The 119227-nt window shown below is 39.5% G+C and overlaps 3 protein-coding genes and 1 long non-coding RNA gene across 10 annotated transcripts; 1 reads left to right on the top strand and 3 right to left on the bottom strand.

The window, feature by feature from the left end:
• The first annotated feature begins 1334 nt into the window (after window positions 1–1334).
• Window positions 1335–31488, top strand: LOC139761885 (uncharacterized). The gene is made up of 4 exons (XR_011715632.1): window positions 1335–1569; window positions 4606–4753; window positions 5139–5231; window positions 29456–31488. It is a non-coding gene; the product is annotated as an uncharacterized lncRNA (long non-coding RNA).
• An 898-nt stretch (window positions 31489–32386) lies between these two features.
• On the bottom strand, window positions 32387–60103 carry mats (MOB kinase activator-like 1). Of its 3 annotated transcripts, none has more exons than XM_071686467.1 (5): window positions 59912–60103; window positions 42674–42840; window positions 38060–38287; window positions 36676–36839; window positions 32387–34358 (listed from the first exon to the last, which is right to left on the bottom strand). In XM_071686467.1, exons 1-5 carry the CDS (start codon window positions 59923–59925, stop codon window positions 34281–34283), a joined length of 651 nt encoding a protein of 216 aa, XP_071542568.1. In that variant the 5' UTR covers window positions 59926–60103; the 3' UTR covers window positions 32387–34280. The 3 variants fall into 3 exon arrangements, with proteins under 3 accessions (XP_071542568.1, XP_071542569.1, XP_071542567.1); XM_071686468.1 differs by having other exon boundaries at window positions 32566–34358; window positions 59721–60103; XM_071686466.1 differs by lacking the exon at window positions 59912–60103 and adding an exon at window positions 47424–47574 and having other exon boundaries at window positions 32566–34358.
• A 1557-nt stretch (window positions 60104–61660) lies between these two features.
• Window positions 61661–86386, bottom strand: glo (heterogeneous nuclear ribonucleoprotein glorund). Of its 5 annotated transcripts, none has more exons than XM_071686460.1 (11): window positions 86194–86386; window positions 81883–81987; window positions 80241–80399; window positions 77773–77916; window positions 76763–76901; window positions 74829–74998; window positions 74558–74694; window positions 72944–73048; window positions 70445–70564; window positions 70042–70261; window positions 61661–62596 (listed from the first exon to the last, which is right to left on the bottom strand). In XM_071686460.1, the coding sequence occupies exons 1-11, from the start codon at window positions 86204–86206 to the stop codon at window positions 62166–62168; spliced, it is 1743 nt and encodes a 580-aa protein (XP_071542561.1). In that variant the 5' UTR covers window positions 86207–86386; the 3' UTR covers window positions 61661–62165. The 5 variants fall into 5 exon arrangements, with proteins under 5 accessions (XP_071542561.1, XP_071542565.1, XP_071542566.1 ...); XM_071686464.1 differs by having other exon boundaries at window positions 70038–70261; window positions 86194–86385; XM_071686465.1 differs by having other exon boundaries at window positions 70038–70261; window positions 74558–74679; window positions 86194–86378.
• A 4246-nt stretch (window positions 86387–90632) lies between these two features.
• On the bottom strand, window positions 90633–118915 carry LOC139761879 (uncharacterized). Its single transcript, XM_071686455.1, has 7 exons — window positions 118703–118915; window positions 100836–100998; window positions 98300–98363; window positions 97381–97533; window positions 95640–95764; window positions 92797–92905; window positions 90633–91829 (listed from the first exon to the last, which is right to left on the bottom strand). The coding sequence occupies exons 1-7, from the start codon at window positions 118759–118761 to the stop codon at window positions 91726–91728; spliced, it is 777 nt and encodes a 258-aa protein (XP_071542556.1). The 5' UTR covers window positions 118762–118915; the 3' UTR covers window positions 90633–91725.
• Window positions 118916–119227: the final 312 nt, after the last annotated feature.

Genomic DNA, 119227 nt, shown 5'->3' with positions numbered 1-119227 from the left:
AACTTGATAAATAATCGGCATTGGGTGACTTAATGGAGGTAGAATGACAAGCACGATCAACTCACTTCAATTGAAAATGTTTACATAATCTCCAACGAATTTTCTTTCACGTAGTATGATATCGTTTTGATAGACTATCACGTTTTCGAGGGTATTACGGTATCAATATTAAAGTTGGTATGGTCTGAAGAAGTCAATTTTGTTAATATCCCCTCTAAAAATTACCGGGTTATAAGACATATGCACCTTCTAATGCTACCAAACCATTTGTGTAAATGATTTTCTTTAAACCAGTGGATATTGTTCCGTACGTTTAGCCCACCACCAGTCGGTTAAAAGTCATAATTAACATTGCTGTGATTGGGATACACATTCTCCCGTAACCTTTCCTTACTGAGCTCAAGCAAATGTTTATGGAAGAAATTTCCGATTGCGTTTACGGAACTATGATATTCATTTCGTCCGTGATACACCCATCTCTCTTTATGGAACACATATAACAAGTGTTAAATGATATTCATATACTTATTGTTCCACACCAAAAAAAAAAATACCTTGCATTTTATGTATGGTTCAACAAGGCATCCTCATTGCCTGCCATATAACTGGGTGTGAAGCGATTTTTAAAACTTCTTTTTGGTGGTCTATGACATCGGTATACGGTCTATGTTGATGCCACTACGCATATATTTTGTGCTCTTTGACATATCCTCTATATAGTAGTTATAGCATATGATCCATCAAAGATTAGCTGCTCAATATACTACATCTGTCGGGTATGCTCTGGCCTGCTCAAGTTCCACATGGTAGACTACTAGGTTCGTCAGACAGTTCAAGAGTAATGAACATGTAAGTAGTTAGCAACGCTGATTTATTATTTACACTGCTCACCCGTCGTTTATCAAGCATTAATCAGTCCCTCTTAAATTCAGACCGTAATGGTGTGAGGTTATGATACATCTAATTCACAGGTTGTGGACTTACGAGTCCCATTTCTCTTCTCGGGACGCCAGAGATACATACAACTTTTTTTGCATCGACAAACTCACCAGCACTTTCGCTCCCAGGCTAACTCTATTCTGTATGATTATGGGTATATGAAGTCTTCGGTAAACAGAAATTCACGAAACCTGAAATTGATTTAATCCTATGGGTACAGAATCTGCAATACTCTTCTAAGAGCAATGGCAATAAATGGTAAGTGAAGTACAGACGACATAGTCTGCAGGAAGAGTGCCATCTATGATCAGAAAATCTTACTACTGATGAAAATGTCATGTATACTGGATCACGAGTTACTCTTCTGTCTTGATATTATGGTGAGTGTGATTAGACCAGAGCAAGGGTCTTCAGTGTTATGGTTATAGAAAGCTGTGATTTACGGTGGAATATTACTGATTTACTGCAGTACATTTCGCAGTGTGTATGTATCTTACTCTTGACCCGTCGACGTACTTCCAAGTGTATTCAGGAATCATTTGAGTGAACAGTTAATTTGAATTTCGGGTTACACCGATGTGGAGCACCACCGGATTTCGACTACGTTTATGAAATGGAAAGTGTAAAGCGGTAGGTACTTTATTATCGTGTGTGCAACATCTTTTCAGTTTTTGGACTGACCATAGTATCATGTATGAGGTGCAAGCCTATTTCCGATATTGACAATGGACAGCTGCTGCATTCAGAGTTGTCTGCTGATAATGTGTTGTTTTTTAAATGGACGATACTGCTAATGTCACCTTGACTTAGCTTGTGTACGCCTGTATGAAATTGTGTCATTTAGACTTCTTAATTGGGTATAATGCCATTTTCAGTAGTTTTTTGTGGCCAGTTAGTGTAGATTTAAGTCCTCACTGGCTGCATAGAAAATAACATAGAGCCATTGATGGAATCAGTATTGAAATGCGTCAAATAATGGGTTAAGCGAGTGTATCCAGGAGTGAAATATTTATCAACAGGTATTTTCTAAGTCTGGAATAACAGGTTATCTAGTGAAACTGACAGGATTTTGAGGTCTTGATTATGGGTTTCGATGCTGTATAGTAACTTTTCATTTATCTAACTTCATTGTCCTTGTTCTTGAAAGCCCCCTGACTAAGTTTTGAGATGAGATTAGGAAAACGAAAATTATTTAATTCAACATTGTAACGTAGCCTTGGCAATGACTGAATTTTACCAATTCTTTTCCTATAGAATGTTGGAATATTTAGCTCTAAAAGCATATGCAAAGATTAAGAATAGATTAAAAGTGTCGCAGGTTATAATGAAACAGTAAATATTGTAAATATATGTCCTTTCACTACCAGGCTGTTTGTGGGACTATTTTGTCACACCTTCCTGTGTCTGAGGACACCATCATGTTAACTCGATAACTCAAAATAATATTTTGTAGAGGTGAAATTATTAGATTTTGTAGGGCAAGTATTTGCACACAGTTGCATACTCGCTAGGACAAAATATTTTTGTGATTGCCATAACTTAGGAGTGCTAAATGGTGGGGAGTTCAAATTCATATATGGTCTCAGGCAATGAATAATAACGGCATTCATTTTTTTTTTTATATGGGGTGGGGTAATAGTCTAGTGTTGCTCTTCATCAATAATAGTTTTAATTATTGAGTTATTATGTGTACGATAGTAGTTTTTAATGTTTTGAAAGTACAGTGAGTGTTGGAACATGATTTGGAGCATTATAACTTATGATTATATTTAGTGTAGCGATAGTAGTGAGAGATGTGTATATTAGGGAAGGTTTGGGGTTACTTAAAGTAGAAAATCAGAACCTCCATAATTTCACTTAGTTTTAGCAGTCGAGATTTATCATTACATTTAATATCCTAGTCGAAACATATAAGAAATTATTCATGATTGAGCAACGCGCAAAAATGCCGTCAAATTGTCAAAGACCAAGCAGCTATGCGATCTCAACGCAAACCAATTTAATACTACAGTTCTGCTACTACATGTCGACCATTAAGTGAGCGTAGGTGAGGCTTTCAAAGATTCCATTTTTCTTTTTTTCGTGTTTGATCAGCTTTAATTAAGCAGCACCGAATTTTTCTTGGCATTCATAACCCTTAATAAGACGTACAGTTCTTGCACCGATCTCTTACTGAATTCTGTAAATACATTAACCCAGAAAAAAAAAATCAGTATCCAGGACTGGTATTGATGTCGGACTAAACTCTAATTTTTCATTTTACACCCATGGCGAAATATGGGTAACGTAAGCGCCCCTTGATATGGAATGAAAGTCGGTATTGTAATTAGAAGGTATTAAGAAGATAATTATATAAGATCAGTATTAGCTATATATATATATATATATATATATATATATATATATGTATATGTATATATAACGTATGCCCTTATTTACTTAATTCTTACTAAAGCATACATGTGAAGTTTCTTACCAAAGAGGGTCAAGTCTATTTTAACTCTGTATGGAAAGTAACCTTTAGAAGATGAGTATTTACGTTTTAGGAACTGTATATAGTTTATTGTGAATACAGAAATAACTTTGGAGCATGACTTAGAGCATTATATTCTGAACGATACTAAGACCAGTAGTAAACAGGAAAATGTGGGGTTAATTGAAGTAGGTAATACACTCGCAGAAAAAATCTACAAACCGTCGAAAACTTCACCCAGTCTCCCTAGCAGTCAAGATAAACTTTGATTCTGAAATCTAGTGGAAATACGCCAATCATTTTTCAACAGTATGACTTACTTCTGTTATCAGTTAACCTCAGAATTTCGCGTATATACATAACTCATATCTTATTTAATGTTACTGCTGCAAATCATGCTTCTTAGGTACTTTTGTCATGACAGCGAACTACAAAAAGTTCCTAGAGGATAAATAACCATTTCCCAAAGCTAGTTTCAGTGCGGAGCGAAAGAGCCTCAACTAAGAAGCAATCATGCTAAAACTTTCTCTTAAAATCCTTCCAACCACTGCTTCTGCTTTCTTCGTGTCTGAGGCATTTAGTTTCATTTAAAATTTTCAGACGCAAAGCTTTGTGTTTTGCGATATTTTTCATGATATCGGTATTCATAAATTGTAGTATTTCACTGAGCAGTAGCTGCTTGGTTTATCACTCTTGGCATATCGGCCTAATTATTTTGATATGTATTGCTTAGAATTTTAGGTGGTAAATTTGGGCATTTACTGGTGGTATGCTCATCAAGCAGAAGGTACATAGTTTTGCGTGGTGTCTACTGTACCTTCTTCGTATGAGCAATGTGGTACATAGTTTTGGGAAAATGGAATCTTTTTCACAGCAAAAAGTGGTGAAAAATTACCTTTTTTTTGGTATCTCTGGGTTATTGTTTTATTTTGTAGCCTTGCATATATTTTTGAAGCAAGATTGGTAGAAATATGTCTAAGGAGTTGTTATTTTCAATATCGATGAGGTTGAATTGTATTCTTAATGCCTTTTTTCCTCATATGCCACAGAACAGTAGTGTTCTTGTAGATTTCCAAATGTCAGAATTTTTCCTTGGTATGCGTATGTTTAGTTTTGTCACCACCATTACACATATACTGTCCGAGATTTCTAATATATTGGTAGTTTTTTAAATAATCTGTTAATTCCGGCAGATTGAATACCCGAGGCTTAAGTTCTGTCAAGATAACTAAGATGGTCTACACGATATTTGTCAGCTACGGCGTCCCTGTTACTTGCCCATGCAACTCAAGTCCCCAATAAGTTTGAGGACTGGTCATTTGAGGCTGACCAAAGGTACAGGTAAGTCATCTTACTAATTCCTTTGAGGTCAAGATGTCAGATCACCCAAGAGTGTCTAAAAGGGGTGCATGGAAATGCAGGGAGCGATTTCTCCCTCCTCCTCCCTAACTATCTATTCTTGAGCTACACAGTGTATAGTAAACTTAATAGTAACGATGATACATAGCATTTTTACAATTCTTACTCTTTTAGACCCTCGAAGGAAAATTTAGATGCGTGCCTTTAACTATTTTCAGTTATTTGTACTTGTGACCAGTGAACCAAACGTAATTTTATCTGCAAAGTCATGTTACTGTGTTTCTTCAAATAGAATAATATTGCCTATAGCTAGCAGCAGTTGTATAGTCTCATTAGAATTACTTACGTACTTTATTTTCTTGTCCAGGATTCACGTTTATACGAAGCTCCTACAGGACGTCGGCCGGGCGTATTGTTGGGATTTTTCGTTTATGTGCTGAGAGTGCAGGACAATTGAATGGTAAGTGCTTAGCATCTTCTTTATGACGGTAGCATATTGTGGATGAAGGGTCTTGGGGTATATGGAAGTGATGTTTGTAGTGATGGTTAATATCTAGAACATGGACGGGAGAGAGTGGGTTCATGTTTGGGGGAAACTTTGGTCTTCGATGAAGGGAATGTGTGCTGGATTGGAGGTTAAGACTGAATCATTTCACTGTTTATGTGTTTTATCTATTTTTATTGGAGGTGTGTGGATAAGTGAATATAGGTTACTGAAGTGTGAGGCAGGGGTTTTTCTGATTGGGGTTGGTGGTTAGTTGTTAAAGTGACTCAGGAGAGGGGTTTTGTGCTGTTGCATAAAATTTAGTGTCAAGCATGTTGAGCTAGGACTGCAATGGGAGGGTCATTTTTTCAGTGTGAAGGTGTGGTTGTTCACAGACATCTGAACGGATTATTTTGTGCTTGCAGCTTTATTGTATTCGCATTTGAGATTGTATGACCAAGCAGGTGAAGCAGTTTCAAGTGGAGCAGGTGATGAATTGTTTGTAGAGAATATTGAGGAATTCTTGTCCAAATCGGGTGACAGTGTTCTAAGGGCATTTAGTTTCTGTTGTTTTTCAGTTGATTTTATTGATATGGAGAGTGAATATCATGTGGAAATAGCATAGGCAAGTGATGCAGAATTTATTCTATTGCATGGGCCATAATGGAGGATGTGACCAATCTGTGTTAATATTACCCCTAATCTTTTTTCAGCATTAAGAGAGCAAACACAATTAAGGAGGGTCCTTTTATGAGTACTTTAATTTCTTAGTTTGTGTTAATTTGTTGGTATTTGAATTATGTTGCATTAACAACTGATATCCAATTCAAATGAACCATATGGGGGATTTCTCCTTTTATTCACTGACTGATCTAGATCTAGATCACCGTTGAATCTGTCCACTGTCATTATGATTCCATGCCATTCCACTTCATATTACTGTAGATGTAACTTTTAACACCATGTAATTTTGGTCATCATGAAAATCTTGGGAAAAAAAATAGGTTTTTTACTTGCAGATTTGATTGATCTTTGTATTGCTCTGAACAGGCAAGTCTAGGATGTTATGGTTAATGAAAATGACATGAATGTGGCTTGTAAATGCTTCAGCAAATCATTCAAAGCAGGAGTTGGAACATGTGTGCCAGTTGGTAAATGGACTGTATTTTTCCAAAACAAAGCCAAGATGTTGAAAAGATTTCTCATAAATCTAAGGTTCGATTAATGTTAAGTTATGGCACTAAGTCTTGGTTGGTAAAATTTTTATAGGAAGAGCCTGTTCTAACTCATGCTTTGGTGACTAATATTTATTTACTTTCAAGTAAGTTTTAACACTAATCTTGTCTTCTATTTTTTCATATCATTATATTATGTCAGTTTCTTATATATCTATTTTTTGATGGGGGAGGAGCCATCTTAGCAACTGGATATATTGATTTTTTTTATAAATGTTTGAATCACTTATATCTTGGACTTAAGTTTGTGTATAAAAGTTTTCATCATTAAAGTTTTTGTACCAATTTATAGGACGCTCATTCAGGTGTTGACCTTTTTTTTTATTTTTTATTTATTTTTTTTTTTTTTTTTTTTTTTTTTTTTTTGCTGCTGTCTCCCGCGTTACCGAGGTAGCGCAAAGAAACAGACGAAAGAATGGCCCGACCCACCCACATACACATGTATATACATACACATCCACACACGCAAATATACATACCTATACATCTCAACGTATACATATATATACACACACACAGACATATACATATATACACATGTACATAATTCATACTGTCTGCCTTTATTCATTCCCATCGCCACCTCGCCACACATGAAATAACAACCCTCTCCCCCTTCATGTGTGCGAGGTAGCGCTTGGAAAAGACAACAAAGGCCCTATTCATTCACACTCAAGTCTCTAGCTGTCATGTAATAATGCACCGAAACCACAGCTCCTTTTCCACATCCAGGCCCCACAGGACTTTCCATGGTTTACCCCAGACGCTTCACATGCCCTGGTTCAATCCATTGACAGCACGTCGACCCCGGTATACCACATCGTTCCAATTCACTCTATTCCTTGCACGCCTTTCACCCTCCTGCATGTTCACGCCCCGATCACTCAAAATCTTTTTCACTCCATCTTTCCACATCCAATTTGGTCTCCCACTTCTCGTTCCCTCCACCTCTTGGTCAATCTTTCCTCACTCATTCTCTCCATGTGACCAAACAATTTCAAAACACCCTCTTCTGCTCTCTCAACCACACTCTTTTTATTACCACACAACTCTCTTACCTTATTATTACTTATTCGATCAAACCACCTCACACCACATATTGTCCTCAAACATCTCATTTCCAGCACATCGACCCTCCTTGCGCACAACTCTATCCATAGCCCACGCCTCGCAACCATACAACATTGTTGGAACCACTATTCCTTCAAACATACCCATTTTTGCTTTCCGAGATAATGTTCTCGACTTCCACACATTCTTCAAGGCTCCCAGAATTTTCGCCCCCTCCCCCACCCTATGATTCACTTCCACTTCCATGGTTCCATCCGCTGCCAAATCCACTCCCAGATATCTAAAACACTTCACTTCACTTTTATAAGTATTTTCTTTATAATGAGTGTTCTTCTCTGTGATAAATCAGAGTGATTTACTTGTTTTCACACCACTCCACAATCAGTGTTTATCAGGTGGAGCTATTTTTTTTAATTTCTTTATTTTGGGTGTCCTTCCTCTATGGTAAGTGTAATATATTAAATAAGCTTGAGGATTTACTTGGTCTCACACTTGCTCCCCACAACAAATGTTTATCCTCAACCAACATCCTCTTTATATTACACTGTAAAAGGGCCTAGATTAAAAAGGGGTTTGCTCATATTAGGTGACAGCTCAGATAGAGTAATGGAGAAGGGTTACTGGAATCAGAAAAGTTGGGCAGTAGTGTGCAGGTTGCTAAGGATAAGATGTTTAACCTCAAGGAAGAACTGGTGGAAATGAGGGTGTTATTCAATATCCTTAACTTTGAAGAAGTTAAAGATAGGTTAGACAGTAGTATAGAGAAGCCAAACCATTGGATGAAAGAAGTGAGGGAGACTTAATCTGATTTTTTTTCCCAGGAAACCTATTAGGGATAGTAAAGAATTGCCCAGATACCAGCTAGGCCACCAATCCCAACCTGTAATAAGACGTAATACTTTCCCATATTCAGATCTCTGTCTCTCTACACCTATTAAATCATGTGAACATCCTGCAGGTAAAACAGTTCTGTTGCCAACTTTACCCACATTCCCCAGATTTATGATTCAGTTCAAGACCAAATTAACATTAAAGGATTTAAACAAGTTGTCTACAAAAGACCTAAGTTCCTTAGAAAGCCGATCACTTAAGCTACTTTTGATAAAGTATGGTAGACAACTACGGTGTACAGAAGGCAACAAAGCTGAGCAGGAGAGGCATGCAAGGAACAGAGTGAATTGGAATGACGTGGTATCCTGGGGTTGACGTTGTTAGTGGACTGGCATGTGTAATGTCTGGGGTAAACCAATGAAACCTCTGTGGGGCCTGGATGTGGATAGGAAGCTGTAGTTTCAGGGCATTACACATGACAGCTAGAGAATGAGTGTGAGCAGATGTGGCCCTTCTTTGTCTGTATCCTGGCGCTACCTCGCTGATATGGGGCAGTGATCAGGTGTTGGGATATGATGTATGTTATCTTTTTCTTTTGCTTCATGAATTTATGCTGTTTCCTGTGGGTTGGATGGTGTTGGGAATGTATGTATGTATATATGTGTATGTGCATATATGTATATATACATGTATGTTAGTGGATGTGCCTTCTTCATTTGTTTCCCGGCACTACCTCAGTAGCCCGGGAAACACCGATCATGTATGAAAATAAATGTGTGTGTGTGAATCAGATTAATGAGATTTCCTTTCTAAAAACGATCAAGTTTGAAAAAAAATGTGTGTATGTGTGTGTAATTGAATCATTAATGAGATTTCCTTTCCAAAAACATTTATGTATATCTCTTCATCTGATTCTTTTTAGTTAAATGGAAAGAATCAACTTATGTCTGTAGATTCTTTCCTTTTGCTTTTTCATATTTACGATCAATTTTCCAATGAAAAAATGGAGAGCTTTTCATCTTTATTAGTGAGCTTGTAGTACATTTCAAGTACATCACCATTATAAATTACGAAACTTCTTTTAGGATACAGGATTGGATATGAGAAATTGAAGCACTGTAAAACTTTAATTGAAACTTTAATTGAAATAAAAGGTGACATGAAAACAAGTAAGTGTAGGATAAAAATATGTATTACAAGAGGATTACACAATTGAAAATACCAACAATGTATGCATTACAGGCATTATTCAGTTTAAATGATTCTACCAGTATAATATAATAACTGCAACCTGAAACCAATCTAATATTATGCTTTTATAGGAACTCGTAGCTAAACAGCCATTTTTAACACATAAGGAAATAAAGCTATAATATATTGAAGGTTTAAGTGAATCACCAAATTTAGATCGCTCTGCATAATATGATAATCAGAAATTACAGCCTGTTGATAACACTAGCAACATTTAGTATTAATGAATTTCAATGAATTTCCTATTACCAAAGGCATTCTACCATTCAAGGCTCCCACACTTGTTCATGAATGCTTTCACATATGCAATCCATTATAACATCACTACGGCATATTTCAATCACAAAGGTTCATAGATATAACCATTTACTACAGATTTTCACAATGAGCCAGCCATTCACATTCACATTACACATCCTATCATAGTGAGGAAATCCTTCAACAAGCATTGAGGCACTCCTAAAATTAAATCTACAAGACTGCAAACTTGCTTCTGAACAACTCTCTGTACCATCATCTGCTTGTTAAAATTTTTTAGGGATATTTCCACAAACTCATCAACAGCTCAAACACTTTAGTACATTAACTACTAAACTGACCCTCCCATTACATAGCCATCATTTCCCTGTTGCTGTAAGAAATGCAGTCTTGGAGCTGAGGGAGCTCCCAGAAAAGGGGATTTGGTGCAGTGAACCAGGGTATGTGAAACGTCTGGGGTAAAACATGGAAAGGTTTGTGGGGCCTGGATTTGGAAAGGGAGCTGTGGTTTTGGTGCATTAAACATGACAGCTAGAGACAGTGTGAACGAATGTGGCCTTTTTTTTTTTTCTTTTTTCCTGGCACTACCTTGCTGGAGGGGGGTGGGATACTATTTCATGTGAGGTGGGATGGCGATGGGAGTGAGAATTCAGCAAGTATGAATATTACATGTGTATATATATATGTGTCTCTGTATGTATACATTGAAATGTATATGTATGTATATGTGCGTTTATGTATCTATATGTGTATGTAGGTGGTTTGGGCCATTTCTTCGTCTGTTTTCCTTGCGCCACCTTGGTGATGGCCCAACCCACCCACATACACATGTATATACATACACGTCCACACACGCACATATACATACCTATACATCTCAACATATATATATATATATATATATATATATATATATATATATATATATATATATATATTAGGTACAGTAGGGTTGAGGGTCAAGTCAATTGGGAGGTGAATTTGAATGGAGTAAAACTGGAGGAAGTGAAGTGTTTTAGATATCTGGGAGTGGATCTGTCAGCGGATGGAACCATGGAAGCGGAAGTGGATCATAGGGTGGGGGAGGGGGCGAAAATTTTGGGAGCCTTGAAAAATGTGTGGAAGTCGAGAACATTATCTCGGAAAGCAAAAATGGGTATGTTTGAAGGAATAGTGGTTCCAACAATGTTGTATGGTTGCGAGGCGTGGGCTATGGATAGAGTTGTGCGCAGGAGGATGGAGGTGCTGGAAATGAGATGTTTGAGGACAATGTGTGGTGTGAGGTGGTTTGATCGAGTAAGTAACGTAAGGGTAAGAGAGATGTGTGGAAATAAAAAGAGCGTGGTTGAGAGAGCAGAAGAGGGTGTTTTGAAATGGTTTGGGCACATGGAGAGAATGAGTGAGGAAAGATTGACCAAGAGGATATATGTGTCGGAGGTGGAGGGAACGAGGAGAAGAGGGAGACCAAATTGGAGGTGGAAAGATGGAGTGAAAAGGATTTTGTGTGATCGGGGCCTGAACATGCAGGAGGGTGAAAGGAGGGCAAGGAATAGAGTGAATTGGAGCGATGTGGTATACAGGGGTTGACGTGCTGTCAGTGGATTGAATCAAGGCATGTGAAGCGTCCGGGGTGGGCCATGGAAAGCTGTGTAGGTATGTATATTTGCGTGTGTGGACGTGTGTATGTACATGTGTATGGGGTGGGTTGGGCCATTTCTTTCGTCTGTTTCCTTGCGCTACCTCGCAACCGCGGGAGACAGCGACGAGGTATAAAAAAAAAAAAAAAAAATATATATATATATATATATATATATATATATATATATATATATATATATATTATATATATATATATATATATATATATATATATATATACACACACACCGACACATACATATATACACATGTACATAATTCATACTGTCTGCCTTTATTCATTCCCGTTGCCACCCCGCCACACATGAAATAACAACCCCCTCCACCCACATGTGCGTGAGGTAGCGCTAGGAAAAGACAACAAAGGCCACATTCATTCACACTCAGTCTCTAGCTGTCATGTATAATGCACCGATACCACAGCTCCCTTTCCACATCCAGGCCCCACAAAACTTTCCATGGTTTACCCCAGATACTTCACATGCCCTGGTTCAATCCATTGACAGCACGTCCACCCCGGTATACCACATCATTCCAATGAACTCTATTCCTTGCACACCTTTCACGCTCCTGCATGTTCAGGCCCCGATCACTCAGAAACTTTTTCACTCCATCTTTCCACCTCCCACTTCTCCATGTTCCCTCCAACTCTGACACATATATCCTCTTTGTCAATCTTTCCTCACTCATTCTCTCCATGTGACCAAACCATTTCAAAACACCCTCTTCCACTCTCTCAACCACACTCTTTTTATTACCACACATTTCTCTTACCCTTTCATTACTTACTCGATCAAACACCTCACACCACATATTGTCCTCAAATATCTCATTTCCAGCACATCCACCCTCCTCTGCACAACTCTATATATAGCCCATGCCTCACAACCACATAACATTGTTGGAACCACTATTCCTTCAAACATACCCATTTTTGCTTTCCAAGATAATGTTCTCGACTTCCATACATTTTTCAACGCTCCCAGTTATATATATATATATATATATATATATATATATATATATATATATATATATATATATATATATATATATATGTGTGTGTGTGTGTGTGTGTATATATATATATATATATATATATATATATATATATATATATATATATATATATATATATATTGCAGTGGAATTTATTAAAAAAGGGGGTGACTGTATTGTTGACTGGTTGGTAAGGTTATCTAATGTATGTATGACTCATGGTGAGGTGCCTGAGGATTGGCGGAATGCGTGCATAGTGCCATTGTACAAAGGCAAAGGGGATAAGAGTGAGTGCTCAAATTACAGAGGTATAAGTTTGTTGAGTATTCCTGGTAAATTATTTGGGAGGGTATTGATTGAGAGGGTGAAGGCATGTACAGAGCATCAGATTGGGGAAGAGCAGTGTGGTTTCAGAAGTGGTAGAGGATGTGTGGATCAGGTGTTTGCTTTGAAGAATGTATGTGAGAAATACTTAGAAAAGCAAATAGATTTGTATGTAGCATTTATGGATCTGGAGAAGGCATATGATAGAGTTGATAGAGATGCTCTGTGGAAGGTATTGAGAATATATGGTGTGGGAGGCAAGTTGTTAGAAGCAGTGAAAAGTTTTTATCGAGGATGTAAGGCTTGTGTACGTGTAGGAAGAGAGGAAAGTGATTGGTTCTCAGTGAATGTAGGTTTGCGGCAGGGGTGTGTGATGTCTCCATGGTTGTTTAATTTGTTTATGGATGGGGTTGTTAGGGAGGTGAATGCAAGAGTTTTGGAAAGAGGGGCAAGTATGAAGTCTGTTGTGGATGAGAGAGCTTGGGAAGTGAGTCAGTTGTTGTTCGCTGATGATACAGCGCTGGTGGCTGATTCATGTGAGAAACTGCAGAAGCTGGTGACAGAGTTTGGTAAAGTGTGTGAAAGAAGAAAGTTAAGAGTAAATGTGAATAAGAGCAAGGTTATTAGGTACAGTAGGGTTGAGGGTCAAGTCAATTGGGAGGTTAGTTTGAATGGAGAAAAACTGGAGGAAGTAAAGTGTTTTAGATATCTGGGAGTGGATCTGGCAGTGGATGGAACCATGGAAGCGGAAGTGAATCATAGGGTGGGGGAGGGGGCGAAAATCCTGGGAGCCTTGAAGAATGTGTGGAAGTCGAGAACATTATCTCGGAAAGCAAAAATGGGTATGTTTGAAGGAGTAGTGGTTCCAACAATGTTGTATGGTTGCGAGGCGTGGGCTATGGATAGAGTTGTGCGCAGGAGGGTGGATGTGCTGGAAATGAGATGTTTGAGGACAATGTGTGGTGTGAGGTGGTTTGATCAAGTAAGTAATGTAAGGGTAAGAGAGATGTGTGGAAATAAAAAGAGCGTGGTTGAGAGAGCAGAAGAGGGTGTTTTGAAGTGGTTTGGGCACATGGAGAGAATGAGTGAGGAAAGATTGACCAAGAGGATATATGTGTCGGAGGTGGAGGGAACGAGAAGTGGGAGACCAAATTGGAGGTGGAAAGATGGAGTGAAAAAGATTTTATGTGATCGGGGCCTGAACATGCAGGAGGGTGAAAGGAGGGCAAGGAATAGAGTGAATTGGATCGATGTGGTATACCAGGGTTGACGTGCTGTCAGTGGGTTGAATCAGGGCATGTGAAGCGTCAGGGGTAAACCATGGAAAGCTGTGTAGGTATGTATATTTGCGTGTGTGGACGTATGTATATACATGTGTATGGGGGCGGGTTGGGCTGTTTCCAAGGTAGCAAGGAACCACCAAGGACACGAAAAAATTGCCTCATTCATTCATGCCCAGTTTCTAGCTGTCATGTGTAATGCACCAGAACCAAAACCACAGCCCCCTATCCTTAATCAAGCCCCATAGATCTTTCCATCTGTTTCCTTCAGCTACTCAATATGCCCTAACTCAGTATAATGACCAAATTGCCCCACATATAGCACATTGTTCCATTTCTCAGTCCCATGTACATTTATGTAGTCTCTTGCTCTAAACCTTTTTCACTCCTTCTTCCATCTCCAATTCAGTCTCCCCCATATTCTATGTCCCTTCCACATTTGACACATAAATCCTTTTTGCCAACCTTTCCTTACTCATTCTTTCCAGGAAGTCGGACCCATCCAACAGTAGGGGCCATAGGTCACAAAGTGTTGTAATTACCTGTAAGCACTTTATGGAGACGGAGTTTCATAGTCATTGGGACCCATCTCTTGAACTTTCTCTTCTATCAAACATCTTAATCTTTTTTACGTTGTCAGCATTGACCATGTACTCAGTCATTCTGTTCTATTCATCCATCACTCATACTACAAAAGTACTTCGCTACTTTTATTTTTTACCTAGTTTCTCCCATAATTTCATATTATGTCCTCTGGTTGCTCTATCCCTATATCTCTGGAAGAACTGTTAACTCTCCAGGTCATCAATATGTATTAAAAACTTGCACGTTGTGATCAGGTCACCCCTGACTCTTCTTTCTTCCAAGGTCGGCAAACTTAAAGCCTTTATAGCCTTTCCCTGTAACTTAGCTTTCTTAATGTCACAAAATTGTTGCCCTCTGTTATCTATGTTTGCATCTTTTGGTGCAGTGACCAAACTTGAGAAGTTTATTTTAGATTTTGGCCTTATGGAGGATGTAAACATCTTCCTAAACATTTCCTTATCCATATTTGTAAAACTTGTTCTGAATTCTGTAAAAAGACAGCTTGTCTCCTTTAATATTCCACTAATGTGGGACTCTGGTAACAGGTTGGGTATAGTGTTGCCTCCCAAGCTATTCTCACACACAATATCCCCAAGATTAAGTCCTGCTAGACAATAATCATATTGAGGCCTTTACATTTCCTTGGGTTGAATTTCATCAGCCACATATCAGACCAACTTTGGAGTCTTTTTAGGTTCCCTTCTTAACTGAGGCAATCCTCCTTGATTTTCACTTTCTTCATGACTTTTGCATCATCTTGAAACATATTCAGGTAGGAGTCCATACCTTCAGGCAAGTAATTCACAGTGATCAAAAAGAGTAACAGTCTAAAAACTGAACCCTAGGGCACTCCACTGGTGACCTTTCCCAAATGGAGAAGACTCCTCTGACGTGTCTCTTGTTCATTTCTACTTTAATTCCAGCTTTTTAATCAGCCTCCCATGTGGTACTGTGTCAAGATTTAAATAATCTATCCAGTCTTCCCTTTTGTCTAATACAGAGATGACTCTGTCATAGAAATCTGGGAGGTTCGTTACATATGACCTTTCCATAATTCTGGGTTACCTCTCACTTACGTAATTTCTCCTTCGTAGCAAGTCATCCATTTACTGTCCAATTAACTTTTCATGTACCTTACTGACTATACTCATCTTCCTGGTCTTCTTTCTTAAAGATGACGTGTGCCCTTTTCGACACCCCCAGGCATTTTGCCTTTCTGTAGCAACATGAACAGTATTTCATGAGATTTTTTATTGTATCTACATATTTCCAACCCATGATGAAATGTCATTGGAATCACTAACTTTGTATGGATCAAAATCTTTAAGCATTCTGTTAAAAGTCTTTTGTAGATATCTCAATATTTTGTAAAGCTTCCTCCCCATTCCAGTATCTTCCATTGCTAAAATACTTTTGAACTTGTTACTCAATTCTTCACATATTCTTACATCATGTGCATCTATATTTCCCTCTGAATTCCTTTATCTGATTAGCTACTCTTTGATTACATATTTATGTATTTATGGAAAAGTTTTGGATTTTTACCTGCATCTACCACAATAATGTTTGCGAAATGGCTCTGTTTTTCCGTTTTTATTTTGCTTTACACATTCCTTGCATCAGCTGGCTTGCTGGAAATGTTTCTTGCATTCGCCACTAGACATCACAAAACTCCTTTGATATTTGACATTTCAAAAACATTCTTCCCCCTCTTTCTTCTGTATTTGAGGCTGGAGTTATGTATGTTGCCTTTCCATTGTAAATTACACAGAACTTTTCACCTCAGTGCTATGGTTTCTGACTACTGAACTCCATTTCCCATACCACTATACCATACAAATTAAGTTTTGCGTAGTTTTCATGATAACATACTAAGTCTTGTCTCACTCTGCACTTTTAACTTCCTCATTTACACTTTGAACTTCCTCGTTTACCACACAATCAAACATAAGCTGTACAGGATCACTTTTTCAAGTATTTTATGAAATTTTTCAGTACTAATATTAATCCACATAAAGGTAAGATAAAGTAATGAGGTAGAGTCAGTCCCTCTCATCCTAAAATGGTCACCAACATGCTCTTATAGGAAATTTGCCTGTACACACTCAAGGAACTTGTGTCTTCAAGATTCCCTGTCACCATAAGAATTCAAATCCCACCGGTCTGTTTCCATATAACAAAACCCTCATTATTAATATAATAACATCTCTAAGAAGCGTATGTTTTACTGCTTCGTGCACCATCCTGATTGTTCCTTCATTGTTGTCATTGTATATTTGTTGTAGATCGTTACAATTCTTTGGAGGATTTATATAATTGCCACCATTATGCACTTCTTTCCTACAGTTACCCTTCCCATCATGTATTGTGTGAGCGGGTAATCTATTAGTTTCCTGAAACTTCAGGATATATCTTAATTAGAGAGCCCAACTCACTTGCCCTTTGTCTTCTTCCCTCCTTACTGCCAAATACCCTTATAAGATCCTTAAATTCCAGCTCTTCACCTTGTACTACTAATCCATCAGCATTTGTATAAAATAGTTTCTTTCTACCACTACAATTGCTTAGTATTCCTGACCTCTTTACATCACTGGCTGAGGCAGTCTGTCCTTTTGCCTCATTTGACGTCTTCTGTTTTTGGCCTTCTAGCTGTACTGTTCCTTATTTTTTCCCCCTCTTTTTCCTTTGCCTATCATGCTTGATGAATCCTCTACTGAATTTCACATTGTTTTGAAATTTTTATCCTGTCTCAGGTATATGACTCCAAATCATATGTGACCATAATTTGTCATCCCTTTATGTCTTGATTAAAACCAACAATTTTTCTTTCCTTTAACACAGGTAATTTTATTGTCTCTGTTAACCCTTGAATGAGCTTTTCTTCCTCCCACTTTCCTTTTTATTTTTTTATGTTCTTCAGACCAAAAATATTTACCAAAGATTTATGTCTCTCAAGCTCCTGGTTGACTAATCTTTCTAATTTAGGTGCCACTCACCTTGTCCATTAGTATTGGTTAATCAATATCTCCCTCTGCCTTTCTCTATAATCCCTTTTTTGTTAATAAGCACTAAATCTGTATACTCTGCACTTTTCTGAAATACCCATCAATCAGACCATAAGTTTTGCTAATTGTTGTCTCAAACTATATAATATTCTATCTCTAGCTTACCTCAGTGCCTTGTGCACCTCATTTGCAGTGGCTTCATGTTGTGATATTGTGTGTGCATCTCTGTTCAGAAAAGGCCAAGTAATAGAGTATTAAGTGGGCATGAAGGGTTTTGGGATAAGCTGAAACAGAGTTTGCTTTATGGTAGTGATGGATGATGTCCAGAACATAAGCAGAAGAGTGGGACTCTTGTTTGTCTGGCTGTGTGGTTTCTGATGTGGGTATGTCTGAGTTAGAAGGTCGGTTGTTTTAGTGGGCATATGTTTTGTTCGTGTTATATTTTCAAGGGGTGGAGGATCTGTCAGTGGAGGTTACTGAAGTGTGAGGCAATGGTAAGCTTTTTCTTTATACCTGGGGGTTGGTAGTTAGTTATACAGTGATTTGGGTGGGAGGGGCCTAGAGTGCTATTGCATAGACCTGAGAGAGAAGCACATTAAGAGGATACTGTAATGGGAGGAGCTTTGTTTCATTCTGATGAAATTGAGTGTTAGTGGTTGTTAGGCAGCTAGTGATTGTTCAGAGTGCACAAAACTGTGTAGTTTGTAGCTTTCTAAGATTTGGTTATGAGAGGGTGGAAGACGAGGCAGGGAAGGCATGGTTTCATGTGGAACATATGAATTGTTCATCTAGTATATATGTATGCATAGTGCCATTGTACAAATGCAAAGGGGATAAGGGTGAGTGTTCAAATTACAAAGGTATAAGTTTGTTGCGTATTCCTGGGAAATCATATGGGAGGGTATTGATTGAGAGGGTGAAGGCATGTACAGAACATCAGATTGGGGAAGAGCAGTGTGGCTTCAGAAGTGGTAGAGGATGTGTGGATCAGGTGTTTGCTTTGAAGAATGTATGTGAGAAATACTTAGAAAAACAAATGGATTTGTATGTAGCATATCTGGAGAAGGTATATGATAGAGTTGATAGAGATGCTCTGTGGAAGGTATTAAGAGTTGATAGAGATGCTCTGTGGAAGGTATTGAGAATATATGGTGTGGGAGGCAAGTTGTTAGAAGCAGTGAAAAGTTTTTATCGAGGATGTAAGGCATGTGTACGTGTAGGAAGAGAGGAAAGTGATTGGTTCTCAGTGAATGTAGGTTTGCGGCAGGGGTGTGTGATGTCTCCATGGTTGTTTAATTTGTTTATGGATGGGGTTGTTAGGGAGGTGAATGCAAGAGTTTTGGAAAGAGGGGCAAGTATGCAGTCTGTTGTGGATGAGAGAGCTTGGGAAGTGAGTCAGTTGTTGTTCGCTGATGATTTAGCGCTGGTGGCTGATTCATGTGAGAAACTGCAGAAGCTGGTGACTGAGTTTGGTAAAGCGTGTGAAAGAAGAAAGTTGAGAGTAAATGTGAATAAGAGCAAGGTTATTAGATACAGTAGGGTTGAGGGTCAGGTCAACTGGGAGGTAAGATTGAATGGAGAAAAACTGGAGGAAGTGAAGTGTTTTAGATATCTGGGAATGGATTTGGCAGTGGATGGAACCATGGAGGCGGAAGTGAATCATAGGGTGGGGGAGGGGGCGAAAATTCTGGGAGCCTTGAAGAATGTGTGTAAGTTGAGAACATTATCTCGGAAAGCAAAAATGGGTATGTTTGAAGGAATAGTGGTTCCATCAATGTTGAATGGTTGCGAGGCGTGGGCTATGGATAGAGTTGTGCGCAGGAGGGTGGATGTGCTGGAAATGAGATGTTTGAGGACAATACGTGGTGTGAGGTGGTTTGATCAAGTAAGTAATAATAGGGTAAGAGAGATGTGTGGTAATAAAAAGAGTGTGGTTGAGAGCACAGAAAAGGGCATTTTGAAATGGTTTGGTCACTTGGAGAGAATGAGTGAGGAAAGATTGACCAAGGGGATATATGTGTCAGAGGTGGAGGGAACGAGAAGTGGGAGACCAAATTGGATGTGGAAAGATGGAGTGAAAAAGATTTTGAGTGATCGGGGCCTGAACATGCAGGAGGGTGAAAGGCGTGCAAGGAATAGAGTGAATTGGAACAATGTGGTATACCGGGGTCAACGTGCTGTCAATGGATTGAACCAGGGCTTTTGAAGCGTCTGGGGTAAACCATGGAAAGTTCTGTGGGGCCTGGATGTGGAAAGGGAGCTGTGGTCTCAGTGCATTATTACATGACAGCATGTGTGAAGAGTGTGAGCGAATGGGGCCTTTGATGTTTTTTCCTAGCGCTACCTCGCACACATGAGGGGGGAGGGAGTTGTTATTTCATGTGTGGCGAGGTGGCGATGGGAATGAATAAAGGCAGACAGTATGAATTATGTACATGTGTATATATGTATATGTCTGTGTGTGTATATATATGTATACATTAAGATGTATAGGTATGTATATTTGCGTGTGTGGACGTGTATGTATATACATGTGTATGTGGGTGGGTTGGGCCATTCTTTCGTCTGTTTCCTTGCGCTACCTTGCTAACGCGGGAGACAGCAACAAAGCAAAATAAATAAATATATATGTATATATATATATATATATATATATATATATATATATATATATATATATATATATATATTTTTTTTTTTTTTTTTTTTTTTTTTTTTTTTTTGCCGCTGTCTCCCGCGTTTGCGAGGTAGCGCAAGGAAACAGACGAAAGAAATGGCCCAACCCACCCCCATACACATGTATATACATACATCCACACACGCAAATATACATACCTACACAGCTTTCCATGGTTTACCCCAGACGCTTCACATGCCTTGATTCAATCCACTGACAGCACGTCAACCCCGGTATACAACATCGCTCCAATTCACTCTATTCCTTGCCCTCCTTTCACCCTCCTGCATGTTCAGGCCCCGATCACACAAAATCTTTTTCACTCCATCTTTCCACCTCCAATTTGGTCTCCCTCTTCTCCTCGTTCCCTCCACCTCCGACACATATATTCTCTTGGTCAATCTTTCCTCACTCATTCTCTCCATGTGCCCGAACCATTTCAAAACACCCTCTTCTGCTCTCTCAACCACGCTCTTTTTATTTCCACACATCTCTCTTACCCTTACGTTACTTACTCGATCAAACCACCTCACACCACATATTGTCCTCAAACATCTCATTTCCAGCACATCCATCCTCCTCCGCACAACTCTATCCATAGCCCACGCCTCGCAACCGTACAGCATTGTTGGAACCACTATTCCTTCAAACATACCCATTTTTGCTTTCCGAGATAATGTTCTCAACTTCCACACATTCTTCAAGGCTCCCAGAATTTTCGCCCCCTCCCCCACCCTATGATCCACTTCCGCTTCCATGGTTCCATCCGCTGCCAGATCCACTCCTAGATATCTAAAACACTTCACTTCCTCCAGTTTTTCTCCATTCAAACTCACCTCCCAATTGACTTGACCCTCAACCCTACTGTACCTATATATATATATATATATATATATATATATATATATATATATATATATATATATATATATCTTCCGCAAAGCTTTTACTACGTCTTCTCTGTTTACCAAATCATTTTCCCTAACCCTCGCACTTTGCACACCACCTCGACCAAAACACCCTATATCTGCCACTCTATCATCAAACACATTCAACAAACCTTCAAAATACTCACTCCATCTCCTTCTCACATCACCACTACTTGTTATCACCTCCCCATTTGCGCCCTTCACTGAAGTTCCCATTTGCTCCCTTGTCTTACGCACTTTATTTACCTCCTTCCAGAACATCTTTTTATTCTCCCTAAAATTTAATGATACTCTCTCACTCCAACTCTCATTTGCCCTTTTTTTCACCTCCTGCACCTTTCTCTTGACCTCCTGTCTCTTTCTTTTATACGTCTCCCACTCAATTTCCTTTTTTCCCAGCAAAAATCGTCCAAATGCCTCTCTCTTCTCTTTCACTAATACTCTTACTTCTTCATCCCACCACTCACTACAGCAGGTTTGGATGGTATTGCAGTGGAATTTATTAAAAAAGGGGGTGACTGTATTGTTGACTGGTTGGTAAGGTTATTTAATGTATGTATGACTCATGGTGAGGTGCCTGAGGATTGGCGGAATGCGTGCATAGTGCCATTGTACAAAGGCAAAGGGGATAAGAGTGAGTGCTCAAACTACAGAGGTATAAGTTTGTTGAGTATTCCTGGCAAATTATATGGGAGGGTATTGATTGAGAGGGTGAAGGCATGTACAGAGCATCAGATTGGGGAAGAGCAGTGTGGTTTCAGAAGTGGTAGAGGATGTGTGGATCAGGTGTTTGCTTTGAAGAATGTATGTGAGAAATACTTAGAAAAGCAAATGGATTTGTATGTAGCATTTATGGATCTGGAGAAGGCATATGATAGAGTTGATAGAGATGCTCTGTGGAAGGTATTAAGAATATATGGTGTGGGAGGCAAGTTGTTAGAAGCAGTGAAAAGTTTTTATCGAGGATGTAAGGCATGTGTACGTGTAGGAAGAGAGGAAAGTGATTGGTTCTCAGTGAATGTAGGTTTGCGGCAGGGGTGTGTGATGTCTCCATGGTTGTTTAATTTGTTTATGGATGGGGTTGTTAGGGAGGTGAATGCAAGAGTTTTGGAAAGAGGGGCAAGTATGAAGTCTGTTGGGGATGAGAGAGCTTGGGAAGTGAGTCAGTTGTTGTTCGCTGATGATACAGCGCTGGTGGCTGATTCATGTGAGAAACTGCAGAAGCTGGTGACTGAGTTTGGTAAAGTGTGTGAAAGAAGAAAGTTAAGAGTAAATGTGAATAAGAGCAAGGTTATTAGGTAGAGTAGGGTTGAGGGTCAAGTCAATTGGGAGGTGAGTTTGAATGGAGAAAAACTGGAGGAAGTAAAGTGTTTTAGATATCTGGGAGTGGATCTGGCAGCGGATGGAACCATGGAAGCGGAAGTGGATCATAGGGTGGGGGAGGGGGCGAAAATTCTGGGAGCCTTGAAGAATGTGTGGAAGTCGAGAACATTATCTCGGAAAGCAAAAATGGGTATGTTTGAAGGAATAGTGGTTCCAACAATGTTGTATGGTTGCGAGGCGTGGACTATGGATAGAGTTGTGCGCAGGAGGATGGATGTGCTGGAAATGAGATGTTTGAGGACAATGTGTGGTGTGAGGTGGTTTGATCGAGTAAGTAACGTCAGGGTAAGAGAGATGTGTGGAAATAAAAAGAGCGTGGTTGAGAGAGCAGAAGAGGGTGTTTTGAAATGGTTTGGTCACATGGAGAGAATGAGTGAGGAAAGATTGACCAAGAGGATATATGTGTCGGAGGTGGAGGGAACGAGGAGAAGAGGGAGACCAAATTGGAGGTGGAAAGATGGAGTGAAAAAGATTTTGTGTGATCGGGGCCTGAACATGCAGGAGGGTGAAAGGAGGGCAAGGAATAGAGTGAATTGGAGCGATGTGGTATACCGGGGTTGACGTGCTGTCAGTGGATTGAATCAAGGCATGTGAAGCGTCTGGGGTAAACCATGGAAAGCTGTGTAGGTATGTATATTTGCGTGTGTGGACGTATGTATATACATGTGTATGGGGGTGGGTTGGGCCATTTCTTTCGTCTGTTTCCTTGCGCTACCTCGCAAACGCGGGAGACAGCGACAAAGCAAAAAAATATATATATATATATATATATATATATATATATATATATATATATATATATATATAATACTTAATCACTGTTTCCCTCATCAGTGAGATAGCACCAGGAAACAGATGAAGAATGGCCCATCCATTCATATACACAAATGTACATAAAGGCTCATACATGCACATATACATACACATACACAGACATATACATATATACACATGTTTATTTTCATTCTTGCTTGCTTTTATCTATTCCTGTCACTACCACACCACACAGGAAATAGCATCGCTACCCCCCACTTCAGCAAGGTAGCACCAGGAAAAGCATACAAAAAAAGGCCACATTCGTTCACACTCAGTCCTAACTGTTATGTGGGGCCTGGATGTTCTGGTTTTGGTGCATTACACATGACAGCTAGAGACAGTGTAACCCAATGTGGCCTTTTTTTTGTGTTTTCCTCGTTGACAAGGGGTGGCAATGCTGTTTCCTGGATGGCGGGGTGGCACCGGGATTGGATGAAGGCAAGCAAGTATGAATACATGTAATGTATATGGCTGTGTATGCATATGTATATGTTGATATGGTTGTGTATGTATATATATGGATGAATGGATCTTTCTTCATCTCTTTCCTGGCGCTACCTTACTAACGTGGGAAATGGCAATCAAGTATAATAAATAAATGTATATATTTTTATTTAGTATTATACTTGATTGCCATTTCCCATGTCAGTAAGGTAGCACCAGGAAACAGACGAAGAATGGCCCATCCACTCATATATACATATATATACATAAACGCCCATACACGCACTTATACATTCATATACATATCAACATATATATATATATACATACATACATACACAGATGTATACATATATACACATGTACATATTCATACTTGCTTGCCTTCACCCATTCCTGTTGCTACCCTGTCCCACAGGAAACAGAATCACTACTCCATGATTAAGTGAGGTAGTGCCAGGAAAACAGACAAAAAAGGCCACATGTATTCACACTCAGTCTCTAGCTGTACTGTGTCATGCTCCGAAAACCACAGCTCCCTATTCACATTCAGGTACCACAGGCCTTTCCATGGTTTACCCAAGACATACACCCCAAGCATCTCCTTGCTTCAGCTTGTAATGCTTAGAAAGTCTTCCTACAGCATTCAACCTAAATAACTAATTGTGAAAAAAATTTTGGTGTCACCCTATTGCTTAATGTTCCTTTAGAAAAAATAATGTAGTCTTCAGCAATAATGTCTTATCAGAAATTCTGTGACTTCAGTCCAATGACAGCACATCGACCCCAGTTTACCACATTGTTTCAATCACTCTGTTCCTTAAACGCCTCTCACTCTCCTGTATGTTTAGGCCCTGATCATTCAAAATCTTTTTCACTCTATCCTTCCACCACCAATTTGATCCACTTCTCATTCCCTCCACCTCTGATTCATATATCCTTTTTGTCAATCTTTCCTCACTCATCCTCTCCATATGACCAAACCATTTCAACACACCCTCTTCTGCTCTCTCACCCATGCTCTTTTTATTTCCACACATCTCCCTTACCTTTTCATTACCCGATCAAACCACCTCACACCACATATTGTCCTCAAACATTTATTTACAACACATCCACCCTCCTCCTTACAACCCTATCCATAGCCCATGCCTCGCAACCATATTATGTTGTTGGAACTACTATTCCTTCATACATACCCATTTTTGCTCTCTGAGATAACGTTCTCTCCTTCCACACATTCTTCATCGCTCCCAAAAATGTTGCCCCCTACCCCACTCTATGACTCACTTCCACTTCCATGGTTCCATTCGCTGCTAAGTCCACTCCCAGATATCTAAAACACTTCACTTCTTCCAATTTTTCTTCATTCAAACTTACATCCCAGTTAACTTGTCCCTCAACCCTACAGAACCTAATAACCTTGTTCTTATTCAATTTTCTCTCAACTTTCTCCTTTCACACACTTTTCCAAACACAGTCACCAACTTATGCAGTTTCTCCCATGAATCAGCCACCAGAGCTGTATCATTGGCGAACAACTGACTCACTTCCCAAGCCCTCATCCCCAACACGCTGCATACTTGCCCCTCTCTCTCCAAAACTCTTGCATTTACCTTACCTAACCACCCCATCCATAAACAAATTAAACAACCATGGAGACATGACACACCTCTGCCATAAACCAACCTTCACTGGGAACCAATCACTCTCTCCCTTCTTACTTGTATACATGCCGTAAATCCTTGGTAAAAACTTTTCACTGCATCTAGCAGCTTACCTCCTACACCATATACTCTTAAGACCTCCCACAAAGCATCTCTATCAGCACTATCATGTGCCTTTTCCAGATTCATAAATGCTATACATAAAGCCATCTATTTTCTAAGTACTTCTCACACTCTCTTCACAGCAAACACTTGACCCACACATCCTCTACCTCTTCTGAAACCACACTGCTCTTCAACAATCTAGTACTCTGTACATGCCTTTCACTCTCTCAATCAATACCCTCCTATAAAATTTCCCAGGAATACTCAGGTCTTATGCCTCTGTAGTTTGAACACTCACCTTTATCCCCTTTACCTTTGTACAATGGTACTATGCATGCACCTTCCTTTTGACCTCCTGCCACTTTCTTTTATACATCCAGTCATTTGCACTCCTTCATTATACCATCCAAATGCCTCTCTTTTCTCTTTCACTAACAACTTTACTTCATCCTGCCACTCACTACCCTTTCTAATCTTCCCACCTCCCACCTTTCTCATGCCACTTGCATCTTTTGCACATGCCATCATTGCTTCCCTAAATACATCCTATTCCTCTGTATTCCCTGCATGTAGTAGAAGGCGACTAAAAGGGGTGGAACTTTCCTTCTTGTTTCAATTTCTCAAAGAGGGAAGAGGAGGAGCCTGACAGGTAGTGATTGCCCTCCCTGAAGGCTAAGGCTGGGGTGTTTACATGTGTGTAGATGTAAACAAGATGAAAAGCTTTGTAGGAGAGACAGGTAGTAATTTTAAGGAATGAGAACTAGATGTTCTTGCTCTGAGTGAAACAAATCTCAATGGTAAAGGGGAAGAATGGTTTGGATGTCTAAGGAGTAAAGTCAGGGATTGGTGAAAGGACAAGAACTAAAAAATAGTAAATGGTAAATTTAAGGAAGTAAATTTTAGAGTGATGTGGATAAAACTCAAAGTGGATGGCAAGAGATGGGTAATTATTGGTGCTTATGCACCTTGACATGAGAAGAAAGATCAAGAGAGGCAAGTGGGATTAGCCGAGTGAGAGCGTCAGCAGTTTTGATGTCAGAGTCTGGGTATTAGTGATTGGTAATTTAAATGCAAAAATAAGTAAGGTGGTAGTTGAGGGTATAATTAGGACGTGGGGTTTTCTTAGTTAAGAATGAAAATGGTAAAGAGCTTTGGAGTAGTGTAATGAAAAATGACTGGTGATTGGGAACACGTGGTTTAAAAAGAGGGATATACACAAATATACATATGTGAGTAGGATAGATGGTTAGCGGGCATTATTGGATTACATATTAATTGATAGGCATATAAAAGAGACTTTTGGATGTAAATGTGCTGAGAAGGTTAGTCAGTGGGATGTCTGATCACTATCTTGTGGAAGTGCGGGTGAAGATATGTAGAGGTTTTCGAAAAAAGAGGAAACAGTGTCAGTTAGAGAGGTGAAAGCAAGTGAGCTTGGAAAGGACACCTGTGTAAAGAAATACTAGGAGAGATTGAGTGTATAATGGCAAAGGTAAGAGTAAGTAAAAAGAAGGGGAGTGGGTGAGAAATAGGAGGTATTTAAGGAAGCAGTGTTGGCATGTGTAAGAGATGCATGAGGCATGCAAAAGGTCGGAGGTGGGCAGAGGGTCATGAGGTCTGATAAAGAAGTAAAGTTGCTAGTGAAAGAAAGAAGAGAGTGTTTGGGCAGTACTTACATGGAAAAAGTGCAAATGATTGGGAGATATACAAAAGAAAGTGGCTGGAGGTCAAGAGGAAGGTGCTTCGGTTGAAGGTAAATAATGTGCAAAAAATGAGAACAAATGGAAATGTAGGTGAAGGGGGCAAAAAGGAAAGTGATAACAGGTAGTGATGAAGTGAATATTCTGAAGGACTGTTATATGCATTTAATGATAGAGTGGCAGATATAGGATATTTTCATTGGGATGGTATGCAAAGTTTGAGATTCATGGAAAATGGTTTGGTGAAGAGAGGAGAGGTGGTAAAAGCTTTGCACAAAATGAAATCCAGCAAGGTGGCTGGAGCTGATGGTATTGCTGTTGAATTGGTGATATAAGTTCCTCAGTTGACAAGTCACAGTAAGATAGATCAACAAAGTTTGAGCACATGTGACGATGCTTGAGTGATGTGGTATCTTACTCAAAAATTACTGTGTGCATCTCCACACCATCACTGTCCTGGGTCCCACCAGGCTTGACCATAAGTGGCCCTCGGCTGCCTCCTACATATGCCAGTCAAATAAGTCCACTTTTTGCTCCTAAGACATCTATTTCCTTACCTTCCTTGGGATAGCACTACTATCGCCACTAGCTTTATGCTAAGAGGCCATATCTATGGGCACAAAGTGAAAAGTTGGTCATAGTTATCAAAAGTTTATGATACAATAAGAACACTTATGAAATTCCTCAGTCAGCAGGAGTCACAGTGAGATAGAACAAGACAGCCAGAGCATGGGCAGTGATGTTTGGATGATGTGGTTATCTCACCCACACATAATTGTGTGCATCTTCATGCCATCACTATGATGAATCCCAACAGACTTGGCTAGGAGTAGCTCCTAGTCACAGCCAAAGCACAGGCAACAATGCTTGGATGAAGCAGTTTTCTCATTTGTGCATCTTCATGCCACCACTATGCTGGATCCTGCCAGGCTTGGCTATATAAAACCCCATGTGTGTGGCATGAGTATCACCATGTTTATAGCAATCAAGTAAGTTCACTTTTTGCTCTGAGGACATCATGTTCCTTTTCCCTCCTTGGGGTAGCACAACTTGCATCACTAGCTTCATGCTTAGAGGCTAGGTCCAGGGTACAGTATAACAGATCAGTTAGTTATAAAACGTTTGTAATGCAATGAGATCACTTAGGGAATTCTTCAGTAGGTGAGAATTACAATAAGATAGAATAACAGCCAGAGTGCAGGCAGTTATGCTTGGATGATGTGGTTATCCCATACGCACATAGCCATGGACATCATGCCATCACTGTGCTGTATCTCACCAGGCCAGACTAGAAGTATTTACCATTCACCACAATATGTGGCCTACAGGCAAAAAAACATACCAAGGATACTCAGAACTTTATGCTGCAGTTGGTAAAGTGGTATTAATTATCTTAAGGGTGGGTACTCGAAACCTTGGGTGAAATCATGTTAGGAAAAGGCAAAGGACCTCTCTTCATTATCAAGCAAATGGATGAGTTCCTAAAGTGGAAGACAGCATGGTTTTAGGGAAAAGGATTATGTGAAGCAAACGTCTTAGGTTTCTGTGAGAGTGAGCTGTGTGTTAGGCTAATGGGAGGGTGGGTGGACTGTTTGAATATGGACTGCCAGAAAGAATTTGACTGTGCACTAAAAGGGATGATTAAAAAGCTGGAGTACTAGGTAGGAATAAAGATTATATAAGTAGAAGGGAACAATGGATGCACATCAGAAAATTTTTCTTAAAATGGGTCAAGGTTGCCCTGCATATCAGAAAATCTTTCTCAAAATGTGTCAAGGTTACCGACAGAGTACCACAAGTTCTGTTCTAGGGTCATTACCACTCCTAACCTACATATATGATGTATCAAAAGGTATGGACTCCTAAGTGGAAATGTTTTTCTGGGAAAAAGGTCTTAATATGATTATCCTCTTTCAGGAATGTGAGCATGTAAAAGACTTGGGAGCTGACACTGTCCCTAAATATGATTATCCTCTTTCAGGAATGTGAGCGTGTAAAAGACTTGAGAGTTGACACTGTCCCTTACCTGTCTCCAGGGACACATCTCAGAAGAATAATTCAGCAGTTCAACAGCCCTATCAGCAAATTTTGGAACAGCATTCAGGTTGATGGATGATGAATTACTTGGCAAGCAGCTGCCCTCAAATATGATGCCAAAACAAGAAAATCCTTAGCTGTGGTTACCACATCTAAATAAGTACGAACAGCCAAAAGAAAAGGTTCGGAGGAGAGCAACAATGATATACAAGAAAAGGGAGTTGTTCAGAGGAGAGCAGCAATGACAGATACCAGAAAAGAGAATTAAGTTACAGAGAGGAGAGACGTGCAAGCCTCGAGTAATATGAAATGTTGCATGGTAGCATGAGTGGATGGTATTGCAAGTGAATTTCTGGAGAAAGGAGGTGACTGTGTTACTGTTTGGTTAGTTAGTATTTTCATTGTACATAGGGATCACAGTGAGGTGCCTTATGATTGGCAACATGCATACTTAACACCATTGTATAAAAGCAAAGGGTTGAAAGGTGTGTGTTCAAATTAATTACAGAGGTATAAGTTTGTTGAGTGCACTTGGTAAGTTTTATGGAAGAGTGCCAATTGAGAAGACAGGGGAGAAACAATTTAGTTTCAGGAATGGTAAAGGATGTGTGGATCAGTTGTTTCTTTTGAAGAATGTGTAAAAAGTACTTAGAGAAATTTTTAGAGGGATTGGTTTGTGGCATTTATGAATCAAGAAAATTTAGTATAGTGTTGATTGAGATTTTATCTGTGGAAGGTGGTACAGATATACAGTGTGGGAAAAACGCTATTTGAAGCATGTGTTTAAGTAGATGGGGAGGAGGGGGTGTGTGATGTCACCATAGAATGTTTGATCTGTTCATGGATGAAGTAGTGAGGGAGGTCAGTGCAAGGGTCTTGGGAAGAGAGACAGGTATGCAGTTTGTTCAGGAGAAGTCAGTTGTTGGTTGCTTACTGACAACATGGTACTGGTGACTGACTTGATCAGACTGAGAAACTGTTGAGGGTGGTGTTTCTAAGTTTGGGATAGTTTGTATAAGGAGAAAGTAAGTGTGAATAAGAGCAACGTTAATAGGTTTAGAAGTGTAAAGAGACTGGTTAGTTGGGATATGAGCTTGAATGAAGCCAACTTGGAGAAAGTAAAACGAGATAAGGTGGATGGTTGGGTTCATGGTTCTGGGAAAATTGAGAAATGTGTGGACTGAGGTCTTCATCCAGAAGGGCAAGAATGGGTATGTTTAAAGATACAGTATTCCCCATGGTGTTGTACAGATGCAAGGCATGGGTTATAAATAATGCATGAAAGGTCAATGGGCAGGAAATGAAATGTTTGAGGATAGAATTTGATGTTGATTCCGAAGGTAATAAAAGGGCAAGAGCAAGGTGTGGAAATAATGAGTATGGTTAAGAGGGCTGAAAAGGGTGTGAATACATGGAGAGAATGTTTGAGGAATGGTTGACAAAAAAGGATATGTCAGAAGTGGATGGGACGCGAAGGATGAGGAGACAAGACGAGTGAAGAAAGGATGGGATGAAAAAGATTTGTACTACTTAGGGCATGAACATGCCAGAAGGTAAAAAGATATGTACGAGACTGAGTGATGTGGTATACTGCAGTATCACATGTTGGACTAAACTAATGCATATGAAGAAGCTGTGGGAAACCATGGAAAGGTTTATGGGGCTTGGACGTGCACAGGGGGCTGAGGTTTCGGTTCATTACACATGATAGTTAGAGAATGGATGTGAGTGAATGAGGACTTTTCCTCCTCTGTTCCTGGCATTAACCTGATGTGAAAAAAATACATTATGTAATCCGAAATATTTAACACAGGGTCTAATCATATTTATATTCATTTAGTATAATTAATGGCCTGTTTCCCTGCATTTGCAAGGTAATGCCAGGAAACAAGACCCATCCACTACTGGCGCATAGTTATATAGAATGCTTAAGCATTGGGGTCAGAAGCAAGCAGCACTGGTGTTCACTAGTTACAGAGAGACTATTGCCCCGGCCACCCCCTTGAGGGAGTTCCAGTTGGGAACAGGCATCAGAGATATAGATAGAATATGCATGATGAAGGCGAGCGAGTATGAGTATGTACATGTGTATATATGTATGTATATGTACATATACGTGCATGTATGTATATATATACATGTGTATTTATGTATGTGTATGTACATATACATGCATGTTTGTATATATATGTACATACATGCACGTATATGTACATACACATACATATATACACATGTACATATCCATACTCGCTCGCCTTCATCATGCATATTCTATCTATCTATATCTCTGATGCCTGTTCCCAACTGGAACTCCCTCAAGGGGGTGGCCGGGGCAATAGTCTCTCTGTAACTAGTGAACACCGGTGCTGCTTGCTTCTGACCCCAATGGCTAAGCATTTTATATAACCATGTGCCAGTAGTATAAACTCATTAATTCTTGCAAATGAAAATATGCAGTTTCAATTCTGCTTATAGCATTACCACCCATGATACATCAGTCATGAGTCTCCTCCTCAAAGTGCACAGAAGCCCTTAGTCTTGAATATACTGAAACGTAATTTTCTAAAAATGCTGATGTCAGATCTATAATGTATCACCATTACTTAATGAAGGGCTGAAATTCCCAGTTACATCTAACCTTGAAAACATAAGTTGAATAAATAGCACAGGCTTAATGTAAACTCCCATATTCAAAACAGCATTTATACATATTTGACCTATAACTTTTTGACCCAAAATTAATCAACAGTTACTACAGCAATAGCAGTGGGTATTTATCAAAACTGATGCCTCATTCAGCTTATGTTTGGATGCAACAGCTGTACTGTAATTAGTCACACTTTGCCATTGACAGTGTAATGAAGCAGACCAATATTTCAAGAATTTGTATATTGATAACATTAAACGAGTATACCAAGGAGAGCCTAAACAGACACAGAAATTAGTGCTAAAATGTGCACTAAAATGTCACTTGTGCATCTGGGCAAAAGGTGTGTATTTTATTTCCCTACATTTACATGGGTTGAGTAAGGTCATTAATAACAGTACATGTATATAAATCAATTTTAAGAAAAAATACAAAAAATTTCTTGTGTGTGAAAGCAATTATGTTAATAGATGGCCATAATGTGAACAATGAGATGAGAAAAAATACAAATAAGGAGACAGTGTAAACATAAATATGCAACAATGCTAATAAAGGATATTGAAAAGTCTCCCTCCCAAATCTAATGATCATGTGCCTAATTTCAGTGTCACCACTCAATAATCTAAAAAAGGAAACTTGTCCCTCTGTGGAAGACTGCTGAGTACTACCAACTAACAGCGGACTCAATGTTGATAAAACATAGGCACCTGCTTAAAATCGTCAATGATATTAATATAGTTCTGTCAAAACATGCTTATACATATGATTGTACTACAGTTCACTCAAGATATGCAATCCATCACAAATGAATACTTCTGTCTCCTAAGATCTATTGCTCTGGAACTGAAGTTCTTATACAATCTACACAAATATTAAATCATAAATTTAAGACACATTTCACATGTTCTTATACTACTACAATAAAGGAATTATCTCTGATATGGTGGAATCATACAATAATAAAAAGTATTAAAAGCTCATCTGATTTGAGAGATAACCACTTTCATGAATTAAAAAAATATTCCAGAGTTTAAATCCAACCACATACAGCTTCCAACAAATATACAGAAAAGAACAAATCACAGAATGTTGAACAACTAAGAATTAATCAGCTTAGGGTAAATTAATATGGAAAAACTAAATGTGATAAAGAACTGATGAGGAATGAATAATGTAATCTGGTTAAGAGTCCAATGACACATGGAGGCAGAACTATTTTTAAGGTTAAAACATGACCTTAATTACAGGTTGTGGCAAAGATTATAATATATATAGGCAAATAAAAAGCTGCTAAGCTTTTTTATTAACCTACCCTCCATAAACATGTTCATAACTTTGTTCCATGTAGTCTGTCTCAGAAACCACAGTGATCATTTCAGAATGTTCAGGACATTCACTGCTCCCCAAATACAAACAGCTAAGGTCAATGTATCTTCCCCTTGCATTCAAGCAACCACTGACAACCATCTATCTTATACACAGTACCTGCTCTGTAATCAAGGGAAGATTCGTCTACAAGCATTCATAACTTCATTATCTTTTTTTCAAAAGGAATAACAACTAAGAGCATTTTATTGCAAACAATAACATTCTGGCCTTAGTAAGTACAACAACCAGATTTGAAAAGCACATAAAAGTAAGGCATCTCCACAAGTGTTTATGCCCAGAGTTTATAAGACAAGTCTGTCCTCATAAGATATTGAACATAAATTTTTTCATATATACAATAAATTAGTAAAATTTCAACCCTCACATGCAATGATTAGTTCTTCATTTCCTGAAAAGGGGGTAAAGTCCCCAAAATTGATTTTACTGCTCCCTGAAACCATATTTTGGAAAATCTGCAATGTGTTTCTTCATTAGTTTGAACTGGCCCTTTCTTGTCTGAAGAATGATGATGGGTTATGCTCGTTCATTATGCCAAATCAATATTTTGCTTTGATAAAACAAAATTATGCATGGCAAAATCCACAAGCCTCTTCCCTGAGAACATAATCAAAACGTGAGAACTTTCCCTGGTCTGTGAATACCCAAACTAGGATGTAACACAGATACCTTCCTCTCTGTCCCTAAACATACACACACTTTTGTGAAAGGTGGACGCCGTCCACATTTGGAATCATCGATCCTTGGCTGCCAGTTTATCGATCAGCTCTTGCAGAGGTGCGAGTTCTTTCCGCTCTATCAACTGAAACTCCTGAAAATAACATATGAATCATTTTTCTACAAAAATAACATGCATAAATGATTTTTCTGAAACACATACAAAAATATATTTCATTTTAATTGGGTGATAACTGTGTCAAGTTATACCTGGAGTAAAGGAAGATATATATCAAAGGGAACATAAAATTACTCGACACGAGACTGTAAATATGGAAATCAGTGAAGTGCCTCAATATGTAATGGATGGAAAACTTAAAGCCATTAAGTATAAGAAGGATGGAAACATTGGAGATTGTAAAGAATTTAAAAATTCCCTGAAACATTCCAAATCATATTCAGTCAACTAAAAACTGGTCCACATTGTGTCCTGATCATGTCTAGCTTGATGCACTAGCACATCATGTCGGGGGTTGAATTTCAACCGTCAAAAATTCAATTTGTTATTTTGTGGTTTACTTGATATCATAGTCAAATGAGTCTTCAAAGGATTGTTAAGACTAACTTAAACCTTAAAACCAAGAAAACTAAAGCTGACTTCGTGGTGCAGAAAATTATAAGCAATATCAGATAACCAAAGACAAGATTTTTGGCCAAAAAATCCTTCATTTACCATATATCTGGTATAACAGTTTACTGCAATTTTTCAGAGGCCCAAGAACACTACAGTGACTGAGAGGGAGATGCTTACTAATCTAACGATAAAATTTAGACAAATTTACAATTGTAAACAAATTATATCTGGTGAATTGTTTATATGAAGCTTATTATGGGCCCATATCCAGGGTATATCATGGGGGTGACCACTGTCATTTACAACTCGATGCCAATGCACTTTTAGATGATATACACATCTGTCACCAATAACATGCTGAAAATACAACAATATACTCAACGGCATGGGTAAGGGTGTTGGGAACAAACTATTACATTGTCATACAACCTCATGACCCTATATATGGGGCTCCTACAGCTTCATGATTGCTCTATATCCAGGAGCAGGGAAACGATAAACTCCTTTGGAGTGACAGTTCCTTGATGAGAATTTATTCCTTTTCATCCAGTAACAATGATGCAACCTTGACCTCACGTGCAAAGTTACCACAAGCAGGAGTACCCTGGTCAAGCCTAGGCATGTATATATATGAATATACAGAGAGAACCCTTTTGATGGAGCCTTGTTAAACAGATTTTTGCTTAATAAGCATGAAAAAGATACCCTTTAAATAAACATATATAAGAGTCATTTCAAAGAGACTGAAAAAATCCATTAAACAGAAAAGGAACCAATATATATATCTGCTGACATCTTGGTTTACATTCACCAATAGTGTACAGCCCACCATAATTTGTGTCACATCAGTCCAGCTGCATTCTTTTTATCACAATTCTATGTAAACTGAAAGAATATTTTAAACCCATCCTGTCTAGAAAATGACTATCAAGTGCAAGTACATACAGATAAAGAACCCAAGTCTCCAAGGAAAGTCATTAATATAGACTTTAAATATGCAAGTGATACACCACTCTGAGGCAGGCAAGCATCAGGCACATGTGGGTCAGTGACTTGAATTAGCTTCCTATCTACCTATCTATATCTCTGATGCCAGTTCCCACCTGGAACTCTCTCAAGATGGTGGTCTAGGCAATACAGTCTCCATAACTAGTGAACTCCACTGCTTCTGAGCCTTTAGTGCCTTACCCTTATCAGGCCACTGGCAGAAGGAAACTCCTACCTAATGTTCCTACCAACTACTATCTAATGTGTATACCTAATATTTCTGCCTAATGCTACAACTTACTGCTTCCACCTAATGCTCCTACCTACTAAATCTACCAAATGTTCCTCCCTACTACTTCTATGTATTGCTCCAACCATTTTGCCAAAAAGCAGGGCTGGCGCATAGCATTCACCACAGAAAAACCTAGAGTTCTGAAGAATGGGATGTGTGTGTTAAGTGTTGTCAAGTCTTATGTGTGACAAGGAGATTTTGTATATTTATGGACAGAATATCAGCAGTCCACATGAGGATGAGACAGAAAGAAAAGACAGCTATTGGGTCAATGGAGTGTAACTTGACTACCAGTTAAATGCTGGCTCACTTCGCAGCCATTATTAAGTCTCCCAATACCCAGGCAGGTAGTACCAGTAATATACCTCCCTAGTCGATGACTATCTACCAGCTACTACCTACATCTTGGTTATAAACCAGTTACTCCTTTTTCCTTTCCTAAAAGACAAATCAATGTAAGAAAAGGGACAGAATTATTGAATACATCTTAATGATAAACCAATTTCTCCATCTTCCACTCCTAAAAGAAAATTCAATAAAAGACAAGGGACACCTTACCTGGACAAAAAATATGAAGTGCTTAAAGGAGGTATTGAGGTGTGCCTCCTCCCCTAACTGTACCACTTCAGAAAAGTGTTGATGATAGATGTGCGCATATACACGAAAGAGTCGCTTCAGTATTGTCTTGGCATTACTTTGAAAGTTTCTTGGAAAAGGTACACCTGTAAAGAAGGCAAGATGGAATAAAACACTGACATCTGGGAGAACTGATTACTGACAAAATGGCAACTGACACACTATTACTTCCAAATACAAAAGGCTGCAATAGACGTCAGTAACTGCTTCTGAGCCCAGAAGGCTGCACTAAGCATCAGTCTGCTTCTGTGTCCAGGACACTGCACTGAATATTAGTCATTCCTAAAACAACCAAATATAAACAAAACTGTCAGTCATTATTATGCAAGTCTCAGGATGACTTACCTTGCAAAAATCCAGTAGGACATCACCAGAGAAGACTTATTAATAAAGTGTGAGCAAAATGCAATAAAAGTAGTACGGGGACTGGGAGTTTCTACACAGTATGGCTGCTCCCATCTCATTATTTTGTGTTTCCTACTCCACTAAGGGCTGCCAAACCACTCTTCCACAAAGTTATGACTAATCTTATTCAAGCAAATGGTAAAAACTACTTTTATCTTTCCAAAAGAACAACTTATACTTACCATGAATTTATCTACTTTTTAATGTCTACCTGCCTTTCCGTTTGATGGAAATGGATGACATTTTACCATTCAATACTATGCAAACTTTACTGGTACATATCTTGTGCTATATCATGACACTTCTAGAAGGCATCCTGAAAAAACTATCTACTGAAAAAACAATCTCCCATGAGAATTTTTTTTTATACTTAGTTGCTCTTTCTCGTGTGAGCAAGGTAGTGCCACAAAAAGACAAAGGAAAGGGCTCATTCTCTTATATCTACTCTTTAGCTGTCATGTGTAATTCACATAACCACAGCCAGGCACCACACAGGTTTCTGTGCTGCTTCATGTGCCCTGGTTCAGTCCACTGACAGCACATTGCTCCAATTCTCCACATTGCTCTAATATAATATTTATATTAGACAAACAGAAAAGTAAAAGAAAACCCAGTAAGGGCCTTTGCTTTTGACACCAGAATAAGCAAAATGATAGGATAAAAGTGGATCTAAAGGACATGCAAATGGGCAGAAATTAAGAACTTTAATGAAAACAAAAATCTGACCAAAGAAATTAGTTCTGTCTATTCCTGGTCCTACCTTGCTGAAATAGGCAATGATGAGCAAGCCTTAAGTAAATATTGCTACACATACTGTGATTACGTTACCTATGTGCATGTATATCTTTCCTGCATCAAAACAAAACATTCATATGTATTCTTAACATCCTGAAAAACTCACCAATCTTGGAGGGGAAAAGTGCCTCATCATCCAGCTGATCCTGTACCCATGTCATCAAATAGTCAATATATTTAGGAGCTGAACACTTTATGGGCTTTTTGACAGTCTGACCATCAGCCCAATGATATTCATATTTAGGACCTGCAGACATTACTGGACAGGATTCTTCTGTGCACATTTCTGTTATTGTTCCATATAGCATGTTTATCTGATTGAAGAAATCTACAGCTGAAATAAGAATGGAAAATTTTTATTAATACAAAAAAGACGAGATCTCTCTTTCTAAAAAATATCCTGTATTTGAACTATGATGGCCCAATGGCCATCTCATCTTAACTGTTAATACATACATAAGAAGAAAACTATAGAGAGTCAGCTGCAATTGCATCAAGTGATCTTCATTATGGAGTCCACTGGAAGCTTATCTGACTTAGGGGAGATCTGTACTTAAGAAGTTGAAGAGGTGTCTTTTATATTCACCTTAGTCATTTCTTTCACAGGAGCACAGTATGCATAATCAGCGAATAAAAAAAGATTGGTTTGCGTGCTATCATCATTCTTTCCATCAAGTAGGGTGAGGTACTCAGACACATGTATATACATACACGTCCACACACAGCACATATACATACCTATACATCTCAACGTATACATATATATACACACACAGACATATACATATATACACATGTACATAATTCATACTGTCTGCCCTTATTCATTCTCGTCGCCACCCCACCACACATGAAATGACAACCCCCTCCGCCCGCATGTGCACGAGTTAGCACTAGGAAAAGACAACAAAGGCCACATTCGTTCACACTCAGTCTCTAGCTGTCATGTATAATGCACTGAAACCACAGCTCCCTTTCCACATCCAGGCCCCACAAAACTTTCCATAGATTACCCTAGACGCTTCACATGCCCTGGTTCAATCCACTGACAGCACGTCCACCCTGGTATACCACATCATTCCAATTCACTCTATTCCTTGCACGCCTTTCACCTTCCTGCATGTTCAAGCCCCGATCACTCAAAATCTTTTTCACTCTATCTTTCCACCTCCAATTTGGTCTCCCACTTCTCCTTGTTCCCTCCGCCTCTGACACATATATGCTCTTTGTCAATCTTTCCTCACTCATTCTCTCCATGTGACCAAACCATTTCAAAACACCCTCTTCTGCTCTCTCGACCACACTCTTTTTATTACCACACATCTCTCTTACCCTTTCATTACTTACTTGATCAAACCACCTCACATCACATATTGTCCTTAAACATCTCATTTCCAACACATCCACCCTCCTCCGCACAACCCTATCACCCATGTCTCACAACCATGTAACATTGTTAAAACTATATATACTTTTTAAATGATTATACTTGATCGCCATTTCCCGCATTAGCAAGGTAGAGCCAGGAAACATGAAAAAAGACCCAGGTCATCCACTCATTTATAAAAACATATATATACATACATGCATATAGAAGTACATATACATACATATACCCATCAACATATATAAATACATATACATATACATTTATACACATGTACATATTCATACTTGCTTGCCTTCATCCACTCCTGGTGCTACCCCACCCCACAGGAGACAGCATCACCATCCCTTGTCAGCAAGGAAGCGCCAGGAAACAGAGGAAAAAAGGCCACATCTGCTCACACTCATTCTCTAGCTGTCATGTGTAATGCACTGATACCATGGCTCCCTATCCACATCCAGGCCCATGGTTTACCCTGGACATTTCATATGTCCTGATTCAGTCCAATGACAGCATGTCGACCCCAGTATGCTGCTTCATTCAAATTCACTCTATATACCCTAGCATAAGTAAGATCCACATTTCATTGACCAACCACTATGAGAGGATGAACAGCTGGATACAGCATGGACCAACTGCACAACCAGGATTCAAACCTAAGTGCTTGACCCTGGGCAGCCTGTGAATGTGTCACAGGCAGGAATGCTAAAGAAAAAAAAAAAAAATTATCTTTTTCGTGGAAACAAGCACTGGTAGACCCCATTCTAAAGAAGAAAGAACAATCAAATCCCTCTAATTATGAACAAATACATGAGAAAAAATATAGTAACAAAACCAACACCACAAACTGATAATTCATCATAAACAGCTATACACTAGCTGAAGAGAGCACCTCATCAAACTTGCTGTAATGATTATGCAGGTTTACATAGTGTCAAAGGGCAATCATTTCCAAACAAATACAACTTTAAAATTATTATATTATTATTTTTTCTATTATACTTTGTCGCTGTCTCCCACGTTTGCGAGGTAGCGCAAGGAAACAGACGAAAGAAATGGCCCAACCCCCCCCCCTACACATGTATATACATACGTCCACACACGCAAATATAAATACCTACACAGCTTTCCATGGTTTACCCCAGACGCTTCACATGCCTTGATTCAATCCACTGACAGCACGTCAACCCCGGTATACCACATCGCTCCAATTCACTCTATTCCTTGCCCTCCTTTCACCCTCCTGCATGTTCAGGCCCCGATCACACAAAATCTTTTTCACTCCATCTTTCCACCTCCAATTTGGTCTCCCTCTTCTCCTCGTTCCCTCCACCTCCGACACATATATCCTCTTGGTCAATCTTTCCTCACTCATTCTCTCCATGTGCCCAAACCACTTCAAAACACCCTCTTCTGCTCTCTCAACCACGCTCTTTTTATTTCCACACATCTCTCTTACCCTTACGTTACTCACTCGATCAAACCACCTCACACCACACATTGTCCTCAAACATCTCATTTCCAGCACATCCATCCTCCTGCGCACAACTCTATCCATAGCCCACGCCTCGCAACCATACAACATTGTTGGAACCACTATTCCTTCAAACATACTCATTTTTGCTTTCCGAGATAATGTTCTCGACTTCCACACATTCTTCAAGGCCCCCAGAATTTTCGCCCCCTCCCCCACCCTATGATCCACTTCCGCTTCCATGGTTCCATCCGCTGCCAGATCCACTCCCAGATATCTAAAACACTTCACTTCCTCCAGTTTTTCTCCATTCAAACTCACCTCCCAATTGACTTGACCCTCAACCCTACTGTACATAAAAAAATCAGACTAAAAATTACAGTGTCCGCAAATGTTTAAAGGCTCCTGAAGTGTTCTAGAACCATGTTTTGAGTCCATATAGTTTTAATCTGAATGATTTGAGGCACTGATGAGGTGGTGCAAGAAGCAAGATTGACTTTCTCATCTGGTTTCAGCAATTCTACATTGGGTAAAGGTTTGGGGAGTTCCTAAGTCACTCCAGCAATTCAATACTTTTCTCAGACAACTAAGTCATCACCTTTCCAGCCTTATGGCAAGGGGCACTACCCTGCATAAAGTGATCACACACATGAACCTCATAAAAAGGAAGCAGATGGTTCTCTAGCACATTAATGTACAGCTTTCCATTCATTGTAGTGTTTTTAGGTAAGAAGTACATCCCTTCCCTACCCAAAGCACCACTAAAGCAACCCAGATTATCACACTATCTTGATGTTTCACATTCTTTACTGTGAAATGAGAGTCATACCTCTTGTCGATCTCCAGCCTCCCCTCTCTCATGCCTCAACTGCTCATACTTGTAGGAAATGTCATCAGAAAACATCACATTACTCCTCTGTTGCTCACTATAGCCCTTGTACTTTACAAATGCAAGTCTTTTTTGCAATTCATTTCTTTCATAAGCAAGGGATGGCAGCTGGCTTGCAGGAGGGATTCTTTGAGAGATGTTTTATAGAAGTTTTGGTTGGCTTTTCTTGAGTTCAGCAGCTGAAATGCAGATTCTTTGAGAGATGTTTCCATTAAGTTTTGGTTGACTTTTCTTGAGTTCAGCAGCTGATATGCTGGGCTGCTTCAATACTTCTCATCTACTGTTACTTCATACTTCTCATCTAAGGAGATTATATGAAGATCTAGCTGTCTTCTTTGAGCAACCAAGAACATGTTTTCAGGAAGGGACGACATTGTCAAGGAGGCCAGGAGCACTGATAAGTAGCCACCTGATCACCCAGTATGCCTAAAAATCTCATGTGTACCCTCATTTTCTTGCTTCCAAGTGAGAATCTGGGTGTTCTCCTCCTAAGAAAGGTAACAGCCAACCATCTTGAAGCACAGATGGAAAATATAAAGTGACTAGAAGCAAAATTCCCAAAATGAAGTGGCAGCCAGGAAGAGTAAAAAATAATATCCTACTAAAGATAGCCTGAGGCACACTAAAGCAGATTGTTAGGACTCACAGAGTTGGAAACACTAGTCTTAGCAACCAGATGTATGACAATTTCACTCTGAGAGCTTCATATGTTTGCATAAAAAAAAAACCTTAGCCACATATCACCTACAAAAACATATGAGAGGCAGGCAAGGTTATTTGAGACACTGCATATTGAACGTTTATATGCAGCAGATCTCTAGCTGTACGTACCTCATCCACCTTCGCAAACCATGAGGGCTTACACCTGTCTCCCCCAACAAACACACACACACACACACACACACACATGCATGAAAGCATTAATGATAGCATTAATGATATCCCTCCAAAGCTCATTTCCAAAACTTACTGTTAACTGCCACCCATTCATTGAGATCCTCTCCTTCTGGTAGCATCACTGCTGCACGTAGGTTCCCAGAGCCAAGAGTGGCAGCTGCATGTTTCATTAAGTCATACTGGTGAGTACCTTCAGGAATGTGCTTCTTTGGCTTGAATGTTTTGCTTGCTCGGCTTCCACTGTAAAGCAGAAGTATCCATACATCAGCAAAAAATATTATTGGAAATATCATTTCAAATCTGAATAAACCTGTACTTCAAAATTAGTGACTACAAACATATCTAAAACATTCAAACATGTGGTCGGAGATAGTGTCTGGGTTCTGGTTAAGCTGTAAGTAGTACACTTTTTCATTCTTTCAAATTGTATCTAAAGGGGTGTAGTCATTGCCGGTGACAACCTCTACACGGAAGACACTGATCACTATTTCCCAGGTCTCTGCACTCACCCAAAAAAGACAAACACACAATCTCACAGACCTTCTCTAGCTTTGGTCCTATTTAGTGAACATGGCAGGCTGTCCTGAGCACTGCAAACCGCCTTCCACACATTCTTCAACGCTCCCAGAACCTTCGCCCCCTCCCCCATCCTGTGACTCACTTCCACTTCCATGGTTCCATCCACTGCCAAATCCACTCCCAGATATCTAAAACACTTCTTTTCCTACAGTTTTTCTCTATTCAAACTTACCTCCCAATTGACTTGTCCCTCAACCCTACTGAACCTAATAACCTTGCTCTTATTCATATTTACTCTCAGCTTTCTTCTTTCACGCACTTTACCAAACTCAGTCACCAACTTCCGCAGTTTCTCACACGAATCGGCCACCAGCACTGTATCATCAGCGAACGACGACTCACTTCCTGAGCCCTCTCATCCACAACAGACGGCATACTTGCCCCTCTCTCCAAAACACTTGCATTCACCTCCCTAACAACCCCATCCATAAACAAATTAAACAACCATGGAGACATCACACATCCCTCCTGCAGACCGACATTCACTGAGAACCAATCACTTTCCTTTCTTCCTACTCATACACATGCCTTACATCCTTGATAAAAACTTTTCACTGCTTCTAGCAACTTACCTCCCTCACCATATATTCTTAATACCTTCCACACAGCACTCTATCAATTCTATCATATGCCTTCTCCAGATCCATAAATACTACATACAAATCCATCTGTTTTTCTAAGTATTTCTCACATACATTCTTCAAAGCAAATACCTGATCCACACATTCTCTACCACTTCTGAAACCACACTGCTCTTCCCCAGTCTGATGCTGTGTACATGCCCTGACCCTCTCAATCAATACCCTTCCATATAATTTCCCAGGAATACTCAACAAACTTATACCTCTGTAATTTGAACACTCACCTTTATCCCCTTTGCCTTTGTACAATGGCACTATGCATGAATTCCGCCGATCCTCAGGCACTTCACCATAAACCATACATACATCAAATATCCTCCCCAATCAGTCAAAAACACAGTTATCCCCTTTTTTCATAAATTCCACAGCAATAACATCCCTGGGGATAAGGGAGAAAGAATACAGCCCACATATTCCCTTTGTGATGTAGAAGGTGACTAAAAGAGGGTGGGAGAAGGGGGCTGGAAATCATCCCCTCCTGTTTTGCTTTTACAAAAGAAGCAGAGAGGGGGTCCAAGTGAGGATTTTTTCCTCTAAGGCTCTGTCCTCTGTTCTGACTGAAAAACAACATTCCTATCATCATATATTTACAAATCAGTTCCACATATCAAAAAAAGAAAGCACTTCACTGGATATTATACTGTATGTGAAGGAAAATGTAAACAATCAAATGCATTAACACACCAGACTATTCTAAAATTATCAGCCTTTCAACCAGGAAAGCAAGAGGCACAAATAGTCAACACCTGGCAAGGTGACAAGTGTATTTGTGTATATATTTGTGTCAATACATTGCACACATAGCTGTTCATTACACCCAACAAACCCATGTTCCCTCAACCAAAGAACATAATCGACAAGTACAATTAAAGCAAAATTAATAATTACTCTTTAATCATATGAATGGGAGTAACATAATAATGAATAAAGGACTCTGAGGTGAACAACATAATGATGAATAAAGGACCTTGAGGTGTATATGAATATCAACTTCAACTAACAGAAGTAGTAAATTCTAGAAAATTTGCAAGCATGAAGCATTTCCACATTCAAAAAACTATCCATGCAGAAATCAATAAAACAAAATGGTTTTGGGAAAGGAAGTCAACAACAGCTGACCAATGTGAATCTTTTTTATAAAATATTCCAGTTTTGGAAGGATGTTAACAACAGACCACATATGATTTTTTTATAAAATATTCCAAAGTTTATCTACTTTATCTATTATATAATTCTTGATACGATATTACATAATCATAAGTATGGCAGTGAAAGGATCCATGGAATTAAAGGAAAGTCAAGGAGGGGGAGGAGAAAAGGTTCTGGGAGCTTTGAGGTGTGTTTGGAAAGAAAGGTCATTACGTAGGAGAGTGAAAATGGATATGTCTGAAGGTATAGAAGTCCTAAATGTGTTTTATGGATGTGAGGCATGGAGGAAGGTAGATGTGTTGGAAATGAAATGTCTGAGGACAATATGTGGTGCAAATAGGGTTGATCAAATTAATAAAGGTAGGGTAAGAGAGAGGTATTGTAATAAGAGCATGGTTGTGACAGCAGAACAAGATGTACTGAAGTAGTCTGGACACACAGAAAATGAGGAAGCAGAGGTTGACGAAAAAACTACACAAAATCCATTTAAAAATAACTGCCCACCCACCCTTTACTCCTACTGATGGAAGCAAAACATTTAAAACCTTAAAGAACTCTCCTGTCACAGTCCCTGATAACATATCGAATTTTCACATAAAGCACTATGGCCCACTGCAATCCCAGCACTTACGGATATCTTCAACTATACCTGAATACACAACAAAATAGTTAACACCTGGAAACCTCCGAACATACTACCAACACTAAAATCTTCCAAATGACCAAAATCCCCTTCCTCCTATCAACCTATAGCAATTCTATCTTAAGTATCCAAACTCTGTGAAAGAATTATCTAAAACAATAAAAAAAAATCCCATTCTCACCCACACAGCAAAGGCTTCAGACCTAAACACTCTACTACCACACTACACACTCAAGACCACATGACATCCTAGTCAGATCCAACCAACACACACTACTAGTGACAACAGATATCAACAAACCATTTTACACTGTCTTCTGACACATAATCGCACAAAAAATTCTAAAAACTACCCTCCACAACAATGAAAAAAAGTGGATGGCCAATTTCATAGCCACCCACCATGCTAGGGTCAATGATATATGCTTCACCTCTAAAACACTTAAACTCTACAATGAATTCCCCATGATGCAATTCTTTTCAATCTCTTCCAGCAAGACCTCAAATTACCTCAAAGAAACCTCGACATGAAAATCTTTTCATATCAAGACCGCACAAAAATATCACAGCTCCTCGACATCACAGTGGCTTCATCAAAAGTGCAACACCACTTTATACAACTCATGAACAATGGCCCATCCACAAAAGAATATCTGCATCTCTAAAGAAGTCTGAAAGCACTCTTTAAACCTCACTCAAGGCATGAATCCAGCACACAACCCCCAGTAATCTTGAGTGGAAATAAACAACAACCATTCTAGGCACATATAACACACATGACATTCACTACTTACACCAATAATACCAACACAAAATCAACACACATATTAAATGCCCTCAGAACACTTAATTGGCACCAAATATGGACTAGGAAAAATAATCCCTCAACATCCTATACAAACACTTCATCTGCTCCACTTTAGACTATGCCTCACCTGCCTGGTCCTCTACCCTCTCAAAAGATAATATGACAAAGCTGCAAACCACACAGAATTGTGCTCTCATAACAATTACTGGCTGCCTTGCAACCACAAACAATCAACATCTTCACAATGTAACAAAACGCCTCCCAATATGATTCCACCCCAACATGCATGGTGCTCAATTCTATGCAACAGCACTAAATGCCTCATACCCAAACCATACTATAACTAACCAACAGCCCCTAGATAAGATATCAAAAGCTTATCCCTGCCTCATATTTCAGTAGCCTCTACTCACAGATCACCCTAACCCCAAACCCCAACAAATATAACAAATATAAGTGACAAAACAAATACATTATGAAATTACTGGACAAGCACTAACAACCTATCTACAAACTCAGTCTTAAACTCCATCCCACCACACGTAAACCCATTAGAAACCACTATCCCCAGATACACATTTCACACTCTCCCACTTATGCTCTGGATATCAACCATCACAACAAACACTGCTTTAATATATTCCAGAACCCTTCAGGCCAATGATGTAACTATCATAAAGAAGACACTGATCACTTACTACTTAATTGCCATGAACTTGCTGCATACAGATGCATACACATCACAACACTTTATGACCTGTGATCCCCACCAGTGAATGTGGATGGTGCAGGAAGTAAATATACACACATGCATAATATTATGATGACAACAATCACTGCCACTACAATATACAACATAATCAAAGAATAATAATGTTCCAGATGCTTATTTTCTAAGGAAATCATTATAATTTCATTGAAACTATCTGAAACAATTGCTGAGAAATCTTGTACTATAAAAAAAGACATAATACTGATACTAAAAAAATAATCAACAACTTACTTTTCTGACCCAATTGGAGTTATGGTTACTATAATCTTCCTATTTCCCCGCCGGTTGAGTTTATGTGTAATTCCCCAGAGAAAGAACATCTCAAAAACACTGCATTGGCAGCTCTAAAGCACCACAACTATCCTCAGCCACAACCTAGCTTCAACTAACATAGCCCAATGTGGTGGCCCTGGGAATCTAACATTTGAGGCATGCTTAGCATCTAGGAAATTTTGCACACAAAGGTAATGTTTAAAATCCTTACTCCATTTCTTTTCACACTGAAGTAATGTAACATAAAGTCAGGAATAATTCCATAGATAATTTAGGTAAAAACCCTATGTAAAGCATTTTGTTCCATTTCATTTACATATTTTAAAGTTTTAGAAAGACACAATGAATATTTTTTCTGTCCATGTGTTACCTTCATGAAATTTTAGATTTGTACATTGGAAACACACAGGAATTCTCAATGTTTCTTGAAACATTCCATTTGTTAGGAGTAATGAGAGAGAGAGAGAGAGAGAGAGAGAGAGAGAGAGAGAGAGAGAGAGAGAGAGAGAGAGAGAGAGAGAGAGAGAGAGAGAAATTTCCCTGAAAGCTTAGTTCCTGATGCTACCTTGTTAAAGCAGGAAGGGTGGGCATATGTAATCACCTATTTGTATTGTACAAGGAAGGAATTTTAGTCACATGGCCCCATCTCTTTAACATTCTTTACTATCATGCGCCGTAAATTCCTATATGTCACCTGCATTATTGGCATCTTCAGTCGGCTTACTGAATTCATCAACCACTCTTATGCAATAAAAGTAATTCCTGACACCTTTTTTGCTTAATTTCATGTTATGGCCTCAGGTCGTTTCATCCCAATATCTCTCAAATAACTATTCACTGTCAATGTCACAAATCTTATCTAAAATCTTTCCCATTGTGATTAGGTCACCCCAAACTCTTCTCTCTTCCATTGTGGGCAAATTTGAGGTCTCAAGTCTTTCCCTGTAACTCTGGAACTGTTGCCCTCCTCTGGAATTCATATATCAGCTCCATGCTTCTTTGAGTGCAGTGACCCAACAGAAGCTAATTCTAGTTTTGGCCTTCTGCAAGATGTGAAGAGCTCGTTGAATATTTCCTTATCCATGAACTTGAATATATCCTAGCATAAAGTTGGTCTCAACCATTCTCCTAAGGAGGGACTAATGTAATAGGTGAGGAAAAATGTCCACTTCCAAACCTTTCTCACACATGGATTCCTAAAGCTTGTTTTCTGCTTGAAGATAATTATGTCCAGGCCACCTTTCACTGTGATCCAAGGAATATTGGAATATCAAATTCTATAAAGTGTAATGGAAACCCAACTTATTCCTCTGAGGTTGGAGATGTTCAGCGAATAGCAAAGACTACTCTGAATCAGAGGGAAACAGCTTTAAGGCACCTTTGGTTGCCTGAATCACCTCCTTGTCAGAAACAGAGCATGAATTAAGTGCAGGCTAATCTACTTACTCTCATGGTGCTCAATCATTTTCAGCTTCTCAGCAATGCTGAGGTATTTCCTGGAACACTAAGCAAATACAACACTGATATCACTCTTATCTGCCATGACTTCATATAAAAGACGGGGCTTTTGTATCACAAAAAACACTGCAATAGCATTAGAACTCAGACACCTGGATATTTTGTGTAGACCAAGTGGGCGCTTATCTCAAACTGGCTGGCAGTTACTAAGCTTCATCTTGTTTTGTATCATAATCTATACTCAAATTATCTTTCTCCTTAAAAAGGCACAGAAGACAATACTACACCATTAAATTACTGTAAATCTGTGAAAACTATGTGCATGTGTGCAATGAGAACATTGTTCGTCAGTAAAACAGAAAAAATATGCACCAAAGTGATATGCAACAGGTCATCACATGTTCTTCTGATACCTTGCATCCTGGAATAACATCAGGAACTAACAAACTATTAGGTTACATCTCATGCTAAAGGCTGTGATGCAATAGACTTTTATAGAAATTGTCATAACGTCCCAATCATAGTCCAGTGGGATCCAAATGGTCCATTAAAAGCCAAATTCCAATAAACAGAGGTCCACTAGAACAGATGTGTATTATACATCACATTTATTCATGCTGAACTTCATCAAACATGAATTATACCAACTTTGAAGTCTGTCCTGATCCCTTTGCAAGGTATGCAATCCTCCACACTTCAAACTTCCTCATGACCTTTGCATCATCAGCGTAAATATTCAGACAAGCCTTTTACATACACCAAAAAGAGTAATGGTATCAGAACTAAACCCAGTGGCACTCCATTAAAGACCTCGACCCATTTTGGAAACGCTCTTTTTAGGCATCCCTTAAAGTTAATGAAAGCATCTTTGCTTTTCACTTTCCCTATTTGCATAATTTGGAAACATATTCAGGTAGGAGTCCATAACTTCAGGCAAGTCATTTACATAAATCAAAAAAGTAATAGTCCCAAAATAGAACCCGGTAGCAGTCTACTGGTTACCTTGACCCATTTGAAGAATGCTCCTCAAACATGCATCATCTGTTCCCTTCTACTGAGGTAATCATGCATCCATTGCAGCAGCTTTCCTTCCTTAACCTACCAGGTGGTCCAGCTTCTTAACCAGCCTCCCATGTGGTAAAATATCAAATGGTTTCTAGCAGTCCAGTTACAAACAATCCACCCAGACTTCCTTCGTTTGTGGAATTACTGAATTGAAATCACCTATTTGTACTGATCATTCCCTCATTGTCATCACTGTACATTTGTTCTGGATCATTGCAATTCTTTCTAGGATTATAAAATATTAACACCATGCACTTCTTCCCTACAGCTACTCTTCCTATTTTGAATTGTCTGAATGAGCAAATCCCCAATATTTGGTGAAACAAGGTTATCTTTTATGAAGAGGGTCAGTCAATCCTACACCTCTTTAGCCTTCTCTGCTTCTTTCTATATGTACCCTTCTTGGTAGAAAAGATATAATCTTATCTCTTTAGTAAGTTTTTTGAAAAGACTCCAACATTATCAGGGGCATTTTCCCATATACAATCCTTGATTTCCAGCTCTTTACCATAAATCTTTAATCCATCATTACATCAATACATAACCTTCTGTCCAAATACATACATTTCATTCTATTATACTTTGTCACTGTCTCCTGAGTTAGTGAAGCAGCGCAAGGAAACAGGCGAAAGAATGGCCCAACCCACCCACATACATATGTATATACATACACGTCCACACATGCACATATACATACCTATACATTTCAACATATACATATATATACATACACAGACATACACATATATACACATGTACAAAATTCATACTTGCTGCCTTTATTCATTCCCATCGCCACCCCGCCACCCATGAAATGACAACCCCCTCCCCCCGCATGCGCGTGAGGTAGCCCTAGGAAAAGACAACAAAGGCCAAATTCGTTCACATTCAGCCTCTAGCTATCATGTATAATGCACTGAAACCAAGGCTCCCTTTCCACATCCAGGCCCCACAAAACCTTCCATGGTTTACCCCAGACGCTTCACATGCCCTGGTTCAATCCAGTGACAGCACGTCCACCCCGGTATACTACATTGTTCCAATTCACTCTATTCCTTGCACACGTCTTTCACCCTCCTGCATGTTCAGGCCCCAATAGCTCAAAATCTTTTTCACTCCATCCTTTCACCTCCAATTTGGTCTCCCACTTCTCCTCGTTCCCTCCACCTCTGACACATACATCCTCTTGGTCAATCTTTCCTCACTCATTCTCTCCATGTGACCAAACCACTTCAAAACACCATCTTCTGCTCTCTCAACCACACTCTTTTTATTACCACACATCTCTCTTACCCTTTCATTACTTACTCGATCAAACTACCTCAAACCACATATTGTCCTCAAACATCTCATTTCCAACACATCCACCCTCTTCCGCACAACCCTATCTATAGCCCATGCCTTGCAACCATATAACATTGTTGGAACCAGTATTCCATCAAACATACCCATTTTTGCTTTCCAAGATAATGTTCTCACCTTCCACACATTTTTCAACGCTCCCAGAACTTTCACCCCCTCCCCCATCCTGCAACTCACTTCCACCTCCATGGTTCCATCCGCTGCCAAATCCATTCCCAGATATCTAAAACACTTCACTTCCTCCAGTTTTTCTCCATTCAAACTTGCCTCCCAATTGACTTGTCCCTCAACCCTACTGTACCTAATAACCTTACTCTTATTCACACTTACTTTCAGCTTTCTTCTTTCACACACTTTACCAAACTCAGTCACCAACTTCTGCAGTTTCCCAACCAAATCAGCCACCAGTGCTGTATCATCAGCGAACAACAACTCACTTTCCAAGCCCTCTCATCCACAACAGACTTGCCCCTCTCTCCAAAACTCTTGCATTCACCTCCCTAATAACCCCATTCATAAACAAATAAAACAACCATGGAGACATCACGCACCCCTGCTGCAAACCGTCATTCACTGAGAACCAATCACTTTCCTCTCTTCCTACTCGTACACATGCCTTACATCCTCGATAAAAACTTTTCACTGCTTCCAGCAACTTGCCTCCCACACCATATACTCATAATACCTTCCACAGAGCATCTCTATCTATCTATCCATCTATCAGTGAGAAATCTTCCCCTCTCATTTTTTTTTAATTTTCCAAAGGAAGGAACAGAGAAGGGGGCCACATGGAAAAAAATACGGTCAAACACTTTCATATAACTACATTTTGAGGTCTTCCAATAAATGTAGCAGCAATCAAAATAATCAATTCAATAGATATGCTTTTGGGGCAATACATGTCTCAGAACAAAAATATTCATGTACCATGGCTTTAAAAACAATTATGCTGATGTGCACCACCATATCCCCAAACAAAGAAAAGTAAGAGTACATTAGAGCATAGTCACTGTTGTGGAATACCAAACACAAAAAAGAGTAACAACCAACCCCCTGAAATTCTAAGGCATCTTAAGCATGCAGTATCTGAGCCAACCATGGTGTACAGCACGTGTTCAGTGGTATATCCAAACCAAACACGCTGCCACATCTCTACATGCTACTCCTGTTACTTCTTATCTTCAAAACTGCTTAGTGTAATCTAATGACAACTGATTCAAACATAAAAACATGGCACACAGATGCAGTGAAGTCATTCTTTATAAGTGCAACACCATAATCCATACTACCATCATTTGTAAATGGCACTTTTTAACAGGAACTTATGCCTATAACAAATCAGTTTTTGATATTCAAACTACTTGTTCTGTACCATAGTCACTACTTCAACAGTTATCTACACTTTTCCACCATATATCTGTTTCAAAGAAAACTGCACATTATTGTACTTAATATCAAAAGTAATTGAATTTGTTTAAAAGAATGTTAAATGATGTTTTCCTTCCATGAGTTTACTAAATAATTGTGAAAAATCAAAACTGATGAGTATTTTGGGCTCTGAAAAGACAGTGATGCATGAGGAAGACATAAACGCACATCAATATCTTTATCATCTAAAGCAATGAAAAGGAAGATTGGAATAGATATCCAATCAATATATCTAATCAAGTTCATAAGGAACTTGTGACCATGATTTGCTCTTGCCCTTTCCTTCCTAGGGTATACCAGTCCAGATAAGTTCTTCCACATTCCCAACCAACTGAATGTTTACTAATACACTTGCCTTTCCTTTATAAACATAGCTAATCCTCTCAGTATGGATCAATGGATAGGTGTGGCATTTATAGCAACCTATTAGACTCATAAGATATATTAGTAATCTGACTTTGAATAGCCAGCCCAAGTACAAAAAAAGGCATATTATCAAGAAACAACATTTAAACCTCCAATTTCCATACCAACTGAATACTAAAACAAACTATAAACATGATCTTAAAAATATACAAACCATAATTTACATACTTAAAGTTAATTTTTAAGACTTACCTGACCAAGGCTGTTATACCAAGTCTGTTACCAAAAAAGTTTGTAATTTATATTATCAAGGAAAATCACACCCAGTACACAACTGTGAGGTACCTGCATTACAGAATTACTATGCACTAAAAGTTTCAACAGGCCTAGCATAAGCTCTCAATACATAACGTTCATAATTACAGTATCCACAAAAGAAGTACACTCCCCATATATTTTCAATGGCGAAATACAACTGACGTTTATTGTGGGTAAAAGCACGTGACACTCTCAGGGTAAAATCATTGTATATTTGCTCGCTGAGACTAGCATTTCCATTAGCGTGAGCACCAACAACCTGCCTCAGTGTGCCTCAAGCTACCTAATTAAGGGAAGGATGTTCTTTCTTTACCCTTCCTGGCTGCCATTTCACTTTGGGAATTTCCCTTCTGGGCACTATATCTCTTCCATTTGGAAGCAAGAAAATAAGGGTACATGTGAGATATCTATGCACACTGGGAGCTCAGAGCATACGATCAGGAAGCTGCTTCCTGCAACATCTCACCAGTGCTTTGCCTTATTCAAGAGATCAAGACCTAATGGATCCAAAACATGGATCTAGAATACTTTAGGAACCTTGTTAACTCCATGCCCAGATATCTGCAGATGGTAATCAAGGCCAAAGGAGAGATGACAAAGTACTAAAATGTAAGTGTGACATCACCTTTGAAAATGTCTGGAGAGGTAGACAAGTTTTCTGTAGGCACAGTACATGATTTCCAAATTTCAATCATTTTCTATTAATCTATTAGCATTATCTCCCATATTAACTCCCATTTTCTAAATGTGGAGAGTATTACATTCTTGAATACGATGTTCAAGTGAACCCTTTTCCTCTTCATAACACATCTTACATTTTTCATGATAGCTTTTCCAACTCATTTCATATTTCCATCTACTTTCATATCCTTGCCTCAATTTAACCCATCTTTGTCGTTTACATATTCAATATATCCAGCAAATCCATACACAATATTCCATCACATCACTTTATACTCGTGTTTTCTTAAATATCTTCTCTTCCCATACTTCTTGCTCTCTTAATCTCTTTGGCAATATTATTTGGTATATGAAATTCTCTTTCAGTCTTCCTACACCCATATTTTACAATAGCAACAGCCAATTCATTCCCGACTAATCCAACAAGGAGACATACAAAAGAATTTAACGTTTCCTGACCCTAAATCCAATATCCTTAGTAAGGATAACATCCCTTCTCTTTTTCAGTTTCAAAGACACCTTTAGATTCACTCATCAACATTCCATTGTCAGAGTTCACATCTTTTTCTATCTCTTAGTACCTCATGAACAGCAACTAGTTCTGCAACTGTTGTGAAAAATCTGTCACTCAATCTACCATATTTCCTTTCCCATGTCCCACTTGTTTGTGGCACACATCCTATTCCAGCTTTCATAAAACCCTGGAAACTTTTATCAGTATAACAAAATCATCAACATTATATTCCATGAATTTGAAAAAAATTTCAAGAACAAGATCCTTTGCCTGCATAAGGATGACATTTATCATCCCATCTGGTACTATTTTCATGATCATGCAGGGGCTTCTACAGCTTCACAGTTGTGCTACAATCAGTAGCTGGGACAGGATGGACTCCTTGGAAGCAAGATATTCTTTTACGAGACTGCTCTTTCGTCAAGTGATGATGATACAGTCTTCCCAAAATCAGCTTGCCACTTGTGTTATGTTAAGCAAGCAAAGTCTGGTAAAACCTATCTGGTAACACTGCATAATCAATATGAAAATAATTTTCAGTACTTTCTTCGTAATATTCATTAACTGTAGCTCTTTTTCCTTCAGAACCACATTCTCTCATAAGTTATGTCTTGATGCATTTTCTCAAGGATCTTCCTGCTTTATGCTCAGTAAATAATTCCTTCACCTGAACATGTCCTCTAATTACTCATTTCCAATCTCTTTCCTTAACTAGTAACCCCCTCAATGTGCTAAGCCTACATCTGTAGTCAGACAATACAATACACCATGCCAAACATGTGGCCATACTTGGTAGTGAGCCAAGCCACATTTGTGGCTTTAAATCTTCATGGCCTCAATTGAATTCCCAGCTGATATACGATTCCACATCTTACCCACACAGCTGGAAAAAATATCATTCATCACAGTCACTCATAAATCATTAAAGCTGTAACAGCATCATCCTAGTCGGAAGCCAGATTTCCATTTGGACTATTGCACTCGTTTTTTCCAATACATGAGGCAATTTCTCAAGTATTACTGTTTATATTTTTTATGGAAATAAAGTTATTTTTCATTTATTTATTATATAAGGTTTTGTGCAATTGAAATGTAAGTATGAATATAATATGTAAGATACAAAAAATATTCACAAGTACATAACACAAATAATATATAAAGGATGTGTGAAATCAGGTCTAGTAAAAACATAAAGCGTGTAATGTATTTAGCCATATGTAGAAGGGAACCACATCTAAAATAATTATCATAAAATCATATAGATAAGTAGGGTCTGTGCCACCTGCCATGACCTATCGCATCCATTCAATACACTCCAACATCAATATAGAGGAAAGTAGACTGTACTACTATTCTGAGGTAATTTCTTTAATGATGCACTGGTATATTCAGCAAAAGGAAATTGCTGTTGTGATTGTGCACTAAGAGTGTTCTTTAAGGAAGAATGAGATAAAACCAATTCAGAATAAATGTAAAATGAAAAGTTTATATGCCAGGTAAACTGCAGAAAGCTGCTCATGATTTTGGGAAAAAATCTTCAGATCTTGTTTCTCATTATAAACAGGAAATGAAAAAGAAGTACATGAAAAAGTAAAGGATATGGACAAAAGGTGGGCTATCATAATGGCAACGTTAAAGAGCTAAATCTAACACGCAGTGGCCCAGCAAGAGAGGGAGGAAGGGGGTCACGATAGAGCTGGGGGGGGTCATCATTATCTATGAGAGAAAAAATGTAAAAGCAAATGATATGTTTAAACAAATAAAAAAGCTGTGAGAAAGCCCTAAAGATAATGTGTAATCCATGGCAAAGGAAGGAGTGCCAGGGAGATACACTGGGTGGGTGAGCCCTGTGACCCTTAATCATTAAATGACATTACTATTCAAATTCAATTACACACACACAGACATATATATATCCCAGGGGACAGGGGAGAAAGAATACTTCCCACGTATTCCCTGTGTGTCATAGAAGGCGACTAAAAGGGGAGGGAGCAGGTGGCTGGAAATCCTCCACTCGTTTTTTTCTTAATTTTCCAAAAGAAGGAACAGAGAAGGGGGCCAGGTGAGGATATATATATATATGTATGTATGTATGTATGTATGTATATATATATATATATATATATATATATATATATATATATATATATATATATATATATATATATATATTATCCCTGGGGATAGGGGAGAAAGAATACTTCCCACGTATTCCCTGCGTGTCGTAGAAGGCGACTAAAAGGGGAGGGAGCGGGGGGCTGGAAATCCTCCCCTCTCGTTTTTTTCTTAATTTTCCAAAAGAAGGAACAGAGAAGGGGGCCAGGTGAGGATATATATATATATGTATGTATGTATGTATGTATGTATGTATATATATATATATATATATATATATATATATATATATATATATTATCCCTGGGGATAGGGGAGAAAGAATACTTCCCACGTATTCCCTGCGTGTCGTAGAAGGCGACTAAAAGGGGAGGGAGCGGGGGGCTGGAAATCCTCCCCTCTCGTTTTTTTTTTTTTTAATTTTCCAAAAGAAGGAACAGAGAATTGGGCCAGGTGAGGGTATTCCCTCAAGGCCCAGTCCTCTGTTCTTAACGCTACCTCGCTAATGCGGGAAATGGCGAATAGTTAGAAAGAAAGAAAGAATATATATATATATATATATATATATATATATATATATATATATATATATATATATATATCTTTCTTTCATACTATTCGCCATGTCCCGCATTAGCAAGGTAGCGTTAAGAACAGAGGACTGAGCCTTTGAGGGAAATCCTCACTTGGCCCCCTTCTCTGCTTCTTCTTTTGGAAAATTAAAAAACGAGAGGGGAGGATTTCCAGCCCCCCCGCTACCTCCCCTTTTAGTCGCCTTTCTACAACACGCAGGGAATACATGGGCAGTATACTTTTTCCTCATTCCCAAGGTATGTTACCCCATACCTGGGCAATGCACTTCACACAAAGTCCTTCAAAAATGACTGTACTGTAGACAGAATCTTTACAGCTCTAATCAGTTTCTAACTCAATTTTCAATGTGAATAGAGCTCTACAAACTCTGATCAAATTACCAGGAGTATGTTTACTGGCAGCTGTCCACAAGAGGGTCATTTACCAAAGTAAATGGCCAAGAACGAATTACTTTAAAACACATAGGCTTCCCTTCTGATTGCATTTTAATTACTGTATTTTTATGAAAGTGGTGCCAGTCAATTACTCACAGTCTTGAAAACACCTACACTCACTCTGTAAGTTTGTAGCACTCCAATTAAGTCATGTATATCATGAAGTGTGTAGCAACCTAATCAATATTGTCTCCTCTATAACAAGGAATAGTAATCATTGGTAGACTTCACATGCCTCTATAGAATTATCACATGCGAATTATCTTCTTCCATTCAAGTGTACTTTACATGATTATCATGTAATCCTGCATTTCCCCCTTTCATAACCCTCCTCACTATCAAATTATTGCTACCAATACAAGCACTACAGAAAAATCCACTTTCTTAAATCCTTTACTTTCACATTTTACATTTATAAGAATTCATCAGATCTAGCAGAAAGATTTTGATAATGGAAGGACATCCTCTTCCTAATAAAATATCACTCATATTTTCCTTGATATACTACTACTGCATTAATTATCATTCAACAAAACATATTCTGTCATGCTCTGCACCAATTATTGTATTTTCTAATCAGTACACGACTATTGCAAAACAAACTCACATGGTAAAGTTTATTTTGGTTCCACATTAGAAACAGCTTTGGAAAATGATTACAATTATAAAACCAAGAGAGAACTGAGCTATCTTATCTTTCCCACTGAATACTACCATATACGGTAATAATAGTGAATCAAAGAGAATGTAGGAGTAATGAATGTAAAATCAAATTATACATACAAAACTAACTGAACCAAAGAAAACCTCACATAACCTCCCAATCAGTTACACTTTATCTTACAATTCAATGTTTTAAACAAAATATGCTAGACATGCCCATGAGAGTACAATGCAAGCACTACAGTTACAGAATGCAATTCCCAAAAGCAAAGTTGATATTATTATTATTGTTTCAACTACTATAAGTAAAAAGTAAGGATAGTACTTAGATTCAATTGATTCTTTTAAAGTGTTTTACCTACTTCTACATTGGTTAGGCCCTCTTTTTTCCCTGATACACATAATCCTCTACAACTACCTTAATCATCGTCATTCAATAAAACATTTTACACAAATTCATTCTCTGCAACTTTCACTATAATCTCTAAATATTATACTTGTACTACAAAACATAATCATTTATTCAAAAGCTAATGATGACGTGTAGAACATGGGTATTTATCCATATCTAACAACACATAGCTAGATTTCTACAGTTCACCCAATATCTATGGCTCACAGCATAATGGACCTAAACTAAACTATCAACAAACTTTTTCTAAAGAAATGCTGGGTAAAATGCATGACACAACATCCCTCCAAAACCAAACGCAGCATAACATGATCTGGCCATTCCTATTCTATTCTTCACACAGTGCTACTGCAAAATAAAACGTTCACATTCCAAAGCTATTTCAATGTGCCTAACCTGGAACATACCCAAGAATTATAAATAGAAATTAAAAAATGTCAAATTAATCATTTCAAGTTCTAAGTTTACCTCACTTCAAGAATTGTTTTCCATGAAACAAATCAAGGTATACTCATCATTTAATATTACAGACCCAAAATATACTACTCTCGTTTTTTAGACTTACCTACATCCCAGCAGCCCCTGAAAGCGCCTGACGCCTCCAGAAAGCTTTTTATTTGGGGTTTCAACCAGTCTTCCAAATCACATCTTTCCAAACAGGAATGTCATTTTGACACAAATTTCGATGTCCCCCTCCCCCTAATAGGATAAAATTCTACCCATAATCTTTGATATCATGCGTTACTGTTTCAAACTATGAGAGCCTGCTAAGCTCTACACTCCTCCCTATCCACCAAAGAAAAATACTTTTTTTCCTAATCTCGAATAGGTCTACAGTAAATTACCTGTAAGTATAGCAAGTCCTTCATCATCACAGTCACTGAGGCATCTTTATCATTCGACTCCTCCTTCACTATAAACAAGTTTCATTCCACAAGAGAACAATGTGTACATTGGTTTTAATGATAACGCCTTTTCCGTCTAACATTACTTCAGAATCAGCTGATCAACCATAACAAACCTCAGAGGAACTTACAAGAGGAAGCTCATGATGATAATTCCAAGGTACTACGTTATTCCTCAGTTGCTCAAAACAAACCCAAAATATGCAGCACCAATACTCTGTGCGTAAGTCAACAAATAGAGCGACGATGGGAACAGAATTTAGCGATAAATTCTGCCTGCCATCGTCCCCAACAATCTAATATGGCTGACGTGAGCGCAATGCATTATGGGTATGGGATCAGCGATAACATTTCATCATAACACCATAAGGATGTTTCATTTATAACTATTGTTTTTTGATGGAAATCGTAATATATAATATGATCAAACATGTCCAAATATCAATTATAGTCACTGATATATTGCGCGCCACACATGATTAGTGACACAATGTTACAGGTAGCTTTTATGAAGTTAGTTTGTAATGAACTGTATGTAATCTATTGCTTAACTTTTAGAGCAAGTTTAGTTTCCGAGTACTGCTCATTATATGAAACGATGCGAAATGTATGCAAATGATGTATACCTACAATAGGGATTTCCAAACCGTGATTACAACATACTCTTCGGGTTGACGGTATACCCTTCGGAAATGTTTATAGTTCTATTTAATGCTTTCCTCTGTTTGCTCTGTTCTGTTACCCTAGTTCCTTTCGTTAACAGAATTTACTTTTATAAGAATGTCTTACTATAGGACATGGGGTATGCAATAACCTTGGAATTCTTAAAATATAACGGAATTTCGAGAACGGATACGTGCGGATGAGGGCTTTCTTCTTATACATAGCGCTACCTAACTTACACTAGAAACGGCGATCGAGTATGGGGGATAGAATGCGAACCTTTCTAACAAATGTCAAGTGCCACAGCATCAGCCTGTTTAAATTGAAATAAAAATATCGGACGTTATTACTCATTCACAGACCACCTAGGATTAACTTCAAAACTTATTCTGGTCGCAAAATGTACGTATAAACAACCATACCATTGAAGCTGTCCGAAAAAGCCTAGTATATATATATATATATATATATATATATATATATATATATATATATATATATATATATATATATATATATATATATATATATATATATATAAATAATGTGTGTTGGAAACGATCACAATTTTGCGCGTGATCAAGATATTCCTACGAGTCCACGGGGAAAATGAAACACGAAAAGTTCCTAAGTGCACTTTCGTGTAATAATCACATCATCAGGGGACACACAAGAGAGGAATATAACAGTCAGTTGATATACATCGAAGAGACGAAGCTAGGACGCCATTTGGTAAACATGTGATCATCACATGTTAATCAAAGGGCGTCTCTTCGATGTATATCAACTGACTATTATATTCCTCTCTTGTGTCTCCCCTGATGATGTGATTATTACACGAAAGTGCACTTGGGAACTTTTCGTGTTTCATTTTCCCCGTTGACTTATAGGAATATATAGTTCAATATAGATGGCCTGTTTAGGCTGTGCAATTATCAGAGATGCAAATTCTTAATTATTCCATATAGTCCCTTACAAATTGACTCTAGTCTTAATGCTTCAAGTTAGTAACGTTTCCCAAAGTTATGTTATAACTTAATCCCATCACTTTTGGTGTATTCTTTGCTCCCCACAGCCTTCATAAAAAGCAAAGATGAATAATTACGTAGGGCAGTATGTATCGATGACATACCAGATACATCTAAATTGAAATTTCTATACACAGCTTTGAAAAATCACTCAACACAACTGTAAAGTGAATGAATAAAATTTAAATACAGAAATTTGTAGTTTTATTGACATCTTACAAGTAAGTCTATAATTACATTTGTAATTGTCCCACCTGCCACACAATTTTAACGTTTAGGCATCCAACTTGTTCAAATGGAATGTCACATCAGATATTCAGTCAGGAAATACGGAATACATGGATGAATATTCTACCTCAAGTGGACAGGTACCAGTAAACCATAGGTCTATAACATAAAGGAGGGACACCAGTTAACTAAGTAACATACAATTGCCTAGTTTTGACCAGTACAATTCAAGACGCAACGTACAATTTGCCGTGCATCCCACATTTGGTATTTCTAGTAAAGTATTCACATTCACTTTCAAGAAAAGTAATCTTACACCATTACAAAACATTTTTTAATTGAGTGTAGATTTAGTAACAAGGGCGTCATGAATAAGCTAAACTCTGATATAATTTTCTGAAAGTATACTAAACCTTGTGTATATCATATAAAATACTTTTTTTTTCTTCAAGAGATTCAAGTTGCTTTAACAGAAGCTGTTGTAGTTGCTTCCAGACATTTGGTCACCCGGCCCAAACCCGTTATTCGAGTTAAAGCCACTGTTGAAACCACTACTGAAGCTGCTGCCGCCGCCCCCCATTCCTCCACTGCCACCGCCCATTCCTCCACTGCCACCACCCATACCACTGCCTATTCCACTACCTAACCCACTTCCCATTCCTCTACTCAAGCTTCCAGATAGCCCGCTACCCAAACTTCCACTGAGGCTGCTTCCCATCCCTCCTAGGCCTCCCCCCATGCCTCCACCCATTCCTCCTCCGCCCATACCTCCACCCATACTACCCCCTCCCATTCCACTTCCCATTCCGCCGCCGCCCATTCCACTGCCCAGTCCATCGTCTAGGGAGCTGTAGCCGCCGCCACCGCCGCCCATGCCACTACCGTATCCACTACCACCTGCAAGGACAAAAAATTACTTATCAGTAATAAGCACCTTTTCAAATACCAGTTCATCAGAAATGAGTATCCCTTCAAAACTTTTTAGCCCTTCACTCTAACTGCAACTGATTTAAAGTCCATTTTAACAAACTAAGTTTACGAAACCACGGTTCTAAATGTACAAAGGTTAACGTCACCTTAATATATGATTGGCCACGTCAGTATCACCATTAACCTTTTTAAGCATCTATCATGAACTCAATTCTCAATGCAATGGGGTGAACCAATTTTTTACACCTTCTAAGTAACTCGTACACATCTTCAACCCATGCCGTGTTAAAACTGTGACAAACTTCCAAATTATGCAAGCCTTTCTTGTTTCATGACTCTTGCACACAAGTTCTTCTTGGTAAGAGATCTAAATCTCCAATCACACCATTTAAAAAACATAACGACTATTCTACACCTGTCGTTCGTTCCAAATGATCAAACAGCAGCTTATACATATATGTGAAACTGTATATATAGTCAGAAGTTTTCATCAAACATGGTTATCATATAAGCCTTCACAAAACTGAATACCTGCCCTGCAATTCAATAAAAAGGTAAAATGTTAAAATGCAGTCTAACACCATTTAGCCAGTTACTCATACAGATGATTCTTTGAACATTTAAGTTTTCATTCATGAACCAACAACAAAGCTCACACGCACCTCAATCTGACCAGTTCATTTACCTTCAACACAAACAATTCCTCAACTGATACAGTGAGCGCTGCTGATGATACTCGACCTGGTATGGATGATCTGGAAGAGTCGAGAGGTTTCCTTATGTGGATAATCGTGCGCAGTTCATTACGGGGAAATTTTTTAAGAAAAATAATTAGGTTGTAAGACTGCCTGGTGTTTCAGTTTCCCATGAGCTGTTTTAAGATGGGCAATTACGATTATAGTTAAACCTTTACTTTGAACTAACCAGTTTTACATAAAACCGTAATCTAATGACTAAACTTCATAATTAGCAAGATTACAAAAATCTCTACACTTACGTTCACCGTATGCAAGAATAATTTTCTTCTCATTTGGCTGTCCTGGTGCCCACATAGGTCAGCTGGGAAATTGACACGCATCGTGGTCAATATTCCACCCCCCACCCGATTCAGAAAACGAGCAAAGTACACAAACCAATCGTCGAAACCTCATATAATCGTGTAACACAAAAAAGGCAATGTTTCAAAGGCACATTAATAATACAGGGTGTTCCACGTCTGAGGTATCTCTTTGTAGATATTTATCAAGGCAGTTTATACCAAACCCAAAGAAGTCCGTGGAAGAGCTAGATTGTGATGCTGTTCAGGGAATATGGCATCTGTATTTCTGGATAACAGTTCAAACTTCTTCACAAAAGGCAAGGATACATGAGATGTACATGATGAAAATTAAATACTTTCAGTGTGCACTAATCTAATCAGTGGATACTAGAATGGTTCTATACAACACTTCAAAGACTACTCAACTTGTTTTAATTGAGAAAAATGGGTGGCTCAACTGGAACACCCTGTACAAGGAAGTGATAGATGTGTGTGAATGAGTGGAAGGGTAGATTGAGTGATAGGGATGAGGGAAATTAATGAGATTTCAGGAAAGGAGATACAAGGGAGGTGTGGAATAATGTTCAGATGGAAACCATGAAATTAGGTATATGCACAGTGCAGGGAATCCACATTAGAGGGGACCAATATCTTTGAAAGTTGTGCAAGGGAGGATGAAGGTGAAAAAAATTGTCCCAAGACAAGGCTGAGGTTAGAGTACATTGTACGTGAAACTCCTACAATAGTAAATGCCAACCCAATTAAAAGTGCCGAGAGGCTTTTAGGGGAACAGTGCTGACATGTGGCATACGGATGGTGAGGATAGAAGAATGCACGAATGGTGGGATGAAGGTGCGAGAGGGATGGAGGGGTAAGGGGTGGGTGTGGTGTGTCAAGACTATCAAAGACCATAGTAAGCCAATCTCACTGAAGTGCAGGAACCTCAAAAAAATTATCTTCCCTTGCTTAGCTAACTACAGCTATCAACACCAAACTCAACAGAGTTAGGCAACAACAAGCTAATCCATAAAGGGTGATGTAAACTTTAAATTTACTCTAAGGGGGTCAAATACCCCTCCTTTTGGGTCTATATGAATGTGGCGTTATGTTGCTTGTCACTACAACATCCCAACTCAAGTGGGCAAGCATGCATTAACACTAAGGAGTGGCATCTCGTATGGATTCATAATTCAGCTTTGTAGTGTCAAGTGGGATGGATAAAATTTTCTTAAAAGTAAAAATACAAGCGGAAAGACTACATGTGTAATGTTTGAATGAAACCAAGGGGGTCAAATTCCCATCTAACACATGCTTGTACCCAAGGGCAATGTCTACCTAATATCACTTACATGCAGTCTACACAAATTTCACTGGTGGACCTTCAAGGGGCTACTAAGCTCTAGCTAAAACTAAATAATGAGAAGTTAGACTACACCGAGTTCAACCGATTTAGTTAAGCAAAGATGTCTGAATGTCAAAAAATTAAAAAGGAAACATACAATTGCAGTGCATATTTCCTGGCATACTCAGCAATCAAACAAAATAAAAATGGGGAGTATTTACTATTACATGTGAAGCAGCCAAAGGAAACCATGGAAAGGTCTGCGGGCCTGGTTGTGGTGCAATAAACATGATAACCGAAGAGTGGATGTGAGCAAATGAGGCCATTTCGTTTTAAGTTCCTGGCACTACTTTCCAAAAAGAAAACGGCAAACACAGGGAAAAAATATTTCATCCTTATTTGCTTTTCCCACTAAAGCGAGGTAGCATCAGGAACAGATGACTATGCCTTTGAGAAGAGATCCTCACTCTCTCTGTTCCAATACATACAAATTCAAAGAATTCCCCCCCCCCCCCAAAAAAGCCCCTCACACTTGCTTGTTAAGTAATGCAGTGGATACCTGGTCAGAGTTCTTTCTCCTTAACCGCCAACAATGGAAAAATGTTCATATATTTATATCATACGTAATCATTTCCCGCATCAGCGAGGTAACACCAAGAAAAGAGGACTGAGCCATAGAGGGAAAATCCTCACTTGGCCCCCTTCTCTGTTCTTTAAGAAAAGTAAAAATCGGAGGGGAGGATTTCCAGCTCCCCACTCCCTTTCAGTCGCCTTCTACGACAGGCAGGGAATACGAGGGCAGTATTCTTTCTCCCCTATCCCCAGGGATATATATATACATATTCCTGAGTCCAAGCGAAAACAAAACAGTAAGTTCCCAAGTGCACTTTCGTGTAATAATCACATCGGGAGACACGAGAGAAATATAAGTCAATTGATAAACAATGAAGAGACGTAGCTAGGATGCCATTTGGTAAACATGCATATCATAAACTTATTATGCGGACAAGGTGAATTGCTTACAAATTTTATCAATAATAATGTTATCCAATTTGTATAGACCATCACTAATAATAAGATAATTCTTTGTGTATTTAATAATAGAAGATTCAATGATATTTCTCGTGGTACTGGAGTTAAGAGTTAATAACCGAGATGGCATTACTCCAATCAATACAATGATCATAGTTTTTAACATTATTACACAAGGCATTTGATAAGAATCAAATGCCTTGTTTAATCACATTAAAAACTATTATGATTGTACGTACTGACTGGAGTAATGCCACCTCAGTTATTAACTCTAACTCCAGTACCATGAGAAATATCATGGAATCTTCTTTTATCAAATACACAAAGAATTATAATCTTAATATTAGTGATGGTCTATACAAGTTGGATAACTATGTTGATAAAATATGTAAACAGTTCACTTTGCCCACATAATAAGTTTATGATACGCTCGTTGTCTGTCTTGGACAATCGCATGTTTACCAAATGGCATCCTAGCTATGACTATGTCTCTTCATTGTATTTCAACTAACTGTTATATTTCTCTCTTGTCTCTCCCCTGATGATGCGAGTATTACACGAAAGTGCAATTGGGAACTTATCGTGTTTCATTTTCCCTGTGGACTCGGGAATATACTTGATCACGCGCAAAATTGTGATCCTTTCCAATATATGTATGTTTTGAGGACAATATGTGATGCAAGATGGTTTGCTCTAATAAGTAATGAAAGGGTAAGAGAGGATCAGAGAGGAGCAATAAAAATTGTGGTTGACAGAGCTGAAGGGGGTTTGCTGAAATGGTTTGGACATAGAGAGAGAATGAGAAAGGAAAGTTTGACAAAGAGGATATATGCCAGTGGTGGAGGGAACAAAGAGAACTGGGAGACCAAATTTGAGATGAAGGGATGGAGTGGAAAAGATTTTGAGCAATCAGGGCCTGAATACAGGAAGGTGAGCGGCATGCACGATAGAATTAATTGAAACAATGAGATACACAAGGGTCGATGTGCTGTCACTGGACCAAAACAGGTAAGTCAACTGTTGAGCAAGAAACTGCATGTGTTGGTTTCTGAGTTTGGAAAGTGTGGGAAAGCAGAAAGTTGAGAGCAAATATGAATGAAATGAAATATTAGTATGTTTAGCAATGGTGTGAGACATGTTAGTTTGAAAGAAGCTGCAAGTGAAAATAAAAAAAAATTAAAACCGATTCACTGAAGGGACAAAATACCTAGAGTAGCTGCTGTGGTCAATGGGTTGAAGCGGACATGTTTGGTAGGGGCAAGTATAAGAATCGGTCGGGGTGAGGGGTTGTACTTGTAGACAAAGTACATCGTGAATGCATTTTATTAATGCTGCATGCGGGAAGATGTTAGCCTTTGCTTAAAAAAAAAGTCAGCACCATGAAGTCATCACAAAGACAAGTGTTTTCAGACAGTACAGAAATTATGGCTGGTGAGAGGGTGGCAAAGAATCTTTACAAAAGCATTACAGCATGTTACAAGGAAACTGCAAGAGATGTAATGGCGGAGCCACAACCAAATGGAGGCAATCAAGAAAAATATGGTACAGGAATGACTGGGGATAAGATGTAATGGATGCACTATGTTGGTGGAATTGGTGTGACTGGATCTAAAGATCTATTTCTGCATATTATGAGTGTAAAACATTAAGACCATGTTTCAATAACACGGAGCACGGGTTGAGGATGTTTATGGTGGCTGTATAGGCCTGAATCACCCCCCATTAAATTGGGAATGCAAGTATTATTCTAGATACAGAATTAATATTCTTATCCCAAAGCTCTTTCCTAACAAGATCCCTATAAAGCAAAAATTATCTACATAAAATATCAACAAAGAAAATCAGCTTCCCAATGTACTTACCTAACCACGCTTACCAATGACACTAATATCGTAGTCTCTATTGTCCCTTTACAACAAATCATTTCATATTGCATTTCTTTTTACTTCTACATAGAATGACATTTAGCAGCTGCTACCCATCATTTATGTTAAATCAGTAATCTGATTTAACGAGTTCTTTTGTCAGGTATCAGTATGTTTTCCTTTTCGTTAAACACTAATTCTTTTGACCGACTTCCCACGCAGAAATTAACTTTAGTGCAGTAGGTGAAGGAAATTACAGTATTTTACAAATGTAAAGCAGTAACAATTTGCTTTACGATTAAAGAATGGCTATTGGTAGCATTCCTTTTAAACTGCATTTTCTTATTCACCATGATTAATGCATTTCTTGAACTAAAGATGCACCCCAGTGTAAGGAACAGTTGCCATCAATAAAACATTTTTCACACCTCTGCTTCTCCCATCCTAGCGACGCAATGTCACGAACAAACGAATGCTAGCCTCATTAACACACAACCACCCCAGCTGTCAGGTACATCACACAGGAACCAGAGCTTACCATTGGCAGCAAACCCTCTACAAACAAGTCTATCTATCATTAACCTTACACTAAGCATTCCCTGGTTCAGCCTACTGACAGCACATCATCCCTCTCCCCCTTAACACATTGGTCCCATTCATTATATCTCATACCTCATGCATACTTCTCACTCTAACAAATGTTACGGCCCAAATTCCCAAAGAGCCTCCTTCACTTTATCCTTCCATCACCTTAGCGGAACACACCCTCCCTCTCCTCCTGACATACACCCTTATAATCAATCCGTATCCACTCGCTCACTATATCCAAATCATTTCAGATGATCACATATAGCTCTCAATCAAAAACATGGATAAAATTCTTAAATTTGGACAGACAGTGCAGCATGTGGACCATTTTGAACAGCACTACAGGGATACATAAATGAGATATAGGTAAACAATGTTTTTAATTGATGCATCAACCCATGTCCAGTGTTCTGGAAGTGCAACATGAACTCTCGTTTTTTTCATTTCACATACCAAATTGAGTCAACAAAGATTCTAATCATACACTTTCAAAAACAAAATGATTCTACTGCATTCATCCCAAAAATTTCATCAGAAACCTTTAAAGCCCTCATCTAATTTCTAACTATAACTGGATAGAGCGAGTTCTGAACCTCTCTAACATTTACTCCAATGCTATTCTAAAGTCCTTTACAAATTCCATATTACACATCAAAAACAGCTATTGTACCCCTCATACACAAATATTTAACATGACCCTTTCATGCTAACAAAGTGGTCTAGTTATATATGGAAGTGGTCTGGATATATATAGTGAAGCAAATAAGATTTCATTATTATACACACATTGACACTGATTTCTCTTGCTTTTGGGCATTCATGAACCTGAACTTCATTCTATATTAATCCTCCATAACAAAATACTCCAGATCTTTCAAAACACTGTTTTCCTTTACACCCTATACACAAACTTACTACTTGGGCATTAAAGCTTGAATAAAGTTTGTACAACCTATTTCTACACAACACACAATGATCCATGAAAAGTTGATGAACTTTGCCCATCCCCAAAATAACACACCTGGGCCTAAATGTGGCCAATGTGGCTGGGGCACAATAAGCTTCGCGAGAGTCCAAAAATTGCCAAACTCCAGTTGAAAATGATCACGCTGTTCTAAAATTATGACTATTTTTGTTACAGCTACCCTATTTCTATCTGCCAGATTAAACTGAAGTCAAAGTTCTTATGCACTGAATTATGTAAATGTGTGTTTCCAAAAGCTTAGCAAATGAGAAGAAAAATGTCCATTTGAGATTTGCTCCCATGTAAGATACTAAAGAGAAGGATTCAAAAGATGATGCACTGAATATACCAATAAATAAAACCATGAGAAACTCATCTCTTAAATTTCTATCAATGAGATCAGTTAAATGACACTGCCTAAATCCTGCTGCACCATAACTAAAGAATGACATGAAATGAATATAAAAAATATAATTTAACATACTATCATGATTCACAAGTTCCCTCCAAAACCAAACTGTTGAATATGCTTCCCCTCTGCTCCCTTACTTACGGTAAATGGTGCGAATGTGACGTACCTACCTCCCCCCATACGGCTGCCCCCCCCATAGCCCCCACCAAACCCGCCGCCCATGCTGCCACCGCTGAAGTTTCCACCACCGCCACCTCCAAAGTTACCAGAGCCAGGCCCACCCATGGGACCTACAGGGCCTCCCATGGGTCCACCAGGTCCACCCATATTACCACCAGGGGTGGAGTTCAGGAAAAGCTCAATGTAGCGGTGCTGCATGTTGGCCTTATCCTGAAAAATGAAAAAAAAAAATTGTACATGGAAAAAAATGTGTAATGATCAGCATAAATATAAATGTGCCTACCCACAACTTTAAATGAAATTCTGTAAATATATATACACTATAAAGAATGCCCATTATCAAATTCCTCCTCATGAATCAATATGAATTGATACTTTTCATGATCTACATACCTTAGACATCGCTTTCACAGCATCATCATGAGTAGCAAATTCAATGTCTGCCTCACCAGAAGGACGATTAGAGCTGTCCATGATGATATGTATATTGACTGGGTTGAGAGGTCTGAAGAACTGTAAAGGAGAAGCTTTGAAAATCTCAACCAGGAATACCCACAAAATTGATTAACATACTCATGTAAAAAATTCTTAATTTGCATCATCTAAAAGCTTTTGAGTTGAACACTGGAATCAAAAAAATGTCCATTAAAAAAAATTAATACTTAACCAATTCGGGTTTATAGAGATTTCATGTTTTGAAATGCATGCAATCCTTTCCCCCAACATTATCTGGCAATACCAAGTGTCTCGGCATCAGCAGAGCTTCCTTCCAGTACCGTCACACACTAATAGGCATTATAAAAATTTGTGCACTAGCTGCTGGATCAATCTCAAAAAACCTGCTGTAATGGTGAAATTGGAATAAGATCTAACATACAAGTTGATTTCTCAAAAAGGGGTTAAGTACAGTGGATTGGTTAGTTTGGGTTTTCTTTGTATGTATGGCTTATGGCAAGATACCAAAAAATTACAGGAAAGCTGAGGAGTACCCATGTAAAGGCAAGGGGGACCAAAATTTTTATATAGATTACAAAGCGTTTTCAATATACCTGAAAGCTGTATTATAAGTCATGGTACGTACAGATCATCAAGCTGGTCTAGATAGGAACAATGTGGTTTCAGCAGTGATAGATGATGTGCATGTCAGTTGTTCGAAGAACTGGTGAGGTACAAAGGAGGATTTGTGTGTGGCATTTACAGATCTGGAGGAAGTCTCTAACAGTGCTGGTAAGATATTCTCTGTAGAAGGTATTACAGATATGTGGTGCAGTAAGAAAGCTATAAGGAACATTGGAGAGTTTCTACCTATAGAAATGTCAGGCACACATGTCGGAAGAAACAAAGGCAAATGGTTTAGGGTGAAGACGACTCTCTGGCAAGGGTGTATGATGACCCCACGGCTGTATTAACTATTACATAGGGGGTATAGAGGAAGTAAGTGTAAGGGTCTTAGGGAAAGGGGCAGTTCTAAGGTTCGCAATGCAGATGATATAATGATGTCACTGCTCTAATGGCAGACTTAAGTGAGAAATGTATAATCTGGTGGGTGAGTTTAGGAGTACGTTAAAAGAGAAAGTAGAGATGCTGTAAATATGTTAAAAGAGAAAGTAGAGATGCTGTAAATATGTTAAAAGAGAAAGTAGAGATGCTGTAAATAAAGATTAGTTTAGAAGTGGGAGAGAAGGAAGGCTGGACGAGGAATATGAAAGGACAGAACCATGAGATTGAGGAGTTTTAGATACCTATGAGAGGATTTGGTACCAGAAGGAACCACAGATGCTTAAGCAAGCAATTGAGTAGTTGAGAGGTGGGTACAGCAAGGTGTGCGGAAAGGTCTCTGCCTGAGAGTAAAGATGAATATGTCTGACAGAGTAGACCCAATGGTGCTGTGGGACATTGACAATAGTCTTGAGGACAAAAAATCCACCAAGCAGGAACAAAAGTCAGAAATAGTTCTGACGTTTCTGTTGGGTTAGCACGAGGCAAATAAGTATGCATTCAATGTCTTCACTTTGATCATTTCTTAGGTTGACAAGCCCACAATCTGTCAGAGTTATGACCTAATAACATTAGTTTCAACCTCAGCTTACTCAGTGAAACTATTATTGTGCTCAAAGATACTGAAAGTTCCACTGACTTTGCAAGAAACTTCTGGACAGATTCATCTGATTTCACTTACATTAACAGCTAAAAACTTAAGGGTTGTAGTTTTACCCTCAATGCGGAAAAGTACTTTTTCTTCAACATGACTTAACATAATGGAGTACTTAACAATTAAGAATGGTTGAGGGCATTACCACAGACAGCTTTAATAAGTAAATATTTCACTTCAAATCCATATCTAAACATACCTTCTTAATTACATGGAAAAGCACGCTTTTCTGAAACAAATGCATTTTGCCTCCTGCATACTCACCAGATCCCTAATCCTCAAGTTGCATATCAGCACATCATTAAGCCCATCTTGGACACATCACCCACTATATGAACAGCCCCACTCTGAACCATTCTGAACATTATGAAAAACAAATTTTATATGATTGTGTGTTTGACACCTTCCACTGACGTAACATCACTGCAACTGAACCTTTTAAAATATTCTTCCATTATATCAATTTGTATAACTTATCAAATCCTGTAAATACCTTGTCAAGAGCTTACAATCAAAATGATCAGACCTTGTTCTTATCTCGTACAATTTTCAACCCTTCTATTAATGAATATAGGTAACTGAAACTGACAACACAAAAACCTGTATACATATATTGCCACTTAATTCAAATCCAAACGAATGTTTCTTTCACAGCACAGAGCAATGTAAAATCTTTTTTTGAAAAACTAAATCTAAACCAATTTTTTTAGGCATACACCAACATCCTTACAATTACTTACATCAGCAATATCCATCTCTGTAGCACGGAACGGAAGGCCCCGCATGTGAACACAGTGTCCTGTGCTATTATTCCAGTTTCCACCACGACCACCACCAAAGTTACCCTACAAGAGAAATGGATGTTAAGAAAAAGTTTTCAAAATAAGTGAACTTTTGAATTAATTTCAACTGATATGAATGTATCTTCCTCAAGGTGAGGATGGGGGTAGAGTGATACAACACAAGAAACAGTCTTTTCGTTAATAAGTTACTCGCAATACTTCAACACAAGAACCAGTCTTTTCGTTAATAAGTTACTTGCAATACTTCAATCAAAATAAAGAGTGCACGTAGCTGTCTATTCATCTGTCAGTCATCAAAACTCCACCTCTTCAAAGGAATGGATTACGTGCAGAGCCTATGCCACATCACTCATCCCTATTTAACATCATTCAAATGTCAATATGAAACATTCATTTTCCCATTACAAAAAAACTGTTTTTCGCATGTTACTGATTAACCATCAGGCAAAGGGCTCCATTCATACAATTTTCACGAAAAATGTTTTGCATTCAATCCCCAATCATTCCTATAACATTTTTTAAGGGAAATATCCCTAAGCTTCCCAATTAACATCTACCTCTGCTGTGGTCCACCACTACTTTACATTTAACTGTACCAAAATACACATTATCAGACAAACACCAGCCGGGAATTCTTTTTAAATACTCTTTTTCACACTGAGGAGTGTAGAAGAGGTCCATGTCCATTTGGGCAAAAATGGCAATGTTTGAAGGTAAAGCAGTCGAAATATCATACGGACAAGTTCTGGGCCTCGAATACATAAGAACGAAAGCAAGTGGACATGATGGATACAAAATGCCAGAGGACAGGAAGTGGTTGTCACAATAGGAATACCACTGTACGAGTGGGATTGTAAATTAGAAAGACAATGATTGAAAGAGCAGAGCAGGGAAAGAGGAAATTATTAGAACATATATGTGAGAAGACTGTTCAACTATACCATTCATGGAGGGATCAAGGAAAGGGGTAGACCAAGATGAAAGGACTGAAAGGAGGAAGCGTCGAGAATTCAAGGCCTGGAGATTAATCCAAGTGAGAAGCATGCATGGGACAGACAAACTGGAGTAAAGTAATGTAAAATACAAGGAAACATGCTGTCAATGGGTTGAACTCAGGTATTTGAAACAATCAATGGTAATAACAGTATAACCTACAAGGCTTAACGGTGTGGCGAGCTCTAATTTTGGTGCAGAATACATGACAGTTATAGAGTGGTTATGGACAGACAGGGCAGTTGATTACCAGTTCCCGTATCTCTCTACAGAAAATGTTGAACAAAAAAAGTATGAAATCACACACTTTCACTCTACTTTTATTCATATCAACTCTCAACTTTCTAACTGCGGCAAACTTATGCAAAAATTAACTATCTGGTTTCAAGCACCACCTTTCGGAGAATGCGGTCCCTAAAATGACAGCTTAGTTCAAAAGTAAATGTTATAAAATAAGGCAGTATCTTCTGAAGGAAACTAGGAGAAAATGCTATATCTAAACTGCTTTCTCTAACCTAATGAGAAAATAAATTTTTTTGAACCAATGTTTATGCATACCTTGAGACCACCTGGGCCAGCACCGCGTCCCCCACCACGTCCACTTAGCCAACTGGTGGGTCCATCGTTGTAGCTACCCGAACCACCCCATCCAGGGCCATCATCATAATCGTTGTAGCCACCTTCCGAAGCAAAATCTATAAAATGTTATAAATGAACTGCTCTTAAGCAACTGTAACTAAAATAAAAACTCAGCATCTGTAACAGCCAAAAAAATCTATCTTCAATACTAATTCATTGTGTGATCTAATAATCACAGATATAAACTTACGAGTTCGGCCTCGGCCTCCCAAGCTGTAACGATTCATGCCACCAAATCGATCACGTGTATCATATGGAGTGGGTCTGTTATTGTAGCTTCCCATGGGACCACCAGGACGCATTTTGGGACTCATAGCAGCACGTACCTCCCCTAAGTTGCTACGGAAGATCTCAATGTATCTGTAGGAAAATACATAAAAATGAGTTTCAAAAAAAAATAACTGCGAAGTTTACTCAACTGGCAGTCTTCACTTGACCAACTGAAGAAGGAGTGTTGATTCTAAGCAAATTTTTTTTCTTTGAGTCATTGTATACAGAGTCAATCAAACTGTTTTGTCTAGCACAAATTTTTCTAAATCTTATGCCAAATGTAAAAACTTTCAGTGGATGATATGGTGTTCAATGAACCATTATACCAAGGGGAACTCTTTGTATGGACATAGCACAGGCCAGGCATGTTATACCTTCTTAGTGAGGGGGATCCATCTGCAAGGACAAATCATTGGCCAAGCAGAAGTACTGTACCTCCGGTTAGATAAAAATTCTGCACGAGTTTGGATCAAACTGACACTTACAGCTTCTCTTTACTTATAAAAATGTCTTTGCTCTTCTAAATACACACCATATTCCATCATCACTGTTGTTTGAATTCTAGGAATACAAGGACTTCTTTTTCCAACACCAAACACTGAATGTCTTGAATTACTTAATTTTTAATTAAGAACTACTTCATTTATGTTAATCATAATATCATCAATATAGTCAACTGCATAATCTAAAAAAGTTTATAACCGTTACCAATAGTGTGGATAGTCCGAGTCCCAGGCCCGGCCCCACCAGCCCGTGCCCGCGTCCCGGCCCTGTGTCTCCTCCCGCTCCTTCCCGGCCAGCCCAACAGTGGCCCAGCCCGGCCCACCAGCTCCAGCCCAGGCCCACCGCCCGACTGCCCACCAGCCAGCCTCCTCTGCCTACTTGACTCACCGCCTGCCCTCCCGCCTACCAGGGGTTCACTGCTTCTCTGCTGCCATCTCTCCACCTTGAAGTGCCCTTCTTTACTTCTCTTACAACTAATTTACAGACAAGCTCAAGAGTTTTTGGGACTTCCTTCACCAAACTTCTACTTGAGTCAAAGAAAAATCCATATTCATGGAATATTTAGGAAATGTATTTCTTACCTTTATGCAATGACTGACAACAGGAAATCTGAAGGAAACTGGAAGTCCCATTAATAGTTAAACTAAAATACGACAGACCCTTACCCACCAAAAGGCTGTTTTTGGGAGTACTGCTCGGGATGTGAAACTTAAACACCATTTCCAACCCTTAACGGTCCTCCCTTATTAAGCATAGAGTAACCTTAAGTAAACTGGGGTTTGGTTTAGGGGATCAGAGAATGTTACCATCAATTTTGATTTAAATATATTGAACACTTAAAATAAAGAAAATATCCTTGACATCATACCAACAAAAAATGAAGTAAAACAGGTACCATTCTCCAAGGGGACACTGGATATTCCTTGCCTTTAATGATCTTCTAAGCTTACAGTTCATGCAAACCTGTTATGCTCTATACTGGGTTAAGGGCCTAAACCCGAGCCAGCAAATGCAAGGAAAACATCCTGGGAAGTGACACCCTCCCAATCCTCCCTCCCTGCCTCTCCACCAGTAGCCAGCTACGTCCCTTCCAGGTGCTATTGGGTGGATTTGGTTCAAATTTCATTTATACATCTTCAAACATTACCTACATTTGTCATGTCTGCCACTGACATACAGTAAAAGTCTGACAATCATATTCCCTTTAGGTATAAGTGGTCTAATAAAGGCAAATGACAATGTGGAAGCTATGTAGTGATGTAATGAAATTTGACCACAAATCTCCCCACATCCTGTTATGTACTGGTAACCTGAGTGCAACACCATTCCTTTGCAGCGTTGCCTTCCCACCTGTGCGCTATTTTTTCCTTATGCTTCTCAAGGGACTTTTCAGCGACCTCTTTGTTTATAAACTGAACGTATGCCTCCCCTGTATGCCGCCCCTGGTAGTCGGTAGGCAGAGCTATCCCGTTCGGAACTATCTCCAACCCTACCCAGTGACATTGAAAGAGAATAATGTTAAGAAAAAAGTATCCATGTTATTATTGGACTTACATAAATATTCTACACTTGAAACCAGATTGAAACAGTAATAAAAACAATACTAAGGTTCATATCAAGGCTGAAGAGTTAAAGTCTTATTAGTAGCCTACATTTATACTTCCTTAAGTACAACATTCATTCAAAACACTAACCTATTACAATCTTCTCCCATTAATTACATTAATCATAAACACTTAATTATACAAAAATGCAATTCAAAATCAAGACCCCACTTACATGACTAGGAGAAAAAAGGTACACCCTTTAGTAAATGTAAATACTAGATTATCAAAATGATCTTGTTCATCCAGGAAAAAAGTTCATATCTAAAAATATATCTTCCAAAGGGGTTAAGCCTAAAGTTTTCAAAAATTTTCAAACTTTCAGAATACATAAATCTCTAATTTTACTTTTTTAAGATAGTAAATCCAAAGACTGAGAACCCTACTATATACAATAAAACCTCTCAAATAAAAAAGAAACTGGAGGGCAAACTATGTTTTTACACAAGTACATTAATTTCTACAAAATTCACTACAAGTGCTGTATTACAGTACCAAAATGCTTAAGTAAGGAATATATTTTCAGTCTAAGACTTTGACAATTATTCTCCAGGTTAGTCTGAATGTCCTACAACCTAGTTCGAGTATTATTACCTAAATTGCTAATGACAAATCTGATGGACTACCACTCAGACTTTCTTTTAAATACAAAATTTAAAAACGCATATAACTTTTATTTAGCCTGTTGAATACAGCTTATTATGAACAATTTTGCTAACTATTCATGAAACGACTAAATATGCCCATAAAACATACCAGAAAAGAACTGTGCAATCTCCTCCTTTGAGCAACCGAAAGGAAGACCACGGAGACGAACACATCCATCATCTTCACCTCCAGAGGCACCAAACCCAGCCCTTTTAACAACCCACTCCATCTCTGACTTCTTCGCCTTAAAAACTGGAAAAAAAAAAAATAATCACAATTACTGTTTACAACATATGGTACAGGACACCTTAACAGTAAGCTTCGAGTGTGCCATATATGCTGCGAGTCAATCAAAAATCCTGAGCATGTTGGACAGTCAAGTAATGAAACGTACAACAATTACAAGCAACTCACAAAGTTACTACATCCTGTGACTATATCTTTACAAATCAACTAGCCAGTAAATATCAAAAAGCTGTGAAGGGCAGTACATCTTCATACTTCACCTTAAAATACAATGCACTTAATATACAATTATTATGCAAATAGTCCACAACAGGGTTCCCTAAGCAGCAGTTATTCTTCCTTTACCAATGACTTCCTGAATGACCTCCCAATACCATGAATGTCTTCTCACATTGAGACCTAAAATAACACCACTGGGGGAAAAAAATAATTCAGGAAAGAATATCTCCAACTCTACAAATGTCTTCAGCAACCATTTTTGCCCCATCTTAAATGGCAAATTTCAACCAATCATAATACTAGTCAGTGCATCACATTTGAAATGCACAGCATTCATTCCCTATGCCACTAATGCTAACACCAACTTAATGCCCTTGTAGTATGTACCCTCAAAGGTCCAGTCCTCTGTTCTTGATGGTACCTCGCTAACGCGGGAAATGGCGAATAGTATGAAAAGAAAAAAAGTAAAAAAAGAAAATGATATAAACACAGTGAACTGGAATGACATGGTATGCAGGGGTGGATGTGCTAGCAATGGACCGCACCAAGGTATGTGAAGCAGCAGGGGAAACCATAAAAATATTGGTGGGGCCTGGTTGTATACAAGGATCTGAGGTTTTTGTGCATGGCATGTCAGCTAGAGAATAGATATGGGCAAATCCAGCTGCCTCCATCTGTTCCCGGTACTGTGTTGCTAATGGGAGAGGGGGGGTTAAGAGAGAATAGCAGTATCCAGGATCTCATTCCATATGCCCTGCAGCCCATGGATGCACTACTTCCAGTATCAAAGAAATGGGGATCCTTTGGAGCAAGTAGTTCCATGACGGAACTCTACTCCCATGGTTCAGCACCTAAAAATGACCTCTTGCTTGCCTTACATGTAAAGCATGTTCAGGCCACACACCTTCAGATTGTCTTTTAACTCTTATCCTTGCAACTCTCACTTCCCCCTTTCCTTGTTCCCTTCACTTCTGACTGGTATCCCTCTTAATATTCCATTCCATATATCCAAACTATTTTAGAACAGTCTTCAGCTCTCCCATGGGAGAGGGTGGGGGAGGGGCAAAGGTTCTGGGAGCATTGAAGAATGTGTGGAAGGCGAGAACATTATCTCAGAGCAAAAATGGGTACGTTTGAAGGAATAGTGGTTCCAACAATGCCATATGGTTGTAAGGCATGGGCTATAGATAGGGTTGCATGGAGGAGGGTGGATGTGTTGGAAATGAGATGTTTGAGGACAATATGTGGTGTGAGGTGGTTTGACCAAGTAAGTAATGTAAGGGTAAGAGAGAGCAGAAGAGGGTGTTTTGAAATGGTTTGGTCACATGGAGAGAATGAGTGAGGAAAGATTGACAAAGAACATATATGTGTCACAGGTGGAGGGAACGAGAAGTGGGAGACCAAATTGGAGGTGGAAAGATGGAGTGAAAAATATTTTGAGTGATCAGGGCCTGAACATGCAGGAGGGTGAAAGGGGTGCAAGGAATAGAGTGAATTGGAACGATGTGGTATACCAGGGTCGATGTGCTGTCAATGGATTGAATCAGGGCATGTGAAGCATCTGGGGTAAACCATGGAAAGTTCTGTGGGGCCTGGATGTGGAAAGGGAGCTGTGGTTTTGGGACATTATCACATGACAGCTAGAGACTGAGTGTGAACGAATGTGGCCTTTGTTGTCTTTTCCTAGCACTACCTCGCGCACATGAGGGGGGGGAGGGGGTTGTTATTTCATGTGTGGCGGGGTGGCGATGGGAATGAATAAGGGCAGACAGTATGAATTATGTACATGTGTATATATGTATATGTCTGTGTGTGTATATATAAGTATGTATATGTGTGTGTATGTGTATGTGGGTGAGTTGGGCCATTCTTTCGTCTTTCCTTGCGCTACCTCGCTAACAAGGGAGACAGCAACAAAGCAAAATAAATAAATAAATACATAATGTCTGTGTATGTATGTATATGTTGAAATGTATAGGTATGTATATGTGCGTGTGTGGGCATTTATGAATACACACATGAAACAACTATTCACGACGACTGATATCTATGAATGCAACTGAAAAACTCACCTTCAATGTATCTTCTACCCATGCAACTGAAAAACTCACCTTCAATGTATCTTCTACCCATGTGTTGGTTGTGTTTCTTCTCTGCAAGTGCTACATCCTCCTCTGAGCTAACTTCTATATATGCTTCACCACTGGGGCGTCCCTCACGGGAAAGAGTGAGATGAATACCATCACGACCATTCTTAATACTTACGCCATCTGCCAATTTTATTACATTAACAAATTAATACATGTATACATATCTGCAAATTTCATTACTTTTACAACAAAAAAAAGTAGAACCAGGTATTTATGAATTCTATGACATTTTTTTTAAAACAGTCAACGTGAAACCATAAAGCTTATATCAATACAGATGCATCAAACAAACTAGTACAACAGCAGCCTTGGTTTGTTTACATATATTTCCTAAATGTGGTATCAGCTGCATATTTATTTGGGTTTTTTCACAACTAGTTGCCTTTCCAACCTCAGTGAGGTGATATACAGATATGTGAACAAACTTGTGCAGCAGCAGCTTATACTTGTCAGCACAAGCCCTACTTGAATAGTAATTATATAAATCTCAATAATTCTATGATGGACACCACACTGATAAACTAGTTAAAATCCATGATTCTTGCAGCCCTCTAGAACACAAAGGTATTAAAAAATCAAACAGTGGATGCTCTTTTCACATTTGATTGTCTGGCATTTACACAATCACTTCCTTTCTCCAACCATACATTTAACTATCCATCCTCCCCTTCTCATCTTACCATATATCTAGAAAACCAACCACCAGCCCACTTGCATTTGAGGTAAGTCAGGGTTGCAGCCAGACAGCCATCGTTCCCTCTTAGGCATATCACTAAACCTAATTGATATTTCATTGCAGCTCCATATTCAATCTCAATATTTAGTGCCTCATCCTTAAAAGCTAAGACCACTAACAGAAAGTAACACTAATGCAGTATTCTCAGAGGCTCCTACGTTTTGTTTCTACTAACTACTACCTAAAATGCCAACCTACTACTACTACCTAATATTCCTATCTAACACTTTTAGCAATTGCTTCCATCATTTTGCAAAGAGGCAGGGTTAACACATGGCATTCACCACAGGAAAACCTTAGGTTAAGAAGACTGAGCTGCAAGTCAAATGTTGTCAAGTGCTGTGTGTGTCAAGAAGAGATTGCATGTCTTTTCCATTCAAACTCACATCCTAGCCAACCAGTCCCTCAACAATACTAAACCTAATAACCTTGCTTTATTCACATCTACTCTCAACTTCCTCCTTTCACAAAGCTTTCAACTTTCGTCACTAACTTCAGCAGTCTCTCACTTGAATCCACCACAAGTACTGTATCATCAACAAACAAGCAACTCACTCTCATCCCTCAAACTGCATACTCATCCATTCTCTCCAAGACTCTGATTTTCCTTGCTCACCATCCCACCAATACATGAAAACTTAATAACCACGGCGACATCTCACACACACCTGCAACAGACCAACCATCACATGAAACTATTCACTCTTCCCTCGTCCTACTCTTGCACATGCCTTACACCAACAATAACTTCTCAATGCTTACAGCAGTTTTCCTCCCACACTGTATATTCTTAAGACCTTCCACAAGGCATCTCTACCAACACATATAATACAAAATTAAAAAGGGTCACTGTGAATGCAACCTTACCAAAAAACTTGAGAACATCCTCAACTGTGGCTGACCATGGGAGTCCCCGTACCCTGATCACAGTTTCTTCATCACCTTCACCCATTTTGGTTGGCTTTTCGTCTTCTGAAAGGACAGAGATGAGGTTAAAGCAAAAGCTATGAACATGTCACAGAGTAAAAACTAAAACTTACATTAAAAGAAAGCCCAGTCCCAAAAGCCTTTAAGCTATTAAATCAAAGAAAAAGATACTTGTCTACATTTATATGCATTAGTGAAAATATAGTAATGCTTTAAACAGAAAGTGGCAGCTATCTGAATAGCTCTCTTCCTATTCAAATTTCGCAAACAAAGAGCGATTCTTTTACACTCCATGTACAAATTTCTTAAATCTTAACAGTCTGCTTGTTGTTTTTAACATGTTTAATAGTATCCCAGCAATAATCTTACCTAATCTAATAGCTATGCTTCTGTATCAAATAATTCTCAATTATTTGCAATACATTAAACTAGTACGTTATTCTTAGAAGTAAAACCTAGACAAGAATGCCAAACTGATAGTTTTCACCAATAAAAGGGGGTGCGGCCTGTTGCAATAATGCTGCTCTTCCCATTTTTCACAAACAAAAGTCACAATAATAATGCTGCTTTCCAAATACAATCTCAAACACAACCCCTCCTCCTCAATTGAATCAAAGCATTACTCAAGGGAAAAAAAGGCAAGCAAGCCAGGCTGAAATGGTTTAGTTTTTATCAGGAAGTGATTGTATATTTTTGAGATGAACAAGAGAAACTAGACGATTCCAAAAGCAAAACTGATGCAAGGCAAAATTTTGATGCAGGGAATATAAGTAATGCTGATAAAATTACAAATAATTTGTGGCATAGCACACAGCACCTGGAACATTTTCAAGCCAGTACCAAACACGAGGTGACATTAATACAAACTATGTTCTTCCTGGAACATTCATAATGTGATTACAAAAATTTACATGGATACATTAAGAAAAAAATCACACTACACTTTGTGGACCAATAAAATGTGCCTACACACAAATTTCAGTCAGATGCAACATCCACAAGGATTACCATAGAACAGCTGCTACCTATTTGAATAACTATAGTGGTGCCACATTAACCAGGACCACTTTCACCAGTTACGGTTTAGTGCAGAAAAATCATAGAACCATCTATACAGTAGGATGTTCATTTCTTTATCTTGAGATCTCTGCGCTCTGATTATCAAAAATCAAGGTTCATCAAAGAAAAAGTTCCAGGTTAAAGTGTACTTTCATACATCTGCAATGTATGAGGACATCTGAAAAATATTTCTGGGTGCCCTTAGTATCTTTCCTGTTTGAGAATTTTGGCAAAAACGATCCAAATGGATTCTTTAAACTGAGCTACTGATACAATGCGTTTCCCTCTAAATCAAAGCCTTGCCAACTGATATTTTCATGGACTATATTGTAAAGAATCTAACAGCACCACTTCTGTAAAATCCTACTAAATCATCTGTACTTTATTTCATCAGATTCTTACATCCATAAGCATTTTTCAGCCTTTCTAAGAAGAGGTCTCCTGACATACAGATGTCACATCATCAATGTAGTGCAAAAATGAACATAATAAAGAGAATTTAAAACCTAATCCTAAATATAACATTCCATTAAGAGCTTCCCATTCTCCCTTTCAACTGGGTCATAACTGTGAGTAATGTCTTTCACCAAATATTTTTACCTGTAATTCAATTATAAACTGTACATTACAAAACAAAAAATGATTATCAAATTGGGAAGTAGTTTGGTTTCATCAACAGAAAATTGACCAACCTTTAGCTTCTTAGTTACACATTTGAACAATATTCATAGATGAAGGCTAAAATGTGGACAGTATGTATATAATTTCCTGGAGATTAACAAATGTGCAAATAAGTAAATACGTTTAACTAAATCAGTTTACTACATTTGTGACCATTCTCTGAGTTGGATTACTCCATTGGTTTTTTTTTTTGGAAAACAGACCAACAGTAAAGAAAGTTAGGTAAAATGTACATGACAGATGAACACACAAAAAAGTCTTACTTTAAATGTGCAAATAGGGCAGAGGCATTTTAGATGTAGCACTTCAAGTACCAATTTTCAGTTTTTGTAAGTGTGGAACACGTTGGAAAGCAAATGTTAAAATCACTCAAAGTAAACACAGATTAATATACTCAAATTTTGTTAAACTATTTGTAAACAATTTAAGAAAAGGGGGGGATACACAGCCCATCCAAATGTTATTTTCTGAAGTCCTTGTGCTCTGCACATAGACAAAACTGACCATCCAATTGACAGCGTACAAAAAACATTTACCTATGATTTTTCAGATTTTCTAAAGCTTTGTAAGAATTATAGCTTCTGAATCGGTTTCCCAAATAGGTTTGAATTAACAAATACGAGATCTCTCCCTAACAAATAATTGTACTTAATGAAGTCTCGTCACAATAATGTATTTATCCGCACAACTTGTTTACCTTTCACATCACAAGAATGACACTTTAAAGTCAATTAAGGTTTGATTAACAGCAAAATTCAAAGGCATCTTACAGTTATGTTAACTATTTATCATACTTAACAGTATCTAAGCCTGTGCTCAGTACACAAGTGAGGTATGAAGTATCATACACATTTAATTCAACATTTTTCTAAACTTCCTTTTGGGGTAGTTTGCATCCCATACTTCAACAAATTTAGATAACACTAAAAGGTTAATAATGTGAAATAACCTCCAAATCCCCCAAAGCAACTATTGTACACAAATGCCAACCTAGCATTGTGCGACAATAATGTTCAAACTAGTAGCAATGGGAAAATGAACAAAGTGTCGTATCAGCACCAACAATTGACACTAAATTCAAAATAGGATTTGCACACTGGCATACATGTGATGTGGATACACGTTATGCCCGACTTCTGACGGGTGATGCATCCACCTATGGCAGCACACTTGTTTGAATTTGTAGTTTGTATTATTCCATAGTTGCATCGAAGGTAATGTTCACCTCATTCACATTAGGAGTTTTTAGGTCAAAGAATATCTTGTTTGCAGTACAACCTTTCTATACTATTTTTCTGGAAATTAGCTTACGCTTGGGAGTTAACTATCACAATTCAACTATTCTATGGGTGGATGCGTTTCTATTTTCTCATATCTAAACTTGATCTCTGGAAGAACTTAAAAACATTACTTGATCGACGCAATTAGCACTTGCCCGACAAACAAGTGCAATGGTACCTAAAACACAAGATTTTAACTTAAGATGTGAATAATAAATAATAGCGCGTTCCGACATGCAAAATCTGTATACTACACATAAAAAAAAAAATCCAAACACAAACCCTCTCCATCTTATCCGAGTAAATGACGAACATGTCATATGCCATAACCCTAAACGATTGTGCCTGACTATTAACATCTGCTGGAGCAGAGTAACTATAAACGTGAGCTTAAATTTAAGACAACCCTTAATTGGGAGAGTAAATCTATCCTAATGAAAGTTCCACTCGTCAAAGTGGTAACTTTCTCAATAAGACTTAACACTGGTACCTTCAGTACTTATGCTATGAACACAAATACATCTATGATTCCTGAAAGACCAAACCAGGAATTACCTCATTATACGCACTGAAATGCATACTAATGTACGTCTACAACTTGAGAAAAGCATTAAATTTTCAATATCTAGAGGTTAGGTATGGTTTAAATTTCAACTCTTGTTTTTGATAATAGAATGTTATAATAACCTTCATTCCTACTGCAAACGATTGAAATTGTAACTCTTGTTTCAGATGTCTATAGAGTTATAATAACCTTCATTCCTATTGCAAACAACGACTTTTTGTCATCTCCACCCAACAACCCGGTTCCCAACAAAGTTTTCGATACTGTCAAGTCTCGGAAACTATCTTCAGCTAGATACAATGTATTCAGTATTTCTTTATGCAAATAACTCAAGATACTAAATATATACTGTTTCCAAGCGTTCTAAACTAAATAGTGACATGCGTATAACAAGCTTGGGCGGCAAGCGGGAGCAAAGACCCACGCTGCCACATGTCCACAAAATATGGCAAAATATACTAAAAAAAAAATAAATCTCAAAAACGGGACGATAATGCTATGCACTGAGGAAAAAGCATAATCAAGTAGATCAAAAGGAACATTTGCACACTTTCACCAACAGAAGACATAGCAATACGCGTGTATAACGCCTGATCCACGCGGGTGGGGTGACGCGCAACATGGCGTTGCTTCCAACTCCCCGCCGCCGGTTCCCACACGTCTTACCTCCGTCAGACATCACAAGACTGCTTCTGATCTACGGATGTTAATGCCCCCAGCGTCTTCTCTCTATTCCCCAGCCAGATGGATAACTTGTCGCCAATGATGACCCCAAAACTACAGCGAGTCGAACGAAATTCTATCCCAATATCCGATGCTGTCCCACCTTGTTCCAAGAAGCTGGCGTCTCTGCCGTCTGGCGGGAAGCGGAGGAATTACCCTAGCGTGCCGCCGCGGAGGAATACATAGGCGCCAAATTTAATTTAGTTTCTTCCACATCTGTATTTTAGAGATTTCTCTCTCCTTTGATCCCTCAGTATGTCAAAGCTTACATATCATAAACCACTGGTGGAAATTCACTTTCTGATTTTCGTTAAACAGCATTCGTATATATGCCTCAATCACCACAAGGTTCAATATATTCTCGCCAATATCTATTCAAGATTAGCGATGCGATACGATATTCTCCATGGTGAGTATATAGTGACAGCAATTGTATATTGTAACAAGATCATTAGCAAGCACATTAAGAAGTTATAACTGATTAAAAAAACGAATTTCTCTGATCTCACCATAACAAAGCTTTTGAATTCCAAATATTCCATGATATTCTCAAAACACTTATCATTTCGGCATTTAGTCATGGTAATGGAATGCTGATGATAGCGGAATACACACAATATTTTTGCAGTATTGAAAATTTCTATTCATGTGAGGAAATGATAGCGTGAGTAACCCAACAATGATAGGCGAAAAGCTTACATGGAAGGTGAAGTAAGAGATATCACACAGGCTAGCATCTAATGTGAAGAGTGTGATAAGAAGCAAGAACTCATTCTAAATATTCTACTTGAAAGACATATAAGGTGAATGAGCGTCCACGGGAGGGGGCATGTATATGTTCACACTTAACTGATTGGAATCAAACTAAAAATTTTCGAAGGTTCTATCAAAACTGTTTACATTTAACCACACATACTTTTTTTTAGTCTTTTGGCTTACTCTGGAAAAGTTGATCCTCTACGAACATGTTTTGCTTTACCTTGAAATGATTTCTGTCGGCGCCTATGGCAAGCTGTAAGAGCAGGCTACTACCCTATATGGAAGCACGGGAAATACGTAAGAAAAGCTACTACCCGAGGCGCAGTAAGAGATCAGACCCCACAGACATTGGTTACGACTCAGCAACTTATTTTGAATCCAAGCAAACTAGCTTTTGTATCACAGAAGCGCACTTATAATGTCATAGTAAAGTGCAGAGCAAATACTGTTTCCCCTACCAAGAAAGGGGGATAACAACACAATCTCTAAGCAACCGAAAATTCTTTTCATAAATTAGGGGTATGGTGAGTTTACTGGAATATGACACGTTTCACAACAAAAACTTCACGTCTTACGACCCTCTAAATCGACGCCTACGTTACTTCATCAACAGCGCAATGTCCAGCATTAGTAACCGTGGTAAATCTAAATTTGTCCCTAGAGTCATGCCCTTAAACACCTACTTTAGTATGGTGTACCATCCCCAGCAGTAGCGACAGTGGCGTATTTTTCTATTCATGTTGAAGGCTCGTTACGTCCGGGACAAAAGTCCTTTTCAAGGCCGGGCTTCAGCTGAGATATAATGAGGATCAATGAGAGAGAGAGAGAGAGAGAGAGAGAGAGAGAGAGAGAGAGAGAGAGAGAGAGAGAGAGAGAGAGAGAGAGAGAGAGAGAACTGTTTAAGGATTCTGGAGAAAGATAAAAACCTGTCAATAAAGAGGTGTTGGGAAAGACATGGGGGGGGGGGGGGAGTTCCAAAGCTTCAAGGTGTAGGGAAAGTTATCAAAGCGGTCCATCCTTGAGTTGCCAACGGCAACACGGTTATCATGTGACACAATAGCCTGCCGAGTATTAAACAAGTGTTCTAACTAATGGTGGGGGACAAGCAGCCAACTCTCGGGGGCACCAAAATAATACCAGCATAAGAAAGTGAGCCAAAATTGCGGCGTAGGGTAAGAGGGTCAAATTATGAGATTAACCTGGGAGAGTTGTTAAGACACACAACTTTAATCTCAACTTTGTTTATTAAGGATGCAGAGCTAGACTCATCCCAGATGTGAAAGCAGTACTCCAAACAAGGACGGATCAAGTTTTTGCATAAACGGAACAGCTATTCAGAAAAGAAACTTCGACTTCTACACAGGACTCCCAGTTTCCTAAAGGCAGACTTATCCACTTCTATAATTGTGAGGTTTCCAAGATAAGTTAAATGTTACAATGATGACGAGTACGATCATTACTGGAAGGGTATGATTTGCAGCCGTTGTAGACGTTACACTGACAGCTTCAAGGATTCGTTGGCACACTTAACTGCTGCCGTACTGCTGAGCGTTTGATCTGCAGTAATGGTAGAAGTTGTAGAGGTAGTCGGACGGCAGGCCCTTTAAGTTAGTTTACCCCATCCTTAGTATGATTCGCCGTTATGCGGTGAACACTTCACCAAATAGCTTAACTCACGTCTACGTAGTACTACGGTGGCCCTAGAAGTACCACAACAATGCCCGTTTCCCCTTTTGTGGTCACAAACACCTGGTCACCTGATGAAGAATTCTCGAAGAGTACGAGCGTCATGATTGAGACGTCCTTCTGTTGCTGTTGTGACTTTGTGACCTGCTCATTCACACTTGGTTTCAGCATTGTCAATCATGTTCAGGGTGCTTACTTGAAAAAACAGGCCAGCAGGAGTGCGGTGTGTGGCACCATGAGGAGTGTTCCGATAGGTGGACAGGAAAACGTGTCACCGTATCTGTCAGAGAGCGGTCGATACCTTCTCGTTTCTTCAGTGACATCTTCAAAGCCTACGTGTACCATTCGCTCAACCTGCCCAACTGATGGTGGATGAAACGGAGGTGTTTGGTTGTGACGTGTACCATATCTCTTCAGGAAACATGTTAATTTTACAGCGTCACCACCTCCTCTATAAGATCACAAGTAGCAAACATCAGAGAAAGTTCAGATATTTTTTTGATGTACTAACAGTAGTGTGTACCACATCTGGGCCATTTGCAGTACATATTTACCAATACATATGTCTCGTACTCAGAACAATCCAAATAAACGTGCTGAAATGGTTAATTTTGGAGCGATGTATGTGACCATCTAAGCTAGATCACAATACACACCAACCCAGGATGTCCTCTAGAACCCTATCTTGTAACAGTGGAATAATTATTCTTAAATTCCACGTAGACGTCCAGCTTCTGTTGAGAGCTCCAATCGCCGCATGAAGAGACCATAACTGTATCCAGACCTCGCTTGTGCGGTCATATTTCTGTCACGCCTTCACTTCAATTACCGCCATATATTTAAGGAATAGTCTCACCTGGCAACTTGTTCCTTACATAAAAAATCTCCCGTTCTACAATAAAACTTTATTTTGGTGTTCCTTCATTATGTTCTTCAAATCTGCATATGTCTTGGTACTTAGCTTGTCTTCTGGCACTTTCTGACGAATGGAGTCGACAAGGCCGCGAGGAACTCTCAATGTTGGTCGTCCAATGTCGTCAGGTCCCGCCGAAACATGGCGGTTTCCACCCGCTGCAGGAATTCTCTATTTAATCCTCGTTCTCCACTGTCAGAACCCTATGGGCCATAATTATAATTAACATCGTCGCCACCCTTGTCGTGTATCCGGGAGATTCTGGTGGGGCAAGTTTATACCGCGCTGGCGGAACAACCGACTTTATTTTGAAAATATTGGGACACTGACTACGAACATTGAGGAACGAAAAGTGAAACTACGTAACAAACAGTATCGCATCTAACTGGAACATTAGTGGCTTGATATACTGCACAAACCATCTTCAGTCACGCCCATGTGTAAAAATAGTGAAGTAGTTCATTAGTTCACCCCATCCTCAGCGTCGTAACCAACTGTAAGACGGTGGTTTAACTTATCTCTCCAGTAACATATTAATCACTTTACCCAACCAGCTGCTCCACTTTCAGGAACAGCGATTGTTATTTCACAATATCGCTGTCTTGTATACACATATTGCTAGCTGAGTTACCATCAAGTGCAGGATACCGTGGCTATAATTATTCCTTTATATCTGCCTAGCAGTTTGATATCATATACCGTTTTGAGCATCAGTTAATTGCACAAGGAACTGCAAGATTTGATGTTTTCTGCAATTATTGTTTAATATCAGAAGTACTTTAGAAACAAAGGAGCACCATTTCTGACCACAAGCATTCTTAGGAGCCCGTCCTATCAGTGGTTTAGCTTTTAGCCCAGCATTGTTACTATTTAGTACATACTGTATGTAATGGAATAAAGCCGAATCCAATTCTGTTTCCTGAGATCAACAATTCTGTATCCACCCTAATATTCTGTAACTTGCCTTTCCTAAACTTTTAAGGACAAACTTTTCTATAGCATCAGGCATGGACTATAAAAACAATTCCTTGTAAATGTTTTATTATTATATACACAGTGGAAGATAAATATTCTATAAATATTATTTACATAGTCATATGTACAACTTTAGAAATTGCGATGTTGAATTTATGATAGTGATATTTTAGATTCTAGATTCATGATGGCATATTATGGGAGATTTAACAAACATTGACCTAGCATGAGACGTTAAAATATTCATCCGGAGATTAACATTTATAGCACAGATTCTGGTTTTATGATCATGTAATTGTTGATGCCATTAAATCCAACATACCTCTATGAAAGTGTTGTCAGCATATCACCGGTTTTGTCGACTGAACCTCATATTCAAAACACGTATAGAACTTAGGAAAATCTAATGAGTAAAATGCATATTAATGCGTAATGAGTAAAATGCCTGAAAAGTGACAGTAAAATAGGTTATCTTGCCAGCAATCCAATGTTTATTATGCTGATTAGTTTTTTCAGATAAAATAACCAGAATTGACTGATATTTGACTAAACTAGAATAAGTACGAATATATGTAAAATGTGCTACTTTTACCAGAAAACATTTGTATCACAAATAGACACTCAATCACACATTCATACATCAAACACGTGAAAATATTCTGAGTAATCATAACGTAATATAAAAACACCAGTCCATACACATCAAAATATCATACAACTTAAAGTTCAATCAGATGAGATCCTTCAGAGGTTATCATAACTGCCAACTAAACGTAAGTTACGTAGCTGTCTCCATCATTTCCAAGCACCAGTACAATTCCATACTTTCCATTACCTTTCTAGCCACTTTATGATAAAGCTGCTATCAAAACAATTCTAAAGCTGCCATTATCAAACCTCAGTTAATTGCATAATGTCAGTATTACTGGTATCATTCACATATAGTCGTCATAACCATACAACGCTTAAATCGACCATTCAGTTGCTTCTGGGATGAGCATGGGTCCACCATGACTCCGCCAGCACATCTTTCCTTTCATCATTCCATTTTTTTATCCATTACCCTGTCGCTTGCCTGAGCATAACTTGCGTCATCAGACAAAGCTCTGAACCGTATCGTTATGAAAGTTTTAAGTCAGGGATCAGGAGCTGCTGCAGGGGAACATCTCAAATAGGGTACCGTCCGAGACACTCAATTCCGTGGAGATTAGGCTGACTCCATCATCCCCCGCCGAGAGAAAACGACCTGTGGGGAAGAGAATGTCATGTTATTAAGGGTGGTTGTGGATGTCTTGGGCTATGGGGCATAGATGAAAATGTCTGGCAGACTCAGGAAAATATATTCTTTCTTTGGATAGGTAACAGTCAAGGAACATTAAACAAAAGGGAAACATAAAACTTTTGAGTTTGGATGAATGCACGGTATTTCGCTCAACCTTTTCTGAGTTGGATGAGTACTTTAAGAATCAGCTTATCAATCTCATATGAAATTAAAGGTATATGGATGTCTTGGAACTTGGTATAGCATCATATCAGTATATAAATCTATCTTCATTATTAATAAAAGTGACAGATTATGAGGCAAGTGAAATGATTTTGTGTAAGTTGTGAGGATAATGAAAATACTTGATGTAACTCATCTTTAGTGCTCCAAACCAAATTAATCTGTGGTGACCCAGAATAAATGGCGCTCATTTGTTGTGGCTTAAGTACAGTGATACTGATATGCGATGGCTATAAGTAGAACTGATCCGCTCTGGCCAAGCCTACGTGGGTATTTATGTAAGGTGGTGGCCCAGTGTAGGTGGCGCTGATGTAAGATGGCCCTATGTAAATAGTGTTGTCTGTTGGTAGTGTTGGCTATGTGGTACTATTCTGTGGTGACCCAGACTAAGTGGTAATGATCCACGTTAATCTATGCAAGTGAACAAGATTTACAGAGCCAAGAATACGTAGGTGACATGTGACGCCATTGTTGACACTGAAAAATGATGATTTATACTAGGTACTCTGCGTTGTTGCCCTGCACTGCCAAAGGGGATTCGTAAAAACATGTGGGAGTCTTGAGTAAAATATAATGATGAGGTCTTTACTTGAAATGACAAGTTTTGGTGACATGTGGTGCCTAGGGACCTGTCCCGACATTGCTAAGACGTCAGGACCTTTGGTCTGTAACCTAAGTATAACAAACGTCCTTCATAAATGTCACTGACCTGTTACGAAGTGCTTGATTTGGAAGGAGTCATCGCCTCGAGCAGAGGAGATAATGAAGAACTTGTTGTCGGCCGACCCCACCTCACTGATGCTCTGGCCACCTCCGGCCTGTGGGACACAGCACCTTTGTACAAACAGGTCCAGGTACTAGCCTAATCCAAACACGATAGAAACGCACAGAGAAGAGGGCATAAAGCTGATGAAGTACACAGATGTACGAATATAAGGAAATTCTGATATATATATATATATATATATATATATATATATATATATATATATATATATATATATATATATAGTGTGTGTGTGTGTGTGTGTGTGTGTGTGTGTGTGTTTTACCGGACTCGTCTACTCGATGGTGCACAGCGAGCGAAGTGAGGGCGAGGCTACAGAATTTCTCCAATGAAGTCTAGTCTTCTCTACTACTTGAAGCAGAGCAGCACTTGGCGGCAGGAGCCTTTAGAACTGGTTCCCAAACATTTTTTTTTTAACACGACCCCCCTTTTGGTTTTCAGAAATCCTCACCCTTCCCCTTCATATATATATATATATATATATATATATATATATATATATATATATATATATATATATCCCTGGGGATAGGGGAGAAAGAATACTTCCCACGTATTCCCTGCGTGTCGTAGAAGGCGACTAAAAGGGGAGGGAGCGGGGGGCTGGAAATTCTCCCTTCTCATTATTTTTTTTAATTTTCCAAAAGGAACAGAGAACGGGGCCAGGTAAGGATATTCCCTCAAAGGCCCATTCCTCTGTTCTTAACGCTACCTCGCTAATGCGGGAAATGGCGAATAGTTTGAAAAAAAAAAAAAAAAAATATATATATATATATATATATATATATATATATATATATATATATATATATATATATATATATGTATGTATATATATATATATTATCTTTGTTTTCATTTCAATAAATGTTATATTTTCTTTCACATATTTTAGTGTTGTTGAGGATCAGCCAGTTAGTAGTAATGCGAGAGACGAGCAACGAGTCTGTGACATCCATGACCTGTACAAAAAGTTTGAGGAGAGATGAGATGGATGGAGAACGGGTAAGGGTGACTGCTATATCTTAGTTTTGCAAGGATCTGTGACAAGTTCAATCAGAGGGAATGGTGTAGACTCAGATTTTCCCCATGAACGTCTTTTAAGTAAAAGCCGTACTTTTCAGCACATGGCTTCACGGCCCCCCGCTTGTATCCACATTAAGCTCCCAGTAGTTTGGGAAACACAGCTTCAGAAAGAGGACTTGGGTAACATCTGGAGTCGTAATACAAATAAGTCCTGATATCAATACTTATAGATGAAGAGTTAAATAGCAATCTCTCTCTCTCTCTCTCTCTCTCTCTCTCTCTCTCTCTCTCTCTCTCTCTCTCTCTCTATATATATATATATATATATATATATATATATATATATATATATATATATATATATATATAAAGAATACTCTCAACGAGACTTTGCCAAAAGATAGAACTTGTGCGTAGTACAGTAGTAGGCAAATAAAGGGTACTTATAATATTTAGAAAGAGGAAGCCGTGTGTGGGTTTAGTGCTGGCCTCTGCCCACACCAGCCGTTATCAGTCCCGCAGAGGTACATGACGCAGCTGCGTGCAGCTTTACCGTTGTGTTACTGTTACAGCACTGCATAAGGAAAGTTAAGCTGAGGTTGTAGGCTAGACGGCTGGGAATGTGGGTGTGGGCAGGTGGGACTGTGGTTAAGGGAGGTGGGGACTGCGACTGTGGGTGTGGAGAGGTAGGACCTGAGACTACGATGTGGTGAAGTGGGAGCTGGAACTGTGGTGTGCAGAGTGGGGTCTTGGGGACTGTCGTGTGGGGAGACAAGGGCCGGAGGTCTGAAAATGTCGCACAGCGAGTAGGGGGATGGTGAGCTGTGGCCCTGTTGTGGTGAGGTTGGTCTGGGAGGCTGAAACTAATGTACACGTGGTGTGCTGTAGTGTTGCCTCACAACCTGCACGTTTACCCCAGGACTTACGGCGCCTGGCGGATGTGATCCCTGACATATTGCGGTTCTGCCTCAGAATACCCATGTACGCACCGTTCCTGTTCGCCAGTTCTCATATAAACTATGACACACACACATACATACATACATACATACATATATATATATATATATATATATATATATATATATATATATATATATATATATATATATATATATATACTACCCCATGACTAATTTCTAAGAGTCCCAGTGGTGACTAAGCCCTTTATAAAAGTTCTCGTAGCCCAAGGCTGCGCTGCTTCCACCAGCAAGGAAATGTAGACTCTTTTGGAATGGCAAGTTTACTGAGGGGACTGTACTCTTAATGATACATCCTTGCCGATGGTGACTTTTCGAAAAAGTTCGGTTCACCTCAAGAAGGCGGGGTCCAGTAACACACACACACACACACACACACACACACACACACACACACACACATTAACAATATATGAGACACTGAAGTATTTACACTGGAGGTCCCATGTCTTATACATCCTTTTGTATCACATTTTCTTTTAGATTATCTTATACTGTTTGCAGTTCCAGTTTCCTCTCTTAGGTCAGTCCATGTATACAAATCACTGTTAATGTGGCAGTATTACCTCTCATCGTGTGTGTGTGTGTGTGTGTGTGTGTGTGAAGATACCTTGAGAAAGAAAACGTGTCGATTAGAGAAACGCTCATCTCCACTCACACAACCAGTTGTCTCTCACATACTCATTACTATGCATGACAACTTTATTTAAATCAGTCACTGTTTAGTGGGACAGACAGTAGATGACAGCGTGGACTTACCTGGATGAAGAGGTTGCCGGAGGTGTCGGCCTGGAGGAAGCGTCCGCCATCATGTGTCTCGATCACCACCGCCTCGCCGTCGGGTATCGGTGTGAGGAGGTCGAAGAAGTGCATCCGGAAGCAGGCTGTCCGATAGAAAAAACGCGCCCGCTAAGTTAATCTTGGATCTGGTATATATTCAATTCCTGTTCATTCGGTAAAAAATAAATATTTTACCTCATAGATCAGGTTGGGGTATTTACTAAATAACACTTTTTATATTGGCTCTAGGAGAAAACGTTAGCTGTAACATGATATAATGAATTAACTCTTTAAGTATTATGTGTAGTCATGCGCCTAATTTTTACCTGGCTCTTCTTGGTATAAAAGCCGCTGACAAAGAACAATATTCCTGCTGAATATCCAACATAATTACCCCTGATTTACCTTGTGAGTTTATGGCCAATCAATGTTTTCTTGTGCATTTTTTTTTTCAGTGTCACGAAGACTTTCTAGTCACATGCTTAACTACAGCAGTTTTCGTATATTCATTATGTACCATAAAATAGATTACATGAATATATCGTCATTTGGAAAATAAAATAAGGCTGGGCCAAGCACGACGTTGCGACCCATGAGTATTATGGACTTGGCCTTTAACCTAACCCTTAGAAGTCAGGTCCGTCACATCATCATACTTGGGGGTCGTATAGTCGCTGTCAAGAGTCGTATCTTCGCACTCAAGACAACTAAACAACAGGGCTCCGCATCAGGACCAAATATAGCGACACAAAGAAGTGTGCTTCAACTGTATACACTACGAGATCAATGGACTACATGAGGAAAAGCATGCTAATCCTACGTCTGCTTATTGCTGTTGGATGTTGCTTCATATTGATACAAACTGAAACCACTCACTCCAAATGAAATTCACTTTACAGTACTGGTAAATGGTAAACGCAATATCTTTACTACCAGCCTTTTGCAAGGCAAACCTTGTTTCCATGTTTACATGAACGTATGAATGAAATGATGGTTCAGTACTGAACATTGCGAGCGGCGTCTTTGTAAGGAATCTAGGTTACCATATCACTATTTGGTATTACATAAAAAGCAGTGGCTTGGGCCTATACCCTGGAACATCTCAATCCATTTTTTTCGTAATATAAAACTGAGTTTAACATGTAAAACAACATCATTTCCTCACGGATGGGTTGTCTATATACAAAGATGAGGTGTAGATTAGATAAACCTAGCTGGCGTAAATGAAAGGATCAGACATGACTGAATCAAAAATGAGATCTGACCCTTTGAGGTGACGACATGACCCTTGAGTACGACTTGAGTACACCTTAAGCATGGCGGTTCGACCCTTGACCAAGATAACGGGACCGTTGGGTGTGATGGCCTGACATTTGACCAGAGTCTTAAGAATATACAGTCACAGGCCAGCCCAAGGATAGTTACGTCATCCTCAAGTTTAGTACCGTTGTGCTCAAGGATCGGACCGTCGTGCTGGAGGGTCGTGCGTCATGTTTAAGGATCGTACCGTCATGCTCAGGGAGCTAACTACAAACAAAATTAAACCACGCTAAGCCAAAGCCAAAACAGTTGCAAATGACGGACAAGACGCAACCAAAGTTAACATTACACCCCAGTTATTTGACAACAGAAGGGAGAAGCTTGGAATCCCAGACAAGCATTCCTAAGCAGAGGCACGAGTGTATGAAGGCAAACCAGAGTAAAAGCCATGGATTCTTACTGTGGTTGTCGTTGGCGGTGGCCTGAGTAGCCAACTCGAGGCTGGTGCCCGTTGCGTTGGACGCCAAGTAAAGTGAGTGGTCACCTTGATGGCGGAACTTGCGGTCTTCTTGATATTTGTACTGTACTTGGGTTCCGTTTCCCGTCGTGGACCCTGCAGGGTAAACCAGTCGTTATAGGGCTGGCCTGCGAGGAACTGAGGTATGGAAGACTAAGCTATGGAAACTGGGTTACAGAAAATAGACAAACATGTAACTGGGTTACAGAAATCAGACTAACAGTGCTAGGCTGCGGAAACTGCAGAGTGGAAGTTAAAATGACTCAAGTTGGGCAGGGTTAAAGGTTAGACTTACGTACTTGAAATGGATAAGACTAAAAGACAGTACTTAAAATGTATAAGACTAAAAGACAACCTGCGGGAGAGTTGGGCTGAAAAAGTTAGGCTATAAGATGTTCCGAGAGAAGCCTATGCCTATAACACAGATATACGAGCCAGCAACATTGTACATAATCGAAATTTAAAAATGTTATAAACTGACAAAAAATATTATATACAGGCACCATACTTCTGAGCAGAAAAAAATGAACGAAAATAACGAATTTATAAGGAAACCTAACCTATGAAATAAGTGAGGAAGAAGAGTGACAACAAGTATATGTGGACCAGGGTGTACGTTTGACATGGTGGCGAGTAGAACAGGAACCGAGATGTAACAGGTTGGGGAAGGAAGGCAGCCGCAAGTGTAACAGGTGGTGCAACAGGAACGGGAATATACCAAGCGAGAGAAAGAAAGAAACAAAGTTCCAATTAGAGGGACGAAAACACGAAGAAAAAAATATTAACCCAAAGAAAGTGCCAGGGAAATGGGATGAGATGGAACAGAATTCAGCTGGTCTAATTGAGACGCAACAGAACTCACTTTTCGGTCTATGGCGTTTGTGGTCCGCGCCGATGGGCCTCATCCGTCTGCGATGCCGCAGTTCCTGCAAAACAGAAGAACACATATACCAAGACGAGTTAGAGAGCTCAGGATTCGAATTACAGAATCTTAGGTTTCGAAATGCACGATTGAGAAACTATGGGAGGGAACTGACCTGAACTGCTCTCTTTTTGTTCAAGCATGCTTGAACACCTACTGGGAAGCGACGCGATCGTCTACTCATTCTAGCCTGCTTAGGTTGAAAGATGCTGATTGTTCAACGTATGGCTAGAGAAGTGTGAACAAACTATGTTAGCATTTACTCCTCACTCATTACAAAGCCCAACGCAGTTGTAAATGGCAATATGTTGTTTCATCCCTTATTACTCGCGGTTGCCCCTATGATAACGGAGGAATGAATGTGGAATCGAAACCGATCGGAAAACATGACTTTTCCTAAAGAAAAAACAGAGAAGGGGGCCAAGTGAGGATATTGCCTCTAAGGCTCAGTCCTCTGTTCTTAACACTTAGTACTCGATAATGCGGGAAATGGCGAATATGTATGATATATTGGAAAGGATCACAATTTTGCGCGTGATCAAGATATTCCTATAAGTCCACGAGGAAAATGAAACACGATAAGTTCCCAAGTGCACTTTCGTGTAATAATCACATCATCAGGGGAGACACAAGAGAGAAATATAACAGTCAGTTGATATACATCGAAGAGACGAAGCTAGGACGCCATTTGGTAAACATGCTTAAGTGAATATAGATTCAGTTTCTTTCAGTTTCACGATGTTTTTCCACACAAATGAATTTCAGCAGTTGGGCCGCAGAACTCAAAATAGTTTGAGATCGCACGAGTGTTTCTTGAAGTTCCAATCATCTCATAAACATTTAGATTCTATAACAAACAGTTGCACAGACGAAGAGAATATCCGTCTATGTATATGCGGACTTATACAATATGGCAAGAATACGCTTGCAGACCATTATGCAAACAACACTGGGCATTTGTTTCAAATTATATAGTGTGTACTGTATCCACTCCACACCTTGTACCTAATTTTCACCTTGCGTGTCCTCTGGACACACCTACTGGCTCCCTCATTTCCTTTTCCACGTTCCTCCCAGGTGACTTGCACAGATGCCTTAAAGGGACACTTTGCTCCGTAAACAATATTTCATCGTATTTGTTTTCAGTCTGTCTCCTCCTAGCATGACAACAGTACTCACTCTACGCTATAAGTAAATATTAATTCTCTCTCTCTCTCTCTCTCTCTCTCTCTCTCTCTCTCTCTCTCTCTCTCTCTCTCTCACACACACACACACACACATGTATCTCCAAAATCTGCCACCTCCCCTCCAGCCTCAACCAATGACCTTGAAGCCTCAATCACCACCCTTCCCAGCCTCAGCTATCGTTCTTCAACCCTTAGTCACCGCCATCCCAACCTTCGTCTCAATAATCATCCTTCCAGCCTCAATTACCTACTGCTCCTCTGGTTAAAATCACCGCTTTCAAACCTCAGTCGCTGCTCTCGTAGCATTCATCACCTCTCGAACATCACTAAGCTCCCTCGAAATGCTAATCCAAATTAAATATCCTTTCAACCTCAGTGATCACCTCCAACCTTTGGGTCTAGCCCTCAAACTACACACACACACACGAACACTTATCCAACATCACCAATACACATCTCCAACCTCACTTCTAAGACATCTAGCGTCAACTTCCCTCACTCACAATCCCTCCAACCTCACCAACCCCCCTCATCGTTACTCCAGACAGTGGCAATGCAAATCAGAGGGACTGCAGCCGACTCAAACGTTACGACCAGAAAATTACTTTTGATAAATGTGTATATAGCTTTACGATATGTCTTGCCCATACCATGTCGGCCACTGTCAAAATAAAATGAATGGGTACAACGCAAATTGTTCGTACACAGATCACAACCACAGACGTAATCGATTTTTTTTTTCCATTTTACAATGGAAATGATGTATTGCTCACTCTTGCTTGAATAACATTTGTCTACCTCTTAAATCGATCGTTGATTTTGCTGTCTTTGCTTTCAGCATTTTTCATTTACGGTAAACTTACAAAAATTTGTTTTATTAAATATTTCACCTCGATGATCGCCTTCTCACCAAAGCTGGTAACCTAGCCGTTGTATGAAAATAAAACACTGGTCACTTGGGTTAGGCTTGCCACCTCCCACTGCTGCCAAATAGAAACTGGTTTAGAGTGCGACATTTGAAATAACTGACGTTGTAACTACCGCAGTTCTGATTTTCTTAAGACATCCACTGAATGGGTCTAATTATCTAAGGTTGATCATCATTTTTACTGAAGTATGTCTTCAAGTCAGAAAGAAGTATTAAGTAAAATTTGTACAACTGGTTTGGCACAATTTTTTTTTCCAGCTGTACGTGCAGATATATAAGACTGCCAGCGGAATGGGAGGGGTGGATGTGTGCAAGCCCCTCTCTTCCACACTCAGTGTACGCCTTTCCAAGCAAGACTTACCAAGGAGTAGGGGCGGGAGACGATGATAGTGCTGATGGTGGTGGTGCGCTTGGTGACTGTGTCCTGTATATGGTGAGGCGGGCGGTGTACCTGACCAGGTGCTCTCCTGGAGATGATGAACCCACGCGGCTGCACCAGCTTCTTTTGCGCCCGCGCTCGTGGCCTGAGGATGCAAAACGAGGCTCATCAGCCGTGTGGTGATGACCGTAAAAAAGGGGATGGTAATGGCACCGATAAACATGGAGGGATAATCGGAATGATAAATATAGGGTGGTAATGGGAGATAAACATTGGGTGGTGATGAGAACGATAAACATGATGTGTTGATGGCACTAACAAATACGGTGTGGTGATGTTACTAGCAAACACGGTGTGGTGATGGAACTGATGAATAGGGATGCGGTTGTCAATATCAGCTCTCTTTCCGGCTGAATGTAAGTGATGATTTCATACAACCCTGCCTGACCAGCACCATCGGGTCTTTCAGAATTCACCTCAGACTGAACCCGCATCACACTTCGATTTTTACACTTACTATGAGCACCAACGGCGGAGACTGCACAAACGTCTTCCCTTCTGGTGTCTCCACGAGCGTACTGTAGACAGTGGCTTGCTCGTGAGGCCGTTTACATGCAATATTGGGAGCGTCTACAAATAATTCTGAGGCAATAGCCTTGGCCTGGTTAACAGCGTAGCCACAGATTAAACCGTCCAAAGTCTCAGTGTTTATAAACATAGGATGGCTGCGGTGTTTGGGTGGTTGTGGTGGCGGTGACAATGATAAACATGGGGCGGTTATAAAAATAGTAAAGATCGTGATACGGGAACGATCACAGGATGACAGATAATCATAAGAGTAAAGAAAACGGGGTTACTGTTTAACTTGGAAATTTATTGATAAATATTGGGAATTGTGATGGCATCGGAATTCAATCTTTTTTCAAGAAATGTTTGGACACCATTTTTTTTTAAATTCTACTAAAACTAAAAATGTTCCCCATAGCTATTTGAATCAGTACAATATAAGTATGCAACAAATGAATAAGTACATTCCTCTCTTGCTTTGCGTTTGGCTCAAATTCAAAGTACCAGAGTCCAATGGTACATTCTGGTTTGAACCTGCGTAAACATTTGTATCATATGTCTCATTTCACCAACCTTTACACAGGCCAACCCACTGTCTCACCATACTTGCCTCCACCTACTCGTAGGTATGCGCCCTTCACCCACACTTTCACCGAAATGCTTTGTCTTTGCATATCTAGAGAACGTATATCTCAAAACGAAATGCTCTGTCTGAATGGCACAATATATCATAAACAATATTCTCTCCTATATTACTTTTTTCATGAAGATTGTTGAATGTATACAGCTGAAACAAAAACCGTCCTTTCGTTAAAAAGAAACGTAATGTAGATATTTTGAATGATAAATTTTCATCGTACAGATCAATCTAACTTCTGAAATACCTCGTTATCATCTTAATGCAGGATGCAGAGAGGAACAGTATATTCATCAGATGGATGACAAGCGAAAAGCTAGAGAGCGTAAGTCTACAGAAATGAGTTTAATGAAAAGGGAAATTGTATACAAAAGTATAAGGACAGAAGGAAACCTGGATGTGTAATAACATTTACATGCTTGTAGAATAAGATCATTCATTTTCTAGGAAAGAATAAGTACGGAATAGGCTAATAGTGTACGTACTAAAGTAAAAGTTTTTGGTAATTATTAGGTCTAATCTGACAATAATATTCATACATTCAGGGGTTGGAACCTGAGTGTATACGACTTCAAACATAGAAAAAACAAATCATGTTATAATAAAAACAAGATGACGATCTGTTTCATGTGCATTTATTTTGCACAAAGTTGCCAGTCTGTTGCTTTATACATTCCACACCACAAAATACTAAAAATATCGTTAATATCTGCTTATATTTTTAACAGAGAGAGGCAAACTCTTTCTCCCTCACTGAAGATGATTCAGCTCAAGTATATGTGATGTTTTTTTTTTTTTTTTTGAAAAGCTGCTGGTATAGTCTTCGTCAGGTTATTGCTTTGTTCCACTCCCTCTTTCGACTATGCTTTATGATTCCAGCGTAATAAAAGATTAAATCTTGTGTTTTCACGTTTGAAGTTTAACCATGGAGTATGTTCAAACATTTTTGTTCTATAACAATCAGAAATTTTCTTTATTTTACCAGTTCAGAGTCCAATCACTTTTAAATAATTATCTTTCTATCCAATCTATTCATGTCCTATAATTGCTGTCAATGATAGCAGCTGCATCAAACTTATCAGATACGTTATTTACGTCAATAAGCTGACATGTTATCAAAAGACAGTGTCACTGGCATAACGTTATTATCTTAAGGACGGATATAACAATCACCAAATCGGTTGACTCCTAGTGTATTAAGAATAATGCTTGACGATTTTTAAGGTGCATCCCTTTCTAAGTAATGTGGCTAAAGAAAATACTATTGGGGCGCATCGCCTGATAACTCTCAAATGTTACGAGATTAAATTAGTTTCGTCTTATTGACAAATTTGTTACTGAACCACATTCTTTCAGTCTTAAACTATATATGTTTGCCAGTGCAACTAAGGCAAGGCACTTTTTCCTTTTTACTGCCTTGCTTATTTTCTAAACAATGTCTGTCACCGACGAGATAACCTGGACGGTGATACATGCTTAACCAATCGATTGTGATACGAGCTAATGTTTTCATTTTGGAGTTTTAGGAACCTTCGGTCAATGTGATGGGTAACTCGTGCAATCTGCACACGTATGGGAAATTGGTGCCCTATTTCTACAGTCTTTTCACCTCGGGAGTTTTCCATAGTCTAATTTCCCCTGTTTACCCGCTCGATAAAACCTTACTATATATGTAGTTAGCATTTCTTATCACATAGATAGATTATGTCCTATTGGTCAATAAACAACAGGTAATTCAAATAAGAGTCATAGTTTCGGGCAAAACTTTTCTTTTTTCTAGCACTTTAGTTATTTTTGTATTTCATGTAGTACATTTATGAATTATGCATATTAACTCTGGATAGTTTCAGGTCCTGGTTCTTGTTCATTTAGTCTGAGACAAAGTTAATAACATGATTTTTCTCCTCTGTCCAATTCAGTTAATTTATCTACTCATAGAAGCAGATCATCACCTGTTAGATTTTTCAATATGGTAAGAAGGGTATTTATTTCCATCTAAAAAAAACGTTAAATTATTTAGTTCTACCTCGAGACAAAAAACGTACATTAACGTAACACCTATCAGTTTCCCCTTGGTTCCTCGCACTGGGTTTTCCAGGCATGACTAACCTACAATAGTGCCCTGTGAGGAGCTAGTGACAGGTAAGAATGAGGACGGTACTCCACACAGCTCACCAGACCCTTCAAACCTCCCACGACCTTGGCCCGTGCAGGGAGGCAGGCTTGAACAAGATAGTGCGTCGTTGTCATTTGATAGGCTAACCATCACAGACTCATATGTGTTCTCGAAGTCCGAACGTCATTTCTTTGTTCTTACGTCTCCAGTTTTACATCTAACATAATATGGAATGAAGTAAAATTTGTCTTTGGGTTTGAAGGTTTGTGCATGTGTGTCGGTACGTGAATTTCCATCTCGTAGTTGATGAACAGTGTGGAAAAGTGGATCATCATTGTCGTCACTCGTCCTATAATGAATTTTAATCGTTGTCAGCACCACCTCCAACGGAAGAGTTACCTTCTAGTGCTTACGCAGTATTACGGGCGACGTTGGATTTATTTTCTGTTTACCTTACTAACGTAGAAAATACGAGATGAATACATGAATAAAACTTTATATACTTAAGTACATCTGCACAAACATTACAGCATTTTCTGAGGGAAGACAATTCAGGATAATATAGCTCAGTATTTATGTTTTCTTTATTCAGACGTGACCTATAGCTATGCAGGAAAGATGAGTTCAGTTCTGCCCACCATTATCGCGGCAATGTCCTGCCAACCATCCTGACTACGCACCAATGAATGTACACTCCACCTCTGTTATATATATATATATATATATATATATATATATATATATATATATATATATATATATATATATATATATATATATATATATGCCGGAGTCAGAGATGGATCGTACGACCACTTGCAAGGACATCTCGACACCAACAATGTTCAAACCCCCTGAACATGACGATGAAACCCCTGAGTATGATGACCTGCTGGTCTTTTACGTCACTTCCGCAGGGGCAGGCCAACATACCACTTAACGGTTATTCCCCTGTGCACAGTGGCAGTACTAGCGTATTCCTGGACCCATGATTTTACCGTCGTAGGTCAGGAAGTCAACAGTGGGTGCTTCTCGAATGGAATGAGGAGCCAGGCACGTTTCGTAAGTGCACATCCTGGTTGTAGCCCAAGTGCATATTGAAAGAAACACGTTCGTTACGTGAACTACACACATACACACACATACATATATATATATATATATATATATATATATATATATATATATATATATATATATATATATATATATATATATATAGCAGACACACTACAGGAGCATACTGCCACACCGAGAACATGATGCTGCCAAAGTGACGAGGTGAGGGGTATATAAGAAGGAAAATGCTTCAGCTGTGTAGAGGAGAGGAGGGAGAAGTATGATACTGACTAGACCTACCCGAATCTAAGGAGAATAGCTAAGGTGATTTCAAAAGTGCGAAACAAAGGGAGAGCTGCGTCTCAGTTCCCAAACACATCCACCATCAATAAGTTCCTTTAAAAAAGAAGCAAAAATTAAATCAGCAGGTAACCCTCCTTCGGGCAGGTACTGAGAGATGTATCCTGTTTTCTGTGAGGTGTGACCTCGGGCGAGGTGACACCGAAAACGCAACTCCTCCTCTTACTCCCCCTCCAGCTCACTAACCCACACAGGCTGGCAATGTTCCTCAAGTATGATGCAATGTCTTTCTAGGAACAAGGCTGGGATTCCCCCGCCTGGATAAGAACGAACCCTCCTGCACTAGACCTGATATATGAGGCTCTCAAACAATACCCACCTACCCACCCTTCTTGACTGTATGTAACACTCACACGCCCTATAACCAAAACCGCTTGTGAATATTTGAACACACACACACACACACACACACACACACACACACACACACACTTCACAGCTGCCAACCTCGTCAAACAAACAATAAAAAAAACACAAAAGGAACATAAACGGCAGAAATATGGAATTTTGAGTAAAAAAAAAAGGGGAATGTTAAAAAACGAAACTTACAACCACACGTAATACAGGCTGCACTTTCAATACAGGAAATTGTCATGTCCAGAGCTCAAGCTGCTATCTCTATTCGTCTATCTACATGTAAGATAGTCCACAATTGTTCACTTTAAAACTAACAAAGTATCTGGTCAGTAGTGTATCACTTTCGGTCCTCAAACTAAGTCGACGGAGTTTCTAACGTTTGTTTGTTTGTTCACACAATTCAGTCCTCGTTAGAGAGCTTTTTGTTATAAGCAGTAGTTGCCTGTTTGCACTTTTCCAGAAGCCTTTCACTGAGCTTTACTTGATGACAACTTTCTCTTTTTTTTTCAGCACAGCAGTACACTTTCTGAGCGAAGAAATCTGATAATGCATGTGTGCCAAGACTTAGGCGAAATCCAGTGGAGATTTTCCTTACCAGACTGAAAACTCTCATCTTCAGCATTGCAGAGCAACTGAGAAGATAGCAAACATGATTCTGGGAAGGGGTACATCCTTTCTTTATAAGTAGACTTGTCGCTTAATCGTAAAATGGTCATCCACAACCCATCATTAACTATATGGTCAAGATGTATCCACCCTCAATCTGATGATCTACTTGGTAGTGATCAGCAAATTCAAGCTCACCAATCTGCTCTTCCATGAAGTGGAATTCCTAGACGAGATCTACATTCACGTGCATAAAACATTACAAGGAGATATGGAAGAAAACACACCTTTGGCCTCTTGGCCCTGAGTCGTAGCTAAATGGCTATTGTTTTGGTTTTTCGAGAGGCAAACTTCGAAGCTATAGATCTGTCTGGAAACATATGGACTCTGAAAAGGTCATTCAGTTGATCTGAAGCAGCGGATGCAATATTGTGTTCAGTTAAAAAGTTAGTCGTCAGAGTTTCTGCTCTGATTATTGAGTAATCAGTCCGTTGATGTAAGAATTATCCAACGTCACGATCGCTTCCTGAACTTTCTGCATTCATACTAGTATGTTTTTTTCCTACTCAGGCGAGCCTGAATGTCATTCGCTCCTCCATGTGCAATGCAAACATTCGAAAGCACAAGCCTGACATCGTGCTGTAAATTCATTCCTTTCTCGATCGCACACAATGCAGGGCCACACTACTTGGTGTAATCCGGCCGAAAAAGTCTCCTTCTTCCTGTTTGATTTTGTACCCGAAATCGAAGATGCCATGATGAAGTGAACACTACTCCTCAGCTCACCGTCGACTCGCTCAATGATGCATAGTACAATGATATGGGATGCGAACAACAAGCCAAAACATCAAAATATGAGGACCAATTTTTCCCACGTGGAAGGTTGCTATAACATTTTGACCTTTTCAGACTCTTCCATTGTGAATTGGTCATTGCCTGATTGATCTTCCTCATCATATCACTTTCAAAATGTTTTACATAGACATGATTTGGCATTTGTAATGGTAATATGAACCATTTCACTGGTTTGTTTGAGATGAGCCACACTGAGCTTTGCAGGAAAGGATCGGGTTTATATAAACATAATAGTTCATTTGATCTCCGTTAATTCATAGTCGAGGCCCAAATCAACTGATGTGATGACGTAACTTACGTGCTGAGGATTTGATTTTTCTAGCAAAATTTTTCGCTGTTACGTTTCATCTGTCATTGCTAGAAAACCTTCGTGAATTGAATTTTACTTCTATGAAGAACAGCAATAGATGGAAGGGAACGAGTAATTTCTAATCCACTTCTATACATGATAATTTTGCGCGACTTTGTTAAGCCTCAGGAGGGCCTGGTCCAGGAGTAGGACCAGCCTGGTTAAACAAGTTAAAGATATGATCAGACGGCACGACGGCAGTGCAACGATTAAATTCGGTCATTTCCGCGGGAATGATCGGAAACTGACCGATGTCAGACTGTTATTTTGTTCATTGCATTAGTGCTTGCGTGCGTGATGATGAGAACGTACGCTATATACTGAACACTTCACCCCCTGTGAACTCTCATACATTACATACACAATGCATGTACAATACATGAAGGTACGACCAGAATTTCAAAAAATACGTATTTTACAAAGAAAAATGGTACTGATGTTGTTATCTTAAAAAAAAGAAAAAGCAAAACCTTTGCTCCCACACAATATATCATAAATATCTTTTACAAGGCATCTCCATCAGCCCCATCATATACTTTCTCGAGATCCATAATTACCACATACAAATCTTTCTGTTTCTGTCAGTATCTATCCCAAATTCTTTAAAGGAAATACCTGATCCACACGTCCTCTACCACTTCTGAAGCCACTTTATACCCCCTTCTCTTCAAGTACCTTTTTTCAACAAGACTGTTAGCATATGGAAGGATTTACTAATTAGAGTGGTTGATAGCACAGACTTAATGAAAATCAACGACTGACATTATTTGTACCTCCTTCGCAACACGATAAGTTTACAGGACTTCCTCTTTGAAGAAATCCTACCAAATTAATCCGTGAGTTTCTGTTTTCTTACACTATCACAGTCTCGATGGGACCCGGTGGTCTGTTGCTGTTTGAATTTATCTGGATTCAGTTGTATTCACCGCTAACTATCAAGTCACTCACAAAGGCTTCACTCCTCAAACTCTTCAGCCTCACAGTGGAGTCCTCCATGCAGCAGTTCTTTCTCCAACCCTCTTCAATCTCTTTCTGTACGACCTTCGAACACCCTCCACGAATATGTGTGATAGTCTTCTCACATGCAGATGACCTCACGGTAACATAGCAGCACTCTAACACCACACAAGCAACAGGAACTTCATGCAGGGAGAACACTGACTCTCTTGAAATAGAATGCCTACATACCGTACACCCAAATGAGCCTCCACTCCCCTAGATAGTTTTCTAAACACACCTACAGCTCTCCAGCACTACTGCAAACACCAACATATCTTAAGACACCTCATGTCCAGAATGCAGCCTCTCAAACTGAACACACCATAAACTTACTTCGAAATTAGTCCGACAGAGATAGTCACACTTCATTACACTTCTTGATGAGGACGTTGCTAGTTTTCTGGGCACTGCAGGACCCCTGTCTTGAGACAGGAAGGTAAGGTGCGCGCGCACACACACACACACACATATATATATATATTTTTTCTTTTCTTTCATACTATTCGCCATTTCCCGTGTTAGCGAGGTAGCGTTAAGAACAGAGGACTGGGCCTTTGAGGGAATATCCTCATCTGGCCCCTTTCTCTGTTCCTTCTTTGAGAAAAACAAAAAAAAACAAGAGGGGAGGATTTCCAGCCCCCCGCTCCCTTCCCTTTTAGTCGCCTTCTACGACACGCAGGGAATACGTGGGAAGTATTCTTTCTCCCCTATCCCAAGGGATAATATATATATATATATATATATATATATATATATATATATATATATATATATATATATATATATATATATTGCAAGAGGTCACAGAGGTGAGCGTCATCTAGTACATGCAAAAACAAGCAAAAAACAAACAATCAGGAAAATGGAACGTGATAAGTTCCCAAGTGCACTTTTGTGTACTGATCACATCGTTAGGAGAGATACAAGAATGAAACAGAAGACACAGAAGAGTCAGTTGATATACAAGGAAGAGACGTAGCTAAGACGCAATTGGTGTATGTGTGTGTGTGTGTGTGACCGGATTCCGCATAGGAGTAGCTGTACAGCAAGGAAGAAGACGCCCTCGGCAAGGCTTGTATTATCTTCGCTCCCAGGAAGTCCGTTCTTTTCCAGTTTCTGAGTTGCGAGAACCCCATATAAGGGGTCTCTTATGATAATAATGATGATAATAACATTTATGATTTCTTATTATCCATTATCCTTGATCACCGTTTCCCGCGTCAGCGAGGTAGCTCCAGGAAACTGACGAAGAATGGCCCATCAACTCATACACACACACACACACACACACGTATATATATATATATATATATATATATATATATATATATATATATATATATATATATATATATATATATATATATATACACACACGCCCATATACATACATATACAACACATACACAGACATATACATAAATACACATACACATATTCATACTTGCTTGCCTTCATTCATTCCTGGCGCTACTCCGCCCCACAGGAAATAGCAACGCTACCCCTTGCTTCAGCGAGGTAGCGCCAGGAAAACACACAAAAAAAGGCCACATTCGTTCACTCTCAGTCTCTAGCTGTCAAGTGTAATGCACCGAAACCACAGCTCCCCATCCACATCCAGGCCCCACAGACCTTTCCATGGTTTTATCCCAGACGTTTCACATGCCCTGGTCCAGTCTATTGACAGTATGTCGACCCCGGTATACCACATCGTTCCATTTCACTCTATCCCGTGCACGCCTTTCACCCTCCTGCATGTACTTTAACTTTAGGTATACCCATCCTTGCCGTCGTAGACAGCGATCTCTCTTTTCACACATTTTTGATCGCTCTCAGAACCTTCACCACCTCACCCACCCTATCATTCACTTCCGCCTCCATGGTTCCACTCGCTGCCATTTCCACTCCCAGAAATCTAAAATACTCCACTTCCAAATTTTCTCCATTCAAACTAACACTCCAACTAACCTATCCCTCAACCCTGCTAAACCTAATAACCTTGCTTTTATTCATATTTGCTCTCAACTTCCTCTCACACATTCTTCCAAATTCAGTCACTAACTTAAGCAGTATCTCACTTGAATCTGTCATCAGTGTTACATCATCAGCAAGCAACAACTGACTCACTTCCCAAAGCCATACTTTCCCTACAGACTGCATATTCACCCGTCCCTCCGAGACTCACATTTACTTCCCTCACCGCCTCATCCTTAAACAAATTAAACAATCATGGTGTCATCACACATCCATGCCGCTGACCAACATTCACCAGGAACAATTCACTCTCCTTTCTTCCTACTCGCACACATGCCTTACACTCGTGATAAAAACTTACTCCTTCTAGTAGTTTTCCTTCACACCGTCTGTTCTTAAGACCTTCCACAAAGCATCTTTATCAACCTTGTCATATGCTCTCTCCACATCCATAAATGCCTCATGCAAATCCATCTATTTATCTAAGTATTTCTCGCACGCATCCAAGCTTCTTTCCTTAAACATACTACCTATCTCTCCAGTCTGAGCCTTAGGGAAGGATGAGCACTCCCTTCCTGGCTCCTTCCGTTCCGTCTTTTAAAAACAAATACAACAAGCGGAGGGTTTCCAGCACCTCTACGACACGCAGGAATACGGAGGTAGTAATCTTTCTACCCTATCACAGGGATTACACACACACACACATATATATAATAGGGAAGGGAAGGACATCATCTCACGATAAACTTATCATTGGACGCCTCAGACGGCCCTGCGCCGGTCCTACAGCGCCGCCCGGCACAAACAAACAAATTCAAGGGGTTGTGCTGGTGCCACTTGTGGGCCGCAAAAAAAAAAAAAAAAAAAAAAAAAAAAAAATAAGCCGCAGGAGTGTCAAGTGCCGTGGTGGCCAGCCCTGCCAGGCTGTCTCCGGGGCAATCCCAGCAGCCGGCCGGGACTGGCGAGGCCTTCAGTAGCCTCCTCCTCCTCCTCCTAGTAGTTCAAGGAGAACACCATACAGTAGCAAGGCACCAGCTCCAGGAAGTGGGATACAGTAGCTCACCAGCTATAGGAAGTGGGATACAGTAGCTCACCAGCTCCAGGAAATGGGATACAGTAGCCCATCAGCTCTAAGAAGCTGCATACAGTAGACGATCAGCTCCAGGAAGTGGCATACAGTAAGTATCCCGCCAGCTACAAGAAATGGCATAGAATAGGCCACCACTTCACCAGGCAGTGGCATAAGTAGCCCACCTCCCCAGAAAGTGACAGACAGTAGCCCACATTCCCAGGCAGTGGCATACAGTAGCCTACCTCCCCATGCAGTGGCATACAGTAGCCCCATTATCCCCGGGACGTGGCATACGGTAGCCTACCACCCTTGGAAGTGGCGGAATGTTGTGTGGTGTGTGGGAAGGCTCCCAGAGGGTCGTGTGTGGGGACAGAGAGAGATCTCGGAACACGTGATGCTGTCCTACTCTCCATTATCAAAGGTTCAAGGACACCAACTAGCCACTAACATAGAGGGATATCCTTAAAAGAACCCCTTACCGCTAACAGCGGCTAATCTGCCATGAAGCCTGGTCGCCCTTATCTCACAGGCGTTAGCGTAATAGGATTAAGAGTTCACAACGGGTCTTTTTCATCAGAACCCCTAAGGAGGCGGATAATTGCGACATGGAAACTATTACAGTTCATTCGTGACATAAGTTTACTCTCTACTCATACAGTAGACTTATTAACTGGATACGAACAGAAAATAGTTTCAAAATTTCAAAGGAGTGGGTCATCTTTTTTCCCTCAAATATTCCGGGTACCTCCAACGTTCCGTGTTTTGGAGAGATACCGGAATGAACCTGCAGATGCCAAAATATACCAGTCGATGGTATGCAGTATACATTTTCATATGTTCTGACAATATGTAATGATTTCATAATTCAAGATATAATTGATTTAGTTTACCGGAATTCAAAACAAGTGTTAGAACGGGAATAAACATCTCCGGAATTAACTTCCTTATGAACAGTTTTGTCTTGCCTTAGCGAAGTAGCGCCAGGAAAAAATAAATATATGCCTTATTTGCAGATATTTACTCTCTACCTGTCACGTCTAACCAGAACTGTATAGAGAAATTGATACACAGATTTACACAACTTCTCTTCAACGTCTATTCCCTTTTTGCTGGAGGAGCAGCAGGCACAAGAACAAATGGATGATACTATTTGAAGAATACATGGCATAAGTGAGGATACCGCCAACACATCTAGCACAGATGTTACCGATGCAAAGGTGTGGTTGCCACAGTCGGTGGTACAGACACTATTGGCACAGACGTAGCTATATGCATAGGTGTACAGATGACACGAGCACAGACGGTGGATGTGAGGCTATCGCACGTGCACCGGGTGACTATAAAGCAGATACAGGTGTAATCATCGAAAGTGTAGATCGCCCCCAGGTTTGACTTGCAAAGGTGCAGCTGATATAGGTGCATCGAACTGCTGCAGCTAGCAGAGGTGAAGCTAACACAATATCAGTTAACAGGTGCAGCTTACAGCTGTGGCTTGCAGAGGTGCATCTAACGCAAGTTTACTTGACACTGATGCAGCTAACAGCTGTAGCCAGCAGAGGTGATGCTAACACAGGATTAGCTGACACAGATGCAGCTGACAGGGGCGCAGCTAAGGCAAGTATAGCTGATATAGGTGCGGCTAATGTGGCTGTAGGTTACACAGGTACAGCTAACACAGGTACAGATGACACAGGTGCAGTTAGCAGAGGTATAGCTGATACAACTAACACTAACACAGGCTTCGTTGAGTTGCGTAACTTACAGAGCTGCAGGAGGAGCAAGTGTGCACAATAAATATGAAGCAAGCACAGATGTGGAGGGCACAGATGCGGCTGCTAGCGTGCAGGTGTACCGGGTGTCTGGATAGCGAGAGGAACACAGGCCATCTCTCTCTCTCTCTCTCTCTCTCTCTCTCTCTTCTCTCTCTCTCTCTCTCTCTCTCTCTCTCTCTCTCTCTCTCTCTCTCTCCCTATCTCATCTCTCTTATCTGCTGAGGCCGCGCCAGCACCGCCCCTACCCCGGGGATAATAATGCCATCCCCAGCAATGTCCCCACCCAGCACTGTATCCAGCATCAACCCCATCGCCGGGAGCACTGCTGTACCCAGCACCGCTCCAACCCCAGGGTTAGTGCTATCCTCCAGCACATCACCCCCAGGGGAAGTGCTATCCCCGCTACATTAACCCTAGAGGATGTGCTGTCCCCAGCACATCACCCTAAGGGCAGTGCTACCCCAGCACACTACCCTAAGAGCAGTGCTACCCGAGCCCACAACCAAGACACACTGACTGTCACAGAGAGTAATGCTACCCTCCCTGACAACATCCCTTACTCCAACTGCTAATGAACAATGCTGGCCCAAATAGTATTACCACCGCACTCCCGGTTGATGGAGGTGGGGGAGTGCCATTCCCAGAACCAGCCTGACCACACCCCCTGCCTTGGTACACACCAGACCCACATGATACACAGAATACACCACTAATAATCAACAATCGCCATTACCACTCAATATCCACGAGGCCCACATAATACACTTTGACCTCTCTCGTTTACATGTAATGCCCGACCTGCACCAACAACCCAGCTGATATTAAGGTTAAAGGGAACTTTAGCCAGCCTTTCAATCGAACGTAAGATCTCTTTTGTAAGAGAACTTGAATATATATATATATATATATATATATATATATATATATATATATATATATATATATATATATATATATATATATATATATAATGACAGCTAGGGACTGAGTGTGAACGAATGTGGCCTTTGTTGTATTTTACTAGCGCTACCTCGCGCGCATGCGGGGGCAGGGGAATGTCCTTTCATGTGTGGCGGGGTGGCGACGGGAATGAATAAGGGCAGCAAGTATGAATTATGTACATGGGTATATATGTATATGTCTGTGTATGTATATGTATGCATAGGTTGAAATGCACAGGTATGTATATGTGCGTGTGTGGACGTGTATATAGATACATGTGTATGTGGGTGAGTTGGGCCATTCTTTCGTCTTTTTCCTTGCGCTACCTCGCTAACGCGGGAGACAGAGACAAAAAAGTGTATATATATATATATATATATATATATATATATATGGATCTGGAGAAGGCATATGATAGAGTTGATAGAGATGCTCTGTGGAAGGTATTAAGAATATATGGTGTGGGAGGCAAGTTGTTAGAAGCAGTGAAAAGTTTTTATCGAGGATGTAAGGCATGTGTACGTGTAGGAAGAGAGGAAAGTGATTGGTTCTCAGTGAATGTAGGTTTGCGGCAGGGGTGTGTGATGTCTCCATGGTTGTTTAATTTGTTTATGGATGGGGTTGTAAGGGAGGTAAATGCAAGAGTCCTGGAAAGAGGGGCAAGTATGAAGTCTGTTGGGGATGAGAGAGCTTGGGAAGTGAGTCAGTTGTTGTTCGCTGATGATACAGCGCTGGTGGCTGATTCATGTGAGAAACTGCAGAAGCTGGTGACTGAGTTTGGTAAAGTGTGTGGAAGAAGAAAGTTGAGAGTAAATGTGAATAAGAGCAAGGTTATTAGGTACAGTAGGGGTGAGGGTCAAGTCAATTGGGAGGTGAGTTTGAATGGAGAAAAACTGGAGGAAGTGAAGTGTTTTAGATATCTGGGAGTGGATCTGTCAGCGGATGGAACCATGGAAGCGGAAGTGGATCATAGGGTGGGGGAGGGGGCGAAAATTTTGGGAGCCTTGAAAAATGTGTGGAAGTCGAGAACATTATCTCGGAAAGCGAAAATGGGTATGTTTGAGGGAATAGTGGTTCCAACAATGTTGTATGGTTGCGAGGCGTGGGCTATGGATAGAGATGTGCGCAGGAGGATGGATGTGCTGGAAATGAGATGTTTGAGGACAATGTGTGGTGTGAGGTGGTTTGATCGAGTAAGTAACGTAAGGGTGAGAGAGATGTGTGGAAATAAAAAGAGCGTGGTTGAGAGAGCAGAAGAGGGTGTTTTGAAATGGTTTGGGCACATGGAGAGAATGAGTGAGGAGAGATTGACCAAGAGGATATATGTGTCGGAGGTGGAGGGAACGAGGAGAAGAGGGAGACCAAATTGGAGGTGGAAAGATGGAGTGAAAAAGATTTTGTGTGATCGGGGCCTGAACATGCAGGAGGGTGAAAGGAGGGCAAGGAATAGAGTGAATTGGAGTCATGTGGTATACAGGGGTTGACGTGCTGTCAGTGGATTGAATCAAGGCATGTGAAGCGTCTGGGGTAAACCATGGAAAGCTGTGTAGGTATGTATATTTGCGTGTGTGGACGTGTGTATGTACATGTGTATGTGGGGGGGGGGGGGGGTTGGGCCATTTCTTTCGTCTGTTTCATTGCGCTACCTCGCAAACGCGGGAGACAGCGACAAAGTATAAAAAAAAAAAAAAAAAAATATATATATATATATATATATTTATTCAAATAACATTTTGAGCGACTGCATCTTCCAAAGCCACCAAGAGGCGCCTCTGTATTTCATTTGGAAACCCATCATATCACCTGCCAGATCTCAAACCTCATATCGACGCATCATGGGTGTGATGACCCCAGCCTCTGAACCGGATCTCTTGAAGGTCAGGTCAATGGCTAGACCAGAGTACCTGTGGGTCCCACTGCCGTACGTGTGTGTGTGTGTGTGTGTGTGTGTGTGTGTGTGTGTGTGTTAAAGGCACTTGTTAAATCTTTTAAACTTATTGCGTAATCCCGACCGTGGAGCAAAGCAGTAGAGGGGATGATGACACAAGGACGATCCACTCCTCTATCGGCAGTTGGGAGCGTGAGAATCAAGTGAGCGTCTTTTTTTTCTATGAATGAGACTCTCTTTTGACTTCTTTTAAGCAAACGTAGAGAAAGACTTGATAGGATATGATCCTGAAAGTACGTCTATAAAGGAGGACATGTCGGGGTGGAGGTGGTTGGAAGGTGTGGTCACAAAATCAACACCCGAAGTCAGAACTTTATGGTGTAACCCTACCTCTGGCGCCGCCGACGAGGAGGGAATGCTGCTCTAGGCTGGCTGGGTCTGGCTGCAAGCTGTTTGTTTGGTGCTTTCCTCACAGCTTGGGGTATCTACACCGCACGGACGAGTTCCCTTACTCTCTCTCCACATGGGTCGATAACATACACAATGAGCTCTTATTCCACGTCAAAGATATCTGATAAAACACTGATAACACGTAATTCTGCATTCGGTTTCTATCTCTGTTCTGTAGAGCGTTTACAACCGGGTGTGGGGCACTGTCACCGTCGTGGTTAGTTCGGACGCCCTCTCTTGTGCTGCCTATGAAGGGAGGACAAGGGGGAAGAAGAGGAGGCCATGAGGTGGGCACACACACACACACACACACACACACACACACACACACACACACACACACATAATTGATGGAGGGTTTTTACACCTTCCTAGAAATGAGCAACAGGAGGTCACATTACCGAAAGGGGTTGACGTCACAACATTTGTGTAATGAGTCGCGGAGGACGTCTCATCAACCAGTTGTTCTGTGCACCAGTTGTCTCGTTCGCAGGAACGCGGTCACCTCTCGCTTCACTCTCACACAAACTTTTCCTAGTTCGAAGGGAAGTTCGGAGCCTAGTCCGTGCCTACATCTCCCTGCAGCTAGGCACCTTACCCACAGGTCTTCATTATGAAGTTCCTATCTCGGGTTGAAGCCGAATATCATCACTTCACTTGTTGAGCTACACATGACAAGAACTAGGAGACTATAGAGATTTATTCATATTTGTTTCAGAGATATACAGTCCAAGTGTATGTACCCCCAAGGGGACTAATTGAAAAACAGGGAAAAGGGCTGTTCAAAGTAGAACTTTTGTTCGTTTGATTTGAAGTTATAATTCAATTTTCAATATTTCCGAGTATATATATATATATATATATATATATATATATATATATATATATATATATATATATATATATATATATATATATATATATATAACTGTAAAAAACACTATATCTTTCAAAAGAACTTGGGCACAGAAATAAACACAAGTATCTCACCCCACTCTTAGGAGAACCAAAACACAGTAAACTTTTTCAAAGTATGGAAATCACTGCATTCCATTTTCATCACAGTAAAAACGTACGTATTCAGACAGAAATAGAGAACCATCTGCGTACCGTCAACACGGCTGAGACCACAAGAAATCTGTCCACCTGAATGTCAAGTTCAGGCGAAAAGAAGCGTCTTCCCAGAACAAGGGGTCAGGTGTGTGGCCGGGAGGTAGCATTGGTATCGTCTGATTGGCAGATACACACGTGCCACGGGGACACTGCGGCAGGCGAGGTCGTCCACCTGTGGGAGTGTCTCCCCACAACAGGACCTGGTGCGGAGAGGAACGAGCCACATCCCCTCCCTCCTCATAACTTTGCCTCCAACACTGTTTTCGTTGGATATATCTTCAAGCGCAATAGACTTCTTTTCAGATACGTTGAATTTCTTTTGTATATATATATATATATATATATATATATATATATATATATATATATATATATATATATATATATATATATATATATTTTGATTTTGTTTTCTGAGCGAAAAAATAGCCACCATGCGGTGTGTGCACGTCCTCAAATACCCTCCATAACTGGTTTATATCATTATCGTCAGGACGCAGCATCTCAAAAACAATTCACTTATCTTCCTCATCCATCTTTCACCGGTACAGCTGACACGTCGCATCATCCTTAAATACCTCGAAAACATGACATCCATATATATATATTTTTTTTTAATTATATGATTCAAAAAGAACCGATGGCTAAAGAAAACTCTCCTGAACTGGAGGCATAACCCGGAGCCACATGTCCACACATACCTTCCCAAACACATGACAATCACGGAACTTACCCGGCTGTGCATAAGTCAAAGGCTATTGTTAACACTAACAGACGGAATATCGCCCGCATACGAGAGGCCCAGAGTTCAAGTCCCGACTCCACATGTTTTAGTTTTGGTGGAGGGTGCCTCTGGTGTCGGTTTCTGCCACCCTCACACCACACGTACGGGAGGAGGCGCTAAAGGCCCGCACTTTGCGATACCTCGGACAGCACTGAGTTTCCACCAGTGACCGGCCGGGTACACACGCACACTTTGGCCTCCCGACGTTGCCAAGTACGCTGAGATCCTCCTCCTTCCCTCTGAGACACGGCGCGTGCATTTTCAGATTCGATTTAGATTCAAATGATCGTGAAGAGCTAGTAGTAACTGGCACTGTGTGTCCTGGGCTTTTAAAACAGCGTCTGAAGAGGTGCGACGAATTTGGCTTCTCCTGATCATCTTGAAAGACTTAAAGGATGTAATCCCGAGTTATTCTCAAGGTTAAAGGTTACAGTCTGTGTCCTGTGTGTGTGTGTGTGTGTGTGTGTGTGTGTG

This window comes from Panulirus ornatus, chromosome 42 (assembly GCF_036320965.1).
Source record: "Panulirus ornatus isolate Po-2019 chromosome 42, ASM3632096v1, whole genome shotgun sequence".
Lineage (NCBI taxonomy): Eukaryota > Metazoa > Arthropoda > Malacostraca > Decapoda > Palinuridae > Panulirus > Panulirus ornatus.
This window is presented reverse-complemented; position numbering and strand designations above follow the sequence as displayed.

Bases quoted from the DNA above. Each gene is read 5' to 3' on its own strand.
- glo (XM_071686460.1), bottom strand. The intron at 74,695-74,828 runs GTAAGTTTATAT...AACATTTTATAG, and splicing joins GGGAGGCCGAGGCCGAACTC to ATTTTGCTTCGGAAGGTGGC. The intron at 70,565-72,943 runs GTAAGTAATTGT...TCTCCTTTACAG, and splicing joins CAGAGATGGATATTGCTGAT to TTCTTCAGACCTCTCAACCC.
- LOC139761879 (XM_071686455.1), bottom strand. From the start codon at position 118,761: ATGCGGGCGATATTCCGTCTGTTAGTGTTAACAATAGCCTTTGACTTA. The intron at 97,534-98,299 runs GTGAGTTCTGTT...TTTACCCTGCAG, and splicing joins CAAACGCCATAGACCGAAAA to GGTCCACGACGGGAAACGGA. The intron at 92,906-95,639 runs GTAAGTCCACGC...TGTGTCCCACAG, and splicing joins CCGGCAACCTCTTCATCCAG to GCCGGAGGTGGCCAGAGCAT.
- mats (XM_071686466.1), bottom strand. From the start codon at position 47,512: ATGTTCTTTCTCTGGGGAATTACACATAAACTCAACCGGCGGGGAAAT. The intron at 38,288-42,673 runs GTAAGTTTTGGA...TTCTTATTTCAG, and splicing joins TGAATGGGTGGCAGTTAACA to CTGTAGATTTCTTCAATCAG. The intron at 36,840-38,059 runs GTGAGTTTTTCA...CCTTCTTTACAG, and splicing joins ACTTTTCCCCTCCAAGATTG to GTGTACCTTTTCCAAGAAAC.